Source organism: Cibotium barometz, chromosome 1 (genome assembly GCF_041138505.1).
Source record: "Cibotium barometz isolate CiBa-2024 chromosome 1, ASM4113850v1, whole genome shotgun sequence".
In the NCBI taxonomy this organism is placed as follows: Eukaryota; Viridiplantae; Streptophyta; class Polypodiopsida; order Cyatheales; family Cibotiaceae; genus Cibotium; species Cibotium barometz.
In genome coordinates this window covers 64,705,969-64,821,137 of record NC_141046.1, presented here as the reverse complement: position 1 = coordinate 64,821,137, position 115,169 = coordinate 64,705,969, and the positions used below count along the sequence as shown (strand labels likewise).

The 115,169-nt window shown below is 44.3% G+C and overlaps 1 protein-coding gene across 2 annotated transcripts; it reads right to left on the bottom strand.

Annotated features, from left to right (window-relative positions):
- Window positions 1-8,112: 8,112 nt before the first annotated feature.
- LOC147642320 (uncharacterized) lies at window positions 8,113-107,700 on the bottom strand. 2 transcript variants are annotated; one of them, XM_086805127.1, is made up of 12 exons: window positions 107,449-107,698; window positions 65,745-65,812; window positions 37,364-37,421; window positions 37,171-37,278; window positions 36,945-37,082; window positions 28,862-28,931; window positions 28,584-28,639; window positions 16,291-16,416; window positions 16,018-16,157; window positions 15,869-15,941; window positions 8,751-8,825; window positions 8,113-8,652 (listed from the first exon to the last, which is right to left on the bottom strand). In XM_086805127.1, exons 1-12 carry the CDS (start codon window positions 107,545-107,547, stop codon window positions 8,290-8,292), a joined length of 1,374 nt encoding a protein of 457 aa, XP_086661253.1. In that variant the 5' UTR covers window positions 107,548-107,698; the 3' UTR covers window positions 8,113-8,289. The 2 variants fall into 2 exon arrangements, with proteins under 2 accessions (XP_086661253.1, XP_086661262.1); XM_086805136.1 differs by lacking the exons at window positions 15,869-15,941; window positions 16,018-16,157 and having other exon boundaries at window positions 107,449-107,700.
- Window positions 107,701-115,169: the final 7,469 nt, after the last annotated feature.

Genomic DNA, 115,169 nt, shown 5'->3' with positions numbered 1-115,169 from the left:
TTCTTTCCCTCTTATAGCCATTCTTAAATAGTCTCCAGTCCATCTTGCAAGCTTGATCTTGCCCTCTCTTAGCAAGATATTCTTCTTCCCTCCATTGCTAAGATATTAGGCAATGATTAGTGAAAGTAGCTTAAGCTTGATTAAGTGATCATGAAGCATGGTTAGGTAATATCATTCTCATGCTGCTACATGTTTGGGATTCCTTCTTCTCCACCCCAATTAAGCAAATCTCTCCCTCTTGGTGAAGGAACGCTTCCCCCCCTTCTATTCCTAGCATTGCTAAGCTTGTGCAAGCTTGTAAGTGAGCTATCATCCTATGGTTTGGTTGCTTCCATCTCCTTGTTCTCTTCTATTATAAGCTGAAAACCAACCCCTCTTCTAGAGCTTGTTGTGCGCACACCAATCCACCAATTTCTTGCCTATCACTTGGGTTTGGTTGCTACATATGTTAGCTCAATTATTGCATGGATTTGGATCTTCCAATGTTGCCCTCCTATGAGTGCCCATAAGCTCTCAAACGAGGTGTAGTTTTGAGCTTTCCTCTTCCTTAATCCATGGATAAGTACTTATAAAAAAAAGGTTTTGTTTCTTGTGTCTTGTTCTAATCATGATTAGGGGTATTAATATATCATAAAAAAGTGAATTATGATCAATATTTATGAGAATGAATCGTTCAATAGCATGGATTGAATTCTTGCATGAGACATGTTTATGTTGCTTCCCTCTTATCTAATAATTAGATTTAGGGGCTTTAATCTAAGTTTATGGTTAGGTTTGATAACCCAAGCCAACAATTAGATTTAGAGGATTTAATCTAATTTTATAGCCCAAGCCAATGAGCCATGTTAATAAGAGGCTATGAGTCTAATCACTCAACGATTTTACTCATAAGCTTAGTGATTAGTAGATTTATGATTAGGATATTTACATATGTTAATCGTGTATTAAGCTTAAGCTTGATTCAAGTTTATAAGTATAGTTTGTATAAATCAACACTTTTGTTAAAGCATATTGATCAAGTATACATGTGATAGGTGTTACTTTTCTTGATTAAAGAAGAGTTATGGATTTATTTAAAACTAATGATACTTTGGTTCATTAGCTTTATTGTCATATGATAGCTTACATCGATTAAAGAAGAGTTATGGATTTATTTAAAACTAATGATGCTTTGGTTCATTAGCTTTGTTCTTATATGATAGCTTGCATTGATCAAAGAAAAGTTACTAATTTATTTAAAACTAATGATGCTTTGGTTCATTAGCTTTGTTCTCATATGATAGCTTTATTCTTATATGATAGATTGCATTGATTAAAGAAGACTTATGGATTTTCTTTCAAACTATTGATGCTTTGATTTATTAGCTTTATTCTCAAATGATAGCTTGCATTGATTAATCTCCTCATAAACAAGGATAGATCTCACAAAGCCTTATGAGAATGATTAAGATGGGTTTATTTCATAAATATCACGAGAAGGCCTAAGCTTGCTTCAAATAAATGGAAGGGTTTATGATAAAGATGATTAAAGTAGACCCATTTAAAGGTTTAATCTCATATACATGTTAATAGAGCTAAACCCATTCATACCTCAAAGATCTTAACTGAATTTTATGGGTCTGGAGATTCAATTTAACCCTCAAAAACCTTTAAATGGATGTATGAATATTTTAACCATGGTGATGATGTGACCAAGGTGAAAGACTTAGCATTAAGTGTAGAAGAGAAGGCTTGCTAATGATATTGGTCTCTCTAACCAAAAGAGGAGTGATTACCTAACCATTCAAGTTACTTTTATTATCAGTTTTGCACCTATTGCTACAAAATAGAGTGTAGCTACACAACCATATAATATATAGAGAGGAAGAAGGGGAGTCAGCTTGACTTCATTACACGTTTGAATTGCACAAATGAAGTAATCAAATTCTACATGTGAGCCACAAGAAAGGTTTAATGATAAACATTTTATCAAAAAATTTCTCGTTGGACTTAATTACATACTCGACCACCGAAAGACTTCATTCCTTTTATGAGTGTTGCCAACAAACTACCAGATTTGATGATAACATGATGGGAAGAGAAGCCAAGAAGTTATCTAGTACCCCATCAATAATATAAAAAATACAATTAGTCTTAAAGGCTAACAATCCCAAGAAAAGAGGAGACACAAGGAGGGTATACTAATTCATAATAAATCCACGATATGATAGTAGAGGATTTGAGCACTTCACTACTAAGTCAATCATACCAACAATGGTTGGTGGGAACCGTAATGGTGAGTGGGAATTGCAAGGAAACTCACATGTACCCATGCAAAATAATCTTGGACTCCCTTAGTAAATCCAAGAGTTCCTCCTTTTGTTCACGATTTAGGTCCTTAGTGACGTACACACATTTTGGTTGATCATTGATCCTTCTCTTTGCTCTTTCTAAGATGACATTAAAGTAATACTATATGATTGGAACCATTCTTGCACCTCTCATAAATTTTCATCTTATTTGGAGCATTGTTCCTCTTTGAGTTTTTCCTCACACTCAACTTGGGCTTTCTATTTATTGCATCTATGTTATGCTGATCACGATAACTTAATACAATCTCATTTTTTAATCGATCATTATCGATTCAACTTGAATATAGACTTTCTTAAATACCTTTTCCACTAAAGCAATATGTTTCATGTGTCATCATTAGCTTCCACATGCAAGTCAAGATCACTGAAAAGTACACTTGGTGCTTTAGAGTTCTTGGGTTTATACTTTTGAAATTCATTTAGGTTCTTGGATGAAGACGATTTTTCTTCATTGAAGATTAAGAGGAAAAATCCTCTATGTCACTCCATGTTTTTGGTGACTCAAAGAGTTTATCCACTCCAAGCATACATGGACAATTGCTCTATGTCACTCCATGTTTTTGGTGACTCCAAGAGTTCATCCACTCCAAGCATACATTCATCCACTTGAAGCATACATAGTAGTGCTATCTCCAATTTGAACTTATTTCATATAATATTCTTCTTGACTTTGGAATTCTACCAAGAGATGCATCTAGTTTTTTAAGTCCTTAGGATCAAATAATGGTGCATACTCTAAGGGATGGCAAAACATCAATGCCACATCCACTAGGAGAAGCATTTGATAATTATTCAATCTTTATTTGTAGAGGTGAAACTACCATTAGGAAACCAATTGGCTGTTTCTCCTTATTAGGAACTATCAGTAGGAAACCAATTGTAGAGATGGAACTATCGATTGGCTATTATGAAGCATCCACCATCCTTCCTGGCTATTATGAAGGATTAAGAAACCAATTGGCTATTATGAAGCATCCATCATCCTTGTTAAAAAGGAAGAGTTATTGAAAATCCTTTGCTCGCATTCACAAGGTTGCAAGAAAGCATGCAAGAGATACTATTGTAACAAACGAGAATCCATCAAAACCCATAAGAAGAAAAGTGAAGAAGATAGGTGATAAAGTCTCTACAACCTCTTCCACTACTCATTTGGAAAAAGACCATGAAGTAGAGTAGTTTAAGCAAGTTGTGTGGATGTTTGCTACTCAAACAGAAACTCAACCCAAAGACGTGATTTGAAAATCAATATTTTCTCATTTACTCATCATCCCATTTGTGTGATGATAAATTTTCTAACGTAACTAGATTCATGTGATGTTATTATAGGCTGACCGTTTATGTGAGAATCTAGAATCATACATAATTAGTCCATTGATTATATGTACGCGAGGAAGGAGGGCCACATATTGAAGGTTGACTACACCTCTCATGGGTGGAGAATTGTGAGAATCATGTCAATCAAGTTTGTTAATCATGTCATGAAAGAAGGGAGATTGCTGATGAGGAAATCACATATGAACCGATTCTAGAATCCGACTTCTGTGAGAATTAGATGCACCTACTATCAACAATTGATATTATGGAAAAGGTCAATACAAAGTACTCATTAGATGTAGAAGGAGAGGTAAAAATGCCATGTGTTTATGTGAACATGATGAGTGCAGAATGAATGATGATGCCAATGAAGATTACATTACTTACATCACAGTGAAACATTCATTGGCAGTAGACAATTTGATGAAGTTTAAAAGATGGCTGAAGCACAAACACTATTGAGCTAAAAGGAAATAATATTTTAAGAACTGGATGCATCTACATCAACAATTAATGTTATGCCCAAGGTTAGTACCAAGTATTTATTAGATGTAGAAGGAGAGGTAAAATGCACATTCATCACGTTAGTAGACAATTTGATGAAGTTTAAAAGATGGTTGAAGCACAAACACTATTGAGCTAAAGGGAAACAATCTTTTAAGGACTGGATTCATCTACTATCAACAATTATTGTTATGCCCAAGGTTAGTACCAAGTACTTATTAGATGTAGAAGGAGAGGTAAAATGCCATGTGTTTATGTGAACATGATGAGTACATAATGAATTATGATGCCAATGAAGATTACATCAGTTCCTAGGACACTGAGACATTCATCACATTTGATAGTTCAACAAAGTTTAAGTGATGGCTAAAGCATAAGTTCTATTAAGTTAAAAGGAAACATTCATCGCCTGAGATAGTACAAGTTCTATTGAGTTAAAAGGAAACAATTGTTTGAGAAGGACAATGGACACACGGTGGTTATGATAATGAATTAAGAATTGGGATGAACTTCAAATGCTCATGCACTCATCACCATCTTTTGATTAATGTCACAAATCTCAATGAGCAACCAAAGGAACCAAGAGTGTCTAATTCTGAGCAAAGACACCGCAACAAAGCATTGGCTTGAGAAAAAAGAAGAAGCAAAGAGGCTTTTGAGTGAAAACAAGGATGATCAAGAGCCTAACTTAAGTCCTAAGTCATATACTATTGATGAGAGATTTGTCGTTCGACTTAGAGCTCAATGCTCTAAGGATGGTCGAGAAGGAATGTTCTATGATGGCCTAACAAAAGGTCAAGGCATTTGATATTACGGAACCTAGTGAGGATCCCAAACCAATTTTTTATCGCTAAGGCTCTAACTCCAGACGAAGAGTAGGATGTCCTTATCAAATGAATTAAGCAAGAGATATACAAACTTGATAATGCACGTTCCATCTATGAAATTAAGCACAATTACAGGGTGTTGCTAATTGTCATTATGACAAGAATGTCTAGCTCTAAAGAAAGTCAATGTTGCTTTATCCAAATACAGTTCTCCACTTGTATACACCAAACATGTGCTAGGGGGGAGTAGCATAAAAATATGTTTATAGCTTCTTAGGTAGCTTTTTTAGATATAATCAAGCATTCGTTGCCCCTAAAGATTAACATAAGATAACATTCACTACAAATTGGGAAACTTATGCATATGTTATGCATTTCGGCTTAACAAACAACTTTGCAAAGACTGATATTTATAGCCTTTAAAGACTATCTTCACAAATGGTTGGAGTTTTCATTGATGATCTTCGTGTCTATTTGTGATGGAAGGATCATTTATCTTGCCTAAACAAGGTGTTTCTAAAATATTGATTGTATCGAACCTCATTGAATCCTTTGAAATGCTAGTTTTAGGTTAAGCATGGTGTAATTCTTGATCACATTGTGTTCATATGCTTTATGGAACATGTTGGATATTCCAAATGCCAAAATTGCCAATCATTGAGTAAACTACTTATAGATTTAAAATAAACTAAAGAATGTCATGAAAATTATGATGAGCTAAAGAAAGCATTAGCTAGCACCCCTATCTTATGACAATCATGTTGGGATCTCATTTTCCATTTGCACGTTGACGCATCATACTTTGCAATTGGATGTGTATTGGCACAACTTGGGGAAACACAAGTTGAATTAGCAATTTGCAAGTCAACAATTAAATGATGCAAAATGAATTACACTACCACATAAAGAGAAGTGTTGGCTATGGTTAATGTTGTTAAAAATTATTGACATTAACTTTTGGCAAATAAGTTTGTATTCTTCATGGACCATCAAGCATTGTTATACCTTAACCATGCACAACTGATTGCATTACGTATTAGTTACTTTTGTTGATGGAATTTAACTTCACTATTATAGTGAGAAAAAGGTTCACAACATGTGCTTGTAGATCATATGTCTATAATTCTTCATGGTGAACCAACCATAAGAGTAGATGATTTATCGCATGCTTCTTGTACAAACTTGATTAAGTTCTTGAATGGAAATGTTTAACTTCTTGACTAGAATATTCCCAGTTGATAGACCATTAAACAAAGATCGCATGAGGCACTTGATCAAATAAGTTGTTCCTTATTAATTGTACAAATTCTTATAGTCAATCGTACAAACTAGTCAATTATACAAACTGCTTCAAGATGTTTCCTATCAATTGTACAAATTGGTAGTCAATTGTACAAACTAGAATAAGATGATGTGCTACATAGATGTTTGTGCAAAGTTGGTATTTTAGAGCACGCACCTAGAGTAGAAGATTGACATTATGACATATCACAAAAGAGACTATAAGTAGGATTATGGTGGCCAACATTTTGAAACATTACAACTAAATTTGTGAACGGTCATGATATGCGTGTCAATGATTCAAAGTACTTCAACAAAGCGATAGAATGCCAATGACTCCTATCATGTTTCAATAACATTTTAAAAATTGGGAATTGATTTTGTAGGACCCATTAGCCCTCTGTGTTTGCTAGAAATACATAAGATATAGCGATGGTATATCATAAAATAGATAGAAGCTAAAGCAACATCGAAAGATTATGCTAGGACAATTGCCAAGTTTTGGTATGGAAAAAATCATTTGAAGGTTTGGATGTCCATAGTGACACAAGATCACATTTCATCAATAAGGTTTGGTATGGAAAAAATCATTTGAAGGTTAGGATGTCCATAGTGACACAAGATCACATTTCATCAATAATAATGTCAATCACTTGCTATAGGAAATTTTGGTAGTACATCGAAAATCGTCACAACATGCGAACGGATCAGATCTAAATCACATTTATAAAAACTATTACAAAATCAAGTAAGCCATTACCTCAAAGATGGAGGGTACCTAGGGTCCTAACGAAAGCACAAAGCGCACAAAGCTATTGTGAATATAACAAATGAAACAAGTTGCCGAAAGCTAAAAGGTCCAATGTAACCCACAAAGAGGAGCTGTTATAGCCCAAGGTGAAATCTATAGAGAGTACACAACAGAGATAGGTGGCTAAGCATGTACTTCAAGCTCCAGGTTTTTCTATCAAGGTAACCCTAACATATGGTTGCATCTTTAGCAACCAAGGAGGCCTCACAAAGACCTACATTTGCTAAAGCACAAGAATAAAAGCCTTATGATTAAGCAAAAATTGAAGTTTCCAAAAAGTGTACGAAAGATCAAGAATTCACACAAAGATGGGATAATAAGCTTCTTTTCTTTTTACCAATTAGTCCACACTCCTACAATTTAAAAATCCGAAGTATTATCATATATACTCACTTCCAACATATAAACATTAATTTTTTAGAGAGCAAATATGATATACATGATGGAAATTTGATTTTGCAATCCTTTAAAGACTAAGGAGCATAAATCTTTACATTTATGTGTTAAGAGTTCTTAATGGTGAAGAACTCTTAAGGTTCTTACAGACTTGGCTCAAAGGTTAGTTCACTAGACTAGTTGAACATTTTGCATGTAAGTTCATGGGTTTAACATGACCTTAGAAGCGGTAATCACGATGATGTTACAGGGGGGATACATTATCTATGATACTAAACGAACAATTTGATGCTTGAATTTATGATTTAGGATCTCATTAGCACTTTAATCTTCATCACTAAAAGGTCATCCCAACCCTTAAAAAAGGCACCCTCTATCATAAGGGAAATAGTGTAGTAAGCCCAAAACTACCAATAGGTGTGCAAACAATCTTGGTATTGGATTAGCATGCTGGCAATTTTGCAAATGAAACTTGTCTCCTTCCAATGCTATCTGTTAATGTTATCAAGCTCTTAACAAAGAATCTAGAAAGACCAATTTCAATTTCAAATGCATTAGGAAGGGGAAACCGTGACAATAAAAACTCTCGTTATGACAAGGGTCACACACATGCATGAAAGAAAAAGAGATTTGAAACAATTTCTCACTTCTTGTTTTATATTGTATGCTCATAGCCATGTATGTAATCCCAGCATTCTATACAAAAGTCAGGGTTGTTTTTATGTGCATATGCACCCTTTTTTATTTATATAAGAATGCTTCTTAACATTTGGATTCCAATGGGCCCAAATAGTTAATATTTGCACTACAAATTGTTATTAGTTCCGAAGTGATTACCAAAGGGCAATGTCAGCCCCAACCTTGGCAATGACAGACTCTGGCCTTTCAGATATACATACCAAATAAAAGCCAAGTAAGAGATTGAAAATAAGACGATAAATTCAAAGACGGTTTGTGTTTCATTGTTCCATTCCCCTTTTCCATCAACATGGGCCAGGTCTTTAGTTCTTAACCTTTTCTTTCTGTTTAGCTCCTTCCTTACACTAAGTGCTGAGCTGTATTCTTCATCTTTCCCAGTTGATGATAGCACAGTTGGCAATGATTGGAACACAGTTTCAAATTTGACAAATATAGTTATAAAAGCCATACACCAATTTGTGACCGTGCTCTGTTGCAACAAACCAATCACTTTAACTTTTCTAAGCATATCTAATTAGTGAAATCAGAAACCTAGAGATGTAAGTTGGAAAACATAACCACACTTACCTCAAAGAGTGATGGACTTGTTGGATTAAACATGCGGAAGCAATCTTCATTGGGAGCTTCTGCGTCACCATATATCTGTTCAAAATATGCATGCATTTATGTAAGAAACTCCCTAAATCTCCATGCATATGTGCAATGAATAGGGTGATCTGTGCTACACCTTCAAGGCATCGAACTCCATATGTACTTGAATTCTTTAGCCACATCATTCATTAACTCTTTGTCCATCCTTCATGGCAGAAGTAAGAAGACATTACCACCTCGAGAATCGGAGCACTCAAAAGCATGGAGTCCATAGCGGCATAGGACAGATGCATCACTGCTTAGCGTATTGAGTGTGAACGCTTGTCTGTACTGATGAGGTCATACTAACGAGGTTCTTAAGTAACGGCCCTTATGCCTGGGGACTAAGTGATGTGTAACACGGGGAGCAAGACATTGGGGGCCATGAGTATGGTGTGGCCAGTCACATTCAGACTGGACGCCAAGAGGTCACTAGTACATATATGGATGGGAGGTTACACAATATGTAGCTCTTCTTATTCACGTATAAGCACAGGCACAGATTGTTGTGCTAGGGAGATGGTCAATGCCAACCAGGCAGCCAAGGTATCTGGCAGTGCACCCTATCTCAATCCAAGTAAACCTCGAATCCGAACCCCAATCTGCCTACAGAGAATCATTGGTCCAAAATCCCAATGACTTGTGCGAATTAATGGTGGCTCCTCCTGCCAAACTAAACATCTCCAAGGTTGTCCGGAAGGCACAAAGACATGCATGTTAGGCCTCCAAAAACATCATGGTATCATCTGCTAGCTCCGAGTCCAATAACTTTTTGTCGATACGTTGCCGCTCTTTGACATAGACCTTCATGTTTTGAGTGGCATGTAAAGTGGGTTGTACAAGCCCTCTAGCACCGGCATTGTCAGAGGGATGTCGTGGTCGCTTTGATTGGGAGCTTGACCCTGATCCTTTCTTGATATTCACACTCACACTATCGGATGCCGAAGAGGGCACGGGTGTCTCTTCCTCGAGCTCTTGTTGGCGAAGAGGTTGGCTTGTCCTTCTGTTCTCCCCTTGCAAAAGAGACTTCTCCCTAATCACCTCATCAGCAATGGCTTGTGGAATGGACTGACATCCAGAGATTCCACCTCCCCCCAACTTTGCCATGTGATGAAGCACTCGAGTGATCGTGCTATTCCTTTCGAAGTGGCAATATTGGCATTTCCAATGCTTTCCCCCCGAACCGGCGGTGGAGGGTCTAAGAACTATGGTGAAACGATCGCATGCGGGATTGGCGCGCTTAGGCATGATGGATTATGAGAGAGAGAGAGAGAGAGAGAGGGTGTGAGTCTTGAAAGTTGAGAGAGAGAGAGACTAGAGTGTGTATATATGAGCCTTGAGGGAGGAAGAAATGAAATGAAATGTTATACTAACGTCTTCAAAAGGCCACAGTGACCTATGAGACCAACGTTACAACCATATGACATCTGATACACTATCTCGAAAAGAAAAGAAAGGACTGAAGGTAAGTATCTAGCCCTACAATACATCAGTAGGGAGCATCCGGAAGCAGCAACTAGGGAGAGTGGGAAGCTAATGCTACTAGGTACATGAGTACTATCTGGAAAAGAAAAGAAAGGACTGAAGGTAAGTATCTAGCCCTACAATACATCAATAGGGAGCATCCGGAAGCAGCAACTAGGGAGAGTGGGAAGCTAATGCTACTAGTCAAAATGGGGTACATGGATACATGAATACATGAATATGGGGGAGAAAGTGACAGTGAGTACAACAGTATATGGCTGGAGTGGTAATCATCCTAGGAGCTCTAGCATGGGTCTCTGTCGGATGGCCTGGATATCTGCCATAGTGAGATGCCTGGTCGGACGAGCCCAATGCCTCGCAATGATGCTCTGAATCCTCTGGTGTAGGCACCATCTCTGATGTAAGGATCCGCGAACCCTCGGGTGTCTGGATCTGCCCAACTGGATAGCTCTCTCAACTAGAGTCCCACGGGGTGCCCAGTGTTGGGCTGTCGACTGTGTGTCCTCCCGGGTAGTCCCTCTAAAGAAGTCAGTGATCTGTCTCTGTGTGGACTCCCTGCCAGTCGGGTAACATCTTTCAATCCTCTAACTCCTCATGGAATCGGAAAATTGAAATAACTGAGACAACTATCAACATAAATATACCCGTCCATTTTAGGATCTAGTAAATACTCGTACCTAGGGGGTATCATACCTCCTTCTTTGAGACTCCTAATTATTAGACACCACAACTGTGTCTCTCCTTCAAGCTATCAAAGTCTCAAGGAATCTGGGGTTTCAACCCAACCCCTATCAAACATATTGTAGCTATTGCTAGAACCATATGCTCAGTAGTACCATAGGCAAACTCAACCATAGGGATGTAGCTCTCCCAACAAACGGTTTCCTAGAGCCATATGCACAAAGCATAACCTCCAGAACCTGATCCCACCCCCTCCATCTACCCATTGGACTGAGGATCATCAGAAAAACACAAGTCCATCGAAACTCTGGATGACCTTTTGTGTAGGAGCGTTGCAACAATCACAAGGAATTCCTCTCCTAATCCCAACACAATCCAATGTACATACTATACCATCCTAAAACAACAACTGGTTCCGAACGTGGTACTGACTACCTTCCACTCTAACAAGTGGAATGATCCTTGAGTATTGGTCTAATTCAATGAAGCTCCCCACCTAGACAAAATGCCCTACCAAATGGAATGCCTATCGGCCCAACATAGCCCTCTCAAGGGAATCATCTGAGGCAACACTAAAACTGGACGAAAGATTCACCTTCCCAACCCTAGCAACCCCATCCAATTTACAGGTCGGATTTTCTTGTCAAAGTCTTGCATAAACTCTATCTACAGTAGGTAACTATCCCCACTCGATAGGACATAGCAAGGTAAGAAAATATAGACATACCCAGCAACTCTACATGTTGCAACCAATCTTGGCATCCCATACCACTAGGATACACACCATGTAAAATTTCCTTCAGACTTGTAAAGCCAAGTCAAGGTGATCAATCCTTTCCCAACTAAGTCTTCGTGCACTACAGCTCCACCCCATGTCGTGGTCCGTCCTATCAATGAACCTCTGGAATCAATGGTGAAATAAATCACACAAGTACACACATCCCACAGTCCTCATCCTAAAAATGGAGCTCCCTCCAGAAGAATACCTTGTGATCTGCCCCAAAACTTGAGATATTCAATGTGTCCTTCCCTAGCTGGCTGATCCTATAGGGTGTAACACTCACAAACTCTGTTCCAAAACTTAAGATATTCCATATGTTCTTCCCCAACCGGCTCATCGTGTAGGATGTAACACTCACAAACTGAGACCCTGGTATCAAACAATCCTACAATCAACCAACTGGAAGACGATATCCTAACTCAGCATAGAAACCTCGCACTGATGCTTTCTATTCCCATGTCCCCGAGCATATGACTTAACTGTTATTATCCACAAGTATCATCAGATCAAAGGGCAAACACATTAAAACACTTCATAACAAAATATTATATTACGAAGTCCTGGTGTATTTACAAAATAGAGAGTGGGACCGCAAAATCACCCTTCAAAATACTGGAACATCTTCCATTACAAAGGACTAAACATGACTCTTTCAATCTACATGGACGCATAGCTCTGAATAAATATCAGTAATTGAGATACACGCCCATCCCAAATCTATCCAAGTCTCGCTGCCAGGTTCACACGATACACTTGATCACTTGGTTGCATCCTCGCTCCCAACTTATGCACAAATGTGGCATTAACAAAGACATCTAGGATGCAAGAAGGTGCTGCTGACACTGATGTTGGAGTAGTACCAACAACCGCCTTCTAAAGGAGAATACCGTCTCCCTCCAGGCCTGGATATTGGTAACCGGCGGTCAAAATATGTGTTGGCCTCTTGCTCCAAGTCATCTGCCCCTTCTGGTGCATGGCGCTCTTCCACAAGGTGTCATGATGTGACACATCGACAACAAAGCGTAGTGTATTTTAATTTTTCCATCGCACAAAAAAGAAGGTAGTATGCTATCCTGACCGGGTAAAAGCACACAAAACCCTAAAAACTATGGAGATTTGTTGGTCGCCCAAATCCGGTTTGTGAAGATGAGAGGAAAGAACAAAACTTGCTCTTTATATAGGCTGAGTATGCTTTTGTTTCTAAAGCTTTGTTACCTTTGAGTTTTCTTTTTTTCTTTTTTTTTTTAAATTTCTGCTGATATGCTTTAAAAAAAAAACAGCATGTTATTCCAAAAAAAACAGGCCGTGAGCTTTTTTTTTTTGGTGAAAAAAAGTTGTGTAAAAACAGTGCGAAAAAAAAAGTCCGGCTTCAAGAGAAATAGCGCACGCTTTGGTTTTAAAAAAACAGCAAAAAGTTTTTTGTTTAAAAAATACCTACGCACGCTTTTTAAAAAACAGCGCACATTTTTTTTGAAGAAACGACCTGTAGTCTTTTTTTTTTTTTTTTTGGGGGGGGGGGGGGGGAAACAGCGTAGGCGCACGCTTTTGATTTTAATAACCTCTCTTCTGCCCGATTGCTTTGTTCTTTTTCTGGTGCCCAACTGGCTGTGTGCTCTCCTTCCAACCCAACCTGTGCACCATCTTCTCCCTCTCTCTGCTGGCCAAAGCTGAGCAGCCTATGTTGGTTTCCTGCTTTCCTGATCCTCCACACACATGCCTACTCTATGTGGCTGTAGGCTGCATGCTTACAGTCCTACTTAGGGTACATATGGTCTTAGCAATGCCTCTAAGGTCGCAGGTTCAAAATGACCTGTGATTTTGCGGTCCCACTGTCTACTTAGGGTACATATGGTCTTGGCAATGCCTCTGCAGTCCTAGGGACTCTCTCCAAAAGATATGCCAAGTTTCCCAAAATGAAAATATGTTACTCCTTGGAGAAAACCATTCTGTGTGTCATGAATGATCCTTTGGAGGACCGGTTGCAACCTCATGCTCAGAGCCTTAGCTAGGATTTTATCCGCAGAACCTAATAACGTAATTGGCCTCCATTGCCTGAGGTTGGTCTTATCCCCACCTTTTGGGATAAGGTGGGTGGTCCCATAGCTAGGAGGCTAGTAAGATTGGACGTGGCTCCTTTGTTGTGACGAGGTTGAATTCCTTCACTAGATCTGGAGAGGGTAGAGGGTCAGGAAGCTCACCTCTGTGGGCAGCCTGATGGAGCATGGTGGGGTCATGTGCTGGGTGTTGGTTAATCTTGAAGTCGCCATGCTAAGTGGGAGGAAGCTCCTCAAGAAGAATGGGGGGGGGAGATGACTGTTGGTGGCAGTAATGGTTGATTGGTAATGGGTTCTCCGAGCAGCACCACTAAAGGAGCTTCTTCTAAATGCTCAAAAGCAGAGGGGCAAGCTCCTGCTCTAATGACATATCAATCCCCACCTAACATCCCAAGTATCTGACTGGGATGACATAGGGTATCCACTGAAAAGACTCAACTGAACGCCATGCCGGGGTAGGTGAGGATCCAACCCAAAAACCTCATGACTTGTCCCAGTTAGTCTAAGCGTCGGAGGCCAAACAGAAGTCCTCGATTGCCTGCAAAAGTCTTTGGAGGTTCCCCTCCTATTGTGAGAGGTAGGCACTGCCGGCGGTGACACTGAGGGGGGAGGAGGAGACCATCGTGCTGCTGTCCATGGAGGCCAATCGAGTGTGATAGAAGATCACACACACTTGGAGGGGAGTCAAAGTCTCTAAGAACTCCCTCAAATCCACCGGTAAGATCAGAAGAGACTGTTATCCACTCACTCCCGTAGGATGGGGGGCGATTTTGGAGGCCTGGGAAGCAAACTGTTACAGGGAAGCCAGATGGTCGAGCAAGGGGGTCCGATGAAGGGTCCAAGTCATGGTGCCATCAAGTGAAGAACGCATGAGCTGTGTGTACTGTGATAGGACACTGTTGAAGCACCATGTCAGCCACTGCGGGAGAGTCAAACTCCACCTGGGTGTAGCCATGCCCAAGAAAATGAATATCACTGATTTTGCCGGGTTCGCCAAAAATGAGGTCTGCCTGGAGCAGGCAGGCGGTGAGCAGAGGGGCAGGTGGAGAAGGGGCGGAGGAGGGGGTAGCTCGGTGGTGAAAGAATTACAGTTTTAGGACCCTAGCCCACACATTGGAGAGAAGTGATGGGTTAGAAGCTGCAAGTAACCTGGAAGAAGAAATCCTAAATTAGGAATGTGAAATAGTTGCCAAAATCTTGTCGGCAATTCTACAAGAGTGTGAAAGGAAAGGCTTGAAGCGTACATATTGATGTAAGCATCTGACAATGATTTTCCTATTCTAATGCCTAAAAATTCATGCTGAAACCCACCTACAAAGCCTTAAATTTGTGCAGAAAACGTGCACAAAGCTGCAAGAAACAATATGATGGCAGCTAACTACAAAAAATGCAAATTAGATTCAAATCAGAGAACCACTATGAAGTAAAAGAAAACTGAAACCATGTATGAAGTTTGCACAGGATGCACTTTTCTATGACAAAGTCACCCAACCTAGAGCAGCTTCATCAAATCACTGCAATGAAGACCATACAGGGCCCTTCCGCACTCTTGAGGCCCCCACCCACTCACTCACATGCCACAGGACTCCCAACTGGGAGATGATTAGCAGACTCATTGCTGGGCATATGTGGCAATGCTTAGATTTTTTAGTACGATCCAAACACCCATGTTAGTTAAGGAACTGTCATCAGCTGGATGTGCTTTGCATTTTACTAACAGAAGAATCTCTTCTCTCTCCAAGAAAAAAGAAGCAGAGAGAGAAGAGGAGTCACCCTGCTGTACTTAGCCTAGAGACTGCCACGGTTAATTTTCTCCAAGTGTTTCCACATTGCTACATAATCTAGTACTTGCTGCTATCAAATCGAGAAATGTTGCTAGTGGGGAATTACAGTTAAATTTCATTGCTGCTCCAAAAAATATACAGCACTAATAGAGTAGCATGCCCTAGACATAGACATTTAAAAACGAGGGTGTGCCCTAGGCATAGGCATTTAAAAACAAGGGGCTAAGAGGGAAAAGAGAATGGCAAACAATATAATTGCTATTTTTTTACCTCAAACGTAAATGCTAAAGGCACCGCCAAAGCCTCAAACATGTAGTCTGTTGCTGTGCCATGAGCAAGATACCTGCATAATAAGGGTTGGTAACCTTGGAGAAACTAGCAGCTTAGTTTTGTGTAGTAAGATTATTATTGCTACCCACCCAACTGAGCCACCACCGGGTCCAATCACACAACTGCTATTGCAATATAAGTGATTCAGATTCAGCAGAAGTTGCTTCATGGGCTCAACAACCCTTAGATCTGGCAATACACTCTTGTAATCGTAAGGCATGAACATTGCCTGACATGAATGGTTCAATTCAAGTCAAAACTCTTAGCATAGGGCCTATGGCCAACATTATTTGAAAAAAAAAAACACATTTTTTTATCCAAAACAATTTTGCGATGGGACATAATTAGGTAGTGTTATAAACCTGCATTCCCGAATGTACATTTATCCAAAGATGTGGCTTGAATGACTTTGCAACGTCCCTCATTATTCTTGATTCCGGCTCACTGAAAGGCGCAGTTCCTGGAAACTCTTCTGTAGGGTCAAAGTCCTAAACAAATTGTGCAAGTCAATATTTTGGTTAGCTATGTGTTTATGGTTAGTAACAATATGACACGGATGTTCATGCAAACCATGCATCCACACATGCGATCACAAGAAATTTTTTGTTCATTGAGAGGTTTGAAGGTTTTGAACATTTGGTTTTGAGTTTTGTTTTGAAGCGGTTCGTTCTGTGTGGATAAACACCATGATGTTTGGGGTTACATACATACTTACATGTTAGAAATAACAAATAATCATCCATGAGCATTAGAGTGTGCAAAGATTCAAAGGTTAAATCAGGAATTACATTTACCCTAAGTAAAAGTCAAATAGAATTACTATTTCAGTGCTCACTTCATGTAACTTTGGTGCCTATGTAAGGCTCATCAACTAATGAAGGCTCATGCTTGCTTTTGGCTATTCATGTGTGTCTACATCTTGCGCTACTCTGATTAAGTCTTAATTATCTTCATTAGCATTAATCACTATGATTCATTATCACTTCTTTTCACCCTAAGCTCTCCAAACCCTAATTCCAACATGGTACCAAAGCCATGATCTCTAGATCTTATTATTAAACCATGATTAATCCCCTTTAGTAATAATCCTCCTCTCCCTTGTAACTATTTGGCCCTCCTAGCTCTATTTCACATAATGAAATCCATGCCCGGACACCAGACAGGTGGAAGACATGGGGACAAGGTCCATAAGGATTGACAAAGAAAAAGCACCATTCTTGGTCAAAAAGCAAGAAAAAGCAAAAAGTCAAACAGGGTTGATGACGAGCCAAGGGCACCATTGGAAAGAGGAGACTAAGCCATACCAAAAAGCTAAAAGCCGCTCTCTCAAAAAGCAGCTCTAAGGCCAAAAAGCAAGGCCCTGAAGTTGTAAAAACACAAATCAAGAACTTTGGCTATTATTAATAATATTTAATAAAAAGACAAAAGCAAAGCAAAAGCATTACTTTTTGGCAAAAAAGCAAGGCTTCCCCGAGTATAAAAGAAGCATGAGCCTCTCTTGAGCATCAAGTTGAAGAAGAACCTCTTCATCGCGTTACCATCTTCGTTCAAGCATGGAGATTCTCTTCTTCATCATCATCTATGAACCAAATCATGGAGTTTTTCATCGCTACCCTTGATTTCAAAGCACCTGCAGTGATTGCAATGCCATATCACCATTTTCCGTGCGACTGTACGGATCCGTACAGCTGTACGGACTGTACGGACAGAAAATTCCAAGACTCCTAAAAATTCCAAAAACCCTAAAACTGCTCAAAAAACCCTAAAAACTTCTTTTTTGATGTTTTTATCGCCTGAAAACCATTAAAACAGGTTTTATATCATTGACAAGGCTCATGGTTAGTTAGTACGAAAGGTACGGTACGGTACGGTACGATAAAATACGGTACTAATTGGTACCTTAAAATTTTTTGAGGTACGGTACGATATTAGTACGTTTTTTTTTTTTAAAATACTTCCTAAACTTAAAAATTGTAGACAAGAAGTTACAAAATAGTAGAACCATGAACATAATGTCATCATGCCATTAGAGTACAAAATTGCTACAAAAGGATAGGCCAAAAACTCATGGCATGGGCGACCGCCAACATGCGTACATACATGATACTACATACTACAATACATCATCGATGGGCTAGAAGGAGATAGATGCCCAATGCCTAGAGAGCTATAACATATCAAAAGTCTACATCATCACCAACATCTGCATGATCATCAACATGATCACTACTAGAGTGTCCATCAAGAGAGTTCTCTGAAGAGGACTCTTCGAAGGTGGACGAGACACTATGGGGATCATTCTCGCTAAGTAGGTTGCCATCATCATCAAACAAGGGCTCTCTAGGCAGTGGGGTATCATCATGAGGGGGCAATGGAATATCATCATGAAGGTGGGGATTGGAGCTCGAGGATCCCCGTCTCACATATGTACGAAGGCCACCCTTTGCCGATACCGAAGGCGGAGGCCTATGAACTCCAACTGCTCGGCCCCGTCCATGCTGACTCCTGGTGCTGCGAGTATCTGCTGCCACAAGCTCACTATAGAGCTCCATGAAGATTGCCTCCTCCTCCTCATCAGGCAATATGATCGCTTGCCTAATATGGCAATGGCAAGTGCACACGCTCCTGACAAACAGCTCCCTAAAAGGGCGATGAATGGCTCTCTAGAAGACTGAAATTGCTCCACGCAACAACAACAATAACAACAACAACAACACCACCACCGCAAAAAAATTAAAAAAATTAAAAAAAAAATTTTAAAAATCGTACGGCATCGTACGAATCCGTACGGTACCGTACCGTACCGCAGGTACGTACGGTTTCAGTCGTACGACGTACGAAACTAACCCTGACAAGGCTATAGGAGTTGTGGAGATTATTCATGGGATAAGCAAGTGGATTTAGAGCTTGGACATGGAACTTGGGCATAGAGCTTGGACATGGAACATGAAGCTTTAACTTGAGCATAGACATGAAGAACTTAGACATAGAACTTGGGCATGAAGCTTGGACATGAACATGGAACACAGAGCTTAAACATGGAGCTTGGATTTTGGACTGGGATTTGGATTCATTGGACTTGGGATCCATTGGATTTGGATATTGGATTTGGTACTAGCCCGGTGAGAGATACTTGTGGGTCATCCTCGTGGTGTGCTCGACATCAGAGATCTTGTTCGTCGACATCGACATCGACTTGGATACCCTACATCGGCATATTTGTTTGTTTTGTATTTATTGATTGTATTGATCCTGGCTAGCGTGCCCGTGGATTATTCCTGAACAAATTCCTGTGAAAGGGGCCGGGGCCTGTTCCCCACTCAATGTGGTGTACTGTGCAAGATCCCTCTTCCCTTTTCTCTCCCCCCTCTCTATCTTTATATTTTTATTTCTTGGACACGTGGTTGAGTTTGTCATTGCACGCCCCGCTGGGCTTACATCCCCTCTTTGCATAAAAGACATAACTTGCATAGATCTGCTCATTGCTCACTCTTTAGGTCATCTTCTTGCAAATCAAGCATATAGCCTCATAACCAACACACGAAGCTTCATCCACATGAAAGGCTTGGCCCAATTTAAGTAAAAACAGCATCAAAAGTGCAATGCAAAAACACAGGAAGATGCAGCTTTTGGCACCTACTGAAGGAGTTGTTCTAATTCCTCTTAGCCATCAATAATTGGGTCTACAAGCTACCCACAACCCAAATCTTGAAGCTATCTTGACGACTGGATGTAGAGATTTAACCATTTCTTCAATTTTCAGCATACTAACATTAACAATCAATTAATGCTAATCAAAGTCATTATTTTGGGTCATTGAGGGTTCAAAGCCTTCATTGGGGAATCGCTAGTGCATCATTTTTCAAACCCCTTTCATTTGGAGCATGATTCGCTTCCTCCAAATCCCACTAGTTTTCTACCTATCTTTTAAGGGGGAGATTTGCATTGAGCATGCTTAAGTGGCGTGATTAAGCACTCAACCTCTGTTGTAAAGGGACAGCCACTGAAGCTAATTTTAGTTGGTAAGACCTTCCCACATCATAAAATGGCATCTCATTCCATGAGTTTGGATAGATTTGATGGCAATGGTTTCCATGCTTGGTGAAGGTTGACAATATCATCTCATGAGGGTAAGTCTTTGGAGTGTGGTTAATGGGAAGGAGAAAAAAAAAAACCTTCCACTAGAGATGTTAAGCTTGCATGGATCACTAAGGATGATAAAACATTGGGTATAATTACATTGGCACTTAGTGACAATTATATTAATCACATCTCTGACCTTCAGTCTTCTCTAGAAGTATGGGAAGCAATTGTTTGATGCAAAAGGGAAGAACCCAAAGATTGCATTGAAGATTGAGTTCTTTGAGTTAAAGTTGATTTCTCACGAGTCTTTTGCTACTCATATCAATCATATCAAGAGTCTTACAACTCAACTCTCGGCCATTGGAGCACGAGTGGAAGATGATGATGCGATTGCAAAGCTCTTGAAAAACATGCCCTAGGAGCATGGCAATCTTGTCACTACTCTCAAGAATTTACCTTCTCCAACCTTTGAAGGGATCCTCAACTCCCTCCAAGAAGAAGAAAAGAAGCTCAAAAGAAGAGGTGAAGATCAAGCTTTCTACTCCAACAAAAGCTACAGCATAGGGCCTTCCAAGGATAAAGGCTAAACGTGCAATTACTGTGGCAAAAACAACCATGATGAGAAAGATAATCAGTAGCAAACCTTGCAAGCAATGAAGAAGAGCCGGCCTTCAAAGAAGAGGCCAACCTCATCAAAGATTATGAATGGGCCTTCCAAAAGGCTTCCTTGAACAAAAGCCACTCACATAACACTCATTTGTAAGCCTCACCTTGGCTGAGTTGGTGAATCCAAAGGCAAAAAAAAAGAGCTTGGTAAATCCAAACATGTCAAAGGCTAAGGTGGTGAAACTACTCTTGGTCTCAATGCAAAGACCCTGCATCTTCCCCCATTGACCGTGGAGGATGTGAATGATGTCGACCCATATGCTCATGATAGTCTCAGCCAGCAAAGTGTAGGTACCCTTGATGGCCTCACTACATCTAGCACGCAAGATGTGCCAAGCTGCTATGCTACTGCAAATCTCCCATCGCTGGCATGAGCCTGGACGCTAGACACCTGCATGTGGGGCTAAGACTGGTACTACTGCAATACGATGGTGGGAGACCTGAAGAGCAAGGCGTCCCCCATCCTCCTCGTAAGTCTTGACCACTCTAGCCTCGGTGACCCAAGCGATTGTACCCCAAGTGATGATCCGGGTCAACGCCCTATCCATAGCGAAGATGCAGAGAATCCACTGCCAAGTCTGCAGAGCCTTCGGGCAATCCCAAAGGCGATGTCGCTGAGACTCCTGGGGGTGTCCACACCTCGGGCAAGTTGCTAACCAACCTCCGACTTCCAGCTAAGTATCCCCCACCAAACTCCTGTGTGCCGTCAACCAAAGGAGGAGAGTGATCTTCCTCGCCCGAAAGCTGTCCCAAAGCCTCTTCCAGAAATCTGAAAGGAAGCACTATGATAGGCCCTAAGACTGCCAGTGTGCTGTTGCTACCGGTGTGCCATTTATCTCCGGCATCTGGATCCTGCGAAGAGCGACCGAGCTGCTCTGTATATGCAAAGAAAGGGACATCCAGAGTCTCCACCCGATCTATGTGGGATCATGCCAAGTCCACTCTCTAGGGTCCCACTGCAACCGCGTGAGAGGTCGGCACTCCTAAATCCATAACCGCCAAAATCTCTCCCTAGCCACCTTGGCCGGTGCTGGATCTATGTGCCATGCCCGAGCCTGAAAACCAATCACCCTCACCCTCTGCAAGGTGCAGCCTCTGACATCCTCCAAGGGGTGCTCTGATCTCTTGAATCTGCCATGTACTCCAAGAAACAAAGTGAGCAGACCACTGTCCTCATCTGCTCCATGGACCACCACGAGGATATCGTGTCGTGTGAACACGCCTAGCCACACTGGGGGGTTGGGCCTAGAATAGGAGTTCGCCACTCTAAAGGAATAGCTGAGTCAATGTCGATGCTGAGCTTGTCTCTACCCCAGATCCCTGTCAGTCCTCTCTCCTGCTCCTCCTGGGGTAACTGCATGTGTGCAATCCAATCTCCAAGAGACCTGGGGCTGCGAATCTGTCCTCAAAGGCAGGACGAAAACCACGGGCTCATATCTCTGTGAAGATCCATCTAGTACTCTGTGACCATGGGCCCAAGGCTTGGAGTGCGGGCGGAAATCCGGGCCAAGAGGAAATCCTTCCAACTCTCACCACCACGTAGGAGTCCTCTGACAATCAACTTGCCCAATAGGGCACGGCTCTGTATAGCTGGATCAATGAGGTCAAACCCCCCTCTGCTACGTGGCTGAATGATCACTCTCCATGCCACCTTGGCCTTGGCTGGCCTCCCATCACTTCCGGCCCACAAGAGGTTACGGATCAAACGCTGTACCTAGCCAATACAAGCCCGAGAGAAGGCCCAATAGGAGGTGATGTTCCACATGGTCGCAAGCAGTACCTGGTTCACCACCACCACTATGCCTGCTAGGGATAGCCTTGCCAAGCTCCAGTATAGAAGCTTCTTCCGAATACTCAGAAGAAGCGGAGCGAGCTGCTGCTCGGGAGAGATATCAATGCCAACCTAGCAACCGAGGTATCCGATTGGAGTGTCCCTCGGGATCCACTGGAAAGCCTCAACTGGTCACCAAGTCGGGGTCGGTGCTGTGCCTACCCAAAAACCACACGACTTGTGCCAGTTGATCTATGCTCCTGATGCACGACAGAAAATATCTATCGCCTCCGCGAATCTTTGGAGATTCCCAACATCTCTAACAAGGAAGTCATCTGCAAACTCTGAGTCCAGCAGCTCCTCCTGCGTGTAGAGGGGAAGGCGCAATCCCTGAAGTTTGGTCTCCTGGGCGGAGAGAAAACTACTCATGGGCTCGGCGACAAATAGAAAGAGGTACGGTGCAAGAGGACAACCCCGTGTAGAGGGGAAGGCGCAATCCCTGAAGTTTGGTCTACACGGAGCTCCTCCTGCGTGTAGAGGGGAAGGCGCAATCCCTGAAGGCCGTCCCTAGAAGGATGATGGGTCTCCATTGTCGGATCTCGAATCTATCACCACCCTCCTTGGGAATCAAATGTATCAAGCCCTCTATGAGCCTCTCTGGCATGGCACCTGTGGGCATAATCTCATTTAAGGTAGCGTGAAAGCCACCTTCCATGAGGTCCCAATGGCGAAGAAAGAAAGAAACAAAAAGCCCATCCGCCCTCGGGCATTTGCCCCTGGGTAATGCCTTCACCGCCTCCACCAGCTCCTTTGCGGTGAAAGGGGTCAATAAGAAAGACCAAAGGGAGGGGGGAACCACCTCTCTCGTATGCCTCCAAACTCGGCGCACATCCATCACTTGGGGGGGATAATGGGGCACCAGTGAGAAGAGAATGGAAGAAATCCGTGGCAATGGCTCTCACCTGTGGGGGATCAAAAACAATAGCTCCATCCTGGCCACGTAGCCTACGAATATCGTCTCTCCTCCTATATGGGCCGGCTATCTCAAAGAAGTCTCCAGTAACTCTGTCACCGGCCTGAGTCCAAAATGAAGCCCTGGCATGGAATCTATACTCCACCCTCCTCTCCTCAATGGACCGAATCTCCGTGTGGGCGGCGACGATCTTACTCTCAACCCACGGGCTGTCTGGAAAGCTCTCCTAAAGACATTGTAAAGAGGCTAGGCCCCTCCTCAGACTCCTCTCCAACTCCCGAAATCCTTCCAATCTACTCTAGGTTGCCTCTTGTATCAAAATACTGACCTCCCCAAGGCCATAATCCAAAGTGCACGCTATAGATCCTAAGGAAAAGTCCAAACCCGCCCATATTTGCTCAATCCGGCTACAAATCTGGGGGCCCTGAATGAGGCTGTTTGGAATCCTGGAGCTCGCAAGACTATCCTGCCTCCAAGGGTCCTCTAGGGATAGAATAACTGGGGCATGATCTGAAAATGTAGTTCCTGCCACAATACCAACCATGCCTCCACGGCTACAAGCCCACTCATGAACATAAAACCTGTCTAGTCGAGAGAGGTTGGGGCCAGAGCTCCGTCTATCCAATCGAAAGAAGCTAAGATGCCCAAGGCTACGCCCGAACTCTGGAAGATGCCAAGGATCCTGTCCCCTAAGAATCAGTATCATCTCCAGACGGCGGCAGAAGTTGCTCACTGACACAGAGAGAGACTCCTCCCTACATCCCTGAAGGGCCGAAGGATGGAGACCAAAAAGTACGACTCCTGGCTGGTAGAATCTTCCCGCAGGGGCGGGTACGCCCCTCAGTAAGATGATGCTCCTGGAGGAAAAGAATGTCAATAGATCCCCCCACCATAGCTCGATGCAGCTCTCCTCTAAGGACGCCTCGTCTTTGAAAGCACTGAGGCCCCCCTAAGCCCTGAATGTTCCATGAGACAATCCTCATATCAATGTCTCTGTGAAACGGAACTACCGGAACTGCCCTCCACTCCAAGAGTCTTGGGCGCGGGCTTAGACGGGGAATAGTCACAATCTGTCCTAGTGCGGAGTCGCGCCAAGTGGGCGTATGTATTGCCGCTCTGCCCTAGCGCAAGAGTATGCATACACCGTGCTCCATTGATCACAATGGAGGTATCTCTAAGAAGGGGGGAGAGGTACTCCGAGAGAGGTATGCATGAACACAAAAAGCAACATCTCTAGGCTGGAGGTCACCATCTCCCCTCCTTGGTCTCTGTGGGCTGATCCACCAAGCTCCATCCTGGCCAAAGGCCATAGGTAAGTAAGAACGTCGGTGATCCAGAGATCCTGCAGATGATGCGATAGCTCAACTGCCTGATCCTGAATGGTAGCGGCCACTGACTCAAAGGGAAAGAGAAGACATCACGCCATTCTCTTGCATAGAGGGTCTGGAGTGGTGGAAGACCACACATACCCGAATACGGGCTACGGTCTCCTCGAACCTGTCTGTCCGTTCCCTCAGAAGACACCGGAAGGAACTATAATCCACAGGCTGCCCCAAGATCCTAGGGGGCCCACCTGGATACTCAAGTGGGAGAGCCCTCATTGGTGAGGCCGCAACGGTCATCTCCACCGGCTCTGAGAAATGATGAATTAGGCGGCAAACGGTACTCGCCGGCTGTCTCCTCTCCGGATCACGGGCTGCAGGGGGGCTGATGGGAATGCTCTGGAGAGGCGGAAGAGGGGGGTGGGGGGGGGGGGGGTGATGGTAGGTACAGAGGAAGAGGAAGGGCAAATGGAGCGACTGCGGGTAGGGTCGGAGGCAAGGGTGGGGGAGGGAGGGAGGAGGCGAGGGGGAGCACGAAGGCGGAGAGGCGGAGAGGCTGGAGAGGGATGATGCTGAGAGATATCCATCGAAGAGGAAGGCTATTGGGGAAGGCTCGACGAAGCGAGGGTGGGGTCAACCTGCCCCATTGCACTAAGGGCCAAAGGAGAAGTCGTGACAAGGAATCGGTTGCCACCTCGGAAGGGGGGGAGGGGGGGGGGGTCTCTTCGTGACCGGAGGGGGGCCGCCGTCTGCAGGCGGGTGCTGTGATAAGTGCTCGAAACGGTTCTCTGACAGAACCGAATCCTCCTGTTTGCTGCCAGCTTCGCAATAAGGTACTTGCTAAGCCACAAAGCCCTAAGATCTTCTTTCAAAGGTATTTGGAGGTGGTTCATATGCCGAGATCTCGGCAACAGAATTTCTTTTCGGTGGCTTGTTTCTCACAGCACTTGGCCCGATCTTCGAAGCTATTGCTCTTCGCGGCTTCCATCTTCATTGACTTTGACATTCACACAACCAAGGGGCTCACTTATACCTTCTCTTCTATATTTTTCGTGGTTTGGTGCTTCTTGAATATTCGTGGTTAAAAATGGATTCCGACCACTCTGCCCCACAATCACTGGAATATGTCCCTCTTCGCTAGCAAATGCATGACTTGCGGAAACAAATGAATTTATTTATGAATGATATCCGCACCATGATAACACCTATAGTACCTCAGCCGTCACCGACTTCTTCGGATTCCCATCCCTTGGGTAATCATGAGGGTACTCTGGAAAAAAAGGGATTAAAGCCAAAACTTGCATTAAAGGAATTGGAACCACCAAAGCAAACTAGCACTTTACCTTCTCGCACGGAATGCATTGGATCAATGGCTTTCTAAGTGGGGACAATGTTTTCTTTATGTGACATCATAGATGAGCACATAATTTACAGGATGTGGCTCATCGTTGGTGGAGGAAAATTCAAAAGGACAAGGCAATCCCAGTTTAAAGATATATTTATTCGGAATTTTGTAACACCAAATGCGCAGAGTAGAGCAGTTGATACTTGGTTTCGTATTTCTCAGAAGAATCTCACAATTCAGGAGCATGCAGATAAGTATCGAGAGGTGCTTATGAAAATATCCTAAATTTTACCAGAATTCTTACAAGTTCACAAATTCACCTTGGGATTAAATGATAAACTTCAACCATTAGTCCGCCGAGAGAAGTGTGAAACCTTATCCAGAGCAATAGAGATGGCTTTAGTTTATGAAGATGATCGAAAGGGTCAAAGTCAGACAGTGGGAGAGTACTATCTTTGTTATTGTGGATAGATTATCTAAGATGGCATATTTTGTTCCTACTATGAACCAAATTGAGGCTCCGCAAGTAGTGGAATTATTTATTGCCAAAGTGTTTAAATTACATGGCTTGCCAAAATCCATTGTGTCGGATAGAGATCCACAGCTTACAAGTAATTTTTGGCAGCATGTTTTTAGTAAACTTGGCGCACAACTCTCCATGAATAGCGGTGATCATCCACAGACTGATGATCAGATTGAGAGAGTCATTCAAGTCTTAGAGAATATGTCGAGAGCTTGTGTCGGAGAACGACAGAGCGATTGGGAGAAGTATTTGCCTTTACTGGAGTTTGCGTATAATTCACGCAAGCATTCCTCTACAAACTTTTCTCCGTTTGAAGATGCCAAGTACAATTGTATTCCCTCAAAAGACACCCAGTGCAGCTGAATTTTTGTCTCAAATGCAATTAAGTTTAGCTAGAGCTCGAGATTATATCCGTTGGGCTACGGATCGAGTGGTTAAGTATGCTAATCCCAAAAGGATAGCTCGTTCTTTTAAAGAAGGGGAGAAAGTGTTTCTACTCGTTTCTCGGAGAGCTGAGACGCTTCGTGCGGGTAAATCTACTAAATTGTCGCCTAGATATTGTGGACCGTGGATGATTTTGAAACGAGTCGGAGATGTGGCTTACAAGTTAGACTTACCACAAGATTGTTGTGTCCACCCAGTATTTCATGTGAGTCGATTGAATTGTTATCTTCATGACAGTGATAATTTAGTTGATGGTATGATTACTTTGCATGAACTTGATCAAGAAGATCATGGACCAGAATAGATCCTAGAACGAAGAGAAAGACGATTGCAAAATCATACTCTTTGAGAGTTCCTTGTAAAATGTGGCTTATAAGTTAGACTTACCACAAGATTGTTGTGTCTACCCAGTATTTCATGTGAGTCGATTGAATTGTTATCTTCATGACAATTATAATTTAGTTGATGGTATGATTGCTTTGCATGAACCTGATCAAGAAGATCATGGACCAGAATAGATCCTGGAACGAAGAGAAAGACGATTGCGAAATCATACTCTTCGAGAGTTCCTTGTAAAATGTGGCTTATAAGTTAGACTTACCACAAGATTGTTGTCCACCCAGCATTTCATGTGAGTCGATTGAATTGTGATCTTCATGACAGTGATAATTTAGTTGATGGTATGATTGCTTTGCATGAACCTGATCAAGAAGATCGTGGACTAGAATAGATCCTGGAACGACGAGAAAGACGATTGCGAAATCATACTCTTCGAGAGTTCCTTGTAAAATGAAAGGACATCCTTGACAAATGCAACTTGGGAAACGGAATTTCAATTTTGAAAGCGTTATCCTCAGTTTGTCATCGAGGACGATGATTCTAAAAGGGGGGAAAGAATGTTACGACCCTTACACGTGGCAACATGTGGGACACATATACACTATTATGTGGGATTTACAAGTCAGTAATGCGTGGGACATGTGGACATAATCAATGGCGACATACTATTGCACATCATCGCTTATAATAATAAGTGTGAATGGGTAACGTTCGTGGGTGACAGTTGCAGGCCAAAGACCCAGTGATGTGTAGCATGGGGGTACTAGCGAGGACACAGGGCACGTGAGTATGGTGTGCGCCTAGGAAGGTACACACTGGATGCCTGGGGTCACTAGTATATATAATGGTTGGGTGGTTAAACATGGTATGGCAAGCTACGTTTGTTTTTTCTATTCTTGAGTTCATCTTCTTCTCTCTCACGTTTTTTGCATGAGGCTGGACCTTGGTTGCCTTCTTGCATGGAGATCTTACACCGTTATGTATCCCATACCTGGCTGCTCTAGACAGATCATGGAGCCAAATAGTAAACTCGTAAAAGAATTGTCTTCAAAACCAGAAAGGGAAGGCAGAGAGAGGGTACAAAGGGTAGTGGGCATCCTAATAGCTTGCAATGGCCTTATAACCTTTTTTAAGACAAAAGAATGAACTACAACTTTTTAACATAGCCGCCAGATGTATATTTTCTTACCTGTTCCTTTTTCCCCCAATCCACACTCCAATTTCTGTTGATGTCCACACCCCGTCCTGCAAATTGTGGTAGATACATTGAAAAAAAAATAGTAACATAGCAAAAGTGTTCACTCCCATAAATGTCTTCAGAAAAGTATGTGTCTTTAAACCGTAATATTAAAAGCCAAAATCGAGAGCTCTAAAAGTTCCTGTGTCTAGATACAATGCCAGCTGACATATAGTTGAATGAGTTGAATCACATTGTGAATCGATTAAAATTTATGAAGCCTAAGTTACCATTCTTGCGCTCACACAAGTTCCCACTCTCCACAATCTTGCGCCCGTTGTAGTTCTCCATGGGAACAACCTGCATTAGAGATAAACCAGGCTTAAGGAAAATAGCGAGATTTTCTTTTTATTAATGAACTGAAAAGTACTTTATTTCAAAACTTTGCTCCAAAACTGTTTTTGGAGGAAGCATGCATTCCTGCAGCGTCACAGATCCTGCAGCTTTGTCCATAAGCAGGAAGAGAAGGTAGACATGCTTAAAGATACCGGACAAATGTGTAAGAGGAAGATGCAAACTGACTCATGCAGCAGGGCAGCATGACCAATCTAAAATCACAAATATTGACGAAAAAGTTTCTGCTTTTGTGCATAACCACTGATAAATTTCACCAGGCTGCCACAAAGCATTGAAATCAAAGTTGATGATAGAACTCACAGGGCTACCAGCCCATCTTCAGTCTGTAGTGCAGAGTATTGTGCACAGGATGCACACATACATGTGTAATATGTGTGCATTCTCCTTGCATCATATTTTGCTTTTGATTAAGTAAATTATTGAGATCTGAAGGGAAAAGCCTGTTACAATCCAACAGGATAGATTACCACCTTTCTGAACAGAGATTACCACCTTTTCAATACGTAATGTCCCCAACCTCCACCTCAATAAACAGGAGTTGAATCAAATTAACCAAATGGACAAACTTCCAGCTTTTTTTCTGGGAAGAATAAGACAGATGAGCACTAACTTTTAAGATGCCCTGTTTACTATGAGATTCCACGTAGATATTATTGTTTATTCCACAAGAGATACGTATCTCAAGGCAAAGTGTCTGAATTCGTGACTCCTACAGGGACCACTCATTGCTGGAAAACACTCTTCACCTTGTTTTTCCAAAATGCACGGAAGCCGAGTAGAGAGAATTTCACTTTGGGGTAATAAACCAGAACAAGCACTTCAAAGGGTAGCGAGAAGAAGGGTGGATACAAGAAACCTAACTATGGGCTGACTAGAGAGCAAAGGATACAATATGCATGAGGAGGAAAGTGCTGCTCTTGTGGTAGCAAAGACCACCTCTCCAGAGATTGCCTGGACAAAGGTCAATTCCAAGAAGAATAGGTCCCTATGCAAGTGTTTTTCAATGTGTTTGCAACAAGGCATTATAATAACAGAGGTACTTTCTATTATGCAAAAGAGATTGTAAGCATAATGTAGATACTGTTACCTTAGGGGATACTATCCCAGTTGTAAGGTTCATCCAAGCATAGGTACTTAGCTTATCTTCAAGAAAACAACAATTTCACGCGTAAAACCTTGAGAAAATCTGATAATAAGAGAGTAGAGAGAGAGGACACCACACTAGGGGTCGAAATAGCCTTGGGCGGACCCCCCTCCGAGTTATATTAGATAAAACTCCTTGGAGTTGAGTACAAGTTCTTAGAGCTAGAGAGCTCTCTTGTCTTTTCACATGTCTCAACAATGAGAGAATAGCTGAATTTATAGATCTTGCCCAAAAGCACTTGAGAAAAGCAATTTTAAAGCTCACTTTAATCCAAAAAGCATCTTTTTAATAATAAAAGCTCCTCTCTTTTTAGTTTTTAAAAAGCTTTTACTCTTTTCCTTTCCAAAAGCTAGTTGCATCATTCCAAGCCTGTAAGGTGACCTTGCATTGCTTTCTTGCCACGTGTCACTACAACGTCACCATTGCCGCGTCTTCAATGCCACGCCACTTTTTTTTCTCAAATTTTTTTCCCAAAAAAAAAACTTTCTTTTGGCGCGCACGCGTTGCATTTTTGCATATCAGCAACCTCTATTTTGATGCTTCAGTGACATCCCCCCGACTTATTAAACACCTTCCCTCAACTATTAGGTCTTGCTTTTCTCTCCATTTTTTTGTGGGCTTAGTTCTTCTCTCTCTAGCTCTTGAGACATGGTTCTTCATGCGGAATGTCTTCCTCTTGTGCTTGGCTTTGGGGAGCATCTTGCCCTCATGGTTTTCACCCTTCACATAGAATGACCTCGGGTTTTACCTCTCTGGCAAATACTCCCACCCCTTGCACCTCTAGAGTCACCCTTAGGCAGGAGTTTCCCACCGTGATTCTCTTCTTGTCAAGATCAACAAGCACCCGTTATATGTCAGAAGACACAAACTCGTGCACACACGCTCGTCCTTGGGTTTAATCGGGCATCCCCGACCCTCGGTATACATACACAAATATGCTCACAAGCATAAATCTAATAAACAAATGAATGCACAAATAGTTCCTTGGTTTTGACGCCAATTTCTTGCTTTTTATACTAGTTCCTAATGTAGTCCAACTACCCACTATTTGACTATGGTAGACTAACAATATTTATATCCATGTACTCAATTTTGATTTCCTTAACTGATAAACAGTGCCTCCATGAGATGGCTAGTCCCATGATTTTTGTACAAAAGATTTAGTATTTTGTTCAATCTCAAAGTTGCCCCTTTTGGATACAACTTGGACAACAACCCTGGGGTCCTAGAATTCTCAATTCCGTGTAGTGGACTATAAACCTTGAGCATTCTCCTTTGTTTCTAGTTCCTTGGATGTCAAAATACAAAGGCCGGTGACATCCCCTCGACATCTAATGAGTTGTCATCTGAGTTGTCATCAACTGAAAAGTTTCCTGATATGCCTGTAAAAACTTGTGGATACTTGGATACTCCACAAAGAAGTTCTCATCCACCCAATTGGCATCCATTTCTAATCTGCCGCACAGCACTTTAACAAATCCAATACGGCTGAATTTGTGATCTCACTCTAGCTATCCATATGTGGATGATATGAGGAAGAAAATTCCAATTTCGTCCCCATATTATCAAATAATGCCCTCCACAACAACCCAGTGGTCTTGGGATCTCGATCACCAACAATGGACTTGGGCATTCCATGATATTTGAACACCTGAGCCAGAAAAATCCTTGCCATGTGGTCTACCTTGATGGTCTTCCTTACTGGAATGAAATGAGCTTGCTTAGTTCAACCTATCCACAATGGTCCAAATATCATCATTCCCAAACTTTGACTTTAGCAAGTCAAAAATAAAGTCAATCACTATACTTTCCCATGGCCTCTCGGAGACACAAGTAGAGGCATAAGCAATCCTAGAGTCTTTTGACCATTATACTTAACTTTTTGACAAGTCAAACACTCGGATACATACTTATCAATATCCTTTCTCATGCTAGTACCGTTCTAATGCGTGCGTAGTAGAAGAAATATCTCTATGCCTTGCATAAGGTGGTGCATGTGACTCCTCATTCGCTTTTTGCCTCAAATCCTTGGTTATGCATAACCGCGTATCCATCATCAAATATCCCTCTTTCAAGGAATAGCGATTAAGTGTCTGACCATCCTCTAGCTTCCGCATAATCCTACCAAAGTGTTCATCACGCACATAGTGATTTCTCATGGAATCCCTCCCTCTATGATAGGCAATGGTCATTGAATGTACATGTGGTCTCCTACATTCTTTCTAGGTGTATGGATAATCTAGAAACCAAACATGGATAAAAAGTTTACCCACCTCATATGCTTCTCAGAAAGCTTAGTTTGGGTCAGAAAATATCTCAAACTTTGATGATCCGTCTTCACCATGAAATCAACCCCAAGAAAATAATGCTTCCATGAAGTAACAGCATGATTCACAGCTAGAAATTCTTTCTCATAAACCTGCAAGTGTTTCTCGGCATGTTGCAACCTTCGGCTCTCAAAGGCAACCACGTGCCCTTCTTGTTGCAAAACTGCCATTATACAATCCCCACTTGCATCACATACCACCACAAAAGATTTCACAAGGTCTCGAATGACCAATACCGGTCCGATAGTAAGCTTTTGCTTTAATAAGTTGAAGGCATGTCTCTGACACTCACCCCATCAGAATACTACTTTCTTCTTGGTTAGATGATGCAATGGAGCGGCAATGGTGGCAAAGTTTCTAATGAACCTCCTGTAATAGGAGCATAACCCCAAGAAATTGCGCACCTCGTGTACTTATTTCAATTCTGACCAATGCTTGATGGCCTCAAGCTTTGTTGGATCCATCCGCACTCCTTCCTTAGACACTATATCTCCAAGGTAATGTATTTCTTTTAAGAAAAACTCACTCTTCTTTCCATTGATGAACAACTTGTGCTCTTGCAACTCCTGGAATACCTTAGCTAAATGCTATTCGTGTTCCTCTTTGGTCTTGGAAAGTACAATGATGTCACTAAAGAAAGTGTTAGCATACTTCCAATGTGGTCTAAAGATCCAATCCATCATGCAGTTGAAGATAGCCAGATCATTTGTGAGTCCAAAAGGCATCACCAAATACTCATACAATCCAAAAGTAGTACGGAAGGCAGTCTTGTCAATATCCTATGGCTAGATCCGAATATAATAATAGCCACTCTTCATGTCAATCCGACTAAAGAATCACGCCTTCCAACCAATCCAATATATCATCAACCCTCAGTATACGAACCGATTCTTGATTGTAATCTTGTTCACGGCTCTATAATCCATGCACATGCAGAATGAGCCATCCTTCTTTTGTACTAGAAGCACTGGAGAAGAAAAGGGTAAAGAATTAGGCCATATCAACCCCTTTGATCGCAAGTCCTCTACTTGTGTCATAATCTCTTCTTGTTGTACTGCACTCACATGGTAAGGAGGTCGATTCCGGGGTGAACTCCCTGGAATCAACTCTATCACATGATCCTCTGATCACTCAGGAGGCAACTCTCCTAGAATAACATCCATGAAGCAATCCTTGTATCCCTCTAGAAACTGTAGTCTCTCCTTCTCTCCCTCTCAAAAGAGTTCAAATCTTTCACTCAGTCTTCACTCTTATCCTTTACAAAGATCATATACACATGAAGATGGAAGACTTTATTGCTTTGGAAAATAGATACATGGGATATAGTAGGGATGGTATCTCCCTTCTTCTTTGCTACAATAGTGATATCCTTATTCATATACTTAAAAGAAATAGTACTCTCGTGAATCTCGATAAAAGCACTCTGCCTATGGAACCATGGCATCCTCAAGATGACATCCGAGTGCTTCAAAGGTGAAATATAGAAATCCTCATACTCCACATACCCTGGACATGAATCCTCAACTTACCAATGATAGACGTTATTGCCCCATTGCATCACCATGAAACACTTGTTCCGCATGTAAGGCCGGTCCATCTCCTCGGGTTTGATACCCAACTGTTCTGCAATCTTTATGGAAATGAAATTATCTGTGGTTCCCATGTCAAACAACACTAGAGCATTCTTGTCCCGCACCTTTTCCCAAGAGAGGCATAACTCTCTAGTCTCGGGTTCTGAAGTGTTTCCCAATACGTTGGGAATCCAACCAACCACCCACTGGCTTAGACTTTTCCTTGGAATTTACTTGCTCTCAAGATCCCTTAGGACGATCCGGACATTGGGCCGACATGTGCCCCTCCTTGCCACATCTAAAGCATTTCCCTTCCTTGTAGTAGACCTCGATTTGCTCATTGGCCAAGTTGTGCTTTCCTTTGTAGTAGTTTGGAATACCCCTCAGCTTCATAGGTTGAAACCTATTCTTGGAGTTTTCACACGTCTCAAGTACCGAGGACTTTTGATCTCCAATACTTGTCTCTTTCTTTGGTTCATCTACCATGTAGACCCTGGTTACCATGTAGGCCCTGGTAGCATTAATATTCGGGCATACATTCTCAAAATCTCGAATGTTGTCACGCGAACCAGCCCAATACTTTCTTAGCTTAGATATCTCAGAAATCTCTTTAAAAGGAGCAATCTTGAGATATGCATCCCAAAATTCTTGTTGTAATGATCAACTGTCTCACATGTTTCCATCCGCAATCTTTCCCATGCAAGGGGCACATCATCTTCAAACTTCTTAGGTAAAAACTGATCTTAAAATTGCTTTTCGAAGTCTTTTCATTTCTTGGGAGATGTTGCCTCAACCATGAGTGGACCCCACCATGCATTGGTTGTCTCCGTAAGATGTAAACTAGCCATGCAAATCTTGGATGACTCCGAATAGTTTTCGAAAACAAAAGTAATATCAAATTTGCAAATAAAAGTGAGGGCTTTCCCTGTGTAACCATAAGCTCCATCATATGGTGTAAACCGCACCGTCCTTCTCCCTTCTTTGAATTCCTTAGCTTTGCGATTACCTTTCTTCCCTTTCTTTCCATGCCATGGAGAGGGTGACTTAGAGGGGGAAGAAGAAAAAGAAGAAGAAGAAGAACATGATAAAGATGAAAGGCTTGATAAAGAAGATAGGATCCTTGACCTTTTCCGACTATGTCGACTTTTCCCACAATGAGAGTGGACTGCTTTGATATGGCTCCTCTTCCTTCCACAAGAAAGTGGAGGACTCGGTGATCTCTTTGAGGGAGATCTCTATGATAAAGACTTATGATTTTCAGCCACATCCTTCTTTGTTGGTTGCTCATCCCTTTTCTCCATTCACTCGATCTTCTTAGATAGTTGCTCAAAAATTCTCATCAAGTCGGGATCTTGGAGAATAGCGTCCAAATTGGTCATAGTTTCTTTGACCATGTGGGTTCTTGGGTCTTCTTTGTGAAATCAGGGCTATGGTGGATCGTGTTGCTCAAAAATTCTCATCAAGTCGGGATCTTGGAGAATAGCGTCCAAATTGGTCATAGTTTCTTTGACCATGTGGGTTCTTGGGTCTTCTTTGTGAAATCACGGCTATGGTGGATCGTGCTGCTCCATGGCTACAAGGAGAAAAGAGAGAGAGAGAGGGATCAATGCTCAAAAGAGAGAGACAATTGCTAGGCACAAAGAAGCTTATGACTAATGTTGTGTAATCATCAAGTACAATGTCCCTTTTTGTAGGTTGGAAGCCTTATCTTTTGATTCAAACACAATCACACTCACATATGGAGACATGACACATGGCACACACTTATCTTATCCAGAAAAGAGGGTGTTCACACACATATAGGCACACTTACACAAACATGGGGTGTTCACACCTATACAACCACATGTAGATGGATACACATATACTAACAGGTATACGAGGTGGACATACAAGACACAAGAGACTCCGCAATACCCAACAAACCCCCCTTCGGAGCGAAGGTGATATTTTATGAAGCAGCCTTCATAATGATGGTGATTTGGGCTCACTGGCATCACATGATGCAAAAGATCACAGTGGCCATACCTGACGTGATACAAGAGATCACAGTCGAGCCTACAAATGGAGCTTGACCACACATAAGATTCCTCAGCCCTTCTAGACTATCCCTCTTGACTCAAAACAGAGTAATGAAGAAAAGGCGGTACAAACATAGATGGGAAAACACTAACACATATGAACATTTATCACAAAAAATCCCCCCTCGATGCTGGTGATGTCACCTTTTCCATGCTACTATCCCGTCCATGGGCTTACGGAGTCTTCAATGCGATGGAGATGGCTCTGATTCTGCCAATTTTGGATAAATCAAGGAAAAGCCCCAAATTTTAACGTGTAGGAGGATCAATTTGATTGTTTTTTTTTAGATTCAAGAGAAACCCCCAATTTATCCAAGGAAAGGTGTAGGAGGACGACACTGACCTCGCTCTTCAGCTCTCCCACTTCTGTCACGTGGGGTGCAGTAGCCTGGGCTACAGAGTTCCGAGCAGTGCTCTGTTACAAGGAGGACCACACCGACCTCGCTCTTCAGCTCTCCCTATTCTGGATAGCAGCCATCCTGGCCTCCACAGTGCCAGTGCCCCAGTTGACTAGTCACTACCAAGACCCCGGTGTACCAGTGCTCGGAATTTATCATCAGCTTCTCCACTTGACACATCTCATGTGCCAGATGCTACAAGGCCACTGAATTTCACACTTTGGGGTGACAAACCAGAACAAGAACTTCCAAGAATACCTTCCACATGTGCTCATCAAAGACTTTTATTTTCGAAGCAACTCCCTGGCACCTACTAGAATAAGGTGGCTCTCAGCCTTTTTTTTTTTTGCAATCTGATGGTAGTTTACATGAAAAAAATCGACCTGACGTAGTTACAGTAGGGCGTAAAGTAAGAAGATCCCTTCGAGAAATCACCTTGATGATCAGCTTTTGAAGCTCCTTTTTGATGGTCTCATTGTTGAGAATCGCTGAATCCCTTTCACCAACCAAAACACTGAGTAGTCTCAGAGCAACTTCACTAGTAATAAGCTCTCTACCATGCTGTCCAAAACTCTGTCCAGATATCAGACAAATGAGAATATTATGTTATGCATGCAACCATACTTGGGCACAATACAGAGAAAAAGCTTCCGTTATTTACCAAAAGAAGCCTGTACTTCTCATTGTCCACTGTATTAGCACCATGTTCAACTGTTGCAATAATGATCTCACTAGCATAGCCATCTACATTTGATTTCCAAGATTGCACCTATGCACAACTAAACAGCTATTGTCAAAATCCCGTAAGTGAAGTAGCCATAATGACACGTAAAAAGACAAATAGTGTGTACAACCAACATGCTTTCTGGATGTCGAATGGAAAGGGCCTCAACTTCCTGAAGCAAAGCATCCCTGAAGAACAAAGTTCACCAAAAAACACTCAAATTAAGTGCAGTCGTGTACACAAAATTTACTTTAAACAAACATGCTGTGCTAAGCCCACATTGGATGTTAGCTAGCTATAATGATAATGTGGCACTACCATGGGGAAGAGGGAAGAAGAAGGAAAAGAAAAGGGGGGGTGGGCTGCCACATCAGCTCATGGACGAGGCCACATGGCCCTGTGGGGCACGGCTGCATGACAAGTTCATACATGTTGAGACATCATCGGCATCGTGAATGTGAATGCTGATGAGAGTGGACTGCATGAAGTCTCTCCTTCACATAATCATGATGAACCTCAATGTGTTTTGTTTGTGCATGATAAAATCAAAGTCTCCACTCTGCCCAACTCTTGTTGCAGCTCTCGTTCTCCCTTATAAAGGAGCTTGCATATTGTAAGAGGCCTCCCAGGCCTATTTAACCAAGATCTGCTAAACATAGTCGAAACAAGATTCGAGAGAACCAAATAAAGGGGCACAGGCAAGCTCACCACCACCCCGAGCCAGGGGCTAAGGCTCCACTCACAAATACGTGCCAATCAGCACTGGCGTCCCATACCACCAATTTGTGTCCACGGGGGCCCTCACCAAGTCTATCTGCGATCTTGCCATGTCCAAGGCAAGAGTAGAAACTTTGGTCCAAGCACAAACCCATCAAAAGTGCACTAATGCATTGACACACAATAATAACCCAAGGCATCACTTATATAGTAGAAACCACCCCTATAAATAGTTAACTTGATAGCTAGTAGCCTAGTTTATTAATTCTAAAGCTTAGCTCTCCGCATCTGCCCGATATCTCCTAATCGAGGGTCCCCTAACCTTGCTAGATTAGGCCCGCTTATCCAAGGGTTACATAAGATACTTCCCCTCCTTAGACGCTTCCACTCTTGGAAACAAAGGCAATCTAATCAAGAAAAGCAAGAAACCTATAAACAAGCCATTGTCTCCCAACTTGAGTCCTCCTCTGCCCTATCGTTCCACTTATTTTATACTCAGGGAGCAACTTATTTCTAAGTTACCTTTCCCTAAAATCAATTGTCGTTTCCCATTCATGTGAAACATAGGACAAGTCCTCAACCTCAACAAGCTCCTGAGGAGTCACAATGCTATCCTGAGCTCCCAACATCTCTTTTAGTCTATTGACATGAAAGACTGGAAGAATGTCAGGCGGTTCACGTGCCGATGGACCTCCCTTCGTCTTCCTTCCACCTTTATTCGTTGGTGATAGGAGAGCTCAGATGGAGACATGGACCTTTTCACCATATTCTTCGAGAATGTTTTCAACAAAGTGTTTCATAACTCTTATTCTCCTGAGCTTATGCTCATAAGCGTGTTTAAAGGCGGCAACATCGCGCACCACGGCAACATTAATATCGTGCACCACTTTATGTACGCGCAATATTAATTTATCGATCCCCTAGATCCCTGTTGGGCCGCCCCCACCCGTAAGAAATGGCGCGAGCCGTATGTGGGGAGAGGGCTACCTCTCTAGTTCTTTTAAGGATTCACAAAAGGTCCACAATACCACGGGGATAACTTCCCAACCTTCGATGTCAGTAACCCCTCCGAACTCTTGGATATTTGCAAATACACTAGGATTCCCTTGAATAACTCCCTCGGCGAACGCTACCTATCAGCATAAAAGTGTGCTCTATCTTGAGTACTCCTGATAGAATCTCTAGCTATGGCTAGCATCTCCTGCATATTTGCCAAGAAATCCCTTGCTGCATGATCCTTGAGCTCTGGTCTGTAATAACGGATCTCCCTGCTTGGACCTACTGCCAAAATCAACCAGAATATCTATCAGTCTCATAGCCCTCTCAAGGAATCATAAAGGTGAGCCTCAATCTTGATGCAACTCAGAAGCTTCACCTCCCCAATCTAACTCGATGCATCCACAACCGTATTCAATCTACCTTTCCAATACTCAATCTCCATGTCAAAATCTTGTATCAACTCTAGCCACCGCATCTTCTTCCTACTCAACTAAGGTCTATCACAAAAATACTTGATCGACTCATGGTCGGTCAAAATAACAAATTTAGATCCATACAAGTAATGTCTCCAAATTTTCAATGCATGAATAAACAGTTGCAAAAGAGATCGTTCATCATCTGCTGTTCAAAAGTAGCATGAGCATTTGTGAGCCCAAGAGGTAATATGAGAAACTCGTAATGACCATATCTGATTCGGAAACCCATCTTAAAGACATCTCCCTCAACTATTCTGATCTAGTGATAACCAGTATGAAGATTAATCTTCGTAAAATACTTGGCCTCCTTGAGTCTATCTATCATATCGTCCATGATGCGATATATATTCTTAATTGTAACTTTGCAAAACTTTTCATAATTGACACGCACCGTCCAAGTTCCGTCTTTTTTATGCTTCAAAAGCATTGGAGCTCCCCAAGGAGATTTACACTATCGAATCTATCCAATCCTGAGATATTCTGACAATTATCCAGCAATCTAATCCTCTTCTAATGGGTGCATCCCTGTAAGATGCAATACTCACAAGGTGAGACTCTGGAATCAAATCAATCCTATAATCAATTGATCGACTGGGTGGTAAACCTAGAGGTAACTCTACAGGAAAAACATCAGTGAACTCTGCCTTGATGCTTTCTAGCTCGCGTGTCTCCCAAACATCTAACTTACTAGATTTGAAATCAGTAGTAACATCAGAAGAAAGAGAATCAAGAACACATTGAAAACCTTCATAATCAAAACAAGAACTCTGTATTATATTATGAAGTTCTGCAAAGTTAACAACAGTAGAGGGTGCAACTCCAAAATCACCCTTGAGACAAACTAGAGTATTTCTAGTAAAAAAGACAATGTATGATCATTCGAGTTTACATGGACATCATGCTTATGAAACCATTCGTTACCTATAATAATATCTACCCTATCTAGATTCATAACCAAAAAATCTGCACTCTGAATAACTCTGATAGATATAGGCAACAGGGTCACACATGTCCCGGCTCTATCCATGCCCCGCTACCAGGTTCACATGGTAGACATGATCACTTAGCCGAGTCTCCACTCCTAATATCCGCACGAATTTGCCATTAATAAAATTGTGAGTGCTACCTGGATCAAATAGGATGTGTACAACATTGATCCATACATACGTATGAGATCATTGGGTCGAAAAATTGCCTTGCTAAAGTTACAATCCATGCAAGAACTATGATCAAGAACTGTGGTATGAACACAAGTAATCTTAGAGTTATCTCTAATCTCGATCAAGTGAGCTCCCTTACGCTTCTGCTTTTTCTACGCCTAAGGATAGCTCCCTTTTCAATGGCCCATCTCGCCACAAATAAAGCACCAACTCTCCCGAATATTCTAGAGACACTACTCAGCCCCAAAGTTTGGGTCTGATTCTGATTCGTGGAAGCCTTCACAAACCTAAACTTTCATTTACGTTTGGAATTTGGTACAGAGTTGCTTGAGCTCTTCTACTTCTAAGGAACATTCTTTTTACTCTTGTCGAGACAATTGTCTCTTCATAGATCTTTGCAAAATGGATAGCATCCTCACATGTGTTTTGCAGTTATTATTCCTCACTTGAAGCTTATGATCTGGGGATAACCCCCAAACCCAAGAAAGGTGACCGCATCCATATGCACCGCCTTTGCCTGCAACTCTCTAAACTTGTGCAAATATGTAGCGAAAGACATGGACTTCATATCCAACTCTGCAAACCTAGATACCACGTGATTCTCATCCTTCGCCCGGAGGAACTCATCCCTAAACATTTACCCGAACTAGCCCAAGAAGTAGACTTGTTCCGAAGCTCTCTCCACCATAAAAAGGCTTTCCCTTTCAGGAGGCCTTGCACAATATGAATCTTCAGAGCGTCCTAGAGAGAATGAAATTCAAAGTGAACATTCTAGCTATTAAGCCATGCATCAATCACTTCCGAAGTTCTCTCCTTCCTTTCTCCGAAAAAAAACCTCTGGGGTGAAGAAGGAGCTTCTGAAATCTGTCTTCCAAGTCCGGAAGTAATGCCTTCTATAATAAAGTGATCTCCTGATGCAAAAGAGTGATCTCCTTCCAAAGATTGGTCATCTCACAGCCTTGGTTCTTGAGGGTAGAGATCTTTGCTTGGAGCTTTTACTTCTCATTTTGGAAGTAAATCTTCCCCACCACATCTATCTCCTCCTCTTCCAAGCCTATGGTATGGTGCCCATGGGCAGTATCATGGCTGGGTTCCCCAATATCAGTTCGGAGATCCAAATTTTCAGCATATAGCAAGGGCAAATCACCAGTACGCATATCCTCCGTGCAAGCAAGATCTTCCCTATCTGAAGTAGAGAGCGACAGTAGTTGTTTTTCATTAAAAACGTCACTAATAGTAAACATTTTTGTGAGTAAATGGGTTGTATAACCTATAATCCTTGCTCTCACTGTTGTATCTCACAAAAATACATTTGACAGCTTCATTATCAAGCTTCATCCTCATCTCTGCTGGCACAAGTGCATATGCTCTACAACCAAAAGACGCGCATATATTCAACCTTTGGTTTCATATCATACTAAGCTTCAAACGAAATGATACTCTTCAACGATTTTGTATGACATGTACACCTGCTGAAGTCAACACTGTCTTAGTCCACAACTTGTGTGGCAACCCTTGGCCTTTGATCATACATCTGGCCATCGCCATCAAAGTTCTATACTTTCTTTCTGCCACACCATTTTGTTGAGGTATGTATGGCCCCGTACACTAATGCTTAATCCCCTTATTCTGCAAGAAAGCTTTGAAAGCATTGAACATTTATTCACCCCCCCTCTGTGCGAAGGGTCTTAACATTCCACCATGTTTCATTCTCAACGATTGTAACCTAATGCTGAAAATGCATAAATCCTTCATAGGATAAGTCCACCTGAATCTAGAGTAATATAGGCAATCCCCCAAAGATTAAGTCCGCATGGGACCACATACATCACAATGTATAAGCTATAATTTCTGGATGGTCCTAATTATGTCTCTTATTATTATGAATTCTCTTATACAGGTTTAGATTAAGACGTCTTTCTAAATCCGAGCGATCGTAGTTTACTTTACGTGTACGTGGATGATTCTGTACATACAAAAAAGTATAGGTTGCATCGTTTTAATTTATTGAGTTTCATATGGTTATTTGCATTTCTACTGAATTAATTTATTAATAGATTGGCATAGTTGATATAAGTGCAGATCCTTGGGTTGGATAATGGAGGCGAGCTGGTGGTGGTCAAAAGGATTTTAAGCCACTTGACTTTGAGTGTCGACGGATTATTATTTGATTTTGTGTAACGTGTGCCATTTATTCGATTTTGGACGACGTCGATATTTATTGGTAGCACATATATATTTATTTGAACATATGAAAGCTCCTTTATGTATATTTAATTTTACAAAAGATGTACACACTTATTTAGTTTGAGATTTGTACTTATTTTAAGTAGTTTCACTTGCACGTTCAATAAAGCAAAGTTTTTTTTTAACTGAAGTCAACGTCTGTGTAAACGTGGAAGTTGCTTTGAGCCCCACAAGTTATTTCAAGTAATATGATTAAAATACACTAAGAAGTGTGAGCTCACTCTTGTGTGAGGCAAATTGAACCCAATCTTGTGTTATATACAAATTTTGCACTATTTCAAATAAATTCTTCTTTTGCAACTTATTTATGGATCCTTGTGCTCTAAAAGTTATAACAGAGTAAAGGTTAATTCCAAATCTTGAAACCCGTGAAGAACTAGAAGGCAAAGAAGAGATAAAAGCTAAGACAAGGTAAAAATTCAAGATTCAAACAAGGGTTTTCTTTTACTAATTGGACAACCAAATCTCATAATCTTTTTACCCACGTGATAAAAGAAGTTCGAAAACCACTCTCCAAAACCATCCAAAAGCCAAAAATGGTTTTCTTCAATTCTTCACCTCTTTCAAATTATCGAAATCTATGGATATGAATTTCTCATCATGTAACCTTTAAATCCACTATTTGCAGGTCTTCGAATGTAAATCTATCTTCATCTCTTCATCAATGGCTCCAAGCGTCACCTACGTCGCCCAGGAGTCTTTGATGAAGAGAGATGGATTTGCGCTTCAACATTTGCAAATAATGAAATTCAAGGTTACAAGATAAGGAATTCACATCCATGGCCTCTGATTTGAAAGAGATAAAGAATTAGAGAAAACCATTTCTGGCTTTTGAGTAATTTTATGGAGAGTGATTTTTCAACTTGTGGATAAAAAGATTATCAAATAGATAAAAGCAAGCTCTACTTTGATCCTTAGTTTTTTTCTTTAATTTGCAATGGATTTTTACCTTGCCTTGGCTTCTATCTCTTCTTTGCCTTCTAATTCTTCACCGGCTTTAAAATTTGCAATTAACCTTTAGTCTAATACCACCATTAAAGACCAATGACCCGTAAATAAATTGTAAAATAAGAATTAACAACATAATGTAAAATTTGTATATAACACAAGACTGGGTCAAATTCGCCTCCATACAAGAGTGAGTCCACGCTTCTTCTTGGTATATTTTAATCATATTACTTGAAATAACTTGTGAGACTCACAATAACTTCCACTATTATAATGATGTCCACTTTAACAAAAATAGCTTATTTAATTAAACGTGCAAGTTAAACTACTCAAAATAGATATAAATGTCAAACACTATAAGTATGCACATCTTTTGTAAAATTTATGCATAAGAAAAGCTTTCACATCTTCAACTAAATATATCCGTTGGCAATAAATATGAGCATCGCTCAAAATAAAATAAATAGTGTGTATAACATAAAATCAAATAATAATCTGTCAATACCCAAATTCGAGTATTTCAAAATCTTCCTGACGACCAGTAGCTCGCCTTCATTATCTAATCCAATGATCTGCACTTATGCCAATCAATTATAATAAATTGATTAATTAAAAAATTTTAAAAAAATGATATAAAACTCAATAAATCGAGATGCAAACTATGCTCTGGCGCATATACGAAATCATCCGCGTACGAGTAAAGTAACCTGCAATCACCCGTATTTAGAAAGGCGTCCCAATCTAAATCCGTCTACTAGCAGAATTCATAAATACTGCGATACATGAGAATATTAAATTCCATGAATTTGCTCCTCATAACATGCCCCGAGATAAGAAGAAATTGTTCTCAGTCACAAAATCTAAAATAATCACGGATGAGAATGAATATAAGATGCAATCAAGGATGGATAGGTAACGAGAGCATCATCAGGGAGCCATTGAGCATCTTCAATAGGATGGTCTTTATACTTCACTAAACATCTTCAATTCTCTCTTCTTGTTGTTGTCTGCTCATAGTCTAAAATAACTTTCGATTCTATGATCTCAGAATTTTTGTCAAGTAATGGATGGTTATCATAGACTCGATATGCGAGAAGAGTGTCTTGAAATGATCTCAATAGACTAATGTAAAAAGAGCTATGAATACACCAATGTAATGGAATATGCAAACGAAAAGCATTGTTATTAATCTTTGTGGAGAATCTTAAATAGGTCATAAAAGAAAGGAGCTACTTTAACTATTGGATGTTTCTCTATGCTTTTCAATCTTCTCTTTGAAGCCAAACATAATCACCTTCTTGAAAAGTCAATACCTTACGTCGCTTATTAGCTTAGATCGCATATTGTGTTAGAGGATTTATCGATAGCTTCATGTATTTGTTGAAGAATATGGATATGGTCTCTAGTAAAATCATCTATTGTAGGTACAATATGTGAAAGTAATGGAATATCCAAACGAAAGGCATTGTCATTAATCTTCGTGAGAATCTTAAATAGGCCATAAAAGCAAGGAGCTAATTTAACTATTGGATGTTCTCTATGCTTTTCAATCTTCTCTTTTCTATGCAAAGCCAAACATAATCACCTTCTTGAAAAGTCAATACCTTAAGTCGCTTATTGGCTTAGGTCGCATATTGTGTTTAGGATTTAGCAATAGCTTCATGTATCTCTTGAAGAATACGGGTATGGTCTCTAGTAAAATCATCTGTTGTAGGTACGGTATGTGAAAGTTGAGAAACAGATATCGGTAATTTCTTACCATACACGACTTCAAAAAAGAGCTAAGCAAACTGTAGCAAATGAGGATGTTGGTCCCAAGTGCTTGGTGTAGAAATAGTGCTTAACAAGTCTAAAATAGTGCTACTAGTTGATTGAGTCTGGTCATTACCATCAAATGAAAAGCAAATATGAAATCAATTTTAGATTCGAGATTAGAAAATAAAGCAATCCAAAAATGATTACAAAATTCAGAATCTCGATTAGATATAGCTTTAGACAAACCATGATGTGTAAAAATATACTTAATGAAAAGATATGCAGCTTGTAAAGCAGACTGTGTCATTTTACAAGCAATAAAATATGCTTGCTTACTAAATCTATCAACAATAGTCCAAAGAATACCATTTCGTACACAAGTAACAGGTAAACCAATAATCAGTTCTATAGAAATTTCTTTCCAAGGGCTATTAAGAGTAGGCAATGCCATTAGTAAGCCATGTTGTTTCCCATGATGCCGCTTAACTCTTTAACAAACAAAGTTGGAAACATTATTCTTTACATTAGGCCATTAAAAATCATCTAAAACTGCTTTCAAAGTAGTAACTCAATGTGCTTGATGTGAGCAGGATTATGCAATTCTTCTCAAAGCAGTTATCTAAATGAAAGAGTAATCCATAAACGCTTTTCAAAGAAAAGAAATCCATCATCATAGGAATAATTGTTAATAACAAGTAATGAGTAGAGTACACCGACAACCATGTATCATGAAATCAAGATTATTCTCATATATGTATCACGCACAGCATCAAAGGAATGCATATCAAGAACTGAAATATTTACAATAGAAAGACGTCTTCTCAATGCATCCTTTAACCGAACTTCTTAAGAAAGCTAGACACTTTGATTGGACTAATAGATACTCTCATTCCTCTTCTCAACTTAAGAAAGCTTGGACTCATGCACCAGTTCTTACATTACCAAGTTTTCAACAATCAATCTTTGTAGTAGTTATTGATGCAAGTGAAGAAGATTTTGGTGATGTTCTCATGCAAGATGGACATCCCATTAACTACAAGAGTCGTAAGCTTAAACCAGGTAGAAAGAAATTATAGTACATATGGCAAGGAATTAACTATTGTTATACATACTTTAAGACTTTGAAAATTTAAATGAAATCTCAATTTTTAATCAAAACTGACCAACAAAGCATTCATTATTTATTGACCCAACCTTTGAATTCTGACCGCCATATCAAATAGGCTTCATTTATCTAGACTTTTCAACCCATAATCCAATATCAATCAGGGAAGAAAAACACTGTGGTAGATACTTTAAATAGACGTCCTAGTGACCACCACATCTCTATGATTGAGAGTGAACCCTTGAGTACTATGTGAGATTCCTATGAGTGTGACTCTAGTTTCTCTGAAGTTTGGATCAAGCTTAGAGAAAAATTGGAATCCTATAGGTGATTACTTGTATCATGATAGTTATCTCTTCTTCAGAAGAGATTGTGTGTTACACGACCTTTCAAACAGTTTGTATTGGAGAAAATGCATCAACCACCATACATGGGTCATCAAGGTGTTTCTGCTAATTAGTGTCTAGAGAACTCTTTTGGCTTTATCTTAAACAAGACGTAGCAAAATTTGTGGCTAAATGTTCTATTTGTCAAAAAATTAAAAGTTATAAAGTAAGATCCAAGGACTTCTCACACCTTTACCAATCCCTAATGATACTTGGAAATAGATATCAATAAACTTCATTACGGGTTTACCTACTACATTCGGTCATAATGACATGATTTGGACTACAATGGACAGTCTAAGTAAGCAAGCCTATTTCTTATCTTGTAAGAAAACGCATTGACTTCTGATCAAGCTGCAAACAAGTTGATCGAGCAAATCTTTGTGCATCATGGTTTATCAAACGTCATTGTTTCTAACGCGGACTCTAGATTCTGCAATAATTTTTGGATCACTCTTTTCTCAAACATAGACACTAAGTTAGACTTCTCCACCGCTTTCCACCGGGAAATGAATGGATAAACTGAAGTTACCAATAGCACTATTAAACACTCTACAAGGTGGTACCAGAATACATCCAGAATATGATGAAAACAAGAAAAACAATTGCCTAAGGCATCGATCTCAGACTTTCAGGAGTTCTTCGAGCACAACCATACTCTAGTACGTGATCACACCCTCTAATAGTAGCATGGTTGTCACGGTACGAAAATATGATACCGTACGACACGATACCATACGGGAATTTTTGGTACGATATGAAATTTTCGGATACCGTACGATCAAATACGGTTTTTATTTTTTACACTTACAACCTATGGAGCTTCAAGCTTGAATGTGAGGGAAGGTTGGGAGGGGAGGAGTCTACAGTGCTTGAGAAATCAGAACATGGATATGTGTCTCTCCTGGTTGGATCTCCCGATTGTCTCCAAAAAAGAACCTGGATGGGTAATGCAATACCAAAAGTCTCCCAGTGTAGCGTTTATGACTAAGGGACCGTCCTTGCACAAATACGAGTGCATCTAGGGTGCTAAGTTTAGGGACTCCTCTCTAGATCAAAATGGTCATTGTCCAAATCTTCTCCCTCGTACATAACTTGAGAATCTAATTGTCTAGCCTACCTATACCAGGGATCCCCAAGTGATGTAGCAAGATTCTCTCATCCTACCAATCAAGTGTACACTACCAGTCTACCTCGCCAGATTTTTTAGGTCTCTCGACAACCCCATATGGAATACTGAGTGGACACAAAAGTTGCGAAGTATTGCGAGCATTTGGGATCTTCGTAAAGCAGGGTTTCTATATTTTTTTAAAGCAATTGGAAATTTCTTTTTCAAGGAAAAATAATTTTTTGAAAAAAAAAAACCTCGTACCGTACGAACCCAACCGTACGAACCCATTCGTACCCGTACGAGAAACAACTATGAGCAGTAGTGCTATCCCAAATAACCAACCATGAAAACCTTAGCTCTCACCACCCTTCTAGTCACTTTTATGGGGCTGTCCCTCCTTTTTCTAGTCATAACCAGCCCTCTTCTTGCCTTTGTATGGATCTGAAAATGACTTGTTTTTGGGTAAAACATGCAACCATTCTGCCATAGTAGCCGAATGAATGACCTTTTGAAGTGTCTGATTCAGATACACCTCAAGGCTGTCCTGTATAACAGACTGTAAGCTTGCTTCAAACTTTCTTTTCTTCTCTTCTTCGTCAAGAGACATGAAAGGAGTTACTTTCAGCAGCACCTTCCAAAATTTGGCTACATAAGTCTGCACAGATTCACCCTCTTCTTGCTTAAGCCAATCCCATTCCTTCTTCACATTCTTAGCAAAGTTTGGTGGCAAAAACTGTGCATAAAACAACCTCTTGAAATCAGTCCATGAAAGAGCTGCAATACCATCCAACAATTTGGCCATCCACCAATCACACTGGATGTATCTTTCCAATGCACGCCTACATGTCTCAACTTAGACTTCTTTGTGAAGTAAGGCTATCTCAAATTGCCTAACAAATGAAAGAGCCTTTGTAGTATCCATCTTTCCACGGAAATTTTCAAACTTAATATCCTTATATGCCCGATTTGAATTCTTGGGTCTTCTTCTTGCTGCGTGACCTGTCAGGAGAATCAAATCTGTCTCTCTTAATCCTAGAATGAGAATAGCCTTCATGCTTGGAGTATTCACGTTTCTGAGAAGCATGACGAGAATGAGAGGAGGCATCATCAGACTCCTTAGAGTTTGCATTAGTGGCATGATGAGACACATTCTTCTTCACCTCTCCTTTGTCCTACAAATAAGACATGGCCAATTCCTTGGGATTCTGGTATCCCAACTGAACAGCTATGGCCTCAAAAACCTCACCATCTTTAGTGCTCTTTTTCTTAGATTGCAAGACCCTATGTACATCGGGATCTTCCTCTATGGCCCGCAGTGTTGCAATCTCATCACGATAACGCCTAACATGGCGTCTCAGAGTTTCCAACTCAGACAATACATCGGCACGTAATGCGGCAACAAGTGTGTTATGTACATCCCTAGGCACCTTATCCTGCATCTGCTTGTCATGTGTATTCATCACATGTTCATCATCACTCACACATTCAGCCATGATTGCAGACCACAAATTTCTGCCAACACTAATTTTTTGTACCCTCAACACTCTATCTGCTACCCTCGAAAAGAGGATTTACCACAAACTAGAGAACCGAAGCTCTGATACCACTGATACAATCCGAAAACATGTGCACAGAAAATCTTAATCCATACATAACATCATGGCATAACACATAGGCATCTGACAATACATAAACATGCTTTGAAATCCAATGAAACAATAATATGAAAGCCTGCAAAAGACACAACACTAGGGGCTAAAGTTGCCCCCTACCCCCCCACCCCCCACCCCAGGTATCTTTATTACCAACAGAGTGTTCCAATACAAGAGAACGGGTGCCAGAGAGTAAACACTCTATAGCCTGGCACCAGAATACATGCAGGATACGATGAAAACAAGAAAAACAATTGCCTAAGGCCTCGATCTCAGCCTTCCAAGAGTTCTTCAGACACAGTCATGCTCTAGTACATGATCACACCATAGTCACAGGGGACGGAGGGGACGGCTGCTTTGAACGCGGGGACGGCGAATCGGGACGGAACAGCGACGGAGACGGACGGACGTCCCCCACAGGGTGTTTCTCACAGGGGACGGCGACGGGGACGCCGCAGGGACGGGGACGGCACTGTGAGGGGACGGCAGAGAGCCGTTGCTGGCTGTTTTTTGCCGTTGCGCTCGCCATTTTTGGCCGTTCTGCTTGCCGTTTATGGCTGTTGGCTTGGCCTTGGGCCTTGGCCCTTGAGCCTTGAGCCTTTGAGGCTTGGCCCTCTCTCTCTCTCTTGCCCTTGAGGCTTTCCTCTCTCTCTTGCCTATCTATATAAGAACAAGCCTCTACAAGGCTACAAGCACACACAACTCTCAAGGCTCAAGCTTTCAAGGCTCAAGCACACACAACTCTCTAGGCTCTCACACAAGGCCCGCGGGCCGCCGCCCTACTATCTAGATTCTAGAATCTAGACTCTCTCTCTCTCTCTCTCTCTCTCTCTCTCTCTCTCTCAAGCCTCTTGAGTCTTCCAACTTCCAAGCCTCTAGGCTCTAGGCCTCTCTCTCTCTCTCTCTCTCTCTCTCTCTCTCTCTCTCACGGTTCACCTCTCCCTCAACTTTCAAGCCTCTTGAGTCTTCCAACTTCCAAGCCTCTAGAGTCTAGGCTCTAGCCTCTAGGCCTCTAGCCTCTAGGCTCTCTCTCTCTCTCTCTCTCTCTCTCTCTCTCTCTCTCTCATGCCTCTTGGTGGGAGCGTGTGAAGACCACAGATGCTATGGTGAGGTCCATAGTCCACCTATTGAGGATTGTAGACGCTATGCAACCATGCATAGGCAAGGTCTACAAGGCCATGGATCGCATGATAGAGAAGTTGAAAGACTTCGTGCCTGACGAAGACAGATACGAGGAGATCCATGCCTTGTGTCTGGGAAGGTGGAATTCCTACTACTCTCCATTGCATGCAGCAGCTTATGTGGTGGACCCAGAATTCCAAGGCAACAAGCAGGAGAACGACCGGGAGGTGAGCGCTGGATGGAGGATCATCTTGGATCGTCTTGTGCCTGATGCATCGGTTAGGCGCAAGATCAGGGACCAGCTTTCGATGTACAGGTCATTTCATGGCTCCTATGGCTGTCATGATGCACAAGTTGACCGCTCCAAAGTTGGTGCTGCTCTATGGTGGGAGGACTTTGGTTCAGATGGACCGGAGCTGCAGCAGCTTGCCATCCGCATACTTAGCTAGGCCGTCAGCTCCTCTTGCTTGGAGCAACTTTGGAGTACCTACAGCCACATTGCCTCTAGGAAGAGGAACCGACTCGGGGTAGAGCGTGCCAATGACCTTGTCTTCGTCAGCGCGAACTTGCGAATGCTTTGCAAGAGCGTGACCAAGAAGACAGATTCCTTCACCAAGTGGGAGATGAGTCAACAAGAAGAGCAACAAGAGGATGAGGTGTAGGAGCAGCATGCCAGTGAGGATGAGACTGAGGATGAGCTTGATGCTTCTTTGGCACAAGCTACCCATGACCATGAGACGAGCACTTCACGTGGATGATCATTCCTGGATCATGATTCATGGGCCTTACTACCTAGCTCTAGCCTCTAGCCTCTAGTCTTCAGCACTTTTTTGTCATTGACTCATTTGAGTCCGTCCATGTATTCTGCCTCCTTAAGGCTTAGTCCTGACTCCTAACTCTTGAGTCATGACTCATTTTGTATCTACTTAATTATTAATATGACTCAAAAGCTTACCATTTCAGTGTAAATTTGTGCTCATTTTGATGTACTTCCAAAGTAGAATAAGTGTAGAGTAGAAAAATTTTAAAAAAAAGTATTTTGTGAGTGTCGTTCCCTACTTATGGCCGTTCCCGTTTCCTACTTATGGCCGTCTCCCGTCCCCGTTTCCTACTTATGGCCGTCCCCCGTCCCCGTCCCCCGTCCCTTGTGACTATGGATCACACCCTCTAGCAGTAGTGTTGTCCCGAAGAGCATCAGGTTGGTGACCCAACTCAGCTACCTAAAGAGGTGAGAACATCCAATGAATGTTAATACTGCAGTCCGGAAAAACCACCCAAGCCTCCACCATGTTGGAAGAGACATCTCATCAAGAAGAAAGCCAGCATGAAGCTGTGGAGGTACAAAGCCTCCAAAACGACACACCTAAAAAAAAGTAAGTTTCCGCCAAGCATAGAAGAGCTCCTGAAAATAATGATGGCGTAAATAAATTCATTGAAGACGGGGCTTGCAGCAAAAAAAGAGAAGCCCAAGGAAAGTCTCTTAGATCTGGCAAACATGTTCTTCGGTCTTGAGGAACAAAGAAGAAAAGACGACACAAGACGTGAAGAAGCAAGAAGAAAAGCTAAAGAAGAAAAAAGAAAGAAGAAAACAAACATGCGGAGGAACAAAGGGATAAGGAAGCCACACACAAGTATGAGGAAGACCAATGAAGTCACAACGAAGCCGACCGAGAGTACCAGCAAAGACTCAATTGGGAGGCTATGTAACTCCAGCATCACTCCCCAAGATGGCTCCAAATCCTTCGTCCTCCACCACCCCAACCACCATCGTCATCCTAACTTCACCAAACTTAAGTATGATGGTAACTGTGATCATGCTGCTGCTACTCAATTTATTCATCTGTTTGAAGCACATTTTCCTTTACCTGAAATCACAGATCCACAAGACAAAGTCCATGTGGGAGCACCTCAACTCACTTTGGAAGTTCTTCTCAACTCACTTGGGAAGTTGTTACTTGGTGGCAGCATTGGTCTCAACTTCACTAGGACCCCTTAAGAGGCCAATATCAATTTGATTGGGCTAATTTTGTGGCTGACCTCAAGATCCGTTTTCTTCCACCACAGTATATGACCAACCTTGAGAACGAGTTTTACAAACTCACTCAGAGTGGTTCCCCTGTTTTGACCTATTCCAACAAGGTCATTACCATGGCCTAGCAATTTGGTATATCGGAAGAAGACAAGCTAAAACGGTTCATTAGAGGTTTAGAGACAAACATTAGGTACCCAGTCAAAAATTTTGAGCCTCAGATTTATGCACAGGTACTGACCCTTGCTCAGAATCAGGAACTGATGCTAAACAAAGGTAAGCCCAACAAGCAAGTACACTCTAGTCCTAAGCCCCAACAACAGTTATCTAGCCAAGGTAAGGGGGCTCATAACAGCAAAGACCAAAAGGACCAAAAGAAAAATTCTCAAGGTCAATCGAGCAATAAGAAAGAGTCCACGCCCAAGAAGACTCCTAAGGAAAAATCTAAGGAGGGCATCATTAGAAGTTACCTCTAGTCGGATGAACAGACACTGTACAAGGCAGAGAACTGTTGTTTCTTCTGTCACACTATGGGACACCGGGAGAAGGATTGCTCTAAGTGGCAGGCCGAAAAGTCTGCCAAGGCACCCACTTCCACAGTAGCGACCATAGCATCCACATCCACACCTCTACCATTAGCCTCTAATGCTGTTAAGCTATCGCCTGCTTTGAATCCAGTGCCACCGGTGGTATTTGATGATAAGTAAGAGGGTGAGACTGAGGGACAAAAGAAGGCTCTCATCCGTGCCTATGGTACTATGAGGGGACAGCAGTTCATAGTCCTCTTCAACATGGGTAGTTCTAAGGATGCCATCTCTCCACAGTTGGCAAACAAATTGAGTTGTACCTTGGTTCCCTATTATTTAGATGTGGACGGGTTTACACCTAGTCTACCCGCACATAGCACTCAGAAAGCTCAACGGTTTGAGTTCCAAGTTCAAATGGCAACATTCCACTGGGATTTCATTGTCTCCCCTCTTTTAGGATGTGACATGGTTCTCGGGATCCAGTGATTTAAATGTTAAATATTAGTGGTGATTAATGTGGGAATAAACAAGTGCTAGGTGGTTGAGTAAACTAGCTCTGCATGTAACTCTTAAATAAAGCGGCTCCAATGTGTGTGAACAACCGCTAGTGTCATGGCCCTATGAAAATGGAGCAGGACAAGTGTGGGCATGGTGGTTGCAGAGTCAGAATATTTTATGATTCACATGGGGGGTGCCCGGACAGTGTTTAAGATGTGTGGACATCCCTAGGTGTGAAGGGGGGAACTAGAAACATTAATTTTTAATGTTTATTGGAGTTTGCCCCTAGGCCTTAGTGGCCCTAGGAACTTATTAAAGTTGGGGCCCTAGGGATTAAATTGGGAAGGAGTTTTCTCTCTCTTCTCTCTCTCTCTTCCCTTTTTGGGGAATCGTGTAGCAAAAGTGGAGAAGCCCTCATGCGCTTGTGTACTAGCGTGGAAAAGCTCAAGAGAAAAGGAGAAGGCGGCTGTTTTGCTGTGGCTGTAGCTATTTTTCTGAGTAGAATCAGCCGTACAGCACTGTACGGCCAGAACTGGGCAAACTCTCTCTCTCTCTCTTTCTCCTCTGTTGCTGGCGGCGCACAGAACAGCTGCTGGAAACTCTGCGCAGAAGACCTGTACAGGCTGTACAGTCTGTTTTTCAGCCCATACCCTACTGTACGACTGCCGTACAGTGTACGGGCAGTCAGATACATCAAGTTCTGGTGCAGGCGGCGCTTTTCAGGGTGCTGGACAGAACTGTGTGTGCTGATTCAGGCAGGTACAGAAGTGGACAGCAGGCTGTTTATGCAAGTACAACGCCTGGCACGTATCCCGAGGCGGTACAGACGGGTACTGTGCTGATTTTCAGATCTGTATTTTCAAGGACAGCATAGGAGTGAGCATCAGGAGGAGGATACAGGCAAGAGCAAGCACACGTGTGAAGCAGGATTGTGGATTCAAGTGCCTGCAGGCACAGATTGGTGCTGTTGCTTCCTCCCGTGTTGTTTCACGAGCTGAACTTGGTAAGCTCTGTTTCTGTTCATCCATCTCTCTTTCTACTGCTTGATGTCTGCTGCAGGTATGTGTTATCTGGCTCCTTGTGAGAGGAGGAGTTTGGCAGATTGACAAGGGATTAAGACAGAGATTGAACAGCATATGTATGTTTGAGCTGAGAAGATGTATCATGCTCTTGAGTTATGCCAGATGTATGCCCATGGCTGGCCTGCTTTGTGAACTTGGCTGATCAGAGGGAGGCACAGTGTGTTGCTTGAGGACACAGATCTGTGTGCATAGATCCTCTGTGCTGAGAAGGATTTGTGGGCCGTCAGATTGGACTTACAGGTGTAAACTCTTGGCTGGTCTTTGTGTTGTACTCAGCCATACATATTATTTTAATTGAATAAAGAAATACCGCAAGGGGCGCCAAGCTTTGGGGCCAACAGGTGTCGCTGTGTTTTCAGATTTGGGCACTCTAGTCCCAATCTGTGTTTGGTTTCTCATCTAGACTACAAGTGGACGGGTGATTGCTCCTACCGCACTCTGGTTTCTATCAGAGGCCGGTTTCAAGGTTCCGTCCCCGGGACCAATCATCAACTTTCTGAAGGGGGTGAGCTCGTGGTTGCTTTGGAGAAAGCCATCGCTGAAAATTCAGCAATCATGTCTGATACAGAGGAAGAGTACTTCTATCAAGAAGAAGAAGAGCAAGAGACTTCTCCTGAAAGAGATGTATCTGAGGATATTTTTGCAGGAGAACAGGCTACAGATGTTGAGCCTTATGAGGATGTAACACAGCCAGAAGATGTGCATGGTAAAGAGGATGATGATGCTCGGTTCAAAGATCGCTTGGCTAGTGTTATGGATACTTTTATGCAGCTCACACAGAGTGAGAGATTTGCTGAATTTTTGAGATCTCGCTCAGAGCCCCGCACAGAGCCCCAGAAAAAGAAGAAGAAGGTTCGTTCGAAGAATCTTTCTCAAGGTCATAGTGGTACCACTCCACAGGATCCATCTCCTGCCCAGTTTCCGAATATGCAGCATGCTTTTGGTGCTAACCCACAGAGTTCCTTCTATGGACAGCCACCTATTCCTCAGCAGAACATGCATCCAGGGTACTTTGGTGGTGGCTCGGTGTTCCAATCCATGACTGGGGGTTATCCTCAGGGAGGCATGGGTATGTATGGGCCTTTTGGAGCCAATTTTCAGCCTGGCATGCAAGGGAATATGTATGGTGGTATGCAGTCCGGTATGCAAGGAAATGTGTTTGGAAGCATGCAACCTGGGATGCAAGGCAATATGTTTGGTGGCATGCAGCCAGGTATGCATAGTGGAATGTATGGAAACATGGCTGGGATGTATGGTATGCCTGGTGTTGGAATGGGAAATGTTGACCCAATGATGGGTATGAATGTTGGGGGCAGCAATCTCACAAAACCACTTCCATATGATAATCTAACGCCTATGGGAAAGGCGAAGGATTACAAGGAAGGGGGAGCTGCAGTGAAGTTTGACACTTTCAGTGGGGCCAAGGATAAATTGAAGGCACTTACCTTTTTACAGCAGTTTGATGCTGCTTTTTCTGGTGGGAATTACACAGAGTCCTCAAAGGTGAGGAAAGCTGCCACTTTTCTCAAGGGCAATGCTTTGCAGTGGTGGTCTACTCTTCTTTTGCAGGGCATAGCACCCACCACATGGGTCCAATTCAAACAGGTTTTCTCTTCCGTTTGGCTCACATCTACATTTGAGGTGGATGTTATGACCGCATGGCACAAGCTGGATGCTTCAAAGTGTGATAGTTTGGAGGATTATAACAAGAAGTTTTGGGAAGCTCTACTCCCAGTGACTTCTTATCGTGCCGTGCCATTATCTGAGCAGGTTGAGAAGTATTGTTGTGGGCTGCCCAAGGAGGTACGAGATTACTGTATAAAGACAAGAGTAACGAACATGTCACAGATGATTGAAAATGCTATGACAGCTAATGCGTTACTCACAGGTGGTTCATCTGGATTTAAGGGCAGTAAGAAATTGGGCAAGAAAGCTGAAAAATTTGGGCATGCTTCTCGTGATGCTAAAGGGTCTACAGAGACAAAGTATAAGAAGTTGCCAATGCCCAAAAGGACTTCTGAGGAAAGACAGGCTTTGAGAGATGCTCAAAAGTGTTTTTACTGTACTGAAGAGGGGCATATGTCATTCAATTGTCCCAAGAGAACGTCCAAAAAGGACCCTAACAATAAAGGAGAGCCCAAGCCAAAGAAACCAAAGCCTTCTGCAGGCTTAGTTCCTGATCTTGTGGGTGAGCAGCTAAGTGGTGAAGCTACAGAGTTGTGCAGGGCATGGGGCAAAGTGAGAGATCAGAATGCTTTGATCTTCTTTGACACAGGTGCTAGAGCCAACTTCATTTCACCAGATTTGGCTGGCCGATTGGGGATTCGCGCAGAGGAGATGGGGCCGTTACATGAGGCTAATATGGCTTGTCCAGGGTATGCAGAACCCGTTACTCCTATCATTGGGAAGCTTCGGCTTCATTTGCAGGGTTATGTGGACAGTGAGGAGTTCTTCATCATGCCTTTGGATGGCTGTGATGTTTTGTTGGGGATGCCATGGTGCCACAGGGTACATGCGGTGGTGGATACTTACAATAGGAAAATTACTCTGACTCATGGAGGGAAAGAGCATGTATTGGATGTAAAACTCAAAGGGGAATCTGTTCCTATTGTATCCGCTTCGGCGATTTCATCAGTAATGAAAAAGCATCTTTCCGCGTACTTGATTTATGTAAAGGATGCACAGGATGATGAGTCTAAGTCTAATTTGTCAATGTTAGATAAGGACAGGGCTGATTTCTTAAGTGAGTTTCAAGACTGTTTTTCCGAATCATTGCCAGGAGAATTACCTCCTGAGAGGCCAGAAGATCATGCCATAGATCTGATTCCTGGTAGTACTCCACCGAATAGACCGCCGTATCGTGTTAGTGCAGCCCAACAGGAAGAGATTATGAGTCAGGTGCAGGAGCTATTGAATAAGGGGTTGATTCAGCCTAGCTCATCACCCTTTTGCTCACCTGTGCTCTTAGTGCAGAAGAAGGATGGTTCTTGGCGCATGTGTATTGATTACAGGGCGCTGAATAAGAATATCATCAAGAATCGATTCCCCATACCGAGGATCGATGACATATTGGACCGCTTACAGGGCTCCACAGTTTTTAGTCGTATTGACTTGAAAAGCGGGTATCATCAGATACGCATTAGACCCGAGGATGTGCATAAGACAGCATTCCGAACCACGTTTGGGTTGTATGAGTTCTTGGTTATGCCCTTTGGTTTAACAAATGCGCCTGCCACATTTAACAGAATGATGGACAGGATTTTCAGGCCTCATAGAGAGTTTGTGGGCACATTCTTTGATGATATGATTGTGCATTCACGAACTGAGGAAGAGCATAGAAGGCATTTGGCCGTTGTGTTTGCAGAACTCAGAAACCATAGGTTGGTGGTTAATGGCAAGAAGAGTGAGTTCTTTTTGCAGGATATACATTTCTTGGGGCATATTGTGTCTGGTCATGGAGTCCGTATGGATCCAGCAAAGGTGGAAGCAATACTTAATTGGCCAGTTTTGAGGACCGTGCATGATGTACGCAGCTTTTTAGGATTGTGTTCCTATTACAGGCGTTACATACGGCACTTTGCTGAAATTGCTTCACCTCTTCATGCTTTGACGAAGAAAGCAACTCCGTTTAGATGGGCTGATCGGGAAATTACAGCATTCAAAAAGCTCAAGGAAAAGCTTACTTCGGACCCAGTATTGGTGTTACCGGACCTCCGAAAGGCTTTTGTTGTCCAGTGTGATGCATGTGGAAGTAGCATTGGTGCAGTTCTCATGCAAGAGGGACATGTGATAGCCTATGAGAGTAGAGTTTTGCAAGATGCCGAGAAGCATTTGTAGGTGTATGAGAAAGAGATGTTGGCTGTAATTCACGCTCTTTCTACATGGAAACACTACTTGCTTGGGGCTGATTTCACTGTGCAGACAGATCATCAGACCTTGCGTTATTTCCTCACGCAAACTAAGCTTTCAGAGAAGCATATGCGTTGGGCAAACTTTTTGTCAATGTTTCACTTCTAGATTGTGCATGTGGAAGGCAAAAAGAATGTAGTGGCAGATGCTTTGTCACGCAAGCCACAGGTCTCTGCAGTTTCACTTGCTTATCATCATGAGCTTGATGAAATGAAAGAGCAGTATGCCCATGATGAGGACTTTGAAAGGTTGTATGATCAGATGTCTGAGGGTCAGCGGCATGAGCATTACACTCTCAGAGATGGGTTTTTATTGATGCATGGCAGACTGTGTGTTACCAGGCCATTGCGACTCAAGGTTATGATTGAAAGTCATGCTCCACCGTATGCAGGTCATAGAGGTATTGACGCCACGGTCAAAGCAGTGGAGACTTTCTTTTATTGGCCAACCTTGAGAAGAGATGTTGATGCCTTTGTGAGGCAATGCATCGTATGTCAGAAGGTAAAGTTTGACCGTCAGAAGACACCAGGGTTATTACAGCCTTTACCTATTCCAGATAGACCTTGGGAGAGCATTGCCATGGATTTTGTATTTGATCTTCCACGGACACAAACGGGAAATGATGGTATCTGGACAATCATATGCAGGTTCAGTAAGCAGGCTCATTTCATTCCCGTGCGGAAGACAATTAAAGTGGATCATATGGTGAAGTTGTTCATGGCGAACATCTTCAAGTATCATGGCTTGCCTACGTCTATCATTAGTGACCGTGATCCACGGATGACGAGTTTGTTTTGGAGAGGGTTGTTCGACAACATGGGTACAACTCTCAAGTTTTCATCGTCATTTCATCCACAGACAGATGGTCAGTCAGAAGAGGCTAACTCTACAGTGTTGGATCTTCTCAAGTGTTATGTGTCAGAGCACAAGCAACAATGGGAAAAGTATCTTCCTTTGGTGGAGTTTGCATATAACAACACTGTACATAGCTCGACAGGCAAGGCGCCTTTTGAGATTGTAGAAGGAGGGAAGAAGGTACCACCCATTTTGCATACAAAGGATAAGATCTTTGAGACTGATCAGTATGTGGAGAGCTTGGATGAAGCTTATCGGAGAGTTAAGTTGGCCCTCCAGAAAACTCAGCAGAAGCAAAAGAAAGCCGCAGACCGTCACAGACGTGATTTACAGTTTGCATTGGGTGATTGGGTTCTTTTGCGTTTTGAAAAGGCTAGACTCAAGAAGATGAAGGGTAAAGAGCGCTTATTCCCTAAGTTGAGCATGCGATATTATGGGTCTTTTCAGGTTTTGGAAAAGATTGGTGAGGTAACCTATCGTTTGAAGTTACCAGATCACTGGAGGATTCACAATGCTTTTCACGTGAGTCTTCTTAGACCTTTCCGTGGGGATGTGCCTGAGGATGTATCAGATGAGGCTCAGCCGGAAGTTGAGGAACTTGATGAGGTTCTGATTCCAGAGCAGATACTGGCACATAAAGAAAGGAAGGTACGAGGTAAAGTTTCCCGTCGCTATCTTGTGAAGTTCAAGAACTATTCACCGATGGATGCGAAGTGGATGGAGGAAGGTGACTTAACAGATTCACCTCAGGTTTTGCAGCTTTATCTCGATGCCTTTGAGTTAGAGCCGACTCTTATTGTGGCTCATTCAGGTTCAGCAGAGCATGGGTCTGGAGCATTACCTGATGCTCAAGAGGGGGGTAGCACCTCCACTCCCTTGATACAGACAGGCTCAGATGACATCTAGAGGTCGCTTGGTGCAGATTTTATCTCATCCGAAGGTACTGAGGCTGACAGTACATCTGTTTATGGGACTTCTATGATATATGTGTACTAGTCACATGGAAATTTTTGTGGATATGTATGGTTCACAGTGGTATACAACTTGGACTATTACTATGCCATTGGTTTGCAGTGAATGTTGATACATGTATATGGCTCAGAGAGATTGGGACGCTGATCTTGCCATATTGTATATTTCACTTTGGATATTTTGATGCATCACCAGAATGCAATCGAGGACGCTTGCCATCTTTCAAGAGGGGGGTATGTCATGGCCCTATGAAAATGGAGCAGGACAAGTGTGGGCATGGTGGTTGCAGAGTCAGAATATTTTATGATTCACATGGGGGGTGCCCGGACAGTGTTTAAGATGTGTGGACATCCCTAGGTGTGAAGGGGGGAACTAGAAACATTAATTTTTAATGTTTATTGGAGTTTGCCCCTAGGCCTTAGTGGCCCTAGGAACTTATTAAAGTTGGGGCCCTAGGGATTAAATTGGGAAGGAGTTTTCTCTCTCTTCTCTCTCTCTCTCTTCCCTTTTTGGGGAATCGTGTAGCAAAAGTGGAGAAGCCCTCATGCGCTTGTGTACTAGCGTGGAAAAGCTCAAGAGAAAAGGAGAAGGCGGCTGTTTTGCTGTGGCTGTAGCTGTTTTTCTGAGTAGAATCAGCCGTACAGCACTGTACGGCCAGAACTGGGCAAACTCTCTCTCTCTCTCTTTCTCCTCTGTTGCTGGCGGCGCACAGAACAGCTGCTGGAAACTCTGCGCAGAAGACCTGTACAGGCTGTACAGTCTGTTTTTCAGCCCATACCCTACTGTACGACTGCCGTACAGTGTACGGGCAGTCAGATACATCAAGTTCTGGTGCAGGCGGCGCTTTTCAGGGTGCTGGACAGAACTGTGTGTGCTGATTCAGGCAGGTACAGAAGTGGACAGCAGGCTGTTTATGCAAGTACAACGCCTGGCACGTATCCCGAGGCGGTACAGACGGGTACTGTGCTGATTTTCAGATCTGTATTTTCAAGGACAGCATAGGAGTGAGCATCAGGAGGAGGATACAGGCAAGAGCAAGCACACGTGTGAAGCAGGATTGTGGATTCAAGTGCCTGCAGGCACAGATTGGTGCTGTTGCTTCCTCCCGTGTTGTTTCACGAGCTGAACTTGGTAAGCTCTGTTTCTGTTCATCCATCTCTCTTTCTACTGCTTGATGTCTGCTGCAGGTATGTGTTATCTGGCTCCTTGTGAGAGGAGGAGTTTGGCAGATTGACAAGGGATTAAGACAGAGATTGAACAGCATATGTATGTTTGAGCTGAGAAGATGTATCATGCTCTTGAGTTATGCCAGATGTATGCCCATGGCTGGCCTGCTTTGTGAACTTGGCTGATCAGAGGGAGGCACAGTGTGTTGCTTGAGGACACAGATCTGTGTGCATAGATCCTCTGTGCTGAGAAGGATTTGTGGGCCGTCAGATTGGACTTACAGGTGTAAACTCTTGGCTGGTCTTTGTGTTGTACTCAGCCATACATATTATTTTAATTGAATAAAGAAATACCGCAAGGGGCGCCAAGCTTTGGGGCCAACAGGTGTCGCTGTGTTTTCAGATTTGGGCACTCTAGTCCCAATCTGTGTTTGGTTTCTCATCTAGACTACAAGTGGACGGGTGATTGCTCCTACCGCACTCTGGTTTCTATCAGAGGCCGGTTTCAGCTAGTATGTCTAAGTCTCTTGTGTAGGAACAACCTCTTAAAAGGCATATGTGGTGGCATCATATTTGGCATATGTGGTGGCATCATACTAAGCATATGTGGTGGGATCATATTTAGCATATGTGGTGGAATCATATTTCGCATATGTGGTAGCATCACATATAGCAAATGCTTAGAATATGTAATGAGGTATATTAAATTTATGCTTTCCACTACATCATGTACTTCCTCAGTCCCCTCAATCTTGTGCTCATTATCTTGTTGATTAGCATCTCTCTCTCTTCTCCCCACTATTGTGTGGCTACACTCTAAGCACTAGCCAACATCTGGTATCAGAGTCGGTGTTGCTCCAACCCGTGGGGCGCTTCACGTTCACATCCTACCACCAATTGAGAGCCCATCGCCGCCGTCTCAGAGCCACCTGCCGCCGCCCCAAAGCCAGTCGCCACCAACCGCCGCCATCTCAAAGCCGACCTCTCGCCAAACGCACCCACTCTAGAGGCCGCTTCCGCCAACTAGTTGGGCGGTGCTAGTACCCACCGCACCACCTCCACCGTCCAGCTGGGCGGAGTGCCCCTGCGCCTGCGCCCAGTTCTGCCACCTCGGCCTACTCTGCGAGGGCTTCATCTCACTATCCACCCACATCTCCAGCTCCATCTCGGTCCTATTCTCCACTCCCAAGCTCAGTCTTGTCTATTGAGGGAAAGAGGGAAGATAGCAATCAACTTACACCAACATCTTTCTCACAGAGGTACACAAATTTGGGGCTCTCTTTTTCATACATTTTTTTGTCAAATTCAAGGCCTCTGTTCGTAAGGGGAGGTCTTCTAAGGTGGAAGCACTAGGCACTCTTGTTCCTATGCAATACTCCCAGAGTCTTGTGTTAGCTCATTCAAGTATACACCTTGTTTTTGGTATACTTCAGTGATCGCACCTTCAATCTTGTCATATCCCGATGCCTTGTGTGTACTCTTCCATAACTCTCTTTTTCTCGTATTTTCCCAAGAGCTCAAATCAAGGGGGGGCTTTCTTGTTCCTAGATCTCTCTCCAACTTTGGGAAATCTCGTACTACTGGGAGGATGCGCAAAGAGCTTCCTCCACTAAGCTTTCCGGATTTGGTGCATTCATGACAATTGAAGATCGGCTTGATGGTCCTAACTACTCATTATGGAGTTTCATGCTGAAAAATCTCTTAATTGCAAAGGGGCTATGGTAGATTTTCACGGGGCAAGAGCCTCATCTTGCTCCACCAACTCCTCGCACCTCAACATCAAGGGCAACTCAAACTGTGGCACAAGTTGTGTCAGGCATTACAACACCGGCTCCTAGACCCACTGAAGATGCCCGTGATGCTCTTGAGCAATGGCCATGATTGCTCTTTCAGTCAAGCGCTCAATTGTACCTCACATCCAATCCTGCAGCTCTGCAAGGGCTGCCTAGGTGGCCCTTGAGACCATGTTCCAGTCCCGTAACGAAGCACGAGTCATGTACCTGATGGGGGAGCTGGACGACTTAACCATGAAAACGAAGGTGATTCCATTGCAAATCAGCTTACCAAGGTAACAGACCTAAAAGAACAGTTGTTGAATATAGATGAGGTAGTTGATAACAGGAAATTGGTCACCACCATTCTTTACTCCTTATCTAATTCCTATCAGAGTGTCCATACTTCTCTGAATCTCTCTATGAGAGAAGGTAGAAATTCTATATCCTTCGAGGAGTTTGTTGGATTACTTCTCAAGAGGAGCAGACAAGGAAGAACAAGTCCAAGGGTGATGGACCAAGCCTACTTCTCCAGGGACAAGGGCAAAAGAGAGTGACACCAAGAAGAAGAAAGGAAAGTGTCACTATTGCCACAAGCCAGGGCACCAAGTGAGGGAGGGGGCCAATCCATAGTAAAGATGGTAGGATCCGTTGGAAACCTGCTAAGCCTTCAGGCAATCGCAAAGACAATGATGTTGGAACTCCCGGGGATGGCCACACCTTGGACATAATGCTGGCCTACCTCTTATGGCCAACAAAGTGCCAACTACCAAGCTCCATTGAAGAGTGTCGGAAGCGTTGAACGACAAGAAGCAGCAACCAAAAGATAAAGTAAACCTAATCCAAGGTGACTAGGCTTTCTAGCTAGAGGGAATGTTGAATATTAGTAGTGATTAATGTGGGAATAAACAAGTGCTAGGTGGTTGAGTAAACTAGCACTGAATGTAAGCCTTAAATAAAGAGATTCCAATGTGTGTGAACAACCGTAAGTATGTATAAGTCTCTTGTGTACGAACAGCCTCTTAAAAGGCATATGTGGCATTGTGGTGGCATCATATTTGGCATATGTGGTGGCATCATACTAAGCATATGTGGTGGAATCATATTTAGTATATGTGGTGGCATCATATCTAGCATATGCTTAGAATATGTAATGAGATCTCTCCTATTAAAAGGACCTACTTCTATAATGAATTTATGCTTTCCACTACATCTTGTACTTCCTCAGTCCCCTTAATCTTATGCTGATTATCTTGTTGATTAACATCTCTCTCTCTCTTCTCCCCCACTATTGTGTGGCTGCACTCTAGGCACTAGCCAACATAAGACAGTATGCACCCATTCCTAATTGGAGGCAGGACACTTTCACTATTGTTAAAGGTTTTCTTCAGCCCATCATATTTTGCGGGCCCCATAGGCGCATTCTTAGTATACCACTCATTTCCCACATTCAAGTCCAACGAGCCATGAGAAAAGGATCAAAGTGTGCGTTGCTTTATGTTCGCTCTCAATCTAATGCTGTTCAGACAGCACCCACATTGGAGCATAGGATGGCTCGTCTCCTGTCTCAATACAGCAACCTTATGTTGCAAGACGACCTCCCACCCGATCTCCCACCTACTAGACTTGAGGACCATCGCAGAGACTTAGTCCCTGGTTAATCACGAGTCATTATCCAAATTTCACATTGTAATAAATCAAAAAACTACTTTCTACGATGAATCATGAATGAAAAGAGCTCTCAAAGAGTGGTGAGCCACAATTAAAAATCCTGAAGTTTGAAGTACAAATGTCATGACTCATAAACGTACCAATCACCAAAGCCCAAAAAAAAAAAGCAATCTCACGAGACTTCTCAAGTATAAACATCACAGACACACACGAAACTGTTTGAAACGTTTGAAACACATTTTTTCTCGCAACCATGATATAGGTCCACTCGGCCAGGTGAAGGCTGCCATTTTCTTACCATTTACAATAAAAGCTACGCATTTTTCAAGTTAAGTGGCCATTGCTTACACACCTTTGATGATAGAGATTGTAGTTTATCGCAGTGATGTTTCTTTTCCCCATATATTCCCCAGTTATTACCTGTAATAAAAAACAACCCATTGCAAATAACATTCTCTTGTCATGACATGCCAAGAGCAAAATAAACAGTGAAACTTTGAAAGATGGCAATCACAAGAGCTTGTGAAATACAGCAGAAAACCAACCTCTCCTCAAGAGTAGCAAGACCAACAAAAACTTGTCCATAAAATTTGTCAAAAGACCTTTGATAACACAACTTTTGCACCAAATATGTTGCTAGTTTGGTGGAAAATTTGTACGCAAAACCACCAAAACGGTTCCTTTTACGAGTTTGGTAGAGTTATAAAAACTATACTTTCATTCCAAGGGTCAAATCACATATCCAAGATGATGGTGGAAGTGAAAACAGGACATCTATCACTATACTCAACCTACAAGGGCAAAAAAGAAAGTACATCTTAGAATGTAACCTAGGTAATCTAATAAAGTCCTTGCGATAAGCACAGCTTCAGTGGGCACCGGTGCTCTTGCAATTCCCAAAAGATGCTTGAGCTGAGATCTTTTCAAAGTTTAAGGGTACACAAGGCAGACCCGTAAGATTGTGACATGTGGTAGGTGAATGAATATTAGAAGCTATTTTTCTTAAGAGCATTGGGAACATGCATGCCTCTTTTGACCACAGCTATAGCGATTCCCGTCCTTGTGGTAGTTCACCCTATCTTGCAAACTCAAATGGTTTTTCTTCTTTCCCCTTGTTTTTTATTGCACTTTCTTTTGTTTGAATTGTTTCTTTTTACTTTACATGATTACCCAACTTCCACAAGAAGTTTTTTTTTTAGCATGCTTCCCCTTAGCTTTTTCCCAAGAGTGTCTATTGTGGTCTTCAAGGTAAAACATACACCTCTTGAGGAATGTTCCTTTATAATTTATATATATATATATATATAAAAGAGGTACTTTCTTTGTTGTTCCGATTTGGAAAGCACATGAAAAGTTTGTATTTAGAGCACATCACCCCCAAATCAGGCAATGTGCTTTTATCAAACTCTTGGCTTTTTCACATCTTATTTAATAAAGAAAGCTTGTGCTTTGAGCACAATACCCCAGAAAAGGGATACGTACTCATTTATGATCTCATCACACTTTAGGTTGAACAAATCCCCATGTCACACCTAGAGTGTCAGGCAAGAAAACCTTTTTTAAGTAGCCGCCTCAATCAGAGGGTTTCTTGCTTCTCTAAATGAAGCCTAGCCTTGCTCAAAAGTTGCTATATTGAAGAATCCATCTGATTGTCAAAGAGTCTTGCCAAACGGATTACTTAACAATGCAACAATGCACTGCATCGATTAAACAATGGAAAATGGATCACAAAAATTGAAGGGTTCCTTGCTTCTCTAAGTGAAGCCTAGCCTTCCTCAGAGGAGTCTCTTTATTGAAGCATCTCCAGCTTATTATGTATTATGTAACTATGCACTGAATAAGTTAAAAAACTAAAAACCCTCACTCCCAACAGCCGGTACAATCCAGACCTTACATTGCTATCAAAGCCTAAACTGATAGTACAAGGCTTAAGTTCATAGGGATAAGATGCAAAGCCATCACCAAGATCTCCTAATCTGGCCAAGGAGTTGTTTGCCATGACTGCCAAGGCCCATAAGGGGGTTTTGATGCCCAGGACAGAAGATCAGCTAAGATGGTGCTGCTGGCTAAAACGGAATAAAAAGAAAACGTTCATGCATGCCTTGCTACCTGTTTTTATAGTTTTGCCCGATTCATCAACCCATGATACCAGTGTTGCATGCGGTCAGAACCTCCTTGTAGCTTCCCCCACTGACCGCGGAGGGTGTGAATAATATCAAGCCATATGCTCCTGATGGTCTCAGCCTGCGGAGTGTGGGTACCCTTACAATACACAGATTGAACACCCCAAACAAGGAAACGAAGCAAGCATCACCACGCCTGATGTTTCATACAGAACACTGCAACTGCTAGGTAAACCTCACGACCAACATGGGTAGCAAAATAATCAAAACAGGTGCACTCAATGGCTTGCCTGGGGCTACAGTTGCAGACACAACTGAGACTGGAGAAGATGATCTATCAAAGATGTTAAAGACAACACATTCGCAATGCATGGAGTATCCTATATCCTTTGTACGAATTTTGTATGAGCAACCTCGCTGTGTAGGCAGCACTTCAAATGAGTCAACAGTACCAGGAGCATGCTGCATCTAGCTCGCCAAATGTGCCAGGCTGCGATGCTATTGCAAATCTCCCACCTCTGGCACGAGCCTGGCTGCCAGTCACTTGTAGGAGGGGCTGTGACTGGTATTGCTGCAATACGATGGTGAGAGACCTGAAGGGCTAGCCCTCCCCCATCCTCCTCATAAGCCCTGCTCCCTCCTGTCTCTGTAGGAGGGGCTGTGACTGGTATTGCTACAATACGATGGTGAGAGACCTGAAGGGCTAGCCCTCCCCCCCATCATCCTCATAAGCCCTGCTCGCTCCTGTCTCTGTGGCCCAAGCGACAGTGCCCCAAGTGATGATCCGGGTTGATGCCCTATCCATAGCGAAGATGCGGAGAATCCGCTACCAAATCTGCTGAGCCTTTGGGCAATTCCAAAGGCAATGTCGCTGAGACTCTTGATGGTGGCCGCACCGCAGACAAGCCGCTAACCGACCTCCAATTGCCAGCAAAGTACTGACCGCCAAACTCCTGTGTGCCATCAACTAAAGAAAGAGTGTAATCTTTCTAGGTCGAAAGCTGTCCCAAAGCCTCTTCCAAAGATCTGAAAGGAAACGCTGTGATAGGTCCTGTGACTGCCAATGTGCTACTGCTGCTGGTGTGCCATCTATCTCAGGCATCTGGATCCTGCGGCCTAGCCGCGCTGTATATGCAAAGAAAGGGGCGTCCAAAGTCTCCTCCCGATCCTTAGGATCATGCCAAGTCCACTCTCCTGGGTCCCATTGTAGCCGCGTGAGAGGTCGGCACTCCCAAATCCATAGCTGCCATGGTCTCTCCCTGACCACCTTGTCGGTGCTGGATCTATGTGCCATTCCCATGTCCGAAAACCAATCACCCTCACCCTCTGCAAGGTGCAGCCTCAGAAATCCTCCAAGGGAAGCTCTGATCTCTCTAGTTTGCCCTGGGATCCAATAGAAAAAAGTGAGCAGACCACTGTCCTCATCTGCTCTGTGGACCGCCACAAGGATATCATGTCTGGTAAACACTCCTAACCACACTGGGGGGTTGGGTGTGGAATAGGCATCAACCACTCATGAGGGATAGCTGAGTCAATGTTGATGCTAAGCCTATCTCGACCCCTGATACCTATCAGGCCTCTCTCCTGCTCCTCCAGGGGTACTTGCCTATGTGCAATCCAATCTCCAAGAGACTTGGCTGGTCCTGTGCTCAAGGCTCCCCAAGATACATGAGGACGGGCCCCCAGTATGTGGCCACTGGGTAAATGGATGAAGGGGTTCCAAACCAAAGGCTACCGGAGCCCCTCCTTTGAGGCAACTGGAGCTATCTGTCTGAGGGCTGGCATGAGATGACCCGAAGCCCGAAGTAAACTGGTTGCAAATTTGTCCTCGAAAGCTGGGCTAAAACCACGGACTCTCATCTCTGTGAAGATCCATCGGGTACTCTGCGGCCACGGGTTCCAAGGCTCGGAGTGCGGGCTGAAATCTTGGCCAATAAGAAATCCTTTGAGGGCACACCACCGGGAAGGAGTCCTATAACAATCAACTTGCCTAGCAAGGCACAGCTCTGAATAGCAGTCCAAGCCCCCCTCTGCTACGTGGTTGTATGTTCACTTGCCATGCCACCTTGGCCATGGTTGGCCTCCCGTCACTTCCGGCCTATAAGAAGTTCCGGATCAAACGTGGAACCTAGCCAATGCATGCCCGAGAAAAGGCCCAGCATGAAGTGTACCACATGGTGGCTAGCAGTACCTGGTTCACCACCACCACTCTTCCTGCTAGGGATAGCCTCGCCGAGCTCCAATATAGAAGCTTCTTCCGAATACTCAGAAGAAGCAGGGCAAGCTGCTGCTCTGGAGAGAGGTCTATGCCAACCTGGCAACCGAGGTATCGAACTGGGGTGCCCCTCCGGATCCATTGAAAATCCTCAACTGGTCGCCAAGTCGGGACCGGTGCTGAGCCTACCAAAAACCACACGACTTGTGCCAGTTGATCTGTGCTCCTCAAGCACGGCAAAAAACCACGATCGCCTCCACAAATCTCTGTAGATTTCCCACATCTCTTGCAAGGAAAAAAGTTGTGTCATCTGCAAACTCTAAGTCCAGCAGCTTCTCCTACGTGCGGAGGGTAAGATGCAATCCCTGAAGCCCGGTCTCCTTGGCGGAGAGAAAACTACTCATGGCCTCGGTGACAAACAAGAAGAGGTAAGGTGCCAAAGGACAGCCCTGTCTAACCGAGCAGGAGAGGGGAATCTGTCGCCACCACAGGCTCCCTGAATGAGAACTTGGCTGTGTGAGGCTGAGTAAAGTCCTGAGACTCCACGAGCGGGAGAGGGGAATCTGTCGCCACAAGCTCCCTGAATGAGAACTTGGCTGTGTGAGGCTGAGTAAAGTCCCGAGACTCCACGAATCCACTCCATGGGGAATCCCATCCGGCTCATAGTGCCCTCCAGAAAGCTCCAATCCACCGTATCATAAGCTTTCCCAAAGTCGAGGAGTAGCACAATGAGGTCCTACTGCCGCATCGTGGCCGAAGCTGTCACCTCCCAGAAGGTGAAGATGTTTTTTTTTTTCCGAGAAAAGATCCTTTCATTAGTTATATAAAAACGCCCGTAGGGCTACAAAAGATCTCTCCTGCTCATAAGAGAAACACAGCAGTGAATACAGCAAGGCAGCCCGGGAGACTCTCCCTAGGTGCTGCAAAATACAAGCATCAGTACAAAGGACTGAGGGGCTAAATCATACAATAGGGGGGGGAAAAGCCAAACAGGTGGCCTGTAATGCCAACGGGGGGAGCCCGTGTGTAAGGTATAGAAGGGGCCGCTGCGCCAGGTGGTGTGAAAGGCCTGGCGCCGCAAGATCGCCTCATCCGAGTCGCCCCGGATGCGGTCATACTGTCCTCGCAGGGTGTGGATCAACTCCTGCCAAATCCCCCGTACAGTCTCTGCTGGTGGCTCCAGTCTCCCCTCAAAGGCCGTGAAACACCGGGCCCTCCAGGTGAACCAGATGGTGAGGCTGCTGAGGAGCTCCCATCGTAAATCCCTCTCCTATGTCCAGCTGGCGGACGAGAAATCCGGTGCCGGAAACAGGCGAGGCTGGCCCCTAATGAATCTGATGGCCTGACTGTCCTGCTCCATCTCATAGCCCATAGCAGGCCCTGACGAAGTCGACCAAGCAGCGGCACCCCACGTAAACATACCCTCTGTTGAGAGGGGGGCCAGAATACACAGCATCCGCAGCCAAATCTGCTGCGCCTGAGGGCAATTCCAAAGGCAATGTCTCTGTGTCTCCATAGGGTGGCCGCATCGGACGCAGGCCACCGGAAGACCGCTGTAAACAAGCCAGGTGCCAACTGCTGAGCCCCTGTGGGCGACCAGCCACTGGAAAGTCGAGATCTTGCAGCAATCAACACCTGGCTACGAGCTGTGGAATACAGAGTCACCACCCCTCTGATCCATCCTGGCTCAAAGCCCAGGCGAAGCATAGTGCCCTCTAAGAAACCCCAATCAACTCTATCGTATGCCTTCTCAAAATCGAGAAGCATCACGACCAAGTCCTCGCCAAGAAATCTAGCTCGGGCCGTCGCCTCCTAGAAAGTAAAGATGTTGTCAAGGATACTGCGCTCCTTGACGAATCCTGTCTAGGTAGCATGAATCAACTCCCCCAGGAAGGGCTGGATCCTCAAACTCAAGGCCTTTGCTAAGACCTTGTAAACAGTATTGAGGATCGTAATAGGCCTCCAATGCCGAATATCATCTGATACTCCCTCCCCCTTGGGGATAAGAAAGATCAAGCCCTCTGAAAAGCTCTATGGCATCACCCCAGTGTCCAAAACATACTGAAAGCCCCTGCGGAGGCCTGGCCCCAAAAGGTCCCAATAGCACATAAAAAAGGCCGGCGTCAGTTCGTCCTCCCCTGGGCAACTATGTCGCGGCAGGACCCTCAAGGGCTCGGCAAGCTCAATCTCTGAAAGAGGCGCACCAAGAACTGTACGCATACGATCTGTGATCCTCCTCTGCACATGGGCCCACACAGTCTGTCTGCAAGCATCTCGATCCTCAGTGGCTGGCTCCGCTGAAAGCAGGTCTCTATAGAATGCAGTGGCAATGGCTCTGATCTCCCCGGACTCAGTAGCTACCGATCCATCCGGTCTACCAAGCTGATGGACTCCTGCTCGAGCATGGCGGGGTCCAGTGATCTCAAAAAACTCCCCAGTCACTCTATCACCAAGCTGCGTCCACTGAGAGGCCTGACGACGATAGTAAAACACATGTCTCTGCTCCTCTGCCTCTCTAACCTCCTGGCATGCCTGGCTCAGCTGTGACGCCACCCACTCAAATGCAGGCTGCTGCTCCTGAAGGCGCTGTAGCGAAGCAAGGCTGCGTCTCAGCCAATGCTCCCGCTCGTGAATCTCTCCCAGCCGTGTCAAAGCTGCAGCGTGCAAAAAAGAGCTAAGCTCGATACCAAGCTGATGGACTCCTGCTCGAGCATGGCGGGGTCCAGTGATCTCAAAAAACTCCCCAGTCACTCTATCACCAAGCTGCGTCCACTGAGAGGCCTGACGACGATAGTAAAACTCATGTCTCTGCTCCTCTGCCTCTAACCTCCTGGCATGCCTGGCTCAGCTGTGACGCCACCCACTCACATGCAGGCTGCTGCTCTTGAAGGCGCTGTAGCGAAGCAAGGCTGCGTCTCAGCCAATGCTCCCGCTCGTGAATCTCTCCCAGCCGTGTCAAAGCTGCAGCGTGCAAAAAAGAGCTAAGCTCGATGAGTCCCTGGGCACACTGGCCTGCTGCATCCTGGTCAGAGCACTGACTATCATGCCAGATCCTCTCAATGTCCTCAACGAGACTGGGATCTGTAAGTACCCTCTCTGGGATCCTCAACTGCAAGCTGGGCTCCCGTGTCCTCTCCTCCAATGTCAAGATAACTGGCGAATGATCTAAAAATGAGGTGCCAGCGAGAATGCCGACGGAGCCCCCTCGCTCCCCTAACCAGTCGCCCACATAAAAGCGATCAATCCGTGATAGATTAGTCCATCCCTGCCGGCGATCCGACCGAGAGAAACTAAGACTGTCCTGAGAGCGGGAGAAGGCCCCATGCTGCCATGCATCAGTGATCCTCAGTGACATGCAAAACCAGTCCCAAGCTGCAAGCTCCGTGCCGTGCACTGTAACATGACTGGCTCCCACCCTATCGGCCGGGTCCTCAAGCATGTTGAAGTCTCCCCCGACACACCAATGTGCGGCCTCTGGCAATGCATCCGTAACCTGGGTCCAGAACTCGACTCTGGCACTAGCATGATTGGGCGCATAGACGTTGAGCACGCCCAATAGCTCATCATGCATCCTCAGAATGACATACTGTGCTCTACCAGGCACAATGATCCTTCGATCCACAATGGCCTGCCGCCATACATCTGCAATGACCATGCATACTCCTCCCTGTCCACCCAAAGGACCAAACCCTGCACACCTTGCATGAAGCATTGATATGCATCACATTTTGTATCATGTAAAGTACCGCACAAGCTCGCCCATCTTGTAAATACAATCTTTCACATCCTTCGATGCACTACAAGAAATGCTAGTAGGTAGTATGAACTAAACATGAGGAATGGTTGATTAGTTGCTTCTAATTCACTCACAAATTTGAAAGGAAAAAGATATGCCGAACCATATCTCCGGATCCTGCTCTCACCCAGGTGGTGCTCCTGCATCATCAAAATATCAATGCTGCCACCAACCGGGCATCTCTGAAGCTCCTGCCTCAAGCAACCACGATAGCGTATAAAATGTGCTCCGCCAAGGCCCTGTACATTCCATGAGATGATCCTCATGGATGACCTGCTGAGGTGGATGCTGTCTCAGCCACCGTACAGTGGGCCTTCGCAAGCGGCTTGGATGGAGAGTAGTCCCCATCCGAGTGGCTGCAAATCTGCCCACCCGGTGTACTGCAAGAATTGTGTGGGATAAACAAGAATTAGGGTTAGGTTAATTCATGTGTGGGAGACATACACAGAGAGAACAAGGAAGAGAGAGAGAGAGAGTTGTGGGGATAAGTCAACTCATAATGATATAAGTGTGTGACTCCCCTATCACACATGTATATTGCACTAGTACACATAGTGCACTTAGTACATTAAAAGTACTAAGTGTACTATGTACTATAACTTATGGGCTTGTACACACTATAAGGGTGGGCATAACGCCTTTACCCCAACAACCTCCCACTTAAAGGCAAAGTGCCCTTAAGTAAAGGAAAAGAAAAATCAGCATGTACATGATAATATACAAGGCCATATCAAGGCTGAAACTGGCCTCATCCAATGCCCATCAAGTGTCTGCAATGAGCAAACCGCTCCGGAGGCAAACTCTTTGTCAACAGATCAGCCGGGTTGTCATCCGTATGAATCTTAACAAGCTGAATTTGCTTGTTCTCTATCACCTCTCTGATGAAGTGATACTTCACATCCACATGCTTCGTCTTTGCATGAAAGACAGGGTTCTTTGCCAACTGAATGGCACTCTGACTGTCACAATGCAACAATGGAATATCCCCTGTATAACCCAAATCAACCACTAACCGAGATAGCCATAATGCCTCCTTGCAAGCCTCTGTGGCTGCAATATAATCGGCCTTTGCAGTAGATAAGACAGTGCACTTCTGCATCCTGGATATCCATGACACAGCACCTCCTGTGAATGTAAACACATAACCGGTAGTAGACTTCCGGTTATCTGGATGACCGGCATAATCCGAATCCGTGTAACCATGCACTAATGCATCCTGTTTGACAAAACAAATGCACATATCCTGTGTGCCCTTCAGGTATCTCATGACACCTTTCACTGCTTCCCAATGCTTCTTGCCAGGGTTGGCCATGTATCTAGAAACCACTCCCACTGCAAATGCAATGTCTGGCCTAGTAGCAACCATGGCATACATGAGACTGCCACAAGCTGAAGCATACGGAATCTTGGCCATATCAGCCCTGTCTCTATCTGACTGTGGGCTGTCCATAGCACTGAGTTTCACATATGGAGGCAAAGGAGTACTAGTCTTCTTCCCCCCGTCCATATTGAACCTCTGCAAGACTTTGCCAATGTATTCCTTCTGAGACAAATACAACACATGCTGATTTCTGTCCCGAAGTATCCGCATACCCAAAATGTGATTTGCATCACCCAAATCCTTCATATCAAAGGTTTGATGCAGCCTCTGCTTCAAGGCATCCATCTCTTTACGAGATTTCCCGGCAATCAACATATCATCAACATACAAGGTGAGGATCAATAGACTGCCATCCAAAGCTTTCTTGGTGTATAAGCAGTGATCTATGTCACTTCTCCTGAATTTCTGGGATTTCATGAATGTATCAAATTTATGATACCATTCCCTTGGTGCCTGTTTGAGCCCATAAAGACTCTTTTTCAGCTTGCATACAAGCTTCTCTTTTCCACTCACTACATAACCCTCTGGCTGCTGCATATATATCTCCTCATGGAGATCACCGTGAAGAAAAGCAGTCTTCACATCCATCTGAATCAAGTCCAGATCATCATGAGCAACCAAAGCTAATACAGCTCTAAGTGTGGTCATTTTGACCACTGGAGAGAAGATCTCATCAAAGTCCACACCATATTCCTGCTTGAAGCCCTTAGCCACTAACCTGGCTTTGTATCTTGGCTTTGCATCTGGTGCAACTTTGAGCCTGTATACCCACTTGCATGGCAAAACCTTCTTGCCTGCAGGTAAATGCACCAACTTCCAAGTTCCATTTTTGTGCAGAGAATCCATCTCTGACTTCATGGCACGCTCCCATAGAGCTTTGTCTGCCCTCTGTAAAGCCTCCTTATAACATGAGGGCTCCCCACAGTCAGTGAGCATCAAGTAGTCAACCCCTGGAACAAACCTGTCAGGGGCTCTGGAGGGTCTAGTGGACCTCCGTACCCAATGACCATCATTTGCAGGTTGCTGTCCAGCCTGCATATCACCCATTGGTGGCTCCTGTTCCATGCCATAAGGCTGAAATATAATGCCCGGTATCTCCTCTAACTGTGGTATATCCATAGGGATATCTTCTGTCATATCTGGCTGTCCATTTGGACCATTTTCAGCACCATTTAAGGGCTGGTTTTCCTGCTGTAATGGCTGATTTACAGCCCTTGGCTGTTGTCCATGATGTCCATCATCATCAAAGATGACTCTGCCAGGCTCCTGTTGCCTTGCAGGCTCCTTATACATGCATGTTTCATCAAAAATGACATCATTGCTGCGTATGATCTTTCTATTCATGGGATCCCAAAGTCTATACCCCATTTCACCTCTATCACCATATCCTAGGAATATGCATTTGTGAGACTTAGGATCAAGTTTGGTGCGCATTTCCCTGCGTATGTGCACGTACGCAACGCAACCAAACACTCTCAAGTGCTTGTATGACGGAGGCTTCCCTGTCCATACTTCCTCTGGCACTTTCCCACCAAGCCTCGTGTTAGGTGACCTGTTTATAAGGTGAATGGCTGTCATAACAGCTTCAGCCCAAAAACCATGAGGTAATGCAGCATGTGACAACATAGAACGGACCTTCTCCTGAATGGTCCTGTTCATCCTCTCTGCTGTCCCGTTTTGTGGAGGATCATAAGGAGTAGAGAGCTCCCTCTTGATGCCTTTAGCATCACAAAAGTCCTGAAACTGTTTGGACATATACTCTCCACCATTGTCGGAACGCAAAGCCTTCAGTGTTTTGCCAGTTTGATTCTCAACATGAGCAACAAACTTCTGAAACACTGAGAATGTATCACTCTTCAGACGAAGAGGATAAACCCACACCTTGCGTGTGGCATCATCAATAAAAGACACAAAGTATTTTGCCCCTCCCGAAGAAAGCTGAGGCATCTCACATACATCTGTATGCACAAGCTCTAACTGAGCATCTTTCTGTCCAAGAGCTTTCTTGTGGGGGCACTGTAGTTGCCTACCATATATACAATGCTCACAAAACTGAAAACTTGAAAACTTTAGAGAAGGCAAGTAACCCAAACGAGACAATTGCTCCATTCCTTTGACACTCATGTGTCCCAACCGGCTATGCCACATAGAGATTTCCGGCAGCTCGGTTGCATTTACATTAGCATGGTGACAAACACCTGCATGCATAAAGTAAAGAGTGTCCACCTTAGAGCCTCTGGCAACAACCAGTGAGCCCTTACTAATCTTCCACTTTCCACGACCAAATGTGGTAACATAATCAGCATCATCAAGCTGTCCAGTAGAAAGCAGATTCTTCTTGATCTCAGGCACATGCCTGACATCATGGAGCATAAGCTGTGAGCCATCTGAAAACACAAGCCTCACATCACCTCTGCCAAGAATCTTGCATGCATGGTTATCACCCAAATAAACCACTCCTTCATTGCCAGCAGTATACCTGACAAACAAGTCTCTACAACCTGTGACATGAAAGGAGGCACCTGAATCAATGATCCATGAGTGCATACCATGACCACCTGTAAGAAGTGAATGGGCATCAAGTGAAGACGTAAATAGGACCTCATCCTCACTGCCACCTGCATGTGACACATTGATTTCTTCAATCTTGACTCCACTTTTGCCCTTTGGCTTTACATCTTTGGCTTCATCTTTCTCTTTGTCTTTGCCTTTTCCCTTTTCCTTTTGATCATTTTTCCATTTGTAGCATTGCTTTTTAATGTGTCCCTTCTTGCCACAATAATGGCATTCCAAATCCTTTTTGGAGCGAGACTTGCTCCTTCCCCGTTCTTGGCTTTTTCCCCTTTGTTGGGATCTCCCACGTGCATTCATTGCATTGGACTTTCCAACAGAGTTGTTTTTCCTGTTCATCTCTTCTTGAAGAAGAGCACCCTCAACATCTGCATATGACAGCATAGCATGCGAATTGCTAGTGGCTGTCCTGAATGTGTCCCAACTCTCTGGCAAAGTGCATAACAGAAAAGTGGCTTTGAACTCATCGTCCATTGCCAACTTTTGATTTATAACTTGGCTGACAATACCATTAAACTCATTTAGATGGGCTGTGATAGAAGCCCTTCCTTCATCTGAAGGCCTATGAGTTTCTTCAACCAATACACTTTGCTTGAGGCACTTTGTTGGGCATACAAGTCCTGCAATCTCTGCCACATTCCCCAAGCTGTCTTCTCTTCACGAATGCTGAAAAGTAATGAGTCTGACACAGACAACATGATAGTAGATCTTGCCAGCTCATCCATATCTTCCCACTCTTCAACAGTAAGAGAAGCGGGCATCACACCCCTTTCTTTGATAGGCTTGTGCTGCTTTTTCTGGAGCAACACATTGTAGCACTGGGTTTGCCAAATATCATAATTATGCGAGCCTTCAAGCTTCTTGATGTGAAGCAATGAAGAGCTCTCACCTGTGGTTGCCATAGCAATATGCAACCTGTCAATGCCTGACTCCCTGCAAAATGTGCAAACACTGCACCAAAAGCACACAAAGTGCGCTCACAGTTTTTCTCCCAAGCTTTATCTCCCACTGCGGAAGCACAAATGCAACTTTTCTCCCACTTTATGTGATGAAATCATCAAAATCTGGTTGCTGCAGATTTTGGACAGCACCTTAAATGTGCTCTGTTGCCCTTCCAAAGTACTGTACAGCAGTACCAAGTGCTCACCAATGATGTACCAAACCTGTACCGGCAAGTACAGCAGCTGAAATTGAACCTTTTGGTCACTCAAAACAGTGTACAGCCATGCCAAAACTTGCACAAAGCTGTGCCAAATCTGTACCAGCAGGTACAATAGCAATAAATGCTCTCCTGGCTGTCCAAATGAGTGAAAATCAGACTTTTACAGTCCCGAACACTGCATAAAACAGTTCCGAACAGAAATTGGGCAAAAGCCCCTTGACTGCAAGCTGATTTTTGAGGATTCAAGGCATAAATGTCTTGCCTGCTGCTTTGCCAAGCTCAACAAGCATACAAACTTGAAAAGCCCCTTGATTTAAGATCAATTTCTGATCATACATGGTACATTGACGCACATGAAGGCATCCAGAGTGTTCACGATGCTTCCCCCTGGCCACATATACATCCAAATAATGAAAGCCCCTTGATTTACAGGCACATTGAGTGCTTGTAAGGCATCAGCACATTATCCACAGCATCAAATGCGATCGCCTGCATGCAAATCAACCCGATCGGCACAAAAGCCCCTTGATTTGCCCTGCAGTTTGCTGCAATTTGCTGCAATTTTGCCCAAATGTGCGATTTCTCACATCATACAGCATGTATGAGTGCTTAAGTGCACAATTACATCAAAAGCCCCAAATTTCGACATCCAATTTGTTGCAAATTGATCCTGATTGTGACCAATGTCCTGCAAATTGATCCTGATTGTGACCAATGTCACCCAATTTTGCCAATTTTGCTCAAAATTGAGCAATTCGACACCTGTATCTGCTCAATTGTTGATTGTACTTGCTCAATTGCAAATCCCAAAAAAAATTGAGGAAAATACCTTGTAATTTTCTGATTTTTCTCTGATTTGCAGGCGGGTTTTGTTGTTGCAGGAAAAGAGGGGTTGATGATTGCTATTGATGCTACTGTACACACTGACTGTGTGTATGTTGAAGGTATTGCTGATGCACCTGCAGCTGTACGGATGGCTGGGCAGCGTAGCTTTCCTCAGCAGGCAACGTGTTGCTCTTCTTGGGCGTGGCTATGAGAGGCGCCGTGGCTACCACCCTCTTCTGCCAGCTTCACAACATAGGCCGCCTGGTGACGTTGAGGCGGGCCTTGTCGGACTGCACCTTGGGTGACGTGGACCAGCGCTGTCCGCCCTGCCTTCGCTAATGTGTTTCCGCTCGCTGCTCACGCTCGACGCCTGGCTTAGCCGGTTGTATTGACGCCCGGTGGTTTTACACCGTCGCCTGTGTTTCCGCCTGGTAGCAACACGTCGCCAGTAGTCAGCTCGTCTGTATTCGCCTAGCTGCCGCTTGTTGACGTCGCCTTGCCTCTATTCGGCTGTGGTAGCCTTCGCTTCACGCCCAGCAGCCAGTCGACCCAACGCTTACGTATTGCTGCCTTATGGTTCGCTTCTGGCCTCTTCACCGAGTAGCAACGCTACAGCATCTGTGCAAGCAAATTGGGCGCCCACTACCTCATTCTGCCTCAGCAGTAAGTGCTGTCTCCGTTTCTCACAGGATCGGCCTCACTCACTCACTCACTCCACGCCTTACAGAAAAGGGGAGGGAGGCGCTTCTTGCTCTGATACCAGTTGTGTGGGATAAACAGGAATTAGGGTTAGGTTAATTCATGTGTGGGAGACATACACAGAGAGAACAAGGGAGAGAGAGAGAGAGAGTTGTGGGGATAAGTCAACTCATAATGATATGAGTGTGTGACTCCCCTATCACACATGTATATTGCACTAGTACACATAGTGCACTTAGTACATTAAAAGTACTAAGTGTACTATGTACTATAACTTATGGGCTTGTACACACTATAAGGGTGGGCATAACGCCTTTACCCCAACAAGAATCACGGATCAGGCGCCAGTGGCTGTGGCCCATGGCGACTGCCTCCCGCTCTGAAAGAGCAACCTCGTGTATACATACATATCCAGGGTCGCGTGCTAAGTCTGCCACTATGCGAACGACCAAATGACGAAACTGAGGCGTCCACACTCCCGGGATCCAAGAAAAAATGAGCCAACTCCCATAGTCGACCTATCACATCTGTCACCTCCAGATCGCTCACATGATGAGAAAACTCAACTGCCTAAGTCTTCAAAGTGCTAAGAGCGAGCTCTAGAGTCCACTCCCGGTCGCAAGGGCCACATAGAGGGAACGAGAAGGCCACCGCTGAATCAAGTGCCTCCTCCCCGCGGGCCGGAGGTATCACTACATGAACTCGGATGGGTGCTGGCTCATGGGGGCCCTCTGCTCCAAAAAGCCGTGTGAAGGCGTAATCAAAAGCCTCCGAGCGCTGTCTAATGCCGAGGCGACTCAGCCGACTGCGGATAGATGATATCCGTGAAGCCCGAATCGGCATGGTAGGTCTCCTCTGTGGTGCTCGAGCGAGGTCAGTGCTCAGCGCCCTCCGGACTGCAGGTGAACGCCAGGGGACTGCCAGGGCCTCCCGGGAAGGTGAGGCGGGCGGGGGGGGAGGGGGGGGGGCGAGGGGGGTGGAGAGGGAGCCGCTGCCGAAACCGGAGCGGGGACGGGAGGAGGCGAAGGTGGAAGCGAGGCGGTGGGAGGGGACGGGGGTGGGGGGGGTGAAGGAGGGGGTGCTGGCATCTCCTAGTCCTCAGTTGTCGCCGCAGGGGTCTCCTCCTGGAGGGGAGCAAAGCTGTTCCTCACGGGGAACCCAGTGAGGCTGAGACTGTGGCTGCTGCTGCAGCGGTCTCTGAGCGTGCTGCTGCGGCTGTCTCTCTCGGCGGCGCCCCTGTCCAGGCTGCCACTCCGAGGTCTCTGTGGCCTGAGCAGGTGTCCCGGAGGCAGCCTGCCGAGCCGCATCTGTGGGCGGGCCATCAGGGGCCTGCTGCTGTGGTGAGGGTCGGGGTCTCCTGCGAGGGAAGGCCTTGGCCAGATGACCGACCTGCCTGCAAATGAAGCACTGGTTCGGGAGCCCCGAGAACTCCACTCTCTGATCAATCCATCCCCCCCCTATCCTAGGTAGCTGAATGACCTTAGGAAGGGAGGAGATGTCAGACACCAAAACTCTGACCGAAGGTAGCCCAGCTGCTCTGGCCACCACTGAAGCTGCTGTGGGGCCAGTCTCTAGTACCGAGCCCACCAATGCTCCTAGCCTAGAGAGGAGCGGAAGATACTCCCAGCGGAGTCCAGGGAAGTAAACTGTAACATGAAAAAGCCGCTCTCCCTGCTCAGCCGCTGCTGGGTCAAAGCCATGCTGCCAAGGTCTGAAGAAAGCCCGAGCACCCCTGATGTCAAGGGGACTCATGGCAAGGACCTTGGCCACGCTCTGGGCGGTCTCGAACTCAATCTAGTAATGTCCACGGCCCAGTAGCTGTACGTCCAGGATCTTGTCCACATCTGCAAGAAGGCGGGCCTGGAGAAGATCGCGGATCTCCCCTCTGCTGGGGCGAGTGCCGACTATACGGCAGATGGTGGAATGAGCCTGGAGGCGTTCCACCTCTGCAGTGAGGCTCGCTTCCTCTTCTGGCGAAAGAGAAAGCCTAATGGGGGTGTCCTCAGGGACGGGCGAGGGGGCTGCGGATGAGTCCCTCTGAGGCGGGGCGGGAGGAGCCTCCATCAGAGTCTGAAGCTATGGCGAAGGCGAGGCGAAAGCGGAGATCCTGCAAGAACCGAGCTGCACATAAAAAAAAGTAAAAAACCCCCCTGGGGGCGGAAGTCAGCAAGAAAAAGGAGGGGGGGTTGAAGCGGCGAAGGAAAAACCCTTGGGGGGGGGGGGGGGGGGGGGGGGGGGGGCGGGAGCTGCGCGCAAGAGGTGAGGGGTGGAGAAAGAGCTGGCGGAGAGGGGGGGGCGGGGCGCTGCAAAGTGGAGGAGGGCGCGAAAGAAAGGGGGGGGCGCGAAGGCGAGGAGGAGCGGCAGGCAATGCAGCGAGGGAGGGGGGCGCAGCAGCGAAGGCAGGCGGGGGGGGGGGGGGGGGCAGAAAGAAAGGCGGCGGGCAGTGCAGCGATGGAGGGGGCGCAGTAGCGAAGGCAGGCGGGGGGGGGACAAGGGGAGGCGAGAGGAATGAGGGGGGGCGCGAGGAGAGAGCAAGCAGGTAGGCGGGGGGCGCAGGTGTGCAGGTGTGCAGGTAGCGCGAGCAGGGAGGGGGGGCGGGAGCTTCAGCGACTAGGAGAGAAGGTGAAGATGTTGTCCAGAATGCTCTGATCTTAAACAAAGATGGTGTCAGTGTCGTGGATCAAGTTTGGGAGAAATCCCCTGATTGCAAGAACCATCTCCTCCCAGGCTGAGTACTCTGCTCCTGAAACTGTGGCCGTGCCACCCACAAGTCTGTCCTCTGCTGCCTCTATCATGTTGAAGTCACCACCCAAGCACCAAAAGTCAACCTAAGGGAGGGCCTGCGGTACTGAGCTCCAAAAGAGGGCTCTACTTGCAGCTGCATTTGGAGTGTAAACGTTGAGGAAGCCAACGCTATCCTCTCCAATAGTAATGGTAATCCACTATGCACGCTTGGGGACGATGATTCTTGAGCCAGTGCCGGCAGCAACTGCTCACTTACAGAAACACACACCCCTCCCTGTGTCCTAGAGGGGCCGAAAGATGGGGACCAAAAAGTGTGGCTCCTGCATTGAAGAATCTTTGCGCATTTGCGATTGCGCTCCTCTGAGAGGTGATGCTCCTGGAGGAATAAAATGTCTATGGGTCCCCCAACCATGCCTCTCTGGAGCTCGCCTCGTAGGACACCTCGTCTCTGAAAGCACCAAGGCCCCCCTAAACCCTGAATGTTCCATGTAACAATCCGCATGTCAATCTCTGTGTGATGCGGCACTAGCAGAATGGTCCTCCACTCGAAGATTCTTAGGTGAGGGGAATAATCACAATCCGTGCGAGGGTGAAGGCGCGCCAGGTGGGCACTAATCCTGCCCTCCATGTAACGCCACTCTAGACGAGCGCGAGTTTGTGCATGCTCCGGACTCCATCTATCACAATAGAGGGGGGGGGGGGGGAGGCGGTGAGGGAAGGTGGAGGGGCGAGGGGCGAGGGAGGGGTGCTGCTAGGAGAGATCCATCGGAGAGGATGGCTATGGGGATGGGCTCACCGGCAGCTCAAAGAGGCAGGTCAGCCTCTCAGAACACTGGGGCTCGATGGGGGAATCTCGACAAGGGATCGATCGCCATACTGGTGGGGCCGAAGGGGCCCGCTTCGGGACTGGTGAGGGCGCGTCGCCAACGGGAAAATCGTGAGATAGATGCTCAGGACGGTTCTCTGTCAGAACCGAATCCTCTTGCATGTTGCTAGCTTGGTGCGCACGAAGACAATGCTCAACTCTGGTGCTCAGATGGCGACTCGGGTGGGGGCCAACCGTTCGCCACTCTCCGGCTGGAGGGTCATCCATGGTCGGTTCCTAGTGCTCTGTTGCTTGGGAACCTACTCCTCCCTCGGCCCCCCTCGTGCGGATTTGAGCAGGAAGCCACCGGGGGGCGCGCCGGGGGGGGGGGGGGGGGGGGGGGGGGGGGGGACCAATGGGGGCGGTCTCCTAGAATGACGTTGAGGGCAAGCTCTAGCTAGATGACCCATCTGTCTGCAAATGAAGCATTGGCCTGGAAGGGTTGGAATACTCCACTCGCTGCATGATGGGGTCGCTCCGAAGGCTGGGAATAGATACCATGTGAGGCAAAGAATCCGGTGAGGCAACACAGATGCGGAGAGATGGAATCCCGGTTGCCTGTGTGAGAGCCGAGTCAGCGGTGGGGGGATTCCATCACTCTCCTGATGGCACCACCAATCATTGAGAGAAGAGGAAGGTATTCCTTCTTGAGGCTTGGAAAGTAGACTGTCACGGGAAAGCTTGAAAATACAGCTAAAGGGTTTGATGCCGTGTCGAAGCCATGCTACCACCGTTCAAAGAAGGCTTGGGCCGTACGCAGTGCAACAGCGCTCAGCTGCATGACAAGATCAGACGCCGCTCGTGAGTCGAACTCAACTTGGTAGTAGCCACGCCCCAAAGGATGAATATCTGCGATCTTTGCAGGCACACTTAGGAGGCTAGCCTGAAGAAGATCTCTGAGTTTGCCACGTGCGGGGCGGCTACCGGCAATCTTACATACTAGAGTGGAGGCCTCTAGGGATGCGACAGTCATAGTGAGAAGCTACAGGTCCGCTTTAGAAAACGAAAGGCAGGTAACGGCAGGCTGCCATGGAGTCCTCTTGGGGGCGAAGACTAGAAGAGGCCAAAACTTGCCGAAAATAGAGAACAGCCCACAACATGAGGGTGCTGCCAAAGGAACAAGGAGGAGACGAACAAAGGGAAAGCGGAAGGGCTAGAGAGCGAAGGGGAGGGGGAGGCGAGGCTAGAAAAAGAAAAGAAAAGAGGGGCAAGCAGGGGGGGGGGGGGGGCGCGGAGGCGTTGACAGGAAGAGAGAAGGGGGGGAGGGAAGGAGCGCTCAAAAAGAGGAAAGGGAGGGGAGGAAAGAAACAGGCAGAGGGAGAAGGGGCCGGCACAGGAAAAAACAGCAAGGGGGGGGGAGTTGGCGCAGGAAGAAATAGTGGAGGTAGGGGGGGCTGCAGTCGGGCAAGATAAGGGGGCGGGCACAAGCGCAAAACAGGGGGGAAGAGGGCGCAAGTGGCGAAGGGGAAGCGAAAAGGCGAAGGGAAGAGTAGCTCAAGTGTATCTCAATCCCCAAATGCAGACTATTTTCATTCTAAGTCTCCCATGCTTGTAAAAATGTCACATTTGGAAGATTGTAACAAAAATCTCCCTATGTGGAAGCATGAATGAAAACATGCAATAGACAAAACACATGATGCCTTAATCTACTATATATTACAAAACATGAATGGATATGTACAATGATTGCAAATCACGAATAGATCTGATTCATTAATGTTGATGATGCGAACACTGATGATGCTCACGGTATGTCGGGTGTGGCCTTAGTCTGTTGCCCACCTTTGTTTCCTAGCACACACTATTCAACATGAATGACCCTTAACCCTTGCCCTCTATTTATAGTGTCCTATGGGCTATTGACTAGTCTTTAGGGTTGGTTGACTACCAACCCTAAAAATAATAATACAAATGTCAAAATATAATATAAGTGTCCACACATTTGTAAAGAGTATTCCCCACTTCTTAGGTAATGAAAATACACATTATTTACACCACTGGAAGCGCATCACCCAAAACAAGAAATTCTAATTTCTTACCTATTGAGAGTCTATGGTTTGCAGCCCATCAAATATCGATGAAACCCCTATTTGATTGTCCACACATGTGTAAAGAGTAACACCACTAGAAGCGCATATCACCCAAAACAAGAAATTCTAATTTCGTACCTATTGAGAGTCTATGGTTTGCAGCCCATCAAATATCGATGAAACCCCTATTTGATTATTGGAATCAAGGGTTTAGATGCCTCCATGGAACCGAGGTCACACCTTGGCGCGTCTAGTGCTTCTGTGAGACTAAGTCCACACCTGGAGCACCTCATATGTGGGTACCTCATGCTTATGAATCACAAAGTTAGTAATTCGAAGTCGTCCCAAGAATTATCTAAGGATGCAACCAACTGGTCTTAGACCCTTAGTTACAAACCTGGAAGTTCTCAAACTTCTATTCTTTCTCATGCTAAATTGAGATTGCATCTTTGTACGTGGGGTACAACTTTTTACATCAGTTTGGCGATCATGAGAGAAGCTTTGTGATGAATCTAGTCCTGTCAAAGCACTAGCTAGCCCAAGAAATCATCTTGATTAGAAATCCCAGGGGATCTCTCACCCTTGTTGAATGCCATGCTTAAGACATCCTTAGAGATCCGATATCTCAATGTCCATAATAGATTGGAACCACACAGCACAGCTCCCGCAAAACGTCACACTACTGGAACGATTCATTTGGAATGAAACGTTTCAACACCGGGTAGGTGGACAATGAAACGATGGACGGAAACGATTATATACATAAAATGTGAAAAGTTGGGGTGGGGGGGGGGGGTTCAAATCTGAAATTTCCAACTTTGGCCCAAATCTAAAATGGGGGTTTTGCCAGAAATTTAGGCATCCAAATGGAATTTGGGAGTTTTCCCCAAACCCCCGAGTTGGTGGAATTGGGCAACCAATTTAGGGGTCCAATTTGGGATTGCTCGAATTGGGCAACCAATTTGGGGATTCTGCCCCAAATTGGGCAAAACCCCCAAATTTGGGCATCGAATTGAATGCCCATTTCTGAAATTTCCGAAATAGGCATTCAATTCGATGGGGCCAAATTTGGGGGGTTTTCCCATTTTACCAAAATTTCCTTTTTTTAAACAAATTGGGGACCCTGGAAAAAAAATTTGGCTACGGGGAGAACCCTTTTTTTAATTTCAATTTCAGCAATATATATATATATATATATATATTAGAACGGTCCTTTTATTGGCGAAAGATGAGGCATGATGTCTATGCACATGTACAAGCCTGTAAGATTTGTCAAAAAGTCAAGGTTCCCCATACAAAGAAGGCAGGTTTACTTCAACCTTTGCCTATCCCCGACGGACCTTTCATCGACATATCTATGGACTTTGTAGGACCTCTACCAACATCCACCGGATCCCGTAACACTCAGTGTTTTACCATTGTGGATCGCTTTAGTAAATTCTGCATGCTCATCCCATGCAAGCATATGGCCGCAGTCGAGGACTTAGCCCGTCTGTTTCTCAAGCATTGATATCCAGTTTGTGGTTTGCCTAGCATCATAACATCAGATAGAGATTCCAAGTTTACCTCGCATTTCTGGAGGGCATTATTTGAAAACTTCGGAACTAAGTTGTAGTTGTCTAGTGCATTCCATCCACAGACAGATGGCCAAACAGAAACTTATAACCAATTGGCCTTTGATGTTCTCAAGTCATACTGTCATGACCATCAGTCCAAATGGTAACATTATCTTCCATTGGTCCAAGCTATCTTGAACGACACTCATTCATCCAGTGTCAGACGGATTCCATATGAAGCAGCCTTTGGTCGCCGTTTTTCTTCTCTTTTCACGAGAATGGTGTCTCCATCTTTAGAGGCTAATAAAACCATGGAAGCATTTTCCAAGATCATTGAGTCAGTCAGTCAAGGACCGCTTGACCAAAGCTCAGGAAGCATATAGCAGATAGGCAAATAAGTCTAGACGAGATGTCCACTTCAAGGAAGGGGATTGGGTCTATTTGCGTATCATGAAACAAAGATTGAAACAAGTGGGCAAACGTTGTCCCAAGCTTTCATTCCGTAGTTTTGGCCCTTTTCCATTAGTTAAGAAGTTAAGTGATGTTTCCATGAAATTAAAGTTGCCTACCAGTTGGACAATGCATGATGTTTTCCATGTTTCTTGGCTAAAACCATATGTTGGTCCAGAAGTGTTTGATGTTTCAGATGAACAACAGCCAAACGTAGTAGACGAAGCAGAAGTTATTGAGCCCGAGCAGATCCTTCTTCATCGATGGAAGCATGGTTTCGATCGACGGATATGTCAGTCCTATACAAAATTCCGAGATCGAGGTACCCACGAAGCCGTATGGCTAGACGAGGAGTTCTTCCAGGAGTACCCCCAGTTGTTGGCGGACTACTTGGAAGCCATGAACCTGCGCCAAGCTGAGCAGGAGAGAATGTCACCTGCACTCTGCACTCAGTGCATGGTGACAAACTGGCTCATCATCAGCAGTGCAACATTTGTACATTATTAGAACCCAGTAGGATGATATTTGTCGTACGCCGTGACCCCATTGTACATCCTCAGTTAGACACGAGCTACGTAGGTCATTCCTCAGCCTTAGCGGGTCGGTCAGTCAGTCAGTCAAGTCCCTTAACCCACTTGGAGAGAATCATTCATGCATGTAGAGTTAGTAGAAGCCTTAGGGTTTGCATCAGAAAGCACTCTGCATCCTGCATAATATGCATTCATATGTCTGTGCATCATTTAGAACATCCCAGAAACCTTAGGAAATTTACTAGGATTTATCTGGTATTTTTTTCATATTTTATGGTATTTATTTAGCATTTATTGTCATTTATAAACATAAACTTTATTAAAGTTATGACCTGCCAACATGACCAACCCCTATCTAGTATAAATAGGCTTGCATAGGGCTTAGTTCTTCATTCAGTCTTCAGTGAGCTAGGCACTTCCTCCTTAGCACTAGGAGCATTCCCCGCCTTCAGCCTAGATTAATCCATCCCTCTTGAAGCTTCTGCGTTTGCTTCTCCAGCCTTTGAGAACCAGCGTTTGCTTCAGTCAGCAGTCTTACACAGCAGTTCAGTCCCTACAGCCATAGGCGCCTGCATACAGCAGCCACTGCAGTTCAACGCAGCGATTCAGCAGTCTCATATAGCAGTTCAGCAGCTCTACAGTCCCTTGCAGATCATAGGCGCAACCATTCAGCACTTCCACAGGTCCCAAAACAGCATATATCTCTGTGTTTTTGCATACATCACAGCCACCTGCAGTCCAGTTCTCTACAGCCCTGCATTTACAATTCTACAGCAGCCCAGCCTTGTGTTTACAGTTCCACAGCAGCCATACAGTCTGCGTTTCAGTCCAGCATCAGTCGTACAACAGTAGTCAACCCTACAGACCTGCGTTTGCAGATTCCCAGCAGTTTCAGCCTTGATTCATCAGTCTACATTAGTATCCAGCATTCAGTGCATCATCGAGGCATACACCAATCATCTGCTAAAGGTATTCTATCATTCATAAGCATTTACAGCATTTTAAGATAGCTTAGAACAGTCCACCGCCTTCCTTTCTCGGCCTCAGGTGTGCAGCCCTTCCTCATAGGCTCGAGATCAGTTCATTGAGGTGTTTCTACAACCGTGTACAGTTCAGCCAAGCTTCCGATCCTCCGAGATCTTGCGTTTGGCTTATCTACAGTCCACAATCATTCTCTCTAAAGTAATAAAGCAAACACTATCTCGTTATCGGGATAAGGGGCCCTTCAGTGGGTAATTCGGGACCCAATCTGATGTACAGTTCTCATATCTCTCTCTCATATCTCTTTAAAGTTTGAAGTATTAAAGTGGATTGCTAAACTCACGAAACTCACGATACAGAAGACGGTGTGAGCATTTGTGTGACATGATCTTCCAATACAAAGACTTCCGCTGCATATCACAAGGGTAGAGTAGCTCCTCTGAAAGCCAGCCTGTCTTGAGGCTCTGCATCCCTGGTTCTCTGCAAATGAACTAAGCTCCGCCTCTAGCACTGATCCATAGAGTTTGGCCAATGTGTGGCCAATCATGATCGTCTTGTAATTATTAGGATGATCAAGTGGATCTCCGACTTGAGGATGGGGGTGATGGTATTGGTGGACCAAGAGGGTGGAAATCCTTCACAAAGGACTCTATTGAACATGTAGGCTAGTAGGGGTGCCAAGGTATCATCGGCATGCGAGATGTACTCGGCAGCGAGTCCCTCATGATCCTGGGCTTGCCCATTATGTAGTCTACGAATGGCCTTGAGGATCATGCCCTTTGTGAAGAAGGTGGAGGTGGTGGGACGAGGATCTGGTGGTGGGGGTTAGGGGTGGTTGATGGGGGATATGATAGAGGGAGCGTGCATAGGAGTGCCATGTGTCCGGGCAGGTGATAGGTGTAGGAGGGCGATGTTCTCGGAGTTTCCTCTAGGCCTCTTTGCAGTTCAACCCTAAGAAAAGTCGGTATAACTTATCCTCTTTCCGAGCGTAGAACTCACGTTTCTTCCGTTGGGTGAGCCGTTGAGAAATCCATTGCGCTTGGCGCTTCATGATTTGCCCAATCCGTACCTCATGCTTAAGACAAGAGCCTGTGGCCCACCATTTGTCATCATACCAACAGTTTTGGGGCATGGAACCGCAAGGTGGCTTGGCAGTAGAAGCGGTGGAGTATGGTGGTGAGCTGTGATGTGAGGGTGGATAGGGGGACAATAGGTTCCACATCCTGGAGTTGGCAGTAGATGTGGTTGGAGTAAACAAGGTCAAGCTCGTGATCAAAAAGGACCTGAGTGTAATGTGAGATGGGGGGTGGTGGTGGAGGGACAGGTGGTGTGCAGATAAGAGTGAAAGAGAGGTAGGCATGGTCAGCTTCAAAAGGGGGTGGCGGGATGGAGAAGTCGGGGAGGAGGTGTGCCAAAGCCGGAGATCCCATAAGGTAGTCCACGGTGCTAGTACCTCCTGAGTGAGGGCGTCGAAGGAGGGCCATCGAGAAATCCCGTTATAGATAACGAGACCATGTGCAGCTCCCAGCTCTAAGAAATATCTCCTATACACTGTGACCTCCTCAGGGTCCTATGATGATCTCTACAGCCTTGTGTCAGTGATGTCCAGCTCCTGTAGTCTAATAGGGTCGTCTAGATCGAGTAGTGGGACCTGCTGACTTCCCATCCTGGCGTTGAAATCCCCGAGCAGGAGGACTTCCCCCAACTGTGAGAACTCCATGATATCCCCATATAATGGTAATTATTGTGATTGGCCATGCTGTGCGGCGTAAGGGGAGTGGCGTGGTGCAAAATAACACAATACAATGTGGATGACTCTGTCACTCCTTAAGTTGTAGCCGCACCCAAAGATACCGAGCATCCTTGTCCTTCCGGACGATGCTGAGAATCTGTCGAAGATGGGATCTAAAACGGACAACTACCCCTCCAGAGCCACGTACTCCTGATGATGTGTGGGTCTTGCCTCGGAAAGCCGACTCCCACTCATACGCGGCTATGTATGGTAAGCCCCTCTCAGGGCTCTGATGAGTCTCTGTATAAAAAATAACATCCTTGCCTATGAGAATCTCGCTCAAGCCTCCTGGATTCGACTAGAGCATGCCATTGCAGTTCCATACTACTAACCTCATATGTTTGGTCTCATAGACCCCGTGTCTCTATTTGGAACGGCACTTAGTAATAATCTTCGTAGATAGCCCACTTGCCTGCTCTGCGGGCCTCATGAACTGTCACCATCACCTCACGCCGGTGTGCCACCTGTGTTAGAGTGAGATCATCTCCCATGTACACCTGTGTGCCCTTGAGGGCAGCCCGCCTATCTAAGAAGGCATGTCTGCTCGTGGCATCACGGAATCTAATGATGAGGGGCCGCTCTCGTGTCATATCCTTGCCTGCCCTACATGTATTTGCGGGGGGGGGGGGAGATCCATCCACTCCTAGCATCTGGCAAAGAGTCATGGCATCCTCCTTGGGGGAAGCCCCCGCACTCACACATGGAGGGCCCTATCCTTCCTACGTTTCTCCTCCTTGAGTCTCATGTATGATGCTCTGTGGGGGTTTGTGCTTCTTCACCACCTCCACCCAATCTTTCTTAGTGGTCTGCAGTTCTTCCCGCAGCTTATCACTCGCAGCTTTCAAACTGCTCAAAGTCAGTCAGTCAGACCCTCCTGAATATTCAGTTCCCCTTCCTCCACTGTATGGTCCTTGACTGTAGCTTTTAGGGCTTCCATTTCTGCCCGGAGTTCCCTTATCATTGGGGCAGCCTATGGCATTCCTTGTTGTTGCAGCTGGGTCTCTTTCAACATCTGAATCACCTCTTCCTGGTGGTTCACCTGTGCTGCCAATTCTTCAATCTTGTTGTTCTTTCCCTGTGTATCTCCTTGCGGAGGCCTTCCAACTGTTTTTCATGTTGGTTCTGGACCCTGTCGAGCACCTTCTTTTGTTCACCCAATAACTTCTTGGTGTTGTCCTCCACTATCTTGATGTATGCCTCCAGCTCCTGTAGATTCATTGTGGCTATTCCCCCCTAGTTGCTGCCTTGGGGGCCTGAGCAAGGGTGTGTGGGCAAAGGGTAGCAAAGGGTGTGTGGGCAAAGGGACCAGACTATGCACTGCGTTTTCTTGAAATGAGCAAAAAAGAGTAAAAAGGGGGCAAAAAGCACGCAGCTTATGGCTGTTTGTAGTGCAGTGTGAGCAGCCCGAGCAGAAGGCATGGGGGCAGCGTGAGCAGCAGAGTAGGGACGTGGAGCAAAAAAGAGTAAAGAGGCAAAAAGCACACAGCTTATGGCTGTCGTAGTGCAGCATAAGCAGCCCGAGCAGAAAGCATGGGGGCAGCACGAGCAGCAGAGCAGCCCCTCATGGACGCGAACATGCAGTGTGTGTGCTGAAGGCAGTGGCGTGAGCAGGTCGCGCTACAGCAGCAGGTCACGGACTATGCAGTGTCACAGATTATGCACTGTGCTGAAGGCAGTGGCATGAGCAGGTCACGCTACAGAGAAGGTGCCATGGGAGCAGGTCGTGCTACAGCAGCAGGTCAGAGAGAGAGAGAGAGAGAGAGAGAGAGAAAAGAAAGTTATATTAATGTCTACGGAAGACCCCAAGGGCCTATGAGACCAAAAGTAATACAATGGTACCATGGATATACTGAGCCATTGAAAACTGAAAGAAAAAGTAAAACGAAAAACATCTGAGAGTACGTGATCAGTAGATGATCGTGTGTACAGTGAGATATGCTGTGATCAGCTAATGACAATACCCACCTCGGCCAGAACCGATCTGATGGTGGAGTGAATGTCAGCCTCTATGATGGGAGCGTGACATGTTGGCAGAGAACCTCACGAATCTGTCTCTATGTGGTGGAGGGTCGTGATGCCCTGGGTCGGGGACGTCTGGCTCGCAGAATGGATCAAGCTCTCTCACTAAGAACTCCTCTGGGGCGTGGAGCTCAAGCAGATTTCTTTGCTATTCAGGGTGGCATTTTGTTTGAAGGAGTAAGGTTGGCACATGCTCTTTTCGAGGTGTATCCGATATCTGCAATACTGGAGTGTTCATGGTTGCATCTTCTTCAGACTTTTGCACACTATGAGCTACACAGGGGGTGTTAGAAATTGTGCATCTCGTGTTGCGGGATCTAGTCTTTTATTGGACACATGTATCTTCTCATGTTTGCCTAGGCATGGGGATTTATGGGTCATGGACCGCTGTCGGGCAACTCTTGGCCTCCTTATATAAAGGCCTCCCATCACTTGTTCAGTATCTATTGAATCAATTCACAGGCATATGCTCTACACCCATCTGCTCGCTAGTATTGCCATTGCAAAGCCACATGCTATAATAAAGATGTTCATTGTCTGATCTCTCTCTCTCTCTCTCTCTCTCTCTCTCTCTCTCTCTCTCCCCTATGTTTTGCTTCCGCATTGTGCAACTTTATCAGAATCATGTGCCACTCAGGCCACCGAGTATACCCATGGTCAATGAGTCTCATGCAGGGATCCGTATGTGAATGCAAGTATTGGGAGGCCGCCTTTGCACAGGTCACCGTTGCATAGAGCACATGCCTCCGTGCCGCATGTTTCTCGTCGGGGTCTAATGCATGCACCTACTACTACCCCATTGGATAAGGGGAAGAGAAAGCTGGAAGATGAGGGTCACCCTACCAAGAGGCTTAAAGAATTTAATGTAGGTGACAACTCTGTAAAGTTTGAAGCCTATCATGGTGGTTATGATGAAAGCAAGGCAATGGCTTTTATAACCCAATTTGACATTGCCTTCAATGAAGAATTCTTTGAGAAATCCAAGATTTGCCATGTAAGCATGTAAAGGGCTCCGTTGCCCATTGGTGGATCACGAAAAAGCTCTCTAGCAGCCCTGTTCAGACATGGGAAGACTTTAAAGAGAGATTTTATGCACAATTCTTGCCTCCCAAGGTCGTGGAGAAGATCATGAGCAAGTGGGATAAGATTGAGCACAAGGACAATGAGTCCGTGTGCAGACATATGTAAACAAGTTTTGGAAGATCTACTTGGAGGTCTCCCCATTCTTGCTTGTGGGTGAGCTCGAGAAGAAAAGGAAGTTCAAGTCTGGACTTCAACTGGTCTACAAGTCCGGTCTTGATACTCACCACAATGATACCTTGTGGGACTATATAGCAGCTGCTCTTGCCACCAAGCAATTGGAGCATAAATTGCAACGTTCTAGTAAAGGAGACCATGTGTTCAAGGTCAAAGAAAGGACTGGTCATAACCAACAAAAGAGCAAACAATATGCTAAACCTTTTGTGAAAGATTTAAAGAGTGGTGGGAAGGCTGAAAATATGCAGCCCAAGGATGCCTCTTAGAAAAAGCACAAGTTTAGCCTCACTCCTCAAAAAAGGGAGCAATATGCCAACAAGGGCAAGTGCTTCTCATGTGGTAGCAAAGATCACATGTTTAGGGAATGCTCACAAAGTAAGAAGAAGGAATGTGAGAAGCAACCAAGGATAAATGTGCATGTCGTTCCCGACGTACAAGGAAATACAACGCATGACAACAAAGAGAGAGTGGTATGTAAAGCATGGGGACAACTCAAAGATCAAACTGCTCTCTTTATGTTTGATGATTGTGCCATAGATAATTTCATTTCTGTGAAAATGGCAGCTACTTTGGGTATTGAAATAGGGGACATGGGACCCACCCCAAATAGAAGCGGACGTTGCATTTGTGGGTAAAGAAGTGCACGTAATCCCGATCATTGGGAAATTGCACATACATATCCAAGGTTACATATCCAAGGTTACCTCGATTATGAGAACTTTTTGGTTGCACCACTCAATGGATGTGATGTATTGCTTGGGAAACCATGGCATCACTGCATAGAGCCATGTAATGAGTATAGAACCAACAAGATTACTTTTATGCATATAGGCCGCATGCATGTTATAGATGATGGCCATGAGGGAGACTCCATCCCAGTTGTATCTTGTCACGCATGCACGCCCATGCCATGGCTAATCCTATGGAGGAACTGGCTTAATCCCTGACTAATCATCAGATAAGTCAATCATCAGTGTCGCACCATTATCTACAGCATCTTCATCAATAGCATCACATCAGCATCATAATCATCTATATCCCCATCATCCAAAGAATCAAGGGGGCCGAAAGCAGGAAGTCAAGGCAACAAGCGGCTAAGCACCCAATTGCAAGGTAGCAATGGTGGGCAAATCAGTAAGCATAAAGCGCAGCATGTACAGGAAATAGCAGGCAGGAAGTCAAGGCCGCAAGCGGCTAAGCACCCAATTGCAAGGTAGCAGTGGTGGACACACCAGTATGCATAATGCACAACAAGTACAAGAAATAGCATGATTATTTGTCCCACAAACAGGCCGACAGCACTTCACGTGGCCGACGGCATCCCTCAACATATATATATAAACATTCAGTCATAAGTCATTCTCAGCAAGTCATTATTCATTCCTTCATAAGTCTAGGCAGTAGAAGTTATGTAGAAAGGGCCAAGGGTCAACCCCTTGGGGCTCACCAAGGCCCACACATGTACAAGCATTTATGCAACCTTCTTGTACCATATTAAATATAAGAAAACCCTGAGACCAATCTCTCTCTTCTTCTCTCTCCTCTGTCTTAATCATGTGTTAATCAACATCAATGTTCTTAATCAGGCTTAGGGCTGTGGATCAGTACAACAAGGCTTCCGTGCATGCAACATATCTGATATCCAAATTAATAAAGCAATGAAATTGCCTCACATGGGGACTTGTCTTGTAACATGCGGAAGCTCCGGGAGCCTTCTGTCAGCCCTAAACACTCCTGGAAAACCATCTGATGCAAAACGCAGATATAGAGAGAGAGTAGAGAGAGAGATAAGTGCTGGAAATTCAGTATATTCTATGGTACAAAAAGGTACCTAAATCTGCAGCCATGGGCTGCCTTACATAAAAGGTGGTAACACACCAAAATCTGTCCCCTATGGGACCCCTAATGATCCAATCCCCTAGAGGGAGAGAATGAATAAAACAATGAGCACTTGGGCTATTTATAGCCCCTTGAAAACCATGGGGAACTGGTCGGCCAGTATTAAATGCATAAATGCTATTTAATTCAGCCCCGACTGGATTTTCTCCTGGATCTTGATGCGCCTGCTGCTGTCCTTGTCCTCTGGTTCAGCCAACCTCTTCAGTGTGCAGCCGACATCCTCTGGCACTGCTGATATCAGCCGACAGTCCTTTCTGGCAGCCAGCCGACAGCTTCTTCCATGCCTTGCTCCAAGTCCTGCTCCAGTTTACACTACCATCAGTGCTCTGTGCTCTATCATCCTGATTCTACTCTTTATCTAGCTGCCTCTTCTGGATCCAGCCCTGAGAATGTCCATGGCATCTATGATGCACATGACATCCCCCTCTACTAAACTTGATGACGAGATTCCAACCTGCTCTTGGATGACTGTCATCATCCCAATCCTGTCCCGAAGTCCCTCTGTCATCATCCATCCCTGGCAAACCTTTTTTCTCTGAAAAGCCGGCCTGTTCTCCAAACCACTCTGTCTCTGATGAAGATCTATGCATCTGGTTCCTCTAGTCTACCATCCATTCCTGCCCTGACTCTGAACACCGTCTTGGTCTTCTTTCCTAAGAAATGAGTCTGGCACACTCACATCACCCTTGGAGGATCAACCTCCCTTGGGACCGTTACCTGAGAACCTATCTGGCTAACGGAACTACCATCCCCATCTGGCACTATGGAACACCACCAACAAACCTCCTGGGAGTTCTTCCCGATCTGTGTTCCTTGCCTTGGGCTTTGAATCCGTGTACTTTGCTGTACCTTGGACTTGTAGACCATCATATGGGACTGAATCAGTGTTTAGCTTTGCTAAGCCTGATGCTCTGACACCAATGTAACATGCGGAAGCTCCGGGAGCCTTCTGTCAGCCCTAAACACTCTTGGAAAACCATTTGATGCAAAACGCAGATATAGAGAGAGAGTAGAGAGAGAGATAAGTGCTAGAAATTCGGTATATTCTATGGTACAAAAAGGTACCTAAATCTGCAGCCATGGGCTGCCTTACATAAAAGGTGGTAACACACCAAAATCTGTCCCCTATGGGACCCCTAATGATCCAATCCCCTAGAGAGAGAGAATGAATAAAACAATGAGCACTTGGGCTATTTATAGCCCCTTGAAAACCATGGGGAACTGGCCGACTGCTGGTCGGCCAGTATTAAATGCATAAATGCTATTTAATTCAGCCCCGACTAGATTTTCTCCTAGATCTTGATGCGCCTGCTGCTGTCCTTGTCCTCTGGTTCAGCCAACATCTTCAGTGTGCAGCCGACAGCCTCTGGCACTGCTGATATCAGCCGACAGTCCTTTCTGGCAGCCAGCCGACAGCTTCTTCCATGCCTTGCTCCAAGTCCTGCTCTTGTTTACACTGCCATCAATGCTCTGTGCTCTATCATCCTGGTTCTACTCTTTATCTCGCTGCCTCTTCTGGATCCAGCCCTGAGAATGTCCATGGCATCTATGATGCAAAAAGAGGTATCTCATGAAGGATAATTGTCTATGTGTTGTGTCAAAACATGAGGCAAAAGGTCATTGATGAGTGGCATGCTCCTCCATATTGAAGACAGAGAGGTATAATGCCTACTACACGCATGATTGAACGTTACTTCTTTTGGCCAGGAATGCGCAAAGATATAGGCATATGTACGTGTATGTTTCACTTGCCAGAAAGTCAAGTTTGACAAGCAAAAGGCTCCTGGTTTGCTCCAACCTTAACCTATTTTCTTACAACCATGGGAAAGTATTGCAATGTAATTTAACATGGATTTGCCTCTGTAATATGCGGAAGCTTCGGAGAAGGATTAGTAACTTCAATACTCAAAATTCAGCACTCTTTTTGCGACGAAAATTAACGCACAAACTGAAAGGAGAAGTGCAGAAAATAGAGAGAGAGAGAGAGAGAGAGAGAGAGAGAGAGAGGGAGAGATGGAGAGGACACAGTATTGGGTCCCAATTACCCTCTGTAGAGCCCCCACCACGGATGGTGTATTTGCTTTATTAGAATGATGAGAAAAACTGAAAGAAAAATACAGCAATCTTGGACCTTTTCTTGGCTGGGAATACCCTGCCCTTGACCTGAATCCTTCACCCCTTTGCTTAGCACCCTCTTGGCTTTGTCTAGCCTCTTATGCTTGAGCTCTTGGTGGAGAATGAGATGAATGAATGGGATTGTGGCCTCCACTATTTATACTACCCAATCACGAGCAGTCGGCCAGCTGTAAATCCAGGTGGCCAGCAATATTCTGTCCCACGACTGTAAATCCAGCATTAAATGCTGAAAATCTTGCGGCCACCTACTATACCTATTGTACCTACTGTAGCCGCCTTCTGCACCTATTGTACTTGTTGCACCTACTCTATACTTGCTATGGGCGCCTTCTGTACCTTATGTACATGATATGTACTTGTGGGCACCTTCTGCACCTACTATATAGTGTACATGTTGTACCTACTGAGTACTTGCTATGGGCACCTACTGTACCTATTGTACTTATTGTGTACCTACTGTAGCCACCTTATGTACTTGCTATACCTCACTCTACTTGCAAGTACAAGCTAGAAGCATAACTATACCTACAAGTATAAGCTGAAACCCTAACTATGCTTGCAAGTACATGCTGAAACCCTAACTATACATGCAAGTACAAGCTGAAAACCCTATTGTACCTACAAACACATGTTGACTATCGTCCTACATCTATAGTACCAAATGTACATGCTGGAAACCGGCACCAAGTGTGTACCTACTATTGACAAGGTGTACCAATACCTCTTTGTGTACTCGTACCACGGAGGCTTGAACCACAATCTCTGCGAGGGTGTGAGCCAAGCTCTAGTATGAGAGCGCATGTTTGTGCGTGGCCTTGAAACGACAATTTCACGTTCACTTCCCTCCAGGTGTATGAGACTAGTGGCTAGGCTATTTAGACTCAATTGACGAGTCCAACATCAACAAACTACTCCAACACACTTCTATTTGGATAACTTGTCTTCATACTTGCATTGCATTGGATTATCTCAATGGCAAGCCCTTGGAACTTTGTTGAGGTTTAAATACTCCAATAATATACTTCCGTATTGGGTTGGGGGGGGAGGGGGGTTTCGGCTTGTTTGCAGCCCCAGTGATGATGTATTGTGCAGTGCTTGTCTCTTTTGCAGATTATCTTGTGCAATGATGTAAATTCAGTTGTTATGTGCAATGTGGCTTTTACATATTAAGTGTGACGTGCGTATTGTTCACGAGACATTGTTCACGAGACGGTGCCCAAGGACGTTCACACCTAGCAAGTGTAGTTTCGTTCACTGCTAACCTTGAACCTTGATTCACTCCTAAACCGAGATTAGATCAAGCTTCCAAAGCCATATTTTCTGTTGGGGTAAAGGCGTTATGCCCACCCTTATAGTGTGTACAAGCCCATAAGTTATAGTACATAGTACACTTAGTACTTTTAATGTACTAAGTGCACTATGTGTACTAGTGCAATATACATGTGTGATAGGGGAGTCACACACTCATGCCTCATGAGTTGACTTATCCCCACAACTCTCTCTCTCTCTCTCTCCCTTGCTTCTCTGTGTATGTCTCCCACATGACCTAACCCTAATTCTCCCATCAACTGGTATCAGAGCTTTGGTCCCTCCCTCTTCTCCTCGATGTCTCCAGTGCAAGCGTCGGTAGCGAACAGAAGCATCGCTGGTGAGAGCACATAGCAGGTGGGATCGCAGGCCAACAGCGAGCAGCACATCAACAGAGAATCGAGTGCGCTAGCAAGATCGGCCATCGCTGGTGAGCAAGGAGCACCTGGCAGAAGTGTCAACAGGCGTCGTATCATCAGCATCAAGACGTCAGCAGCCAGGCGAAGCGTGAGCGAAGCGCATAGCAGTAGAAGGCGAACAAGGCGCCGGCTGTGCGAACTCAGGCGAACCTGCGCGAACCCAACACAAAGAGGATAAACCAATTCGAAGAGACCCTTTCCGGCGCCTCACGCCTCGCCAAGGTCCCTACTATCACCTTGTCCAGCACATACGGTGAGTACAACAGGGCAGTCGGGTACAGCACAGTAGCCTGTAGCGAAGTCGACTTGCCTGCAGAAGTTGATAAACCAGTACAGCAGCAGCAGCAGCAGCTAATTATCCACACGAATCAGCACTCAAATCAGAATTGCCCCTCAAATTCAGCCTGCAGATCAGAGAAAAATCAGAAAATTACAAGGTATTTTCCTCAATTTTTTTTTGGGATTTGCAATTGAGCAAGTACAATCAACAATTGAGCAGATACAGGTGTCGAATTGCTCAATTTTGAGCAAAATTGGCAAAATTGGGTGACATTGGTCACAATCAAGATCAATTTGCAGGAAATTGGTCACAATCAGGATCAATTTGCAGGAAATTGAATGTCAAAATTTGGGACTTTTGATGTAATTGTGCAATTAAGCACTCATACATGCTGTATGATGTGAAAAATTGCACATTTGGGCAAAATTGCAGCAAATTGCAGTGCAAATCAAGGGGCTTTTGTGCCGATTTGGTTGATTTGCATGCAGGCGATCGCATTTGATGCTGTGGATAATGTGCTGATGCCTTACAAGCACTCAATGTGCCTGTAAATCAAGGGGCTTTCATGTATTGGATGTATATGTGGCCAGGGGGAAGCATCGTGAACACTCTGGATGCCTTCATGTGCGTCAATGTACCATGTATGATCAGAAATTGATCTTAAATCAAGGGGCTTTTCAAGTTTTTATGCTTGTTGAGCTTGGCAAAGCAGCAGGCAAGACATTTATGCCTTGAATCCTCAAAAATCAGCTTGCAGTCAAGGGGCTTTTGCCCAATTTCTGTTTGGAACTGTTGTATGCAGTGTACAGGACTGTAAAAGTCTGATTTTCACTCATTTGGACAGCCAGGAGAGCATTTATTGCTATTGTACCTGCTGGTACAGATTTGGCACAGCTTTGTGCATGTTTTGGCATGGCTGTACACTGTTTTGAGTGACCAAAAGGTTCAATTTCAGCTGCTGTACTTGCCGGGACAGGTTTGGTACATCATTGGTGAGCACTTGGTACTGCTGTACAGTACTTTGGAAGGGCAAAAGAGCACATTTGAGGTGCTGTCCAAAATCTGCAGCAACCAGATTTTGGTGTTTTCATCACATAAAGTGGGAGAAAAGTTGCATTTGTGCTTCCGCAGTGGGAGATAAAGCTTGGGAGAAAAACTGTGAGCACTTTGTGTGCTTTTGGTGCAGTGTTTGCACATTTTTGCAGGGAGTCAGGCATTGACAGGTTGCATTTTGCTATGGCAACCACAGGTGAGAGCTCTTCATTGCTTCACATCAAGAAGCTTGAAGGCTCGCATAATTATGATATTTGGCAAACCCAGTGCTACAATGTGTTGCTCCAGAAAAAGCAGCACAAGCCTATCAAAGAAAGGGGTGTGATGCCCGCTTCTCTTACTGCTGAAGAGTGGGAAGATATGGATGAGTTGGCAAGATCTACTATCATGTTGTCTGTGTGGGACTCATTACTTTTCAGCATTCGTGAAGAGAAGACAGCTTGGGGAATGTGGCAGAGATTGCAGGACTTGTATGCCCAACAAAGTGCCTCAAGCAAAGTGTATTGGTTGAAGAAACTCATAGGTCTTCAGATGAAGGAAGGGGCGTCTATGACAGCCCATCTAAATGAGTTTAATGGTATTGTCAGCCAAGTTATAAATCAAAAGTTGGCGATGGACGATGAGTTCAAAGCCACTTTTCTGTTATGCACTTTGCCAGAGAGTTGGGACACATTCAGGACAGCCACTAGCAATTCGAATGCTATGCTGTCATATGCAGATGTTGAGGGTGCTCTTCTTCAAGAAGAGATGAACAGGAAAAACAACTCTGTTGGAAAGTCCAATGCAATGAATGCACGTGGGAGATCCCAGCAAAGGGGGAAAAGCCAAGAAAGGGGAAGGAGCAAGTCTCGCTCCAAAAAGGATTTGGAATGCCATTATTGTGGCAAGAAGGGACACATCAAAAGCAATGCTACAAATGGAAAAATGATCAAAAAGAAAAGGGAAAAGGCAAAGACAAAGAGAAGGATGAAGCCAAAGATGTAAAGCCAAAGGGCAAAAGTGGAGTCAAGATTGAAGAAATCAATGTGTCACATGCAGGTGGCAGTGAGGATGAGGTCCTATTTACGTCTTCACTTGATGCCCATTCACTTCTTACAGGTGGTCATGGTATGCACTCATGGATCATTGATTCAGGTGCCTCCTTTCATGTCACAGGTTGCAGAGACTTGTTTGTCAGGTACACTGTTGGCAATGAAGGAGTGGTTTATTTGGGTGATAACCATGCATGCAAGATTCTTGGCAGAGGTGATGTAAGGCTTGTGTTTTCAGATGGCTCACAGCTTATGCTCCATGATGTCAGGCATGTGCCTGAGATCAAGAAGAATCTGCTTTCTACTGGACAGCTTGATGATGCTGATTATGTTACCACATTTGGTAGTGGAAAGTGGAAAATTAGTAAGGGCTCACTGGTTGTTGCCAGAGGCTCTAAGGTGGACACTCTTTACTTCATGCATGCAGGTGTTTGTCACCATGCTAATGTAAATGCAACCGAGCTGCCGGAAATTTCTATGTGGCATAGCCGGTTGGGACACATGAGTGTCAAGGGAATGGAGCAATTGTCTCGTTTGGGTTACTTGCCTTCTCTAAAGTTTTCAAGTTTTCAGTTTTGTGAGCATTGTATATATGGTAGGCAAATACAGTGCCCCCACAAGAAAGCTCTTGGACAGAAAGATGCTCAGTTAGAGCTTGTGCATACAGATGTATGTGAGATGCCTCAGCTTTCTTTGGGAGGGGCAAAATACTTTGTGTCTTTTATAGATGATGCCACACGCAAGGTGTGGGTCTATCCTCTTCGTTTGAAGAGTGATACATTCTCAGTGTTTCAGAAGTTTGTTGCTCTTGTTGAGAATCAAACTGGCAAAACACTGAAGGCTTTGCGTTCCGACAATGGTGGAGAGTATATGTCCAAACAGTTTCAGGACTTTTGTGATGCTAAAGGCATCAAGAGGGAGCTCTCTACTCCTTATGATCCTCCACAAAACGGGACAGCAGAGAGGATGAACAGGACCATTCAGGAAAAGGTCCGTTCTATGTTGTCACATGCTGCATTACCTCATGGTTTTTGGGCTGAAGCTGTTATGACAGCCGTTCACCTTATAAACAGGTCACCTAACACGAGGCTTGGTGGGAAAGTGCCAGAAGAAGTATGGACAGGAAAGCCTCCGTCATACAAGCACTTGAGAGTGTTTGGTTGCGTTGCGTACGTGCACATACGCAGGGAAATGCGCACCAAACTTGATCCTAAGTCTCACAAATGCATATTCCTAGGATATGGTGACAGAGGTGAAATGGGGTATAGACTTTGGGATCCCATGAATAGAAAGATCATACGCAGCAATGATGTCATTTTTGATGAAATATGCATGTATAAGGAGCCTGCAAGGCAACAGGAGCCTGGCAGAGTCATCTTTGATGATGATGGACATCATGGACAACAACAAAGGGCTGTAAATCAGCCATTACAGCAGGAAAACCAGCCCTTAAATGGTGCTGAAAATGGTCCAAATGGACAGCCAGAGATGGCAGAAGATATCCCTATGGATATACCACAGTTAGAGGAGATACCGGGCATGATTTTTCAGCCTTATGGCATGGAACAGGAGCCACCAATGGGTGATATGCAGGCTGGACAGCAACCTGCAAATGATGGTCATTGGGTACGGAGGTCCACTAGACCCTCCAGAGCCCCTGACAGGTTTGTTCCAGGGGTTGACTACTTGATGCTCACTGACTGTGGGGAGCCCTCATTTTATAAGGAGGCTTTACAGAGGGCAGACAAGGCTCTATGGGAGCGTGCCATGAAGTCAGAGATGGATTCTCTGCATAAAAATGGAACTTGGAAGTTGGTGCATTTGCCTGCAAACAAGAAGGTTTTGCCATGCAAATGGGTATACAGGCTCAAAGTTGCACCAGATGCAAAGCCAAGATACAAAGCCAGGTTAGTGGCTAAGGGCTTCAAGCAGGAATATGGTGTGGACTTTGATGAGATCTTCTCTCCAGTGGTCAAAATGACCACACTTAGTGCTGTGTTGGCTTTGGTTGCGCATGATGATCTGGACTTGATTCAGATGGATGTGAAGACTGCTTTTCTTCACGGTGATCTCCATGAGGAGATATATATGCAGCAGCCAGAGGGTTATGCAGTGAGTGGAAAGGAGAAGCTTGTATGCAAGCTGAAAAAGAGTCTTTATGGGCTCAAACAGGCACCAAGAGAATGGTATCATAAATTTGATACATTCATGAAATCTCAGAAATTCAGGAGAAGTGACATAGATCACTGCTTGTACACCAAGAAAGCTTTGGATGGCAGTCTATTGATCCTCATCTTGTATGTTGATGATATGTTGATTGCCGGGAAATCTCGTAAGGAGATGGATACCTTGAAGCAGAGGCTGCATCAAACCTTTGATATGAAGGATTTGGGTGATGCAAATCACATTTTGGGTATGCGGATACTTCGGGACAGAAATCAGCCCTTGCAGAGGTTCAATATGGACGGGGGGAAGAAAGCTAGTACTCCTTTGCCTCCATATGTGAAACTCAGTGCTATGGACAGCCCACAGTCAGATAGTGGCAGGGCTGATATGGCCAAGATTCCGTATGCTTCAGCTTGTGGCAGTCTCATGTATGCCATGGTTGCTACTAGGCCGGACATTGCATTTGCAGTGGGAGTGGTTTCTAGATACATGGCCAACCCTGGCAAGAAGCATTGGAAAGCAGTGAAAGGTGTCATGAGATACCTGAAGGGCACACAGGATATGTGCATTTGCTTTGGCAAACAGGATGCATTAGTGCATGGTTACACGGATTCGGATTATGCCGGTCATCCAGATAACCGGAAGTCTACTACCGGTTATGTGTTTACATTCACAGGAGGTGCTGTGTCATGGATATCCAGGATGCAGAAGTGCACTGCCTTATCTACTACAGAGGCCGAGTATATTGCAGCCACAGAGGCTTGCAAGGAGGCATTATGGCTATCTCGGTTAGTGGTTGGTTTGGGCTATACAGGGGATATTCCATTGTTGCATTGTGACAGTCAGAGTGCCATTCAGTTGGCAAAGAACCCTGTTTTTCATGCAAAGACGAAGCATGTGGATGTGAAGTATCACTTCATCAGGGAGGTGATAGAGAACAAGCAAATTCAGCTTGTTAAGATTCATACGGATGACAACCCGGCTGATCTGTTGACAAAGAGTTTGCCTCCGAAGCAGTTTGCTCATTGCAGACACTTGATGGGCATTGGATGAGGCCAGTTTCAGCCTTGATATGGCCTTGTATATTATCATGTACATGCTGATTTTTGCTTTTCCTTTACTTAAGGGCACTTTGCCTTTAAGTGGGAGGTTGTTGGGGTAAAGGCGTTATGCCCACCCTTATAGTGTGTACAAGCCCATAAGTTATAGTACATAGTACACTTAGTACTTTTAATGTACTAAGTGCACTATGTGTACTAGTGCAATATACATGTGTGATAGGGGAGTCACACACTCATGCCTCATGAGTTGACTTATCCCCACAACTCTCTCTCTCTCTCTCTCCCTTGCTTCTCTGTGTATGTCTCCCACATGACCTAACCCTAATTCTCCCATCATTTTCCAGCACTCAAAATAAAGACTTATTTGATATGCAAAGTGTAGGCAGTGGTAGTAGTCTTGGAAAAGCAACACCCATCATGGCTTAACAAAATTATGTGAAAGAAGGCTCAAGGCACTTCATTTCCTTTGCGTAGAGTGTGAGAATATTGATTCTGAATTGGAGATGACAATCGACCGCGCAGTCCAGTTGGACCCCTCGCTTGGCATCGGTGCTCTTGAGAGGCATTGAGACTATTGTTGGTCTACTCATGGTTATCCTTTGCGCAGAGTGTGAGAATATTGATTCTGAACTGAAGATGCATTTCGCTGCACAGTCCAGTTAGACAAGTGAGCCACCTTTGCGCAGAGTGAGGATATTGATTCTGAATTAAAGATGACATTTGGCTGTACAGTCCAGTTAGACAAGTGCTCCACCCTCACTTGGCCTGGGTGCTCTTGAGAGGCATTGAAACTATTGTGGTCTACTCAAGGTTATCTTTGAATCCACCATAGAGTGAGGCAGGGCTCATGAGTCGAGGCAAGGATTGTGAAGACTTGGCAATCAATAGAACATCCCAGGACTACCGGAACACACAAAATTTTGGGAACCTCTCAAATACCAAATACAATAAAACAAACTATTTTATATACTAAGGAAATGAATAGAGAGCAATCATGTACACAAAATACTTTAAGATGCAGCCATGCTAAGGATTATTCCAAATGTTTTTGTTTGGGCTTTGCAGATGGCTAGAATGCCACTATTTCTTCCTACAAAAAGCAAACCACAAAGGGCACACGCATTTCAGGGATTACCGCCAACATAGCCCCATGGCAAATTTGGTCTACATGTCATTGAATATCCCACATTCATATAGAAGAGACATTTTTCAAAGTCTGAAAATATGAGGCAAATTGTATGGCAGATGAGAGCCACCACGTATAATATGAGGAAAATCAGCATTAGTCTTTCAATGGCATGTATGGCATATGAATAGAACCACGTTTGTATGTTTTGTTCAATTTTGAACATCCTTGGTTCCCAAATCTCTACAAATATACTCATCGAGGCTTTTTCCAGAGTCTTCTCTATGATTAAAACTACAGATTAAAACTTGTAGTTTTTCTATGGCCAATATTTTTAGTTGGTAGCGCAGACTCCTCTTTCTAAGCGGTAGGCATGGATGGCATCACTAGGTTTAAAAAAGTGAAGGTTAATCTGACATTAAATCTACAAAGGTGCAACCCAAAGTGTACAGCATTGTAGAATCACTCTCTTTCTCTCTCTCACACACACACACGATACAAGTAGACCCTAAACCCTCTCTCTCTCTCTCTCTCTCACACACACACACACACAGAATAGGGTTTAAAGTTGAATCGGTACCGCATCCACGAAATAGGAGGCGGCCATGACGGTGACAAAGATACCGCCCAGAATAACCACGGGACCTGTCGCTAGGCTCCACTTGTTGGCGATCACCATGGCTACATCGAAACTAAAGCCTCCCCACTCTCTATACGATCGCGACTCGATTATACAACATGGTTATACTGCTTACCAAGTTACCACACACGATGTATTATTAAATTTTAACTCTTTCGGGTTTTTTCGGACAAGTCCGCGGACATTCCGAGAAACGGGAGGGTGTACGGGAAGGTGTTCACAGACGTCTTCAGAAAAAAGCTTCCTAGCCGGCTTGATTTTGGGTTTGGTAAAATGCAGTAAGTTTTTTGGTATTTTATTGTTTGCATTTTAAATATTTGCAAGTATTTTATGGCCAAAATGCTCCTAGGATGCCAACCCGATCATCTTGCATCTAATTCACACATACACATAATAGAACACACAAGGAAAGCAATAGTGAACAGACTCATCTCCCAACCGTAGGCTCACATTGTCGAGCCACCCTCGAGATTCAGAGAGATAGATGTGTGCTCTACCTTTGCATGAGGCCTTCAGATCACGAGACTACCTCACAATCAAACCACCACTGTGTCCCATATTGTGCATGGTACCAGTATACAACGCTCGGCATCCCTAGACCCACCTCCAGGCTACTCTAGATTTGACCCACACAAGGCATGCTCATCAACACTTAGTTATGAGCCATACTCATGCTTATATAGGAATTTGGTACTATTCGTATCTATACATTTATGGGATAACTGTCTAACTCTCTCAATAGCCAACTGCTTATGTGTGTGACACTCCCTTGGCCCATGGAATATCAAACCATGCCCATGCCAAGGATGTAACATAATTCCCCCCTGTAAGAGCTCATCTTCAAAGGAGTGAAGTCAATCATACACATCCCTCTAGATTCATCCCTAACTCATTCAAGATTATAACTTTATGGTTGACCCTCTCAAATGTTGCCTTTTGAGTTCATGTGTTAAGATATCAATCTTAACAACAACGTTCCAAACTCGACTACACACATCCTTTGCATTTCTTTGGCTTAGACCAAATTACACAAGATATAAGGCCAAATTTTGCACCATACCTCTCTCTTGCAACTCTCACACACTCCATAGCTTTCTGAAATCTTGTATTTCTAAACTTGGTATCAGAGCTAGACTCACCATTGCATTCTCAGTCTTAGCATTAGCAAGAATTTGCACTCTTATTAGGATTAATTAAGCCATTTACTAGTTATAAGTAATCTTCTCCACAAGCACAATTAGTGGATACCATTGAGCACTTGGAAAAAAACCGACATTCGTCACATCTTCATGGCTTTACAACCATTTGAGCTGGTCTCGAGGGTTTTCGAGTATGGTAAGCATGCTAGTGGCTTCAGAATTGCAGTTGTTGGTGTGTAGAGTGAGATCCAAACCTGTATCTCTCTCTTCATTAAGGTTTCATTAACTTTCTTAAATCTTTGATGAAGTGTGTTACTGTCAAGTCTTATTAGGTTAATCTCTCTTTCACTTATCGCTATTTCACTATTTTAAAGCACTTGGTTCAATTGTGAGTATAACTATTCCAATTGTTTATTGAAAGTCACCTACATTCTTTGGGATTAGTAAGTGATTAGTGATCTTAGTCATGATTAGCATCTAAATTTGAGTTAAATCTTGTCCAAATCATTGTAAAGGAGTAGACACTGCTAAGGTATGACTATAAATCTCAATAAGATCCTCGTTAAGCCATGGCTAGCCAAATCTTAGTGGATAAGTTTAGTGTTGAAGGATTCCATACATGGCAAACAAACGTCATACATCTACTCATGCAAAAGGATATTTCATCTCTCCTCTCTCCTCATTCAAGTCTAGTTCCAAAAAGTTAGCTTAATTGACCTAAAAATGGTCAAATATTGACCAAACTGATTTAGAAAATTCTAGAATCAGTTTGTTTGGTTAGGAGCTCAATTTTCCTATAAATAGAAGCCTCCCCTTGTTGAAAAATATATAGTGTTTATGCATCGTTACTCTACTCCACCTAAGCCAAGAACTGTGAATTCATTAATAATTCACTAGTTTTTGGAGCTTCCCTCTTTCTTCAATCCCCATTGGTGGCTCCATCAACATACTTAACCAATTGATTGGTTGGGGGCCTCTACCGTGAACAAAGAATCAAGCAATTTGTAAGGTAAATAGTGAATATTGATCTTTTCTATAATTTCTCAATGTTTCTCTCTTCTCAACACCTCTCAAGCTTGAGAAGCTTAATTGGATATGATGCCATCGAATATTCCTTTTTTTTAATCGGGTACCATTGACGACACGAGAATTATTTTCATTATTTTTGAACTTTTCCTTTCACTCCATGGATGGTTTTAGCATTGGCCCTCCCTCCTACGGCACGATTCTGAGGATTGTCTATCACTAGATTATCTATATCGCTTCATGGGCGGAAACGCGACATCTTTGTGTAGGGTCCTTTTTTCTTCTCCCTGCCTGATTCCATCGACAGCGCGAGTGTACCCTCTCTTTGGGATCCATACCAGCTTGTCACATTATGTCCATTTGGTATACTAGCTTTTGGGATCCATAGCAGCTTATCATATGATGTCCATTGTATGTTTGATATACTGACTTTTGGGATCCACACATGTTTTGGTCTTTTCACCTTAGCTTTAGAAGTATCAGGTACAATAGTAGCTAGAGTAACTGAAACTTTTGGTTCCCGTATGTATCAAAGCTTGACCTTGAGTATTAGAGGTGAAGTGGTGGAGGCTAAAGGAATTAAAGTATCCTTGCTTGTTTTTATATGTCTTTTGTGGTTCCTCCTTAGTTTTGGCTTTGTGTGCTTGACTAGGTGGCCATCATGGTGCATATTAGTTATCTAGTGTGGATGGCATAGCAAGCACCCTAAAGTAGTGATTCATCATTAGAAAGGATCACTTTTACATTAGTGATGATCACTCTCACAACACCCACTTTGTGCAACATTGCTTCCATTTCGCATGGACAGGGTGGTGTATATGGTCAAATGGATCTGGGGCATAGTTCAAGAGTGCTTGTTAGTTTTATTGGCTATTTCTTGGCATCACATGATAGGTTACCAGGTGATTTGGAGCTTCTTCGAGACATGCCATGGAAAGAGGGAGCATGATGGTGCGGGTGCATATGTCACACACACCTCGGACATCACCATCTTCACCGATAGTGAGTACTTTTGAGATACACGGTAAGTAGTGGATTGGTGTAATGCGCATTTGACCAATGGTGTTGCCTCTTCCTTCTCTCAATGAGATGCAAGGAGGTTCTTTTGGGGTGTTGAAAATAGTGACATTGATGGTGCTTCTCTAGACCATGCAACAGTGGATGGCACACTTAGGCTACACTTCATTAGAAGCACATCCTATGATGACCCCACCATCTTCACACGATGCCATTCATGCTTTTGTGGGCCATGCATCGATGGTGACTACTCACTGTACAAGATGTGAGAGTGGGCTGATCCTTGGTTGGGAACAGGTGTTGAGAGTAGAGTGAGGAGCGTTCCCTCTCGCTGTTGATCCTCGCACACTACTTGGGTTGTGGTAGATCGCTTGACCAAAATGGCTAGATTTTTACCGACCCAGAAGACTATTACAGCTACGCAATTGTTTGACATATATTTTAACCGGTGGGGTGATAACACAACATCACACCGTGGATGGATATAGAACTCTCCCTTAAAGCCCAAGGATACTAAGTATAAAATCTGATTTTGATGCCAAAGGTAAAGCCAACACAAGGTTGCCACCAACAAAGCATGGGTATTGGAGTATATCAAAAATCATCATCGTGCTCAAAGCCAATACACAAGCTTGCCAAGTCAAAGTAAATGTGGGTACCTAAAAGGACCACAACAAAGGCAAGGTAAAGGTAGAGGAACTACGGACCGTGGGAGAAAGGGAACAACTCTAAAGACAAATTCGGGACCTCCCCTCAACCTCTAGCCTGAAGAAGATTCCTTAGATCCCAACAAAATTGTCGACGAATAACAAGCAATTCTCACTTCAAAATGGCCCCGTCATGACCCTTAAGTCTTCAATCCTTACATAAGCAAAAACTTTATTGTAAAGAGGATATTGTATGCTACATTTCGATGGATCACCGTACAAAAGAAGTTATTGCTTACACATTAGCAACACAAAGAAGAAAGAATTGACTGAAAGATAACTTGTTGAAATGTCAAGTTGTTGAAGGCCAAAACATTCCAAGGGAATAAGTGTTAAGAGTCTAGTTGCGAAAGGCCAAAAGTGACCCAATGTAAATCCTAAGCACAACACAATAAGTCATTCACAAGGCCTTTTCAGTCGAGTCTCTTGTGTTGGAGAGACAAGCATAATTGTTAAGTCAAGTGGCCTATGTAGATGCGATAGAGGCATAAAGGTCAAGTCTGAGTCAAGGTTGAAGGAGTGAAGAAGTAAGTCACACTCATGTACTAACCACTGCCAACACTGAAGTAAACCTTAACTTCAAGAGCCTCCAGGTACATTCCTAGATGGGGGGCACTAATGAGAGGATGGAAGGGAAACCTTTTTTTGCTTGGCCTAGTGTATGGCCCATCACTATGCTTGAGATAAAATCCTCTCTTCCATTGTGACAAAATCTCCAAGGTAAAAATCTCATCATGCCTGACAAGCCCATAGACCCCATTAAGTGTTTTTGCATCGCATATTTTATGCATTCAATTGCATCCCTAGGTGTGCCTATATTACACAGACACATTGAAGAGCGTCACCACTGAAGAGGACGATTCAAGCGACTCTTTGCAAGACACTCCAGTGGTAGTAACAAAAAAGAAAGACAAAAAGACATTATCAGATAATCCAAAAGAATACAAGGAAGCTGCCCAGGTTGAATGGAGACCCATACCAATGGTAGAGAAAAAGATTCTGGGGCAAGACCAGTGGTGAGACTTTTTGATCAAAAGACACCACAAGCAACCAGCAGGGGTCTCGGCTATTCAGAAGAGCATGCAAAAAAGTTGAAGAGGATCCAAAAGCAAGCCATCTACCCTGATGAGGTGTACATCTCGGATCATACCCCCCCCCAGAGATGTTCTTCAATTTCAAGTAAAAATTTGTCAAGGGAACTGGTTCAAAACCATAAGCTCAAACATCAGGCGTGCCAGGTGTTGTGCCTAGCCCGTCTTCTGAAACAATGTGGCCAAGTAAAGCTCCACTACTTACTACAAAAGCACATTTTTTTTGGATTGAGATTCTATCTAGTTTCATGGCACCTCTGTAGACACAATGTTAGGTGTTAGAGATGCTGCAAATGCCTCTCAAAGACATTGAAGTCATGCACAAAGACCCTCATGAATGTTGTGAGGTATTCATAAAAAAATTCATGAACCATTATTTGGAATGTGGCCGGTGCATTCTTCAACCCAAAAGTCATTACATTCTAGGCAAACACCACCCACTTTCGTCTAGTGCCATCCTTTCCTGATTGTATCCGCTAAATCCATCCAAGAATGAATACATCTCATGGCCACCAATTGCATCCAACAATAAATCTGTAAATGGTAGTCAAAAAGGATTTATGATTGTGGCCACATTCAACTTTCTATAATCTACACATACCCTCAACTTGCCATTCTTCGCATAGGCATGCTTTGATGTTCAATGGGCCAGGGGAGTGTGACACATAACTTGCCATTCTTCGCATAGGCATGCTTTGATGTTCCATGGGCCAGGGGAGTGTCACACATAAGTAGTTAGCTATTGAGAGAGCTAGACGGTTATCAGTGTACGGATAAGAATAGCATTGAAGTCATATATAAGCATGGGGAGAGCTCTTAACTAAGTGTTGAGTATGCCTTATGTGTGGATTTGGATCTGGACTAGCCTAGAGGTAGGTCTAGGGTTGCCGAGCTTCGTAGGAGGCGTAGGGTGGTGGTTTCGTATTCTCTAGGCCTCACGCTAAGGTGGTGCACGCATATCTCTCTCCCAAGCTCAGGGGTTGTTCGACGAAAAGCACGTTTTTGTGCCGTCTCGGGTCAAAGCACGAAAAGCCATGTTGAGGGCACCATCTATGTGTGTGGGACAGTGATGGGCTGCTGGGCAGTTTCTGTTGTGCCAGATTAACGACAAGCCACAAATGAGGGGTGGCTCCTGTTTTACGGGTGCTAGCCTGCAAGGGGGGAGTGTAGAATGAGCACTTGGACCTTCTCACCTTCTCATTGGGTGTCCTTTCAACTTGGACCTTCTCATTGGGTACCGTTAAAACCGAGAGAGGACCCATCACGGGCTCCCATAAAAGAAGGTTCTCTTTGTGAGATCGTTTAGTGGCATTAAAGAGCGGATAGATCTATTTATTGTCAACGTGATGCTCATGAGGTTAGTCTCTCGTTTGCTATATCATTTATCTTGTAAAGGCATTAGGGAGTCATCAAACCAAGGGTTGAAAGGGCACTATTCTGAGTGCATCACCGCGAAGAATAAAACTTCATCATAACCTTTTTAGGGCATTCTTCTTATCGTGAATCAATGAGTCATATACTCATTCTGAACTGGTTGGGACTCAAGGACTATTAGTGTCATACAAGTCACTAGTTGCACACGCTTAGAGTGTTGTTTACGTTAAAGAACTAGGCTCGGACTTATATACTCATTGAGATTAGTGTAGGGTGCTAATTACTCATGTTGTTACATCAAAGAACTAAGCTCGAACTCATATACTCATCGAGATTAGTATAGGGTGCTATAATTGCTCTTAATTATAAGAAGATTCTTGATGTTGATTGGCTCACTCATGTGCAAACACATGCAACCATAGAACTTAGATTTGTGTGCAAAGGTATTGCCTTAAGAGCATACAAGTGCAGACTTGAGTATGAGACTTGACGGTCTAGACATTGCCTTGGTGATTGGACTCAAGGATTTTGTAATAGAAACCTAATGTATGCTTGGGTTACCTTGGGTATAGACTCAAAGATTTTCATTAAAACTATGGGTTAATGTAAACTATCATCATCTGAGTCAATGATGGCTTAATAAGGAACTTGTTTGAGATAAGTCAAACCATGTTTGGGATACCTTGGGTGTAGACTCAAAGTTTTCGATGGGGATGAAACTTTGCGAGTCTAGATAGAACAACCGCGTCGACCCAAAGTTTCACCCCCATCGGTCACACGATGGGTGTGATGCCTTACCCAAATCCACTCATTTTTACATAGGGGACTCCTTGGACACTATGCAAAAAAGAGCGGGTGGCCATCACACTATCACACCAATCCAGCATTTGATGGGGATAAAACTTTGTGATTGGGGGAAGAGAAGCCCCATGGACCCCTTGGGCATTATGCAAAAAAGAGTGAGTTGCAACACGCCATCACTATGCAAAAAAGTTTTATCCCCAGCATTTGATGGGGATAAAACTTTGCGATTGGGGGAAGAGAAACCCCATGGACCCCTTGGGCATTATGCAAAAAAGAGTGGGTTGCAACATGCCATCACACCCATCCGATGTTTGATGGGGATGAAAGTTTGTGAGTGGGGTGGGGGAGGAGCCCCATGGACCCACTTTCACCTCCATCGGGTGTGATCTCCTACCTAAACTTGCTCTTTTTTGTGTAAGGGACTCCTTGCACTATGCAAAAAAAGAGCAAGTGGTACGACACCGTCATACCCCATCTGACGTTCGACGAGGATGAAACTTTAT

Excerpts from the sequence above, each read along its gene's own strand:
- LOC147642320 (XM_086805127.1), bottom strand. The coding sequence starts at position 107,547 with ATGGTGATCGCCAACAAGTGGAGCCTAGCGACAGGTCCCGTGGTTATT. Across the intron at positions 16,417-28,583 it reads ATTGGGGGAAAAAGGAACAG|GACTTTGACCCTACAGAAGA; the intron begins GTAAGAAAATAT and ends CAATTTGTTTAG. Across the intron at positions 16,158-16,290 it reads ATGTACATTCGGGAATGCAG|GCAATGTTCATGCCTTACGA; the intron begins GTTTATAACACT and ends CATTCATGTCAG.